At 54.8% G+C, this 138,599-nt stretch overlaps 5 protein-coding genes and 1 long non-coding RNA gene across 9 annotated transcripts; 3 read left to right on the top strand and 3 right to left on the bottom strand.

The window, feature by feature from the left end:
• Positions 1–12,514: 12,514 nt before the first annotated feature.
• Positions 12,515–22,728, top strand: LOC142019697 (dual oxidase maturation factor 1-like). Its single transcript, XM_075006886.1, has 6 exons — positions 12,515–12,661; positions 14,947–15,004; positions 17,713–17,847; positions 18,626–18,839; positions 20,089–20,303; positions 22,508–22,728. The coding sequence occupies exons 1-6, from the start codon at positions 12,515–12,517 to the stop codon at positions 22,726–22,728; spliced, it is 990 nt and encodes a 329-aa protein (XP_074862987.1).
• Positions 22,729–27,234: 4,506 nt separating this feature from the next.
• DUOXA2 (dual oxidase maturation factor 2) lies at positions 27,235–33,497 on the bottom strand. Its single transcript, XM_075006757.1, has 6 exons — positions 33,099–33,497; positions 32,611–32,668; positions 31,197–31,331; positions 30,762–30,975; positions 29,609–29,823; positions 27,235–28,956 (listed from the first exon to the last, which is right to left on the bottom strand). The coding sequence occupies exons 1-6, from the start codon at positions 33,243–33,245 to the stop codon at positions 28,757–28,759; spliced, it is 969 nt and encodes a 322-aa protein (XP_074862858.1). The 5' UTR covers positions 33,246–33,497; the 3' UTR covers positions 27,235–28,756.
• Positions 33,498–37,955: 4,458 nt separating this feature from the next.
• On the top strand, positions 37,956–51,357 carry LOC142019850 (dual oxidase 1-like). The gene is made up of 8 exons (XM_075007184.1): positions 37,956–38,025; positions 38,737–38,820; positions 41,592–41,756; positions 44,737–44,924; positions 48,452–48,650; positions 50,824–50,990; positions 51,121–51,216; positions 51,349–51,357. Exons 1-8 carry the CDS (start codon positions 37,956–37,958, stop codon positions 51,355–51,357), a joined length of 978 nt encoding a protein of 325 aa, XP_074863285.1.
• Positions 51,358–51,646: 289 nt separating this feature from the next.
• Positions 51,647–75,768, top strand: LOC142019449 (dual oxidase 2-like). Its single transcript, XM_075006378.1, has 25 exons — positions 51,647–51,716; positions 52,153–52,243; positions 53,651–53,753; positions 55,026–55,186; positions 55,396–55,571; positions 57,306–57,424; positions 58,567–58,704; positions 59,609–59,722; positions 60,627–60,829; positions 61,613–61,798; positions 62,352–62,577; positions 65,329–65,422; positions 66,105–66,280; positions 67,289–67,358; positions 68,547–68,725; positions 69,314–69,544; positions 69,794–69,893; positions 70,120–70,169; positions 70,301–70,428; positions 71,151–71,304; positions 71,908–72,140; positions 72,555–72,713; positions 73,135–73,290; positions 73,673–73,801; positions 74,581–75,768. The coding sequence occupies exons 1-25, from the start codon at positions 51,670–51,672 to the stop codon at positions 74,701–74,703; spliced, it is 3,546 nt and encodes a 1,181-aa protein (XP_074862479.1). The 5' UTR covers positions 51,647–51,669; the 3' UTR covers positions 74,704–75,768.
• Positions 75,769–81,417: 5,649 nt separating this feature from the next.
• Positions 81,418–89,602, bottom strand: LOC142019625 (uncharacterized). 2 transcript variants are annotated; one of them, XR_012647136.1, is made up of 3 exons: positions 85,259–89,602; positions 83,894–84,118; positions 81,418–81,953 (listed from the first exon to the last, which is right to left on the bottom strand). It is a non-coding gene; the product is annotated as an uncharacterized LOC142019625 (long non-coding RNA). The 2 variants fall into 2 exon arrangements; XR_012647135.1 differs by lacking the exon at positions 85,259–89,602 and having other exon boundaries at positions 83,894–84,755.
• A 5,223-nt stretch (positions 89,603–94,825) lies between these two features.
• Positions 94,826–128,119, bottom strand: SORD (sorbitol dehydrogenase). Of its 3 annotated transcripts, none has more exons than XM_075006412.1 (9): positions 127,949–128,119; positions 119,348–119,381; positions 115,795–115,959; positions 112,765–112,924; positions 109,994–110,112; positions 109,453–109,518; positions 107,327–107,502; positions 99,672–99,793; positions 94,826–96,644 (listed from the first exon to the last, which is right to left on the bottom strand). In XM_075006412.1, the coding sequence occupies exons 1-9, from the start codon at positions 128,009–128,011 to the stop codon at positions 96,479–96,481; spliced, it is 1,071 nt and encodes a 356-aa protein (XP_074862513.1). In that variant the 5' UTR covers positions 128,012–128,119; the 3' UTR covers positions 94,826–96,478. The 3 variants fall into 3 exon arrangements, with proteins under 3 accessions (XP_074862513.1, XP_074862514.1, XP_074862515.1); XM_075006413.1 differs by having other exon boundaries at positions 127,904–128,043; XM_075006414.1 differs by lacking the exon at positions 115,795–115,959.
• Positions 128,120–138,599: the final 10,480 nt, after the last annotated feature.

Below are 138,599 nucleotides of genomic sequence, written 5' to 3'. Positions count from 1 at the left end.
GAAGTGCTAGCCCCTTTCTAGTGGGGGGGGTTGATGTGGGCTCCCCTCCACTCACCGTGAGGCCCCATCCCTGGCCATGCCAGAAGCCAGACCCAGGGAGCCCCGGCCTGTATCAGGGGCCCTGAGCGGGCAGGGACTTGAAGTTTGGCGTCAGCAAAAGGTTGGGTTTGTTCTGCAGTAACACCAGTGGCAAGCATTTTTCACCGTTGAGTTTCCAGTTTACTTGTTTGAATGCCAGCTCCCATCCAGGAGGGCTGGGGTGGGGTTCATTCCAAATGACAGCTATTTCATGAGGATGACTCAAAGCTTTCTCTCCTGCAACCAGAGAGAGCCTGAGCCGTGACTATCCTCGAGATAATAACAGGGCTGCGGCGATCTCCTGTTCCAGTTACACCACTTTCTACCGAAAGCCCAGCCCTGTGCCTCGTAAGTCAGTCACAAACGCTCGTAAGTCAAACGCTCTTTGACTTCACTGGTAAGTGGAGCAAGTTCTGTGAGTTTCTCCACAATCCCCAGCATAAACAACTGTCCACAACCCAACAGGGCCAAACAGTACAACAGTTTTCTCTTTTTTCCCATTGTGTCGTAGCGACTAATTCAGAGCGTTGCGTTGTTAGCAGGGAGAGCGATCACCAGCTGGAACTACGTACCAGGGATTTGCAATCGAGATTGGGCGGTGTTCTCAAAACTACTCGCTAGGGATTATTTTGGGGGGCAGTTCTCTGGCCTGCGTCAGGCAGGGAGAACAGCCAGGAGGCCACACGGTGACACCTCTGGGCCAAAGGGGTGAATTTTCACAGCACGTGAGGGACAGACACGGAGCCCGGAGCTTTCAATGCTTTGCCAACGTAGGCAAACTTTCAGTCCGCTGATGGGTGCTCAGGGAGAGCTGCGCGGTGGAAGGGCTCCGTCAGAGGTGCAGAACACCGAGCAGGGCTCACAGGAGGGTTTCCCAATGGCCCACGTGAAGACCGGCTTGACCATAATATGGGAAAGGGGGTGAAACACAGGCAAATCTATGGAGGCACCAGGAGTGTTCGAGTGCAGCGAGACCAGCCGGGCCTGTGAGGAATCTCAGACGCTGTTACCACCAGACGACTGGGCAGCACGTTGGCCGAGGCCATTCCTTGTAGCGTACGTGGCCCAAACCAGCTGACCGGCTCACGCTCACAGCTGAGCTCGCAGCTAGCTCACCGGGTGCCGTGGCTGGACTGCTCCATCACAGGCTGTGCTCAGCCTCTGCAGGGGAGGCCAAGGACTCCCGGTTCTCTGCCACCGTGACCACGTCTTATGGATGCTGGTGCCAGAGGGTCACAGCCGTAGTCTCCTGGAAAACCGCCGACGTGATTGGCTGCCCTATGAGCCCGGTTGTTTGCTTCAGCCAACAAGAAGCGTTTGTAACTGGCCTTTTCGAAACAAGCAGCAGTGACTTCCCCTGGCAGCAGCGATCACCTGGAGAAATTCCCACTCTCTGGTACCCGCCCCCCAGGTGGGCAGAGGTGTGAGGGGAGCCCCATTCACCTGCAGAAGGGCCCTTGGAGATGAACAGCCAAGTGATGAGCGGCCTGTGCTCCCGGCCTCACCGCTCGGTCTCGCCCAGGTCGCCCTGTGCTCTCCTGGCAGTGGAAAATCCCGGATGAATTCTCAAATATCTGCAGGAACGGCCTTGCCCCAGTCAGCTCCGGAGCCAGCGCCACCCGCAGGGCCTGGCTTGGCCTCAGGGTCTCAAAGGACGTGAACGCTTCTTGGTAGCAGTGCGGGCCGGGAGGAGGCTAAGTATGAGCGGTGGAGGGAGGCCCAGCTGGGGAAGGCCCTTTGGCCTGAGGTCCTGCTCCTTCTGCAGCCTCTGCCCCCACTGTAGTGGCTGGACCTCATGCCAGGTTACTGCCCCAGCCCCGAACGCTCCAAGGCTCCTTAGCCGCCTCCCTCCCATGGGGCGGTGCAGCCCCACCTCTTCTGGTCAGCCAAAGAGCCAGGCAGCCGTGCCGTGGCAGGGGTCTTCCCCGCTGGCCACAGCCCCAGGGAGCTGCCCCGCAGCCCGGCTCTTCCTGGCCCGCTGGAGGCTGAGCGGCTGGGCCTCGGCCCATCGCCATTACCCGACGCCACCGAGACCGAGCACAACCTCCACGGCGCCGGCTGTAACCCAGCACCCCGGGGCTGACCACAGCCCCGTCGCCCCACCCGCTTCATCGCAGCTTCTGTTACTGGCCGTCCGTGTTACGCTGCAGCGCAGCGACCTGTCTAGCCCCCCTCTGTTACCCACCACCCCTGCGACCACCCACGGCTCCATCTGCTACGCGGCTCTCCCCGGGCCTTTCCCCAAGCGCAGCAGCTCCGAGAACCTCCCTTCGGTGGCCACCACTCGGTGCTGCTGCTCCGCCCAGCCGCTCCTCAGGTTCGCCTCATTCCCGCTGCTAACGTGAGCCGGCCCGGGGGCGGCGTGCGGGGCTGCCACACGGCAGGTCGGGCTGGCTGATTTCACGGGCCGCTCCAGCTGAGCATCTCCCGCGCTAGGGTGGCTCCCGTGGGGCGCAGCGGAAGGACACACCTGGCCTGCTCAGACCGTTGCAGCAGCTCTACGAGCGTTGCCTCTGCCGGCGTCGGGGGCTGCCCCGGCTCCGTGGGGGAGTGACAGGGTGTCCGTAGGCCCCTGGAAGTGACGATCCCTCGGCCGCTAACTAGGCTGCAGAAGTCTCGTCCCTGGGGTGAGGCGCACAGGCTGGTCTGAGCTGGTTAAAGCAACCGACCTGGCCGAGGGATCCAGTCCAAACCCTGGCATCAGCCGGCCCGGCGAGGCTCTGAGCTGCCTCTCCGGGAAGGTACGTGAGGCCCTGCACCGACTCTGCTTCTCGGCTTGAGGATCCGTTGTCTCTGGCCTGGCTTTGCTCCGAACGAGCCCCACTTTGCGCGGGCTGGCTGGGCCCAGGGGCTGCAGCCGAAACCCGCCGCTGAGCGGCGCAGGCTCGCGGCGCTGCAGCCCGCCGGGGGGGAGGTGACGAAGGGGTCCCGCTCCAGCAGGGCAGCAGTGCGGTCACGTAGGGACCGGCGGCGGCCTGCGCGGCAGGGGGAGTCTGGCCTGGTGACGGGCTCTGGGGTGGGCACCGGCAGCCAGGAACGCTGGGCGCTGGCAAACCGGGGGAGCGGGGAGGCCCAGCCCCGGAGCAGCAGGGCCAGGGAGGGCAGAGGGGCCCGAGGGCCACGTGCCCAGCGCCCGCCTGCCCGGGGCCGGATCCGGATCCGGTCAGTTTCCTTAACCCCTTGCGTGCCGGGATGTGCGTTACTAGTTCCGCCCGGCTGGCCGAGAACAGGCGTCTGGTCGCTCGCGCTAGAGCTACCGATGGCCCTGCCCCGGCTCTGGCAGAGGCAGCGCCCGCTCCCAGCGGCTTAGGCTGCAAAGCTTTACGAGGCAGCAAACGCACCGCGCCAGGCCTCCTCCGCCCGCACCGCCGGCAAATCCCAAGGCGGGCTCGCCCGCCCGCCCGCCGTGTCCCTCCCCAGGCCTGCCCAGAGCAAGGGAGGCTGCTCCTTGGCGACGGGCGAGCCCCACAAGGCTTTGCCCCCCCCCCACACCAGAACCCCCCATGGCGTGGGGGGCGGGGGGCGTCAGTCAAACACCTGCATCAATCTGACCCGGGGAGGATTTGAGTGAATAACCGGGCTGGAGCGGGTCGGGGCGAGCCCCGGGAGAGGAGCAATGACCAGGGAAGGGGCAGGTGGCGTGGGCCAGCAGTGAGGCAAGGTGGCTCCTGGCGTAAAGAAGCCCGGCGCTGGGGCCACGTACCCGCCCCTGGGAGTGCTGGGACCGGTGAGTCTGGCCTCATGGGGCAGGGGGTTGCCTCGGCCCGGGCCAGAGCTGCTTGGTGGGGCAGGGCCAGGGAAGTTTGCCAACCCCTGCTGGAGCGCCCGGGCACTCGGCTTTGTGTGGCCTTGCCAGGGGGCCGGAGTCGGGTGTGTGGAGCTACTCCAAGGGGGAGCCTAATCCCTGCGGATTGCTTGGGCAAAGCGCATCTCCGGCCCTCTGCCCGCCCTGCGGCCGCAATGCCTGAGCGAGAACGCGCCGCTAGCCCAGCACGGCGTCCCGAGCCGCAGCGACGTGCCCGGGGGCTGTGCCGGGCAGAGAGCTGAGCCCCTGCTGGTGCCTAACAGCTGCCCCTCCTGCCTCCGCCTCCGGCTGCTGCCCTGAGCGCAGCGGGGGCCGAACTGGAATCTCGCAGTTGTCGTGGGGCTGACGCAGCAGGTTTTGGGAGGGCTCCGTGCGCCACGCACCGAGAGTCACACGCCAAGGCCGGGCGCTAGCAGGGCAACCTCTGTGCTTTCCCTGGCAGGGGCGTGGGAACGTCTTCCTCGCTTGGCTCGGGCGCTGACTATGGACACGAATAGCAGCGAGGAGCTGGGTTCTGGGATGGCCCTGCCAAGAAACAGCAAAACCAGGCTCCGGCTCCCGCCCCTGGCTGTGATTAATGGCCGTTTTCTGGGACACCTGCTTGCAGGCGTCTCCTTCCTTTCTATTCCGCTGGCGTCCCAGGGGCTGTTTCACACGGAGAAAGTCGGCTTTGTTTGCAGGCGTTGGACAAGTCCCAGGCGTGACTGAGCCGGACTCGACAAGGGGGCTGAAGCGCCCGAGGAGGAGAGGCCGAGGGATTTGAGCGTATTTAGTCTAGGGGAGAGACGAGGGGGGATTTGATAGCAGCCTTCAACTTCCTGAAAGGGGGCTCTAAAGAGGAGGGAGGGAGGCTGTTCTCCGCGGTGACGGACGGCAGAACAAGGAGCAATGGGCTGAAGTTACAGAGGGGGAGGTCTAGGTTGGATATGAGGAAAAACTACTCCCCCGGGCGGGTGGTGAGGCGCTGGAATGTTGCCTGGAGAGGTGGTGGATTCTCCATCCCTGGAGGTTTTTAAGTCCCGGCTCAACAAGGTCCTGGCTGGATGATTCCGTTGGGATTGATCCTGCTTTAGGCAGGGGGCTGGACTTGACCTCCTGAGGTCCCTTCCAGCCCGAGGGTCCCATGGCTTAGGCTTCAGAGAACTGCCCTTTGTGCCTGGAAGCCTGTGTGCGCTAACCTTCCGTGCAGGGCGCACCCCTCTTTCTCCAGCTCTGAGCCGGGAGAGGCCCGGCCCTGCTCTTTCTCCCACTCCCGAAGCCTGTGCAGAGCTCGTCCCAGCAGTGCCTGGTCCTGGGCTTTACTCAGTGCTGCCTGTGGGTTGCCCAGCCCGATGCCGCTCAGCTTGTCGGCTTCATGGCCGTCCTCTTAATTCCTCTCTCTCCATCAGGCCTGGTCACCCCTTACACTCCTTCATCCTAGCTCAGCCTTTGCACCCGTCCACAAAGAACAGGCCAGCTCCCTGCAGTTGTCACTAGTCCTTTGCGCCCCGTCAGTCCCCGGGACGGGGCTTTTTCTTTTCTTCTCAGTGTGTGTTCTGGTTTCTTAGCTCAGGGCTCAGTTTCCGGCTTTCCTCCACAGCCCCCAGGGCTAGACCTTTATTTCCTTTCCTGTTCTCTGCGAGCTGAGATTCCCGGAGCTGGGGGTCTGCTGCGGAATAAGAGAGACCGTGACGCTCGTAACACAGCGATGCAGCCCGGCTGTTAAGCCAAGGCTGGGGCCTTGCTTCATTTGTGCTCCAAGTGGTTTTCCGATGACTCTCTGTCTGCACCTCCCAGCGTGTCAGGCGGCGCCCCTGCTGAAGGCTGAACGGTGCAAGCTGCAGCAAAGGGGTGCAGCTGGGGCAAGGCGGAGAGTTTTGAACCTGCCTCTCCTTGCGCTCCCCGACCCCAGCCACCCCCAGCACCCAACGGGCACTCGCTGCTGCAGCTGGGGGGTAAGTCAAGTCCGCGGTCCTGCCGCCTCTGTCTGCAACAGGGCGTGGGGCAAGGAGCCAGCAAGAGCAGCAGCAGGAGGGCGGTGGTGCCCTGGAACACGCCGGCAACCTGCTGCTGGCAGAGCGCGAGAGGCGTGTGCCAGGAGACAGCACAGCCGGGACGCGCAGACCTGGCCGCCTGCCCATTGCCCGGGGAGTTCCTATATAGGGAGGGAGGGAGGGAGGGCAGGTTCTTCCCCAGCCAGCGCTCAGCCGCCCGGGCCACCGCTGTTCCGCAGCCAGCCGGCTCTTGGGGAGCAGCTGAGAGGGGTAAGTCAGCCTGCGGCTCCCCTGCCTCCTGCTGCACCGGGCATTGCTGCGGGCAGAGCTTCTGGGGTGCCCCCTGTAGCGGGGCTGCTGGCGGGGACCTGCCCGTGGGAAGGCAGCTGCTCGCTGCCCGAGAGCCGGGGGCTGCTCTGTGCGTGGTGCGGGGTGCATGGGGGGGAAGTTGCTGTCCCGTATGCTCCTGGGCAGGCCCCGCGGACACAGGAGAGACGCCGGTCACTTATTGCACCCAGAGCCGCCCGGCTCCTCTCGTGCACAGCGTGTGCGAAAGGGCCCCTCCCCTCGTGCTGGCCGGCTCCTGGGGACACTCAGCTCCCCCTTGGGCTGAACGTCTCTCAGGCCGGGGCTCCGGCTCCAGCGAGAACGGTCAGTGTGAACACAGGAGGGGCCTGGCGCTGTGTTTCATCGGCTGCTCCCCTTCTAGCGCCCCCAAGGACAGGCTGGAATCGGGGTGGGGGGGGCACTGAGCAGGAGCAGAGACCTGAGCCGGTCTCCACGGAGATGCCGGCGGCCAGGGCCGGCGCACTTCGGCACACGGTGTAATGCCATGGCACACCCCAGCCCCACCCCACTCTAACTCATTGCCGGTGACTCTCCAGCGCTGAGGATAGGCTCACAGTTCTGAGGCACACTAAGCATTGTCGGGCGGCACACCAGTGTGCCACGGCACACCGGATAGCGCGCGCCGGTTAGTCACCTGCAGGCATGGCTGAGGGCCTTTAAATAAGGTGTTTGATGCACGGGGCGGCAAAGTGGCTGAGCAGCAGCATTCCCTGGAAGCGGAGTGCTTGGGCAGCTGCCCTGGAGAGAGTCAGGCGCCCCCCCAGCTCATTAGCGGAGCATCCCCGGCTGGCAGCCCGTGTTCTTCCCGGTGGCGCCCGTCCCTGCGTTCCTCCCGTGCCCGCAGAAAACAAGCAGGACCGCAGCCGAGCGGGAGAACAGAGCGTGGGGCTCAGTCACGCTGGCTGGATTGGCGGCACTCTGCGGTGCTCGGGAGTGACCCCGGCTTGGCACCGGGCTGGGTCCTGCTTCTGCCCCCCCCTTGCCCAAGGTCCGGCCTCTCTGGCCCGTGACTGCCGGGAGAGCAGCCGTCCCAGCGGCCGTGGCAGTCGGTGGCTCCGATGTGCAGGGAGGCTTGGCGGGGCTGGTCCAGCGTGTGGCCGTGTCCTTGGGGTCTAGGCAAGGCGAGAGGAGCCATGACGCTTTCACGCCTGTACCGGAGCCGCTTCACTGCGTCGCCTGGCGGTGCCGCCAGCCGAGAGCCATGCAGGGGCAGAGCGGCAGGCGCCGGGCCAGTGTATGCACAGGCAACTCGCTGCCGGGCGCCGGTAAATCTGCAGGGTGGCGGGGGAGCAGATTTCCGCGCTCGGCGCCCGAGGCCTCCAGCGGAGTGTCAGAAGCGCCGCTCTACCCCACCGAGCTGTCCGGAGGAGCCGGCCCACAAAGCAGCTGCGGCTACGGCCGGACCCCTCCCCAGTTAGGGCGGCGTGTGGGTTCCCACCCGATCCCTGGGCTGGAAACCCTCAGCAAAGGCCATTTCCACTTCCAGTGGTGCGATTGCAGGGCTGGGGAGGCCAGACTGCACCACAAGCACCGGTGCGCAAGGCTGGTCCATCTACACACATCCCGATGCGCTGCCCAGCGACCAGCGTCGAAAAACAGCACAGCCCCTTAATGCTCTTCCCGGCGTGACAGCGTTGGCCTCTCCTCGGGGCCGCGCCCGCCTGGCGCGAGCCAGTAACACGCAGACCTCTGCCGCCCCAGGACCTTTTTGGCCAGGGGGGGTTCGAGGCCGAGCCGCATTGACAGAGCAGCTGGAGGCCCCCATTGGCCCTGCAATGGCAGGGGAACTGTGGGTCGGAGATTGGCCCCTGGGCTGGGATCGCCCAGAGGCTGCAGGTGAGTGCTGGCAGAGCTGCGTGGGCCTTGTTACAACCACAATCTACCCGGAGCGTGACTCCAAGAAGGGAACGTAAGTTCACAGGATGGTCCCCTAACTCGGAGCAGCCGGTGTGGGCTGGGAACAGCCTGAAAGCGAGTCGAGCCTGATTCAGTCCCAGCAAAAAGGGCCCCTGCAGTACCTCAGGGTTATGCTGGAGCTTACAGGCGGCAATCGTACCAGACAAACACGCTCCGTCTCGGAGCTCGCCTAGCTGGTTCAAAACCGGTGTGTTGGCCAGTAGGACACCTTGGTGAACAAGCTAATGAGGCGATGGGCAGTCCCGCCCCTCACCCCTTTGGGCCTGGTAGCTAAAGAAAGAGCCGGTGGAGCAAACTGCTCCATCCAAGCTGCCTGCTGTCTCCTGGGACCCCTGCCTTCCTCCTCCTTGTCCTGAGATGTCCTGCGGGGGAGAAACACTCCCCCTGTAGCCTCCTGTAGGGCTATGTTGGCCTATTTTCTAGCTCGTATTCTTGTCGCCTACGCCCATATCATACATTGTTCATTCTTCCCTTCGCCTTGCACCGCTCCTCCCATTTTAGCTGTAATGCAAGAGGCTTGCAGGGGTCATACACTAAGATATTAGCTTGAGCTAGGGAGGTGGGGGTGTCTGGCCAGCTCCAGACAGATACCGCTGAGGAGTGTGTCTGTGTTCCCAGCCTTTAGTTCTGCGAGTTCACAGCCCTCTTTGTGTCTTACGTAGGGCCCAGCGGTTGCGGCCCTGTCGGCTCAACCGCCCTGTTTATGGCAAGGTAAAGGCCAAGGCCCATTTTTGGAGGTTGTTAATGAGACGGCCACGTGACCTGACATGCGTATGCGAAGTGGGGGCCATGCCGCTCCCACACGCGGGTGCGGGCGTGTAGGTTTGGTTTGCCAGGCGGGGGGAAGGTGACGGAGGGTTCCGCCAGCACCCCGCGCCCGCTGGGCTGCCTCTGACTTCTTCTCTTGCTCTCTCAGGCAGCCCGGGCTCTCGCTGTCTGGTCTCTCTCTTCATTCGCTTTCATTTTAACGGCACGAGTGATTTTTCTGGACGTTTCCCTCTGCTCTAACCCTGCCTCGTGGCTCACCACCGTCGGAGGGAGGCGGCGCCCTCAGCTCCATCAGGTACGATGTTAGCCTGGGTCAGTTTGGATTGGCAGCTAATTGTGTGGGCCTAATCCCAGTGAAGTAATCAGCCTGTAACCACCCTAGAGAGGCGACGGGCAACTCCATTATTGTCTGTCATAAACGCTGTGCCGCTCTCACATTGTTGGCAAAGTTCCTGCGATTCCTGCAGGCCCATCTCCAGAGACGAGCTCTGATAGCGCCTCACAGCTTGGCCTGGGGTGAAGGGTGAACCTAGAGATTCTTGGGTCAGCTCGGCCAGGCGTAACCCAAAATAATATTCCTGCCTCAATTCTCTTCCCTTGGTCAATACCCCCGCCACGCACACCTAGTGTAAATACACCCCCTCCCCCGAGGATACCCTCATGGCACCCCCTACCAGCTGCCTCCCCTCCCTACCCCTCTGGCAGGCTGCTCTTTTCGGGAGCCTGAAACACGGTAACCCTAGCACACAGGAAAGGGAAAAACAACACCACTTACTAGGGCACATTTCAAAGGCTTTGACACAACAGGGTCAAGGAATGGGCTGGCATGGGGTGTGGGGTGGGACCGAGGGGCACTGGCAGGGCTGGGCTGGCAGGGGGTGTGGGGTGGGACCAAGGGGCACCAGCAGGGCAGGGCTGGGCTGGCAGGGGGCTGTGGGGTGGGACCGAGGGGCACCGGCAGGGCAGGGCAGGGCTGGGCTGGCAGGGGGCTGTGGGGTGGGACGGAGGGGCACCGGCAGGGCTGGGCTGGGCTGGGCTGTCAGGGGGCTGTGGGGTGCGACCGAGGGGCACCGGCAGGGCTGGGCTGTCAGGGGGCTGTGGGGTGGGACCAAGGGGCACCGGCAGGGCTGGGCTGGGCTGGGCTGTCAGGGGGCTGTGGGGTGCGACCGAGGGGCACCGGCTGGGCTGGGCTGGCAGGGGGCTGTGGGGTGGGACTGAGGGGCACCGGCAGGGCTGGGCTGGGCTGGGCTGGGCTGGCAGGGGGCTGTGGGGTGGGACGGAGGGGCACCGGCAGGGCTGGGCTGGGCTGGGCTGTCAGGGGGCTGTGGGGTGCGACCGAGGGGCACCGGCAGGGCTGGGCTGGGCTGGGCTGTCAGGGGGCTGTGGGGTGGGACCGAGGGGTACCGGCAGGGCAGGGCTGGGCTGGGCTGGGCTGGCAGGGGGCTGTGGGGTGGGACCGAGGGGCACCGGCAGGGCTGGGCTGGGCTGGGCTGGCAGGGGGCTGTGGGGTGGGACCGAGGGGCACCGGCAGTGCTGGGCTGGGCTGTCAGGGGGCTGTGGGGTGGGACCGAGGGGCACCGGCAGGGCTGGGCTGGGCTGGGCTGTCAGGGGGCTGTGGGGTGGGACCGAGGGGCACCGGCAGGGCTGGGCTGGGCTGGGCTGTCAGGGGGATGTGGGGTGGGACTGAGGGGCACCGGCAGGGCTGGGCTGGGCTGTCAGGGGGCTGTGGGGTGGGACCGAGGGGCACTGGCAGGGCAGGGCTGGGCTGGGCTGGCAGGGGGCTGTGGGGTGGGACCGAGGGGCACTGGCAGGGCTGGGCTGGGCTGGGCTGGCAGGTGGCTGTGGGGTGGCACCGGCAGGGCAGGGCTGGGCTGGGCTGGCAGGGGGCTGTGGGGTGGGACTGAGGGGCACCGGCTGGGCTGGGCTGGGCTGGGCTGGGCTGGCAGGGGGCTGTGGGGTGGCACCGGCAGGGCAGGGCTGGGCTGGGCTGGGCTGGCAGGGGGCTGTGGGGTGGGACTGAGGGGCACCGGCTGGGCAGGGCTGGGCTGGGCTGGCAGGGGGCTGTGGGGTGGGACTGAGGGGCACCGGCTGGGCTGGGCTGGGCTGGGCTGGGCTGTCAGGGGGCTGTGGGGTGGGACTGAGGGGCACCGGCAGGGCTGGGCTGGGCTGGGCTGGCAGGGGGCTGTGGGGTGGGACCGAGGGGCACCGGCAGGGCTGGGCTGGGCTGAGCTGTCAGGGGGCTGTGGGGTGCGACCGAGGGGCACCGGCTGGGCTGGGCTGGGCTGGCAGGGGGCTGTGGGGTGGGACTGAGGGGCACCGGCAGGGCTGGGCTGGGCTGGGCTGGCAGGGGGCTGTGGGGTGGGACGGAGGGGCACCGGCAGGGCTGGGCTGGGCTGGGCTGTCAGGGGGCTGTGGGGTGCGACCGAGGGGCACCGGCAGGGCTGGGCTGTCAGGGGGCTGTGGGGTGGGACCGAGGGGTACCGGTAGGGCAGGGCTGGGCTGGGCTGGGCTGGCAGGGGGCTGTGGGGTGGGACTGAGGGGCACCGGCAGGGCTGGGCTGGGCTGGGCTGGCAGGGGGCTGTGGGGTGGGACCGAGGGGCACCGGCAGGGCTGGGCTGGCAGGTGGCTGTGGGGTGGCACCGGCAGGGCAGGGCTGGGCTGGGCTGGCAGGGGGCTGTGGGGTGGGACTGAGGGGCACCGGCTGGGCTGGGCTGGGCTGGGCTGGGCTGGGCTGGCAGGGGGCTGTGGGGTGGGACCGAGGGGCACCGGCTGGGCTGGGCTGGGCTGGGCTGGGCTGGCAGGGGGCTGTGGGGTGGGACCGAGGGGCACCGGCAGGGCTGGGCTGGGCTGGGCTGGCAGGGGGCTGTGGGGTGGGACCGAGGGGCACCGGCAGGGCTGGGCTGGGCTGGGCTGGCAGGGGGCTGTGGGGTGGGACCGAGGGGCACCGGCAGGGCTGGGCTGGGCTGGGCTGGCAGGGGGCTGTGGGGTGGGACTGAGGGGCACCGGCTGGGCTGGGCTGGGCTGGGCTGGCAGGGGGCTGTGGGGTGGGACCGAGGGGCACCGGCTGGGCAGGGCTGGGCTGGGCTGGCAGGGGGCTGTGGGGTGGGACTGAGGGGCACCGGCTGGGCTGGGCTGGGCTGGGCTGGGCTGGCAGGGGGCTGTGGGGTGGGACCGAGGGGCACCGGCTGGGCTGGGCTGGGCTGGGCTGGCAGGGGGCTGTGGGGTGGGACCGAGGGGCACCGGCTGGGCTGGGCTGGGCTGGGCTGGGCTGGCAGGGGGCTGTGGGGTGGGACCGAGGGGCACCGGCTGGGCTGGGCTGGCAGGGGGCTGTGGCGTGGGACCGAGGGGCACCGGCTGGGCTGGGCTGGGCTGGGCTGGGCTGGGCTGGGCTGGCAGGGGGCTGTGGGGTGGGACTGAGGGGCACCGGCTGGGCTGGGCTGGGCAGGGCTGGGCTGGCAGGGGGCTGTGGGGTGGGACCGAGGGGCACCGGCAGGGCTGGGCTGGGCTGGGCTGGGCTGGCAGGTCTCTGTTCCCCAGAGGCGGATGTGTGTCCCACCCGGGTGTGTGTGTTTCATGCTCTGCTCCCGTTGTCTCTGTAGAGCTGCTGCCCCTCCCGGGCCCGGCGATGACGCTGTTCAATGGCTCCTTCCCCTTCTACCCAACCACCAGGTCGTCCCCCGGCTTCCACACGGCCTGGGCTGTCATCATCTCCGTGTTCCTCTCCGGGCTGGCCACGAGCCTCCTCATCCTGCCAGGCATCCGGGGCAAAGGGGTACGCGGGGGTTCAGCGGGGGGGTCGCACAGCTCCCTGTCCTAGGCTAATGCAGGGTGAGGGGTCCCCACCCTCCCCCGGTGCTGGCCTCCTCCCCGGGCCCCAGGGAACATGCGTGTCCCCCGCCACCCAGTCGGCCCCTGCCTGGGTCTTCACAGCCAGGCAGGCCCAGCTCTGGTGGGAGATGCCAGCGCCCTGTCCCATGTGCCGTGGGCCCCCGTGCCCCGGCTGCAGGAATGTTCCTGGCCTGGGGGCTCGACTCCAGCCAAGTCTGGGGCCAGCCCTGCCCGCCGCCCTCCCCAGCCCCCCCGCCCCCTTGGCTCACCCCTGCAAATCTGAACCGGCCCGGGGGCCCCCACCACTGCCAGCCCAGTGGGGCTGGAGCAGCTCCCTGCCCCGTCCCTCCATGCAGCTGCCGGCACCTCCCTGCTGCTGCAGGGCGCTCTGTGTGTGTGTGTGTGTGTGTGTGCGTGTGCGTGTGCGTGTGTGTGTGTGCGCGCGCGCACGCTGCCCCTTCCCCAAGCAGCCAATGGGAGCTGCAGGGGCGGTGCCTGTGGGTGGCAGCACACGGAGACCTGCTGGTCCCTCCTGCCTAGGAGTTGCAGACAGAGGGAGGAGCCCCAGGTAAGCATCACACACCCTCCTCCCTCCGCAGCCTGTACCCCAGCCCTTTCCTGCTCCCCTCTGCCCCACACCAACTCCCCCCAGCCTGTACCCCCTTCCTTCCTGCATCTCTGCCCTCCTCCTGCACCCCACCCCCAAACTCCCTCACCCCCCGCTCCTACCTCCAAACTCCCTCACCCCCCACTCCTCACCCCCCCAGCTCCCACCCCCAAACTCCCTCACCCCCCCACTCCTCACCCCACCCCAGCTCCCACCCCCAAACTCCCTCACCCCCCCACTACTCACCCCCCCACTCCCACCTCCAAACTCCCTCACCCCCCACTCCTCACCCCCCCAGCTCCCACCCCCAAACTCCCTCACCCCCCACTCCTCACCCCACCCAGCTCCCACCCCCAAACTCCCTCACCCCCCCACTCCTCACCCCCCCAGCTCCCACCCCCAAACTCCCTCACCCCCCCACTCCTCACCCCACCCCAGCTCCCACCCCCAAACTCCCTCACCCCCCACTCCTCACCCCACCCAGCTCCCACCCCCAAACTCCCTCACCCCCCCACTCCTCACCCCCCCAGCTCCCACCCCCAAACTCCCTCACCCCCCACTCCTCACCCCACCCCAGCTCCCACCCCCAAACTCCCTCACCCCCCCAGCTCCCACCCCCAAACTCCCTCACCCCCCCACTCCTCACCCCACCCCAGCTCCCACCCCCAAACTCCCTCACCCCCCTACTCCTCACCCCACCCCAGCTCCCACCCCCAAACTCTCTCCTCATCCCCTCTGCACCTCCAACCCCCACCCCTGCCCAGAGCCTGCACCCAGCACCCAAGCTCCAGCCCAGAGCTGCGGGCAGGTGTGGGAGAGGGAGTTCGGGGTGAGGGCGGCACAGACTCTGGGGCTTCTGTTCAACACACCAGCCGCCCTGCCCACATGCCCGCATTAGACCCGGTCGACTGAGGGAATCCCTGTCCAGCGTCAGGTCCCAATATCACAACACGCCTGTTCTTCCTCGAGTGGGCCAGAACGTTTCAGCTCGGAGTGGATCGCTGAGCTCCCTGGGGGACCTGGCCGCCGCTCCCTCGCTGTCAGTCAGCTCCCAGGTTTCAACTTTCCTGGGTCAAAACCATTCGACACCCTCCTTTAGCCTCTGCCAGCCCAGGCCTTGCAGGCGGTTGTTGGACTTTCCCCTGTAGGCCCCACTCCACAGCTGAACTCCAGTTCCCATGAAGCCCAGCAGTCTTGCCCTGTGCGGGAGCTGCCAGTGACTCATGGACGTTCCAATTTCCTGTCCCATCTCAGACTCTTCAGTACCCTGGTGGCTCAGGAGCAGGGAGCGCTGGCTTCCCGAGATTATCACGACTGTCCGGATATTAAGGGCTTTATGTTATGCACACAGCTATGGCCCGAAGAGGCCACAACAGTGCCACTTGTTTCAGGTTGAGGCTTCTTGCTGAACGTGGTTGGTTGGATTTTTCTGACTGGAGGATCCCTCTGCAGTCAACCTTTTTCCTGCAGAAAATTTGACTTCAATGAAAGAAGGGAAAACGTTTTCTGAAGGAAAAAAGATTTGAGCTGAACCATGAAGTGAAGAGAGCGTCTCTGGTTCTGCCCACGCGTACATTTGATCCACATCAAGCTCACGGCGATCTCTTCTCTCTTCCCCACAGAGGTTCTTCTGGCTCCTGCGCGTGGTTATCAGCCTCTTCATTGGAGCAGTGATTCTCAGTGAGTACTTGCTGCTCAGCCTCGAGTTCCCCAGAGCCATCCTGGCCTTTTTGGGGGGGTGGCTGGAACTCATCAGGGAAGAGCAAGAAGAAGGGCCCTCTCGGGAGGAGAACAGAGTGTCCCACTAAGGAAAGAAGATGATTGAGTCCCATTCCTAACTAACCTTCTGTGGGGCTGGCTCCAGCAGGGTAACTAGCAAGCAGAGCTAATTTGCTGGCCCCTGTAGGATGATTTATTTGCAACAAGCCACTCACACAGCACTCCTCCATGGGCTCACAGAGGCCGGAGTGGCCCTAACCACAGATGCATCTGCAGAGAGGCCTGGGTTGAACAGGGTTCCAAGAACTGCAACCTCCTGAATGCAGCCTGTCTATGGCAGAGCTGGGGGTGGGGGGACAATGTGGGGCTGCTACTGCGTGTGTGGTGTCTGAGCTCTGGATCCCAAGGGAATGTCAGTCCCAAACACTGTCTAGACCATCCCTGTTAGATATTTATCCAACCTGTTCTTAAATGTCTGCAGTGATGGAAATTCTACAACCTCCCTAGGCAATTTATTCCAGTTTTTAATCAGCCTGACAGGATAATTTTCCTAATGATCAACCTAAACTCCCCTTGCTGCAGTTTAAGCCCATTGCTTCTTGTCCTATCCTCAGAGGCCAAGGAGAACAAGTTTTCTCCTTCCTCCTTCTAACACCCTTTTAGATACTTGAAAGCTGCTATCGTGTCTCCTCTCGGCCTTGCAACAAACCCCGCTGCCAACTTTGTCCACATATTTATTCTGGGGATACCATCACTGGATCTAACCATGTTAGTTTCAAGTTCAAAGGCACATTCTCATGCACTTCCAGCAACATTATATATACTATTATGTGCCAACAATGCGCTGACACTATGCACATTGGACAAAACCTTATTTATTGCCAAAGAATAAATGGGCACAGAGCAGACATCAAGAAACTCAATACACATAAGCTGCTCAGTGAACACTTCAACGGAGCGGACCGTTCTGTTCAAGACCTGAGAGTTTGCGTCCTAGAGCACAGAGACTTTAAAAACAGATAGGAGCAGAAATGTGTGAGTTGGCATTCGTATTCAAATTTGTCACATTAACACGTGGTATGAACAGAGACATCAATTATCTCACGTATCACAAAGGCTGCTTCCCTTCCTTTGATGCTCGTAATTATCTCAAGCAGGACACTTAACATACTCTCTCCCTTCACCCCCCCCCCCCTTCTTCAGTCCTATTTGATTTGTCAGTTTTTATTGCAATTGGTTTTTTTGGTCCTCTGTACTTTTAAATGTGGGTCTGTTTTGGAAATGAAATTGATCTGAGGAAGTGGGTCTGTCCCACGAAAGCTTATCACTGAATAAATCATTTTGTTAGTCTTTAAAGGGCTACATTTCTGCTGCTTTGGTTTTTTGGAGTACAGACTAACACGGCCGCCTCTCAGCCTTCTCTGTTCCAAATGACACAAATGAAGTTCTATTAATCTTCTCTCCGAAGCCATATTTTCTCGACCTTTAACCCTTTTAGTTGCTCTTCTCTGGACCCTCTCCATTTCTCCACGTCTTTCCTAAAACGTGGGGCCCAGACTTGGACACAATACTCCAACTGCAGCTTAATCAGTGCAGAGTAGAGCAACAGAATGACTTCTCCTGTCTTGTTCCCAATTCAGCCCTTTGCCCTGGTGCTCAGTGAGCTCACTTTCAGGCATGCAGGGCTGCACAGAGCCAGTGTCCGAGGGGCAGGGTGCCATCCGCCCTGGCGGCATTGAGGAGAGCCACCAACGTTCAGTGAGTGGAGAGGCTGGAGCCAGGGGTGCCAGCTTTGCGGCTCAGGCACCCATAGTAAAAAATAGTGGGTGCTCAGCCCCAGGCTTGGTGGGGGCAGGAGGTGCTTGGAGAAGGCGGAAGGAGACAGAGCAAGGGCAGGAAGAAGTGGCGTGAGGGCAGGGACTTGGTAGAGGGAGTAGGGGGGGCTAACGCTCACTGGGAAAACAACAGTCAGCGCCTGTGCTGGGGCCGAGTCCAGATTCGGTCACACCTGTGCTGGGGCTGTGAGTGGTGAAGAGGTTCCCACAGCTGTGCGCTGCCCAGCTCATTGTAAATAAGCCCTCTGGGGCCTGGCTGCCGGCGCCTGCCCCTGGCATATGACCGATGGGCTCCTTCTCCCTGCGTTGCCTGGGGCCAGCAAGAGAAGTCCTCCCACAAGGGGCACCGAGGTCGTGCATTTGTCATTCAGGCTTCTCAGCAATGTTCTGCAGCACTAGGGCACCCCAGCCCCCCCAAGTCCCACTGCCCCTACAAGCAGCCCAGCTCCCCCCCGACATGCCCAGAACCTCCCCCAGCCTAGCTAGCTCCAGCCTGCTCTGTGCTGAGGGGAGCGGGTGGGACCAGGTGCCTTTGCCTCGAGTGAATCCACTTCTCTTACAAGGGTCCCCCATGGATGGTGCATCTTCATCTGGTACATGAGGCTCTCCAGACTGAGGCTGGGAGGGGTGGGACCCTGTGGCCTCTGGGTCAGCCCAGCGGGGCTCACGCTGAGAGGGGGCCCCACCTTCGGGAGCTCTCTGGACACACCCATCTAACGTACAGGCACTTGGCAGCTGCCAGGGCAGCAAGCAGTTCTTCACGTACCCTTTGTGCACAGTCAGTGGCTGGTTCGGTAGCCCAGAGGCCATGTCTAATTGCCTCCACCTTCACAGGTGTTAACTTCAGCAGGGACTGGGAGATCGGCTGGGTGACAGTGAACACCTCCTACAAATCCTTCAGCCGCGCCGTGGTGAACGTGGACGTTGGCCTGCACATTGGCTTGGCGGGGGTCAACATCACGCTAGTGGGTGAGTCTTGGGCTTCCAGGCAAGGCAAGTGAGAGACACGGGGGCCTTTCCAAGGGCAGACTGGCAGCACAGAGCGGGAGGAAGCTCAGGAAGTGCCCGACCGCTGGTGGGCTGAGCAGCTCTTTCCAGGAGTGCAGTGAGCAAGGCACAAGAAGTCATTTCTCTGCTCTACTCTGCACTCATTAGGCCTCAGTTGGAGTGTTGTGTCCAGTTCTGGGCACCGCATTTCAGCGAAGATGTGGGGAAGTTGGAGAAGGTCCAGAGAAGAGCAACGAGAATGATTAAAGGCCGAGAGAACAGGAGCTACGAGGGGAGACTGAAAGAACTGGGCTTGTTTAGTTTAGAAGAGAGAAGGCTGAGGGGACGCGATAGCGGTTTTCAAGTACATAAAAGGGTGTCACAAGGAGGAGGGAGAAAAATTGTTCTCTCCTGGGCCTCTGAGGACAGGACAAGGGGCAACGGGCTTAAACTGCAGCCAGGGAGGTTTAGGTTGGACATGAGGAAAAACTTCCTGTCATGGTGGGGAATAAATGGAATAAGTTGCCTGGGGAGGTTGTGGAATCTCCGTCGCTGGAGGTATTTAAGAGCAGGTTCGACAGACACCCGCCAGGGATGGTCTAGACAATACTCGGTCCTGCCGTGAGGCCAGGGGACTGGACTTGATGACCTCTTGAGGTCCCTTCCGGTTCTCGTGTTCTAGGATTCCATAGTTCCATGATTCCCCATGTGCTTGGACTCCTTGCCTGGTGCAGAACAGCCGCGTGCCTCTTTCCTGCAGGGAACCCAGTGAGCCAGCTGAACGAAACCATTGACTACAACGAGCACTTTCCCTGGCACCCAGGCTCAGACTACGCCCATGTTTACATGGACAGCCGGGCCAAGGGGTTGCCCACCCCCATCCTCTACGTGGCCGAGAAGTTCACCCAGCAGAGCCCCTGCGGCGTGCACAGCCAGTACAGGATCTCTGGGCACTACACCTCTCTCGCGCTGTGGTAAGGGCCAGCGAGACACCACACCAGGAGAATACCGCCCACGAGGGAAGGGGCACCTCGGAGGTGGGAGGCAGACAGCTGCCGGAGCTTCCTGAAAAGAATGGTGTGTGGCTCAGTGTAGCAATAGAACAGGACTGGTCCTCGCTGGCCACAAACCGTCCTTAGGAAAGGCTTGTCCATCACCTGACAGGTTGTCCCACTGGTGAGCTATCTGCAGAGCTGTCCGGAGGCTCTCGGCCCGGAACAAAGGCTTACAGAGCCAGGCGCCTGGTCTGCTGCCACGCTACCTCCGGAGCTAAGTCGGGCCAGTACCTGGGAGAGAGGAACCCCTCCTAGATGCTCCAAAACTTGGTGCTGGTTCTTTCACCGGTACTCTTCCTTCTCAGCCAGTGACACTTCAGTGCATCATGTAGGGACTGATAGAGGCCTCCTCTTCTGGAGGAGACACCACCTTAGCCCTGGCCACCCGTGCTCAGTTAAAGTCACATGGCTTCTTTGCAGAACTAAGGATATTAGCCCCCATCCCAGCCCAGCACCACCTCAGGTAATGGCCAGGCCTTCCTGAAGTCCTCCTGCAGGATCAGTGAGTACCAGGGTCTTTCTCGCTGCCCGACCCACATTGCAGGGAGGTTTCCCTTCAGAACTGTGGGGCCAGTTTGATTCCGGGTCATCCCCTGAGATGTGTGTTCTGGCTGTCTGGTGCACGGCCCCAGCAAAGCTGATCTGGGGCTGGGGGCTGCCAGCACAGGGAAGGTGTGTCCCTGGAATGGGCAGTCTGGCACTTGTAGTTAGGGAACCCTTCTGCACGCGCGTGTCCCGTAAAAGGTGTCAGACAGAGATGTGCTGCTGGCTGAGGGCGAGTAAAGAGTCTTCCTGTGTCCTGTGAGCACTGGGACTCCTGCACTCGCACCCCCAGCCCTGCCCACGCTGGGCACTGCCATGCCCCATCCACCTGGCTGCCAAGGAGAAGATGAGTCCAAGGGCGGGTGTGTCCAAAGGGCCTCCTTTAACAAGGCCACCCCTGGAATTCACTAGCGCCACACCAGGGCTGAGCTCAGCCCACAGGGCCCATTGGGTTGAGCGCGGGGCAATGCCATAGGGTTGGTGGACCCTTAATAACCACATGCACCCACCACCCTCGCGGTGCACCTCACAGCCCGGTGACGAGGACCCTGCCCACTCACGGGTGGAGAGAAGGTTGCGGGAGCAGGTCATCCGCAGGCCTTCCAACCCCGCCGCTCTCTCACAGGTTGGCCTTCTGCACTTGGCTGCTCTCCAACATGCTGTTTTCCATGCCAGTCCTGCTCTATGGGGGCTACCTCATGCTGCTCACAGCAGCTCTACTCATCTGCTCGCTGCTGTTCTTCTCCGTCGCGAGGAACGCCCCACTGTGCACCATCCGCTTTGGTCCAGCCTCCCTGCAGACCGCCTATGGGCCGTCCTTCTGGCTTACGCTAGTAACAGGTCAGTAGACAGCTCGTCTGGCTCAACCAGGGGTGGGGAAAAAGGCCCTCGGCTGCCCCCCCCGCTGCACTTGGCCACAGGGAACGGATGGAGTGGGATGCTTCCACCTGGCCCCCAGGGAGCATCAGCCAGGGCTCTGCTAACAGCCCCTGGAGAAAGTCCTTTCCGGACCCAAAGTGCAGTTTTCCATCACCCACCCAGGTGGAGAGGCCCTGGGCCATGATTCTGGAGAGATGGGTCAGGGCCATATGGTAGCCCGGGGCCACGAGGGCCTTGGATTTGATTAAATGCCAAGTCCGACGACGAGAGGGTTCTAATCAGACAGAAAATTTCTGCCTCTGCTCAGGGGTGGAAAATCCATTTACCTGAATTGTGCCCCAAACTGGTAACAGAGAGGTAGCCGTGTTAGTCTGTATCTTCAGCAGTGCTTTGTTTGTAACCAAAGAAATGCCGGAGCTCTTGCCGGGGGACTGAACGGCCAGGCCCAGAGGTGCCGGAGCTCTGAATGGCCAGGCCCAGAAGTGCTGGGGGGACCGAATGGCCAGGCCCAGAGGTGCCGGGGCTCTGAACGGCCAGGCCCAGAGGTGCTGGGGGTTCACCCTTGCAGGCCCTGGCACAAACTAAGCTCTGGATAACGGCGTGAGAGACATGCTACCCTGCACCAGCCCCCCAGTAATACCCTGACTTGTGTTGCTTGTGGGAGGGGCTTCAGCAAGGAGGCGGAGTGAGGTAGAGCAGGGGCGGGGCCTGCATTGGAGAGGTTACCCTGGTCCCTGTGCCTGGGGCACTTGGCAGGGGTTGCTCCGGGCCCCACACCCCTTCTAGGGACCATCCTGCATATCCCCCCTGGGAGCACAGGTTCAAAGAGGCCATTTGCCGGTACAGGGTGAGCGAGCGACTCCTGGGCTTGGCGTCTTCAGCTTCACTGATACTGGAACAGCAAGGCTGGGACTGGGCTCGTACACATATTAAAGACCTGGGGAACGAGCAGAGACCCGAAAACATTTAGCATAGTCAGGCCGGGAGCAGACCGTGAGCACCTTGGAAAGCGCTAACCCAGCTGGGCGAGTGGCGTCAGGATCGCAGGTGCCAGTCGGTGCTTCTAACCATAACGTCAGGCCCATTGCAAACAGCAGTTTTAACTCTTCAGGCTCACTAGTGGGTTCTAATTTATCAGTACCCTCTGCGGTAAGGGGCTGGGCTCACCGTCAGCAGCCCGGGGGTGTCCTGCCCAGCGTGTAACAGTGACAGGGCTCTGAAAAGTGACCGTGCCAAGGGGCATGGCGTGGATAACGTGGTGGGTATTTTAGCGACGTTCTGTCAAGCCGGTAGTCATCGGAGCGGAATTTGGAGGCAGCAGCAAAGTCTCGGGGGAGGAGGTGCCCGGCTGCCAGTCAGCGTGTGCACGGCTGGAATGTCAGGGGTTGTTCCGGGGCCTCTGTCAATAGTTCTCGCTTCACAGACGGCTGGTTTTGTTTTTAAGAACCAAGTCCTGTCACGTTACCAGCCTGCGCGTGAGACATGGAACAGGACAGAGGCTTCCCTTGGGAGACCTTCGTCCATCCTCCTCACCCTGGCCCGGGTGCTGGGCCACAGGCACCAACTTACCAGGGGATGGTCCAGCCATCCTCTGCCCCAGGGCTCACCCCCACTCCCTGCCTGGCCTTTTCCCCCACCCCCATTTACCTCTTTTCCCAGCCACCTCCCCCAACCATCCTGAACACTGCACAAGAGCTGTAGAACTAGGTAGAGAGAGACAGGCCTATCTTGTAGAGCTGGATGGGACCTTCAGAGCTCATCAAGTCCCGTCACCTGCCCTCACAGCGGGACCGATCATCATCTATTTACCCCAGAGCCCTAAATGGCCCCCTCAAGGGTTGAACTACACCCCTGGGTTTAGCAGGCCAATGCTCAAACCACCCAGTTCTCTCTCTCCCCAGCGGGTGGGTGGCGCTGGGGAAAGTGGGGAATTCACTCCTGGCAGGGGCTGAGCACCAGCTAATTTTTCCCTGTGGGTGCTCAGCGCCTCTGTCCTGGGGTGCTTTGCACGGCCCCATCCCAGCAGAGAGGTGCCGAAGCCCATACGCGGTCATCCCCAGGGCTCAGCCAAGCCCAGGGCGCCCTCTCGTGGCAGAGAGGTGGTGTAGTGGGGGAAAGGTCCAGCTTGCCAGCCAGTAACTGGTCCCCCCCGTGTTGCGTTGCAGGGCTGCTGTGCTTCCTGCTGGGGCTGGGCGTGATTGTCCTGAACGCTGTGCAGCCCGAGAAGCTGAAGCTGGTCTTTAATCTGAGTGAGAAAAGGGGAGAGGAAGAGGAAGAGAAGGGGCCTGCAGAGCACCCCCAGAGAGACAAAGCCAGCTGCTGTGAGCAGGCCACGCTCCTGGCACCCCTGGGCGAACATTGCCAAGTGACAGTCACCAAGCTGTAGGGAATCCCGGCTGGGCGCCCACCATTCACCTGGCTGGCTGGTGCGGCTGAGCCCAGGTGGGGGAGGTGCAGAACTGTGCTGGGAGTGGGAGTTCTCGTGACCTGTCCAGTGTTAATTCCCGCCAGCCACATAAGGTGCGTAGGCCAGGCCTGAACAGGCCACGTCACCTGGCATCCTGTCTCCAAGGCTGGAGGCCTTGAGCCCAGATCTTTGCTTCCTCTGCTGCTGCAGATGGCTAGCTCTGTCCCCAGGGTGCTTGTGGGTTGGGTAGGGTCCAGTTGTATTGTGCATCAGCCAAGCCTGAGTCTCGCTGGCTTTCATGCTGGCTGCTCCCGCGGCTTCTGTAGGGCCCGCCCAGTCTTGAGGCAGCTGAGGAGCTGTTGGGGCCTCTCCTAGCTGATCAGCGAAGGCACTAAACAGTGCAGTTCTGGGCGGTCGCTGGCCGTCCCCTAAAAAGGGGCCGTACATTCCTCGTTCGATTTCCGCGTCTCTCAGGGTTGGCTGCCCAGCACCCGGAAGCGTCAGGTCTCCAGAGCGGTTCAGCGAGCCGGCTGGCCACAGGCAGGTAGAAGGGGAGGAGGACACCATGTTGTGAGTGTCCTTAGGGTGCAAAGACCTTTCCAAAGAAGGAGGTTCTGCGGTATTGCTTAAAGATGATCAGACTCTACCCAGCCGGCCCTCCCCCGGATGGTCATCCCATAGCCAGATCCCTGACAGACAATGCTTCCAGCCCAGCTCTCTGGTGTTTTGTCCTCCACGCAGAGGGGGGTAGGTTGACTCCCTTTAGGTTTAAGTCTTTGGGGTGAGTTGCGCTGGGCTTTGGGGATCCTGCCCTTTGAAGGTTAGTGCCACCCACAGCTGGTTTTTGGGCAAGTTCCTCCTCCAGCGAGGTGGAGCATAGTTAGACCCAGCTCACTGACTCGGTGGTGCCGCTATCCTCACCTAGGCTTGAATCCAGCCTAGCTGCGCCTCCTGAGCATGGTCTCTTCTCTCGAGTGCAAGAGCAGCGGCAGTCCCAGCTTGCTGCCATTTTACTGGGCTCTGATCGCCCTCCACACGGTGCCCTGCGCAGGCCTCGGGTGCCTTCGCAGTAAGTTCTGCTGAGCAGGTGTTACATTCAGGGCCCGTCATGCTCCTATGGCCAAGCACGTGGGGCTGAGCTCCACGGAAATGGTTAATTCAACAGGTTTAATTTAAAGTGTGGTTCAAAACTGATGCAGTGCCTGTGACGGGATGGACTAGAGCGAGGTGCCATATCTGCCCCAGGAAAGGCGTAGTAGAGGAGTCCTCCAAGCAGCCTAGAGAAGCTGCAGGAGAAGCAGCCAATCAGAGGCTGCAAGAACTGCCAATCAGGGCCCAGGAAGCCCATATAAAAGGAGCTGCAGCAGCAAGCTCAGTTCATTGCTGGAACCAGAGGAGTGTGGGTGATGCTCCTGGCTTGCCCCAAGGAACAGCAGCCCTGCGCTGGCAGGTATGGGGGTAGGGAGGAAGCTAGCTGGCTGGCCTCAACTTAGAGGAGCCCTAAGGGAGGGGTGAAGGCTGAGGCCGTGGGGAACTGGCCCAGAGAACAGAAATCAGTGTAATTAAAGGGATGTGGTGGCATGTGGCTGCTGTTCTTAGGGTTCCTGGTGGGAGCATAGAGAAAAGGATGGGCCAGGACCCCCCCTGCATGGGGTAGTGGGCTATAGCTGGGCGGAGATCAGCCCCAGAAGGGATCAGAACTGTTAGGAGGCCGAGCCGGTGTTGCAAGGCAGCGGCTCAACGGGCAGCAAGCTGGCCCGTGGCATCAGCACATCCCGGGGGGGGGGGTGCTGCTGCTGCTGCTCTGGATGTCTGCCGGGGACTGAACGGGCCCAGTAAATCAGCACGCTGCAGAGTCACACCCCCGCTGGCCTTACGAGCGCTTGCCAAGCCCCAGCAATCACTTGAGAAATAACCCCCTTTTAGCCCAGGGCACGAGCGTCCCCGGAGAGGCTAGTGCTGCTCTAAAAAGCCATGGATGGTGAATAGGTACAGAAGTGGTGTAGCCTCAGTCTGCCCTGCAGCCTAGGTCGGCGTAACTTACGTCAGGGCTACGTTGGCCTGAAAACGTCTCCCCCTGCGTAGCTGGTGCCGCTTGCGGAGGTGGGTTTGTAATGCCAATGGGAGCGTCCTCTCCTTGACAGAGCGCCTTCCCCAGGCTTGCCGCAGCGCCGCCTCTGCGGCACCGCACACGTGTAGCGGCAGGGAGATTCAGCCCCTTGGTGTGTAACAGCGCCACGCCCCTTCTGGGCGCCTGTGGTTTCAAGCGCTCTGCCTCGGTCGTGGCTCTCCTAACCCGGGCTCAACCCTGGCAAAAGGGCTCGTTCTGCAACTTCTTTGACAAATGCAACGTGGAAATGCAAACGAGCTTTTTCCAGTGGAAAGGGACGCTGCTGTCAAAGCCCAGGCTTCAATAAACAAAAGTAATGCAACTTGAGCATTGGCCTTGGAAACCCAGAGTTATGAGTTCAATCCTCGAAGGGGGTCAGTTAGGGGTTGGGGGGGGTGTTTGGTCCTGCTGGGAGGGCGGGGGCCTGGACCTGATGACCTTTCCAGGTCCCTTCCAGTTCTGAGATAGGTAGTTTGAACCAGGCCCATAGAAAGGGCATAAGGGGGATGGATGGATGGACAGATAGGCGCTGAAATACGGCGATGAAGGCAAATGCTTTTTTACACCACGTCTTTTATCTGTGGAACTCCCTGCCACAAGATGCTGCTGACCCAAGGGCACGAGAGGATTCCAAAGTGATTTAGTCGTGTCTCCGAAGCAGGAGACTTCCATGGCGGTTGCAGAGGTGATAGTTCAGAGGAGATGCCACCCCGGTCCTTTGAGACACAAGTCAAGCCGTGGCACCCTGGGGCAGGCACCAGCCGTGGCTGGGTTAGCGCTTGGTTTCCCAGCATGGGGATTGTTGCCTGGGTTTGCTGTGGCAGCTCCTGCGTCCCCCCCCATCACAGGAGGAGGAGAGGTAGAACTGGGCCTCTCTGACCAGTAAGTGGGGTTTTTGGAGCCGCAGGCCTAGGAGTCACCCTTCCCCACTGCAGGAAATGCACAGGGCTCTGCTCCTGGATCACGGCCTGGCGGGACGGAGAGAGGTCTGCCCTGCTCCTTGCCCGGTGCCCGGGGGAGGGCTGGGGCTGTGTCTGGCACCTGTGCTGGGGCATAGTACCAGTGTCTTGGAGACACCCTGGTCCCACCAGGATGACCCAACATAACATGGCTGGGGGCTCTGCAGCTGTTAGGTGAGCGTGGCAGGTCATGGGGCGCTAACCTGCACTCCTCCACAGGGGGTGCGCTGGCCACATGCTGCCAAGCACCTCAGGTGAGTGGTGCAAAAATTCGTCCACTGTCCCAAACTGTTCTGTGGTTCTGGGCTGCTACCAGGAAGTGAGCGGCACAATCCCAGCTAAACAGCAGAGGCTGGTGGTGAATCAGGCAGCGCTTATCAGCTCCCTGGCGATAACTCGGATCTCAGGACGGCTGCTGCCTGTTCTGATGCTGGCTCATTCCAGGAAGAGATGTAGTGTGGGTACGGCACAGGGACAGTTAGGTTCTGCCTGGTTCCCTCCCAGCCACTTCCGTCTATCAGCTCTGGGTAGATAACACAGTTGCAGGGCAGCTGCCTCTCCTTACAGCAAAGGAGTTTGCAATGATATCCCTGACAGATGATCTGCTGTCGGTCATGAGATCATCACACCCTCTGATACCGGGGACCAGGAAACTGTCTTGACTCACTTACGATCCCTGAGCTTCATCTCCCCTGGCCAGTACAGGGATTTGCATATGCAATGCCCTCAAGCTGCCAGAGAGCAGAAGCCCACAGCCAGTGTTTTTCCCCCTACTTTGTGCATCCCTGGGCAGAATAAATTTTATGCACACCAAGGCAGGTGCAGATGGGCACCATCCGTAGAAACATGCTCTGCTAATCAGCGGGGCAGCAGCTCACAGGGAGCACAGGCCTACGGCCCTAGGTGGGATGTGGTCCATTTTGCAGCTGGCAAATCTGGTGTTAAAGTGGCATGGTGCGAGCAGGGGCAGAGGGGCTCCTGGCTCAGGTCCATGGGCTCCAAGATATCTACAGGCCTGGTGATGTCAGGGGAAGGGAGGAGCCTAAGTCCCTCCAGGGCTGCACCTGATTTCTGCGCTCCTCAGGCTGCAAGGGGGTAGAAAGCCTCAGACTTTGGGCGCTTCTGCGGGACTTCTCAGAGCCCATCCCCTGAGAGCAGCCCACGGGGCTGACTGCCAGGAGGAGTTGAGCTCCTAACTCCCTTAGGTGTGCTAGAAAACCCCCACCTCACCGGGGTTCCAAATGTGGCGCCTGCTGGGAGGCAGCTGTCAGGTGCTGCTGAGGAAACAGACAGTACAGGAGCCCCAGGCAGCTGGGAGCAGCCCAGGGGTGCGGCAGAAATGACACACAGGATCCCCTCCCCCTGCCCTGGGTGCTGGCCCAGCTGCTCAGAGAAGGGCTGGAGCCTGCCGGGTGCTACACTTACTGTTGTTTTATTGCGATGTTCTTAGCATAAATACACAAACTCCACAACTCACCCGGCCGCATCGCAAATCAAGTGTGCGCAGAGGCTGCAGCGTGTCATGGACAGGCAAATAAACAGCAGTCAGCACAGCCAAGGGAGGAGGGACAGGTGGGGTTGTAGGCGCTGCCTGCCCCCAGAGCCAACCTCGTCTGGGGTCCCTGTTCCCCAGGGCAGGTGTACACTGCAGGCCTTGCTGCTGGCCGGGCCACAGCTGCCTGGAGCTCAGGCCTGGGTTGTGCCAGGCCTTGTCAAAGGTGTGCAGAAACCCAGGTCCCCTGAGGGTGTAGCAAAATTCCACCCCCCCCATCTGACCTTAGAGAACTGGGCCCCAGGGCCTGCCCCCTGGTCTGACCTGTGACCACCTGCCCATGGGCCCTGCCCCCACCCCACACCCCCAGCAGTCTTTGGTCCAGCCCATTCATGGAACCATCTACCAGGGGTTGGATGACCCCGGAGAGATACGATGCACAGAGCCAGGGCTGGGCAGGAGGGGCTCTGGAACCAAGCCATGGGAACTGGGCAGTGGCTGGGGTAGAACTAAACCCGTGGCCTTAGGCGTCAATCAGCTTCATATCCAGCCAACACCCCTAACATGAAACCTCCCTCCACCCTTGTTCCCAAGTAGCTTAGTCCCACAGCTGTGCTGTTAGCTAGGGGCAGCAGATAGCACCTGCTCCAGGTGCCAGCTGGAGCAGGCTGGGTCCACAGCTTGGAAGGCCAAGAGGGACCATTGGCCCAGCCAGGGTAGTGTCACCCTCCTGTATGGCACGGGCCAGGAAACAGCACCTGCTGTCTCATCCCCTGTGTGCTGTGCCCATTATCCAGCAGCGAAGGGCCGGCGTCGGGCCTGGCTGGCTGCACCGCTCCCTTCTGGCCTTAAAGGCTTTGAGGGCCAGAAAAGCACCACTCGGAACTTGGAAACTAGATGAGTTGGAGAAGCAACCGGGCTCTTCCTCTGCTTGGGACTGGCTGGCTTAGGCCCCAGCACTGTGTTCTGGGCTGCCTCTTGCAGCTAGATCAGAGCTAACTAGAGCCCTGCTGCTCCTCCAGAAGGCAGTTCTAGCTGGTCAGTGGCAGCGCCGTGCTCCCTGGTACCTCGTCCTGCCAAAAGCCCAGTGCTCTCCCCTGGTCCCTCCCCCGGTCTAAGCACAGTGCGACAGGATAAAGTGCTCATTGAAGATACTAGAGCTGCAGCCTTCTTTGTACCGTAGGATGCTGGATGCCAGCGTTACTTCAGTCCCCGCTGCAGGAGCTGAGCGCACCTCACAGAGTGCATGTGGGGGTCTCGGCCCCTCCAGGCCAGATATCCCCCCACCTCAGAGGGGACAAACTCAGAGGGTTCTCTGCCCAGCTGAGGCACTTGCTGACTTCAGCAGTGCGGGTAGGACAGGGGGATTCGATCTCCGTGAGAACTGGAGAAGGAGCTGGACGTTCTCTGCTCTGGGAGCAGGGCAGGAGGGAGCAGGAGTTTCCCCTAAACAGCCTTGAGAGTCATGGCAAAGTTGTCATACGGCCTCTTGAGGCTGGGCTGGAAGTGGGGGTTGGCGTACGCTTCCCCCAGCAGGGCGTCCCCCTCCGCCTTGTCCTCGCTCAGGTCGAAGAAGGCTTTCAGCGCCTTGGGTCGGAAGAAGTGCAACACAGTCACTGCCACCCCAATCAGGAAACACAGCAGGCCTGGAAGACACAAACACACATGCACTCAGCAAGTGCCTGTCCCTCCTGCAGGGACACCCCCACCCAGCAGCGTGGGACACATCCCAGCTTCCAGCGCCCCCCCATGTGATCCGACAAGCGAGAAGGGAAGGGCTGCAGGTGGGGACCTAGCCCCCAACCTTTCTCACTGCCCCCCGGGGGTGATGACACTACCATAGGCTGCTGAGCTGGCAGCCTGAGCACCCTCATTTCAAATCCCTCAGGAGCCCCTTTGATTTTTCAATACTAAAAAAAAAAGCAGCTTTGGGAAAACCCCCAACCATTTTTTTTCCCCCCAGATGCCAAAACTTTGTACCAAACCCCCCCAGTAATTTGCACCAAAACGTTCTCAGTTCTGGAGTTTGGATGCAAAATTCCAGAAGCGTCCATCACAGGCAAACACGTCCAGTGGAGAAAACCCACCAGCTGCAGGGCTCTGGGGGAGCCCAGGCGTGGCTCAGCCCCAGGGCAGCTGCAGAGCACAGAACAGCCCGGCCAGGTTCACAGCATTGGTTCTGCCCCTCCCAGGTTGGAGGTGAGGGACTCCACAGGTGCCAACAGCACCTCTGCCTCCCCCTCAGTCCCCTGGTTTCCCTCGGAGCCACGTCACACCCAAAGCAGCTGTGATGCCTACTTGTTGCAAGTGTGAGCCAGAAGGATGCCCCATAGACAGTCTGTAAGGAGGCTGGACCAAACTGGATGGCGCACATTGGGGAGTTCCTGACCGTGGAGAAGGACAGCAGCGAGAAGATCATGAAGGTCCCCGTGATCAGGCTCATGTAGCCGCCGTAGACCAGGACCGGCATGGAGAACAGCATGTTGGAAATGAGCCACGCGCAAAAAGCCACCCTGGTGGGAACGGAAGAGCCATGGCACAATCAGACACACGCAACGCTGCTGGAGCTGGCCAGCTCATTAGCAGAATGCCCACGGCCGGTGGCATGTTTCTACCGGTGGTGCACAGCCCCATGGGCCTTGGTGCACACAAGAAAATGTATTCCACCCATCGACGCAAAGAATATGAGGGAACAGTGGTTCCAAGCCTCCAATTCAAGTCAAAGGAAGGTTCCAAGTCCCATCAGAAGGGCAAAATGTTCAGCCCATCCCACCCCCAACCATCCGTCCAGTCTTACTGGAGTTCATCCGCAGTCTCTCCTCCCACTTCTGCGTCTTGGATTTAGGCCACGGGGGCCAAGAGTTTCAAAAACAAGCCTAAAGTCAGGCTCCTCCATCCATCCATAGAATCCCAGGGCTGGAAGGGACCTCAGGAGGCCATCAAGTCCAGCCCCCTGTCAAAGCAGGGCCAACCCCCAACTAAATCATCCCAGCCAGGACAATCTCTAGGGATGGAGCTTCCACCAATTCTCTGGTTAACGCATTCCAGTGCTTCACCACCCTCCTGGGGAAATAGTTTTTCCTAATTTCCAACCTACATCTCTCCCGCTGTAACTCGAGACCGTTGCTCCTTGTTCTGCCGTCTGTCACCTACAGAGGCTGAGCTCTCGAGTCCCCCTTGACCCACACTGGGCCTGGTTCCTGCTACAGACTGACTCGGCAGCTGGCTTGTTCGTGTGAATGGACTGGCCTGCATAGCCCCATTGCAGCTGGGTGGGAGGCGGGCACAGCTGCTGGCCAGGCCTGCTCCTGGGGAAGAGCTGGTGCAGGGTGGCTTCAGGAATCTCCTGGCCCAGCAGCAAATCCATCTCACTTGGAGCTGGCCTGGCCAAGCCCAGGTTGCCCTGTCTGCTCCTCTCGGGGAGCGCCCTGTGCAGGAGAAGGAGGCTTACCACATGGTGGCAGAGGCATAGTGGCCCGAGATCCTGTACTGGCTGTACACGCCGCAGGGGCTCTGCTGGGTGAACTTCTCGGCCACGTAGAGGATGGGGCTGGGCAGCCCCTTGGCCAGGCTGTTCGTGTAGGTTTGGTCGTAATTTTCCCCAAAGTACCAGGGAAAGTGCTCGTTGTAGCTGATGGTTTCATTGAGCTGATTCACAGGGTTTCCTGCAGGAGAGGGAAGCGTGACTTTAACCTTGGGGCAGAGACGAGATTCTGCAGCGTGTGAGGAACCCCAGGAGATGGAGGGGGGCCCCTGTGGCTGGTAGCCAGTTGGTGGCTTTACAGCCATGTGTCAACGCCCAGCATCAGGGCTAGGAGAGATCTCCCCATGCTGTGCACCAGGGACGTGTCGCACCGGTGGGTGCATCCCAGCCTGGCACACTCACCTACTAGTGTGACGTTCACCCCGCCCAGGCCGATGTGCAGGCCCACGTCTGCATTCACCACGGCGCTGCTGAAGGACTTGTAGGGGGCGTTCACCGTCACCCAGCCAGTCTCCCAGTCTCCGGTGAACTGCACGGCTGGGAGGGGAGAGGAATTGGGAGTGGAGTTACTTCAGGGGCTGCCCTGGTGGTCACCAGCTGTGGGCAGAGTCAGGGTCTGCAGGAGCTATTTCTCCTAACCACCGACTCTGCTCAGGCTTGCTGGCGCTGAGCTGGGGAGAACTCTAGGGTCTGTGCTTCCTGTCTGCCCCACTCCTGGCCCATGACAGGCTGGCCAAGCCCTAGAGGGCCCTGGACTGGCTTCTCATGGAAAGAAAACCTCTGTACACTCAGCTCTGTCTGGGATCCGTGTTCCCACCCTGTCCAGACCACACTGCCTGGCATTCGGGCGGCCGCCCAGGAAGGGTTCAGGGGCTGCACAGCTGGTTAGCAGAGCCCCCACAGCCGCCAGCCTGTGTTTCTATAGGTGATGCCCAGCTGCACACGCCTGGGTGCATGTAAAATTTATTCTGTCCCTGCATGGAAAAGATGGGAGGGAACACTGCTCATGCTGACTAGCTCCTGGTCCAGCAGGATCTGGGAAGCCACACGCTGGCTGTGTGGCCTAGTGGAGAGAGCATGGACTTTGGATCCCCAAGCTGTGAGATTTTCAAAGCTCTTATACTGCAGCCTGTACAGGCAGGTTCAGTCCAGGAGGCTAAAACACTCCCTCCTCTCGCTCCCCTAGTTCTAGCCAGACATCCAGAGGTCGGGGGCGGGGGGCATAGGTGAGAAAGGAATGGAGTGGAGGGGGTGCATCAACTCATCCTCCCTCCAGTCCATCAGTCCTATCTAGTTCCTGCAACACAAGGACCCTGCAGAAGAAGCCTCAAAGGAGGCTGTAGGGCCAGGCACAGGTCTTAAAGTTCTCAGCAGCTCAGCTCCAGTGAGGCTGCAGCTGAAGTGGCTGGAGTCAGAACTGCTCAGCTGTGTGTCATAGGCCCCCTCCTGCCTGCAGTGGTTCTCCCATAGCTCACATAAGTGGCTGGGTGGTTTTGGTTTTTTTGGGGGTGGGGGTGGAATTTGATCTCTACTTTCTGTGAAGCTCCAAGCAGCCCCAGAGGGCAGGAGAGTGGCAGCCTCAGTGTTCTTACATGGCCCTGCACTTAGTAAAATACTCTTAATCCCATTATACAGATGGGGAAACTGAGGCCCGGGCAAGTTATTTGACTCGCCCAGTTCACAGGAAGATTTAGTCAGAGCTATGAATCAAACCCAAACGTCCCTGGCTCTAACCACTAGCCTATGCTTCCTGTGTGCACACGCACACACAGAGCCTCCCACTCAGGCAGAGCTCCTGTGTCACAGGAGCACTTACCAACAATCACCGCCCCAATGAAAAGGCTGAGGAGGACCCGGAGCAGCCAGTACAGCCTCTGTGGGGAGAGATGGAACAAGGTGAGCTGTATGAAGCAGCCAGCGGTCCTCAGTTCTCTCCCGCCCCATGACCCGCGTCGGAGGAGCGGAGCCTGGAGGGGTTTGTAGGTTCCCTGGGGCAGGGACAGGGGCTTGTAGGAGTCCAGGCAGCACCTAGCACCCGCTCCGGGCACCGCTGTGGAGCGATATCATCACAGCAAAGCCACTTGGAGGCGAGAGACCAGGACGTGAGGAATAGGACAGGAGGGGAAAGTGTGAGGGGGCACAAGGGACCCAGGACTGGAGTAACGGGGCAGTGGGCGGGGCAGTGTGGTACAAGACTTGCAGGGCGGTGTGGCCCAGCAGAGCTGCGGGGCAGGGCGGTGCCCGGTCAGAGGCGCCCAGTGCCGGCTCTCGCCCCGCCCCATGCCCTGCCCGGGGCGCACTCACCGCCCGGCCGCGGATGCCCGGCAGGATGAGCAGGAAGCTGAGGGCCAGCGAGAGGAAGACGACGATGACGATGAGCGAGGGGACATCGAAGGCGAAGGCCTTGCGCGCTTGCGGGTAGAAGTTGTAGACGCCGTCGAAGAGGGTCATGGCTGCGGGCCGGGCGCCTGCGGGGGACACCGCGAGTCAGGGGCGGCGGCTGCCCCCGCAGCTAGAGCCAGGCCCTGCCCCTGCCCTGCGCCGTCCCCGGGCGAGGCCGCTCCCCAGCCGCGGGCTCCGCAGCCCCCCGCATGGGGCCCGCGGGGAACCTGCCGGGCGCGCTGGGCTCGGGGAGGGGGCGTTTGGCGGGGCGCGCGCCGGGCTGTCCGCCTCCCGCTGCCCCGCCGCGGCTGCCCAGGGGGCTTAGGCACACCCGCTCCCGGCGCGCGCCGGGCTCCCCGCCTCCCGCCGCGGCTGCCCAGGGGGCTTAGGCACACCCGCTCCCGGCGCGCGCCGGGCTCCCCGCCTCCCGCTGCCCCGCCGCGGCTGCCCAGGGGGCTTAGGCACACCCGCTCCCGGCGCGCGCCGGGCTCCCCGCCTCCCGCTGCCCCGCCGCGGCTGCCCAGGGGGCTTAGGCACACCCGCTCCCGGCGGCTCCTCGGCCCCCTTGCGCTGGGGTTCCCGGGGCGGGAGGAAGCGGCCCCGGCTCAGCCCCGACGGGGCAAGCGAGGGGCGGGCGGGAGCAGCCAGGGGACGCCCGGGAGCTTCCCCGCCGCGCTTCGGTGAGGGGCTTGGCTCCAGGGAGAAACGGGCTGCAATCGCGACGGGGAAATCTCGACAGCCCAGCCCCGGGCGGGCGCGCGGGCGGGCGTCGCCGAGCGTCGCGATAAAGAAGGCGCTGCCCCAGCCGGGGCTGAGCGGGAGGAGATCGCTTGGGCTCGGCAGGGACAAGCCCCCGGCCCGGAGGGAGAAGCACGGGGGTCGGGCGGCCCCGAGGCTCCCGGGGAAGCGCAGCGGCACCGCTGTTTCGCTCGGGAAGCGGCGGGGCGCGTTCACACCGGCGCCCGTGGAGGGGCGGGCGCGCGGGCGCTGGCCGATCCGGGCTCACCTGTCGGCGGGTAGGGCTGCGGCAGGCAGTGAGTGAGGGCGCAGCCCGCGGACGCCTCTTTTATAGCCGCGGGGTCCCGCCGGGCCGTGCCGGGCCGTGCCGCGCCGCGGGGTATGCAAACGAGGCAGCCAGGCCCCGCCCCCAGCGCTTCCTCCGGCCGCAGGAGCCGCTCAGCGCCAGTCGGGCAGAGAGCGGCCGGAGTGGGCAGGTGAGTGCGGCCGGGCCGGGCGTTAGTGGCGCGGGGCTGAGCCCGCAGAGCGCCGCCAGGGGGCGCCGCGTCCCGCTCACACGTGGGAGCCGTGCGGGGCAGGGGGTCCCGCCGCGGGCAGGTGGCGGAGCCCCGGTACCCCGCACCCCAACCCCGCCCCCGCCCCCGCCCCCGCCGGCCCGAGCCCGGGTACCCCGCACCCCAACCCCGCCCCCGCCGGCCGGAGACCCGGTACCCCGCACCCCAACCCCGCCCCCGCCGGCCGGAGCCCCGGTACCCCGCACCCCAACCCCGCCCCCGCCGGCCGGAGCCCGGGTACCCCGCACCTCACCCCCCGCCGCCGGCCGGAGCCCGGGTACCCCGCATCCCAACCACGCCGGCCGGCCGGCCGGAGCCCCTGTACGCTGCCGCCCCCATTGAAATCTCGGCCCCTCCCCGGGCTGGGGTCCCCCAGGGTGGCTGCGCCCTGGCCGGGGGAGACGCGGGGGCAGATCCGGGCCCCGTCCCGGTTCCCGGGAGCTCCCAGGAGCCTGCTCCCTTCCCGGCTGCTCCCCGGCCCGGCGGTGGGAAGGTGGAACTGGCCGCCTGCGGGGTCCGGCGGCGGCCAGGGACACCCCGACCTCCAGCCGGGCTCCCGGGGCCCCCTGAGATGCGTGCGACGGGGCAGGACCAGGCCGGGAGGCGCCCCGGGGCCACCAGCCGGGAGCAGCCGCGCGGGAGCATCCCGCAGCCTCCCCCGGGCCGCCCGGAGCCCGGCCCGCTTCCCCGAGCCGGGGCTTTGCGGGCGGCCGGCTGCGCTCAGCCCCGGGAGGCGATCCCGCCCCGCCCCGCCGGCCAGCACACAGCAGCTCAGCCCGGGGTCGCTTTTCCCGGGACGGGCCAAGCTCCCAGCCGTGGCCCAGAGCGCTGGCCTGCAGGGCGTGGAGCAACCAGGGAAAGGCACCTGGACGGGGCCGGAAGAAGTGGGCTTGTTTAGCTTGGGAAAGAAGGTTAGACAGGCGTCTGTCAGGGATGGTTTCGACAGTACTTGGTCCTGCCATTGGCGCAGGGGGCTGGACTCGGTGGCCTCTCGAGATCCCTTCCGGTCCTAGGATTCTATGGTCCTGTCCGGCCGGGACTTAACTGCTCTCCGGGAAGGGTCATCCACCCAGCCATCAGTGGCTCACCGGGAGCTGGAAGGGCATAACCGGTGGGGTTTCACAGGACCCACTCTGGGGGCCCGTTCTGTCCCGTCATGGATTTAGATAATGGCATAGCCAGTACCCTGGTGAAGTCTGTGGGTGGTTCCGGGCTGAGACAGGCGGCAAGTGCTTGGGAGGGGAGAGTCAGAATTCAGAAAGATCTGGTCCCACTGGAGAACTGGTCTGAGGCAAATAGGGTGAAGTTCAATAAAGAAAAGGGCCAGGTACTCCACTTAGGAAGGAACAGTCCCTTTCACTCACGCGAATGGGAAGTGACTCCCTGGGATGGAGCAGTGCAGAAAGGGAGCCGTGGGGCTGGAGTGCACCACGAGCTAAAAATGAGTCAACCGTGTGACACCGTTGCGAAAAACCCCAACATCTTTGTGGGACGTACCCACAGGAGTGTTGTAAGCAAGACATCAGAAGTCATTCTTCCACTCTAATGTTCACTGATCCATCTTCAACTACTGTGTCCAGTTCTGGGTGCCACTTTTCAGGAAACAGGCGGAGAAACTGGAGGAGGTCCAGGGAAGAGCAGCAAGAAGGATTAACAGTCTAGAGAACAGGAGCTATCGGGGAGACTGGAAGAACTGGCCTCGCTTAGTCTGGAGAGGGCGAGACTGAGAGGGGAGATGATAGTGGCTTTCAAGTACCTGAAAGGTCGTTACAAGGAGGAGGGAGAAAGGTTATTTTCCTCAGCCTTTGACGACACGACAAGGATCAATGAGCTTAACTGGCAGCAAGGGAGGTTTAGGTTGGACGTTAGGAAAATCTTCCTAACTGTCCTGGTGGTTAATCACTGGAGTAAATTTCTGAGGGAGGTTGTGGCATTTCCATCACTGGAGATTTTTAAGAGCAGGCTGGGGAGACGCTTGTTGAGGATGGTCTAGGGCCGTGTTTCTCAAACTGTGTTCCGTGGGACACTAGCGTTCCATGAACACCACCAGCGTCAGACACTTTATTGATCTCATACGCTGAGGGTCCGTATTTTCTGTTATTAAAACCAGATACAATGTTGCCTCTTCACTGCTATGAGGATTTTCTTAACTTAAACCCTTGTACTCCGGATGGAGCACAGGTCATCTACAGGTCTCCTCCACTTCACTCTGTCTTGGGACCACACTTCCAGCTGACCCCAGGAGTGCCCCAGTTGTCGGTCTCAGTAGATCTTCCTCATGTTGTCCAAGGTCTTCCTCTTTATCTATTGCTATGGCACCTGGTGAAATTATGTCATTTGGGGTTTGCTGCATATGTTGCTGGTTTGGTTTGGTTTCTGAGGAAAATTTTCATAGGTGTTCGGCATAAAACTATCAATTGATTGGTGTTCTGTGGTCTCAAAAAGTTTAAGAAACACTGCTCTGGACGGCATCTGGTTTTATGGGCAACATTTGGTAGACTTTAGATCTTAAGAGACTGCACTGGAGTTACAGGTGTACATTGTACTTTGTAACTCTTGCTAATCATAGGAGAAAAGTTCCAGGTGTCGTTAACCTCAGAGGCAAATTCGAACCTATAGATGACGGTCCAGGTAGAGGGATTTCTGAAAATCAGGTGCAACAATACCTAGGTTCTGTTAGCCTCTAAGTAAGACACATGGTGCCCCTGGAGGGTCACACTTAGGCTTGGACCACAGGATGGCAAGGAGGGATGACAGTTGCTGAAAAAGATTATGCAGTGTCCAGAAAACAATGCATCCCAACAATGACTTCTTGCCAAGGCCGTGCCTTGTGGGGGCCCAGCTGCAGATTGGCTGAAGCTAGCTGTGGAAGGCAGCTGCTCAGCCCCACCCTTAAGGTTTCAAAGCAGAGCCAGCGTTGCCCTGGTTGGATGATTTCCAGCGCTGACTCCCATCCAGCGTGTCAGGGGAGCCATCCGCAAGCTAGCCAGTGGGAGCTGCCAGTGAGAGTGGGGCCTGCTAAGTCCCACCCCATCTCAGAGGTAGGCCCAGGCTGCAGGGGAGCACCCCTCCCTCCTAGCAATCTGCCACTCGGAGCCCTTTGGAGTTAAGCACCTAAGAGGTGTCATGTGAGGAGGAGCAGCTCTTTAGCCTAGTGGTTCTGGCACCCACTTGGGATGTGGGAGTACCAGCAGTTCACGTCCCCCTCTGCCTGATGGAGCCAAGGGATCTGGACCCCTAGGCTGCAGGATATTCTGACATGGCACTTCCTTTTCCAATGTGGAGAAATAATGACACCTTTACTGGAGCTGGATCCCGGCTCTCCCACATCCTGCCTGTAGCCAGCGCTACGGACTCAGCCTCTGGCCGCCTGCACCCTGTAAGACACCAAGGCTTAGATATTCTTTGTGGGGCTTCAATTCAGCTGCTTTCCTCTCTGCTTGCAGAGGCATCAGTTGGCCGGTCTCTCAGGAAAAGTGCAACAGTCATGGCCGGCACTAAACCTGGGATCCTGGCCTTGGTTGGGTTGCTCCTCTCGGGGACGTGGGGGACCGTGGGTAAGTACCAACCTTTCCCCTCTTAAGACAAGCGCACACAGCTCCCATCTGTGGTTATTGCCACAGTAGCCTGTCCCATGTCTTCTTGCTTCTTTTTGGGCCCCGTTGATGAGAAGGAATCTGCCGCCCATGGCCTTGCCTCTTGTGGGAGGAGAGGTGCTGAAACAGGGGTGTCTCCTGGCATGTGACTGTGGGGTGTATGCCCGGGCTTTTTTGTATGCAGTGACTAGCAGTGTGTGGGCATGTTCTGTGCGGTGGCTGTCCCTGTTGGCATGTCCCATGCAGAAAGTGGGACACGTTGGTACGGTCCTTGGACTGTGATTGGTCAGTAACACGGTTTTGCTGCAGTTCACTCGTAGCTCTAGGGTCTGATTGGCCGAGCGGCAGTCCAGCCCCTGGCTCTGGGAAATAAAAGCCCCGGGACACAGAGATTCCCTGGTGTGTCAGAGGGAGCTGGGAAGCATGTGCTCCTTGCTGGCCATGAGGCACTGCCTGAGTGGCCCTTGGCGGGCTGGGCCACCGGCACACTGACCGGGCCCCTCTCAAGGCTTTGTTTGAAATTGTGGAAGATGCTGGTGTTGGTTTGCTCCAGCTGCGACCTGCCACTCGCACTGTGCCCCCCGCTGGGGTCAGAGCCCATCGCCTCGTAACAGCTGCCCCCCCGCTGTGCCCCCCAATTGAATATGGCCCTGGGGTCTGGTGTCTTCACAGGTGCCCAAGGGAACATTAACTGGGAAGTCCAGCGGTACGACGGCTGGTACAACAACCTCCTGTACCACAGCCATGGCTCTGCAGGTGAGTGTGGTTGTGCCAGGGGCTGGAGGGCAGCGCCGGTGAGCAAGACAGGTCCGGCCACTTTGATGTCTCTGGGCAAAGGAGAAGACCTGGCTTCTCCTGCCTCTGGACCGAGCCGTTCATTTGATTCTGGGGCCTGAAGGAGACCAGGAGGCTACAGCTCAGTCCAGACCAGGTAGAGCCTGGAGTGTGGGAAGGTGCTGGGCAGCCATCGGTGGGGAGAGAACAGGTTAAGAGCTATTTAGAAGAGCTAGATGCACACACGTCCCTGGGTCCGGATTTAATGCAGCCAAGGGCACTGAGGGAATTGGCAGATGTCATTGCAGAGCCTTTGGCCATTATCTTTGAAACCTTGTGGAGATGGGAAGAGGTCCCAGATTATTGGAAAAAGGCAACTGTAGTGCCCAGCTGTAAAAAAGGAAAGGAAGACAATCCAGGGAGCTACAGACCGGTCAGTCTTACATCAGTCCCTGGAAAAATCATGGAGGGGATCGTCAAGGAATCCATTTTGAAGCACTTGGAAGAGGGGGAAGTGATCAAGAGTAGTCAGCGTGGATTGACCAAGGGCAAGTCATGTCTGACCAATCTGATTAGCTTCTGTGATGAGGTAACTGGCTCTGTGGACATGGGGAAGTTAGTGGATATATCAAAATTTGCATATCACAGTCTCCCACAACATTCTTGCCCAAAAGTTAAGGAAATATGGATTGGATCCATGGACTCTAAGGTGGATAGAAAGCTGGCTAGATGGTTAGGCCCAACGGGTAGTGATCAATGCTCAGTGTCTGGCTGGTGGTCGGTTTCAAGTGGAGCGCCCCAAGGATCGGTTCTAGGGCCAGTATTGTTCAACATCTTTATTAATGACCCGGATGAGGGGTTGGATTGCACCCTCAGCAAATTTGCGGATGACACTAAGCTAGGGGGACAAGTAGATACATTGGAGGGTAGGGACAGGGTCCAGAGTGACTTAGATAAATTGGAGGATTGGGCCAAAATAAATCTGATGTGGTTCAACAAGGAGAAGTGCAGAGTCCTGCACTTGGGATGGAAGAAGCCCAAGCATTGTTACAGGCTGGGGACTGACAGGCTGAGTAGCAGTGCAGCAGAAAAGGGCCCGGGGATTACAGGCTGGATATGAGTCAACAGTGCGCCCTTGTAGCCAAGGAGGTCAACAGCATACTGGGATGCCTTAGGAGGAGCATTTCCAGCAGATCTGGAGAAGTGGTTGTTCCTCTCTACGTGGCACCGGTGAGACCACATCTGGAGTATCGCGTCCAGTTCTGGGCCCCCAGTACGGAAAGGATGTGGCTGCATTGGAGCGGGTTCAGTGGAGGGCAACAAAAATTATTCGAAAGTTGGAGCACATGACCTGTGAGGAGAAGCTGAGGAATCTGGGCTTACTTAGTTTGCAGAGGTGAAGACGGAGGGGTGATTTAATAGCAGCCTTCAACTTCCTGAAAGGGGAGCCCTAAAGAGGATGGAGAGAGGCTGTTCTCAGTGGTGACAGGTGGCAGAACAAGGAGCAATGGTCGGAAGTTACAGAGGGAGAGGTGTAGGTTGGATATTAGGAAAAAGTCTTTCCCCAGGAAGGAGGTGAAGCACTGGAATGCGTTGCCTAGAGAGGTGGTGGAATCCCCATCCCTAGAGGTTTTTAAGTCTTGGCTTGACAAAGTCCAGGCTGGGATGATTTAGTGGGGGTTGATCCTGCTTGGGACTGAGGTCCCTTCCAGCCCTAGAATTCTATCATTCTATGTGCTGAAGATAGTGGCTTGGAGCAGCCAAAGGAGGGGCCAGAGGGGGTTTGCCCACCCTTGGTTGCTCCTGGCTATTTCCCAGGTCTCTGATGGGATTCCCAGACACTTTCAGGGCACCTTCTGCCCCCTGCACTTGGCTGAGGGCTTGCAACCTTCACACTGAGTCACAGGCCGAATGTCCCCTGTACTTTGGTCACCTCCAGGGCAGCCAGTTCCCGCTCTGCTGGCCAGGTCCCACACTCCCCAGGTCTTTCCATTGATTTCAGTGCCTTTCATCTGGCCCTAGATGGGGCTGTGCCTTCAGGGAGGATTTCCAAAAGCATCCAAAGGAGTTAGGTACCTGGTGTCCACTGACGTTCAGTAGGTGCTGGGCCAAACTCCCAGATGCATGTGGCTTCTGTTGACTTTCAAAGCTCGCTGGCCCCAAACTCCCTTAGGTGCCCTTAAAAATCCCCCCGGCAGCCTCTCCAGAGCTCATGTGGCAGTGCTGGTGGAACATGGGTTTGGCCGTGTCTCCACCAGCGAGGGCTGGCCGCTAGTGTTTGTTCTGGGGAGCAGAACCAGCAAACACGTGTCTCTGCTGGACTGGTTTCTGTCTTCGCTCCCAGCAACAGGGCTTTTATGCCAGGCTGTGTGTCTGCAGCGGGGCGTTGGCTTTTGGCAGCCACGGGGTGGCGGGACGGTTCGTGCTCCGGACCGATGCCGGGCCGACGCGTCGGGCGCTGCGAGGCTGTGGGTTGGATGGGATGGGCTGGTCTTCGACCCTGGCAAACGCCCCTGCTGCCCCCATGGGAGGAGGAGGTGCTGTGCGGCGGTGAAGGACAGCGTCTATTTGGAGGTTTAACACACTGCCCTGATATGCAGCACCCTGATGGTCCTTTACAAACACTCTGGGTGTCTTTCCCAAAAGCACCATCTCCCCAGCCCCACAGGCCCCTTCCCCCCAACATGCTGCCCGCAGCCCCGAGCTCCCCTCCGCTCGGGGCGCACGCACACAGTGACCTCTTGTGCCGGCAGGTTCCCGGTTGCTGCGCCTGCTGCCGGCTAACTACGCCGACGGAGTGTGCGAGGTGCTTCAAGAGCCGCACGTGCCCAACGTTCGCCAACTCAGCAACGCGGTTGCACGGGGGCCCTCCGGGCGGCCCTCCCTGGCGAACAGAACCGTGCTGGGCGTCTTTTTTGGTAAGAGCCGGCCGGCAGGGCAGCCCTGGGGCTACTTCCTGTCTCCCGCCTTCGTGGGCTCCGGCGGAACCCGCTTCCTTGTTGTAGACGGGGTTTTTCTACCACTTGGCGCAGGCGGCACTGCTACTCCACACAGCAGGCACTTGTCAGCTCAGTGGGCGGGAGGCACCAGGGCTCCTCTCGCCCCACCGCCCTGCTAACAATTTCCCTGGGAGCAGCCACAGCAGGGTGGGCCAGTTAGCGACACGTCTCCTGTGAATCTGAGTCTGTGGGTTGCAACGGAGGCCCGTGGCTAAAGGCGGAAGAGTTTTTAAAGAGCTGTGCCCTGGAGGCCAGGCTGGTCCGGAGGGGCAACGCTCCCGAGCTCTGTCCCCTCCCGGAGCAGGGAGGGAAAGCTGCCGAGCGTTCCTGATGCAGCAGGAACCCTGGGTCAGCGGTGGAACCCGCCCAGGGAAGGTAAGGACAACAGTCCAAGACGCTAGCCCTCCTGGGGGACAATGAACTAAACCAAAGGCAGAGGTTCTAGCCCCGGCTCTGGAGCGATGCGCCAGGACACGGCGCTGCCGGGGCTGGCTCTGAACGTGCACGTCCCGCTTGGCTTTTCTGAGCGCGGCTGTTTGGGGCCTCCTTGTTCAGCCTCCCCCAGCTGCCTAAGAGGTTCTCCTCTAGCCCTGGGTCGGGCAGGAGATGCTGTGATCAGAGTTGCTGATTTCTCATTGAATTAGAGGGGAATCACAGCTAGAGGCCAGGTCCTGAGGTTAGCTCCAGGGAGACCGTGGCCCTCAGAGTTGGCAGCGTCCCCAGAGAGGCGACTGCCCCCTCCTCGCTCGCGATGCAGATGTTGAAGCTGGCCTGCTGCTGCCCCTGCGTCTCATCCCAAGTGCTACAGCCCTGGGCACAATGGATTTGCCAGGCCAGATTTGGCCTCAGGCTGGGATGTGCGCCCCGTGCCCCTTTCGGCTGGGGTACGGCCGTCTGCCATGCGGGTGGCTTGTTGGTCTACGGGTATGAGTCCCACTTACAGCATGAGCAGTCATGGGTGCAAGTCCTTCTTCTGGCAGGGAGGGATAGCTTGGCGGTTTGAGTATTGGCCTGCTAAACCCAGGGCTGCAAGTTCCCTCCCTGAGGGGATCGTTTAGGGCTCTGGGGTAGATAGGTGATGACGGGCCCTGCTGTGAGGGCAGGGGACTGGACCTGATGACCTCTGAAGGTCCCTTCCAGCTCTGTGAGATGGGTATGTCTCCAAGGGCATGCCTCCAGGCAGGGGCGTGATCTGTGTTCAGCCTGCTGGTTATTTCCTCCATTGATCTGAGTCATTTTTGGAGCGTGTAATCCCCTAAGTATGCTCCCGCAGACGGAACAAACAGACATCCAGTTTCCCAGAGGCCCTGGGCCCCTTAGCAGAAACAGCAAGAGGAAGTGGGGGTCAGTTATTATTTCCTTTTGTCTCTTTGTCTTAAGAAGCAAAGCAAACACGAGCTTGCCTGGGACCGTCCCTCTCACTGGGGCAGTCAGCAGTGACCCAGTTGTCTGTGACAGGCATGAATCAACGCCCATTCCTGTCAGCGCAGAACTTGCCCCATTCATTAGCTGGGTCACTGAGCCTTTGTTCCAGCCTCAGGAGAGCAGATCCCAGCTGGAGCCTGGCCCAGCTGTGCTCAGGGCTGGCTGCGAGCAGAGACTGGCCAGGTTTAGTCTCTGAGATTTGAAGGGTCCTGACCTGCTTGCAGGCCAGATTACAGGGTTCCCAGCCCTTTTCTCCTGGCCAAGGCAGGCAAGTTTTTACCCTGCCGGGACACAAGCACCAGACCCGGGGCGTGCATAGGGATCGCAGTGTGGCCACTTGGGGGAGAGGGGACTTCCTATGCCCCTGTGGCTGGAGGAGCTGCCCCTCCCCACACTGGCTGTGGGGTGGGGAGAGTTCCCTCTCCCCTGGCAGCAGGACTACCTCGCTCCCCCAGGGTCTGACTTGCTGTCATCACCTGGCCTGGGCCAGAGACGCTCACTCTTCCTGTCCTGGCCATGGAGGCATTCTGTGTCCCCCCAGAATTGGGGGGGGGACAGGCTGGGTCCCTGCTCCCCACCACCTCTGTCCCAGACTGATGACACCTCTGCAGAAGAACCCCGGAAGGAGTAGGGGACTGGGATGGATACGGCCCCCGGCCCCTTTGCTCTGCTTTGGGCTAGCCACAGAGGCTCAGTGCTGGCCATTTCCAGCCTTCCTGCCGCGAGGCTGGCTGGCCTGGGCCTGTTTCGCTGGCTTGGGGCACCACCGCGGCACCTCCCCAGCCAGCCCGAGTTCAAAGCTCCCGGCAGAGACAGCAGGGAAAGCGCCCACTCAGGGCCTGCCGGGCGCCTCCTCGGTCCTTGCTTGAGTGTGTCCCTGCCAGCAGCCAGGCTTGGAGACCAGCTCCTCCCAGGCCCCCCAGGCACTGACGGGCCTCAGCCAGTGGCTCACAGGAGCCGGGGTGGCCAGGGAACAACGACATGCCAGGGTCCATGTCAGGCTGATGGAGGGCAGCATCTGAAGGGGGCCGGGGGGCGTGTCTTTGAACAGCCGCTTGAACGATCGGCTGTAATCCTCGCTGACTATGGGGCTCTGGGTGGGCCGTGTGTTCAGCTGCCCCACCACGCAGAGGGATCAAGCCAGGAGTCCTCACAGTGCTTTTCCCTACTGCCCCGCCTTGCCAGCGAGCTCAAAGCACGAGCGGAACAAAGCCATCAAGTGACTTCCCCAAGGCCAGCCAGCAAGCCAGTGGCAGAGGCTGTGGGTCGCCATTCAGCACGTCCACCTGCTCAGTGCTCCCATGTGTGGCCCCCCACCTGACCCGCCCTGACTGAGCCATGGGCCCCAGTGCTTTCGCAGGGGCTGCAGAATTTGCCCCGCTCTGGTCGGTTGCAGATATTCTTGGGGTGCAACGGACAACCTGCCCCCCACCCCAGCTGCCCTGGTCAGCGCCTGTGCTTGTGTCTCTCCCAGGCTTCCATGTGCTCGCGGAGATCCTGTCGGTGGAGAAACCCGGCTGCCCTGCTGAGTTCATAAACATCCACATCCCCAAGGGTGACCCCGTGTTCGACCCGGCCAACACTGGAGATGTGGTCCTGCCCCTGCAGCGCAGCAAGTGGGCGGTGGAGACGGGGCAGAGCCCCAACAACCCCCGAGAGCAGGTGAGGGGGGCGGTGGGGGTTGGGTTCCTTTCCTGGCTTCGCTCCTCGTGGGAGTATTTCACAGCGGGGCCGTGGCTCAGTGGCGCCCGGGTGGCTTGGGAAATGAAGAGCCCAAGGAAGCAGACTAGGGCAGCAAGCGGCAACGGTCCCTTCTCGCGTGCCCTTCACCACAGCCACCTCTCAATGGTACGCGGGCGCCTGGCGACAGCCTAGTCCCTGCTGGTGCACCGGTGCCATGGAAGGGACTGTACCAAAAACCTAGCAACCAAGATAAACAGCTTCTGACAGGGCCTGCAGGACCCCTGCGGGGGGCGGGGAGGGAGGCGGGAATTGCCATTCCTGGACAGGAGCCCAACTCCCCTAGGCCCCTGTGCCCCAGCCTAGCCTACTAGCCACCGGAGCCTCTAGCTTTCCTCTAGCTCAGGTTCTTTGAGCTCTGAGCCGGCTCCCTGCCTCTCCACCTGGATCTTTCTGTGCAAAGCTGCAGCTAGGCCAGGTGTCCTGAGCCCTTGTGTCAGGCTTTCCTAATTAATTAAGAGCTAATTGTGCAGGGGGCAGGCTGCCACTTACGGGCCTTTTCGTCCTTGGTGGGTGAAGCAGCGCTGGGCTGCAAACAGAAATGCTCTTTTGTTAGCGATCGGCCTTGTTTACTCCAATTTTTTCCACCCATGTGTGAAATAAATTTTATGGTGTGCACCGAGGCACGTGCAAGTGTGCACCACCAGTAGACACGCATGGTGCTCTGGGCACTCTGCTAATCAGTTGGGCAACACCTGAATCTCTGCTGGGTGGCAGCCTTAGCACTCAGCTTATGGGGAACGCTGGTTATAGGACATGGTTATCTGCTAACTTCAGTTTACGTAGTTCAACCCCGCTCCCTTTGGGATGCTGACAAGCTCTCCCCTTGCCCTCCCAGTGGCCCACAGAGTTCTCCGAGGAAATGGGTCCTCTAACATTCCCACTCACCCCGTCCCCACATCAGAGAGCTCACGGCCTGCAGCGAGATGCTGGCTGTGCTACAGCCCAGGGCGAACAGACTGGGGAAGAACATTTGTTTAGTTAAAAATATGGGTGAAGAAAGACCCGTCCGAAGTAGCTGAGCCTGTATCCAAAGCTGCACAGACACAGAGCATCCAGGCTGCCGGCGCACCTCGGCCAAGTCAGCATGCGGGCTCGTTTAGCAAAACGTGTGTTCTTTACAAAAGAAAGCCCGACCATGTCTGGCAAATCAGGCCTCTGGTGGCTTTCAGGGGGCCAGAGCTAAGGTGACAGCTGCTGAGACAGTTCTCTTTCTGCAGAGATTTTGCTCGCTTTAGTCAAAATGCCCCAGGACAATGGTAGCGATAGGAGACAAAGGAACTCGGGAGTGTTAGAAATGGGTCAGGAGCAGCATCATTTCAGAGCAAGTTTGATGAAAGGCTTACAGCTGTCTGAGTGACAAACCTTTGTGTAATTCTCTGCTCCTGTGTTGCATGTGATTGGTCATAAGCAAGATGTTTTATATGAGGCAGTTTTATATGAGGCAGTAAATCCTTTTTATCTCAGTGTAAGATGCAACAAAATGCATGCATGAGCTGCCATAGGAATTTTTAAAGAAAAAATGCATTCTGGCACCTGAGCCCCAGGGTTATGAAAAAAAACACCACAGGGTCGAATGCATTTCTGCACAAGCATATGTCCGGCTCAGTCTAACCAGGTAATGTTACAAATAGCAAGCAGTCCTGGGACACCAGAGAGATTAACAAATATATAGGTTGAGCCTCTCTAATCCAGAACACTCTTGTCCAGCAAGTCATAATCCGGTAGGATTGTAGTTAGTTGGACGACCACTTATTATGGGTGTGGCCAGGTTTCTCTTGGTCCCAAAACGTGGGTTTCCAGCCCCCAGTCCTGGTTCTCAGTGTGCTGTGCTGTTAGTTAGCTTTAATTTATCCCTCAATGTCTTCTCAGAGCCCAGTAGGCAGTGGCAGCGTTGGTAATGTGCTAGGACTTATCGAGCTCATACGATCTAGCAAATTCTCTCATCTGGCGCCAGTCCAGTCCTGAGGGTGCCAGATAAGAGAAGGTCAATCTATACTAGTGTATGAGTTTTTGGAAGTGGGTCTTACCCATTAAGCTCATGACCGAATAAATTCATTGGTCTCTGAGGTGCTACAGGGCTGCTTGTTCGTTGTGAAGCTACCAACTAACATGGCCGCCCCTCTGAGCCTCAGAAAACACTACGTCGTGTTGGGATATTGCAACGTGCGGCAGCATCGCTGCCCGTACAATGGCCAACTGTAGGCAGAGCTGGAGGAAAAATAAAAACACGTCGCACCTGTAGTTTCATGTCACTGCTTTCATTTTCCAAAACTTCCTCACTTTGCACAACTGTGATGGGGGGAAAAAAATCAGAACGTCCCGTTATGAATTTTTCTTAGAACTGAACATTTTTTATAGTCTGATCAAATCCCGCTGTGTCCCTAATTTGCCCCATCACAACGGGCCAGCCAGAAGCTGGCACCTAATGGACACAAACGGATGCAGCCCCAAAATGGAAAACCACATCAGTGACTGATTCATGGGTTACATTTTGCACTAAATCCTCACACAGGAGAATTTCAAATCTTGAAAAGTTTTGCTTTTTTGTGTTTTTTACCAAAATGTTTGCAACGGAAATTTGTATTTTCAAAAGGGGCCGGTTTTTTTCAATGAAAACGTTTGCCACGTAAAATGGGTGGCGCAGCTGCAATGGAAACAGACTTCCCAGGACAACAGCAGGAGATGTAGTTGTGGGCCTGGAGAAGCAGTAATGGCGGGTGGCAGAACCAGGAGCAGTGGTCTCCAGTTACAGCGGGGAGAGGTCTAGTTTGGATATTAGGAAAAGCTCTTTCCCCAGGAGGGTGGTGAAGCACTGGAACGTGTTACCTGGGGAGGTGGTAGAATCTCTATCCCTAGAGGTTTTTAAGTCCCAGTTTGACAGAGCTCTGGCTGGGATGATTTAGTGGGGGTTGATCCTGCTTTGGGCAGGGGGGCTGGACTCAGTGACCTCCTGAGGTCCCTTCCTGCCCTAGCAGTCTATGAGCAGCAGCCATACTCTGCTTACAATGAGCCTGCTGGGCGAGGTTTGCTGAGGAGAACGCCAGTGCATTCTCCTGAGTGGCCCTCCTCAGGCTGCAATTCAAGTGCTTCTGTTTCAGAAGCTAAAGGAAAGCAGGAAATGAAAAATAATGTGATAGTTCAGTAACTAAACTTCTTCCAGCCTCTGGGAAGGCCCCTGATCTACGTGAAGGGTTGAAGGGTTGGTTGTTTACCAGCGTGGCTTGGCCCTTCCCTGGCTCGATGAGTCTGGTGACTTCTGCTCCACACTGCTAGGAAGGTGATAAGATTTCTCTTCCCTGCAGAATGCATGCTGGGTGTCTCTCCGTGTAGATAACTGGCCATCAAGAGGAGCTGGGATTTTGCCTAAGCCCTGATCCCTTGCTGTCCCTCTTCTGAGACCAGGAGGCAGCTGATCGCCCCCTTCTCCCCCCTGCGTCTCTCTGCAGATAAACATGGTGACTGGCTGGCTGGACGGAAGCGCCATCTATGGCCCTTCTCATTCCTGGAGCGATGCCTTGAGGAGCTTCTCGGGCGGGCAGCTGGCTGCAGGGCCTGAGAACTTCCCGAAGGAGACGGGCGGGAAGGCCTTCATGTGGAAGGCGCTGGACCCCTCTACAGGCGAAGGGGGATCCAAAGGGATCTACGGTAAGGAAGCTAATGTCCCAGCCTCCCCTGCTGCGTTCGCAAGGTTATTTCACCCCCCTGCCCAGCTGCTGGCTCCAACCCACCCTGAACCGGCTGGGCTCATGGTGCAAAGTGATGCAGAAATGTGGTTACGGCTGGAGGGCTCCCCCTGGCACTGAGCCATTTGGTCATCCCCTAGGCAGAGGGCCCACGGTGATCATCCAGCTTGGGCCCCTACGCTCGCACCCCGACCCGCCAAAGCAGCCCCAGGCCGAACAACCAAAGACTGGCCTGTGTATTGCTCCTTCCCTGAGCGGGGCCTCTCCCTCACTTTCCTGACAGGACAGTTACTGGGTGGTGCACTGGGGCAGCACCTCCCTGCCCGCGAGGGTCCAAGCCAGTGTTCCCTGGGCGGCCGCGCAGGAGAGATTCACGCACTTCCCCGCCAATCAGCACAGCACCCGCCGGCGGCAGTGTGTTTTTTCTCTGGGTGGTGCACAAGTGTCAAGGGACATAAATTTATTCCACACACGGATGGAAAAAATTAGAGGGCCCATTGATCAGACCTCGCACTTGTTAGAGCAAGTGCACCCAGGCTGGCTCCATACGGAAAGGGGACTAGGCCAGGGAGGGCCCAGCTCAGGGATGGAGCCTCAGCGAAGGCTCCTGTTGGGTGGTCTGGTCACAATAAAGCTGGTCCCCAGCAAGTGGGAAGCTGCTGAAAACACTCAGCCTCAGAGGGGACAGGAAGAGAAACGCCAGCAGGTGGCAGCAGCCCCCCCCCGTCCGCCTCAGTAGAAAATGCAGAGTGAATGTAAGGCAGCGCTTTGCTCTGCCCGGGGTCTTACCCAGATGCCGATAGAAACCCACTCCCCCCGGCTAATCTGAAGTGCTCGGCACTGCAGGGAGCCAGCCTGGTAACACACCTGCCCTGCCTCTTCTGAAGTTTTTACATGGCGTCCTTTGCTCTCTGCCCCTTTACCTGGCCCCGGGGATAGCTCAGCACCTCCTGTGGTGTCTGTGCCGTGGCAGGGGACAAGCTCACGCCAGGGTGTAGGAGAGGGACCCCTGCTGAGGGACAAAGTGTATCAAATACCCGACGTGCATGTAAATTCTGGCCTACGGAGAAAACTAGAAAATAGACTGGAGTCCTACAAGGAAGGGTTTCTGTCTTCTCTTCTGTCTTCCCTTCTTCTGGTCCCCCGGCAATGGGGTCTGGCTGGCAGACCCGCCACTGACAACGCTCTGCCCAGTTCCGCCACACACGGTCTCAAGAACATCCCCCTCCATCTCTTCTCTCCCTGGCTTCCTTTCTGTCCCTGGCAGCAAGAGTTGGCTCTGTGGTATTGCCACGGAGTCGGGGGTCCCCAGGCCCTGTCCCCCAGCTGCAGGCAGACATGACTCTTACTCAGCAAGGAAATCAGAAGAGTTCTCAGATGACAGGGACACGGCATAGAACGGACTTGTCAGCACAGAAACCAGAAGCCGTCAGCGCGATCCATCTCGGGGAGAGGGGCCCAGAGGGGTCCCTGAGCTGGGCCCTGGTCCCCTTCCTCCCTCCCCAGCCAGACCAGGCTGCCCCACTCACCGGCCCAGTTCCAATTCCAACCAGCCAGGCCCCTCCGCCTGCCTCCATCCTGTTTCCCAAGGAAGAAAGGTGTCGCCTGGTTGCCTAGTTTACAAACAGCCGGGAGGCCGTTGCCTACATGTGAGAACTCATCACACTGAAACTCCCCTCACCACTATGCACTGATGCTGTGCTGAGGGAAACTGAGGCACCCACCTCGGGCTGCTACAGAACAGTAAGAAACACGTGCAACCTAACCAGGGGAATAAAATCCTCACACACCCCACTTTGTCACAGGTATATTGGAAACTGTTTTAAAAAAACAAGCTACTGCTTTAAGTTTCAAGGGGTTTCCTGGTTGGTTTGTAGCGGGCTTGGGCGGGTGGGAGGATGGCTGGAGGAAAACGTGAAGTCTGGGGTTTTGGCACACAGACTGCCAAGAGCTTGCTTAGAGCAAGAATTGAGCTTTGTGGCCTTGGAGAGCAGCCTGCTTTGTCTCTCGCTGGTTTGGGTTCTTGTGCGACAGGGTTTGGGGTCACGTGACAAGCCCCCAGCAAGAGTGGTGAACTTTCACTGGGCGCCCTTGTGCGCACTCCATGCGCTTCATGGGCTCCTTGCCTCATGCAGACTTTGGAAATGCCAGAGGGAACGAGAACCTTTTCCTGCAGGCCGAGGGCATCGTCTGGTTTCGCTACCACAATCACTGGGCCTCGCAGCTGGCCCAGCAGCACCCCAGCTGGTCAGACGAGGACGTGTTCCAGCACGCACGCAAGCGGGTCGTTGCCACCTACCAGGTGAGGGAGCTGGGAGATGTGGGCAGAGGGGCCGGCCCGAGGGAGAGCCCCCGGGGTGATGCCAGCCAGAGCCTCTGCCCCAAGCCCTGCGGGTGTTCCCACTGACGCCATCTCCTCCTCTTCTCTGCAGAGCATCGTGCTGTATGAGTGGCTGCCGATTCTCCTCAACAAAAGTGTGGAGCAGTACAACGGTGAGGGGGCGGGCAGCGCATGGCGAGTGGGGGGGGTGAGGGGCCGTGAGGAAGAAGGGGGCTGTGGGGAGCGGTGGGTGGATGGGGGGAGGGGCCCTGAGGGGGCTGTGGGGAGCAGTGGGTGGATGGGGGGAGGGGCTGTGGGGAGTGGTGGGTGGATGGAGGAGGGGCCCTGAGGGGAAAGGGGCTGCGGAGGATCGCTGGGTGCACAGGGGAGGGAGAGGCCATGGGGGGATGTGGGGGGCAGTGGGTGGATGGGGGAGGGGCTGTGGGGAGCAGTGGATAGATGGGGGAGGGGCCCTGAGGGGAAAGGGGCTGCGGAGGATCGCTGGGTGCACAGGGGAGGGAGAGGCCATGGGGGGCAGTGGGTGGAGTGGGGAGGGGGGTCCTACACCCCAGCTTCGAGGGCCGCAGCCCAGCAGCCGCTTTCCCTTGCAGGTTACAAGCAGCACGTGGTTCCCAGCATCTCCCCGGAGTTCCTGGTGGCCATGGTGCACTCCCTGGGGACCATGGTGCCCCCGGGCGTCTACAGCCGGTAGGGAGAGCTGTGTGGCGGGCAGGGGCGCCTGGCCGCTGGGGGGGCAGCAGCAGCAGACGGGTGAGGTGGCGGGAGCCGCTGGGCAGGCGTGCGAGGCAGGTCGCGCTGCAGCAGGGAGAGCCGCTCTCCGCTCCTGGAAGGGGGATCCGGCCCCCACCCTGAGAACCGCAGCCCTCCAAAGCACCAGCCGCCCAGCGCTTTGCAGCCTGCTCCTACCACCCTAGCACGCGCTGCCTCGGGGGCCGTGCCGGCTCCCTGCCCTGCTGCCGTTCAGGCCATGCCGTGCGAAGACAGGGGAGGCCCTGGCTCCCGCCCAGCTGGGCATGGAGGCAGGCACAGAAGTGCTGGCTGCACTCAGGGCAGGACTCTAGCAAGCTGCAGAAAAGCCTCTCCTGGCCCGGCGGTGGGGCCTCACCCTTCTCCTCTGTTCCAGAACCACAAACTGCAGTTTCCAAGTGGCGCACGACCAGGCTGACAGCACGGTGCAAACCTTCCGGCTCTGCAACAGCTACTGGAGCAGAAAGGTACCGGGGCCTGGCAAGGGCAGCGCCGGGGCCGGGACTGCGTGTGTGGAGAGCGAATAGATGTTCCCTAGCTCTCTTGGCACCACCCCAGAGCAGGATGTAGGGAGCTGCTCCAGGCTTCCGCGCAGCAGGTTCTTGAAGTGCAAAGCCTAGTGTGCAGGGTAATGCCCCCACAAGCCCGGTCGCCCGTTGCTGCTCACCAGTGAAGGGGCACCGGGAACGGCAGCTGTGGCCGAGTGAGATGGGTGTTTACCTCTCTGCTGCGAGGCCCTGGCCAGTTGCGTCCCTGCAGCCAAGTGGGAATTCACCGTGTGCAGAGCCAGGCTGGGGGCCACCAGGGAACTCCTGCCAGGGCCACCCCACCCACCAGACATGAAACAAAACTCAGCTGTGCAGCTGAACGCATAAAAATGTTCTCAAACAAGAGATGCTGGCGAGATTTTCCCGAGAAAAGGTTGATACATTTCAGGCCAGTAAAAATTTTCCCACAGAAAATCGCTATTTTGCAGAAACTATTTTCCACTGAAAAAACCACTTCAGTAGAAAACTGCCAAGTAGCTTGTCTCCTCATGTGCTCTAAGGTGGTTTCTGGTCCTCTAGCCCCGTCCCTGGGAGTGTAGCCTCTGCAGACAGGAGATTCAGACAGGGCCAGAATTTGTCCCATGGGAGCTATAGCTGCAGACAGTTACGCACATGCCTACAGTGTGCAGTCTAAGCTCACAGGAAGACCCAGCAGGGCTAGGAACACACAAACACAGGGTGGCAAGCCCTCCAGGCCCTGAACGACCTTCTGCCTTCCTCTGGCTTCTGTTTCCCACCTGCCCTAACATTTTCACAAAGAATGGCAAAAAATAAAAATCCATGATTTTGGTGCTGATTGTCAAAATGTCCCTGGAGCAGAACACACTTTACCAAAACGTCAGTGCCTGGCTCGGAGGGTCTAAGAAATCCATCTCCGAACAGCTCTCATTGGAGTCTATGTGTCAGATGGTCCACTGGTGTAGATCTGTGCAGCCCTGTTGACTGTAGAGATGCCCCGGTGTCCGTTGGTTGAAGGTCTAGCTGGATGCGTGCAGGGCTGTGCAGGTCTGGAGGAAGAGGACGTGCTCCAGTTGAGGAGCAGGCATGCCTTCCTCCATGGCAGCGATTAGCCTTTGGCACAAGCTTGCGGGGGAATGGGTGGAGTCTCCATCTTGGGTTGTTTTCGGATTCAGCCAGGGATGATGTCCTTCAGTTAAACACACTGGCTCAGTGAAGGTGGGAGGTCAGAGTAGAAGGTCTAATGGTCCCTTCTGACCTTTAACTCTGTGAATCAAAGTTCCTCTTGGCGCTGGGCCAGGCAGGGGCTAATATCGCGGGGGGATTCTCACAGGTTTGCACCACATTGACAATCTCTCGTCCCTTTAGCACCCCAATCTCCGGACAGCGCAGGAGGTGGACAACCTGCTGCTGGGGATGAGTTTCCAGATTGCGGAAAAGGAGGACAATGTGGTGGTGGAGGATCTCCAAGGTGAACGCACATTTCTTGTTGCAGCAGCTGTGGCTTGGTTGGGCGTCTGTCTCTCTTTTGGCTGCTCGTGGAGACATGTCGTTCCTCTTTGGCCGTGTCTACACGTGCACGCTACTTCGAAGTAGCGGCGCCAACTTCGAAATAGCGCCCGTCACGGCTACACGTGTTGGGCGCTATTTCGATGTTGAAATCGACATTAGGTGGCGAGACGTCGAAGTCGCTAACCCCATGAGGGGATGGGAATAGCGCCCTACTTCGAAGTTGAACGTCGAAGTAGGGAAAGTGTAGACGATCTGCGTCCCGCACCATCGAAATAGCAGGGTCTGCCATGGCGGCCATCAGCTGAGGGGTTGAGAGACGCTCTCTCTCCAGCCCCTGCGGGGCTCTATGGTCATCGTGGGCAGCAGCCCTTAGCCCAGGGCATCTGGCTGCTGCTGCGGCAGCTGGGGATCCATGCTGCAGGCACAGGGTCTGCAGCCAGTTGTCAGCTCTGTGTATCTTGTGTTGTTTAGTGCAACTGTGTCTGGGAGGGGCCCTTTAAGGGAGCGGCTGGCTGTTGAGTCCGCCCTGTGACCCTGTCTGCAGCTGTTCCTGGCACCCTTATTTCGATGTGTGCTACTGTGGCGTGTAGACGTTCCCTCGCAGCGCCTATTTCGATGTGGTGCTGCCCAACGTCGAAGTTGAACGTCGACGTTGCCGGCCCTGGAGGACGTGTAGACGTTATTCATCGAAACAGCCTGTTTCGATGTCGCTCCATTGAAATAAGCCACTTCGATGTAGCGTGCACGTGTAGACGTAGCCTTTTACAGCTGGGACGCAGGGAGAGGAGATGGTGTGTCACAAGCAGGAAGGGAACCCAGGGGTCCTGCCACCCTCCTGCATTGCAGTGGCTGTGCCCAGCTGCTCTCTGGCTTTGGATCTTGGCTTTAAGAGGATTCCCCCATGCAGGGAAGGGGACCTGGTGCCAGGCCAGGCCACTGTGCAGCACTGTCCTCTCATGGCCTCTGCAGACCTCAGCACTCCAGCATGTGGGGGCAGGGGGGGCGACCATCATGCAACTGTCCACAGGTGCACTCAGAGCTGGGGCCTCTGGAGCACCGTGCAGGAGCCTCGCAGTTTGAGCTAACGGCCGGCTGGTGCTCAGCTCGGGCTGCAGAGGAGACCCCGTCTGGCTCCGTGGGGCAGCGAACCACGCCCAGGGGGTGTACCGGTGACAACTGCAGGTTGTTGCCGTGTGGCTGCGACATCAGCTTCTCTCTCCGCTCTCCCCAGATTACTGGTACGGGCCCATCAAGTTCTCGCGCACCGACTACGTGGCCAGCTACCTCCAGCGGGCGCGGGACCTCGGCCTGTCCACCTACAACAAGGCCCGGGAGCTCTTTAACTTACCTCTTGTCCAGAACTGGTCGTTCTTCAGCCACATGGATGCCACGGTCAGCAGCTCCCCCACCCCAGAGGTCATTTAACCTCAGCCGCTCATAGGAGCTTCAGATGCCCCCATCGTGTGGCGCTGTCTGTCCTGGGACAGCCCGGGCACTGCCATGCCAGGTGGCTCTGCGGGTGCTGCGGGTGGGTGAGCTGTTCCTGAAGGGCAGGGGACCAAGGCGCTGCCTTCCCTGACGTAGCAACGCGTGTTCTTCAGGTCCTTCAGAAGGTGGCTGACCTGTACGACAGCGACACCTCCAGGCTGGAGCTCCTGCCAGGGGGCATGCTGGAGAGCAACGGAGGTCCTGGAGACCTCTTCAGCGCCATCATCTCGGACCAGTTTACGCGCCTGCGTGACGGCGACAGGTTTTGGTTCGAAAACAGTAAGAACGGGTGAGTGTCTCCTCTGGCAGCCCGCGCCTGGGGCAGTCGCTGCGTTGGCTGGGGTTCCCCCGCAGCGGGGCCTCGCAGGCCAGGGCGGTCGCTCCGTTGGCTGGGGTTCCCCCCCAGCAGGGCCTCGCGGGCCAGGGCGGTCGCTGCGTTGGCTGGGGTTCCCCCCCAGCAGGGCCTCGCGGGCCAGGGCGGTCGCTGCGTTGGCTGGGGTTCCCCCCCAGCAGGGCCTCGCGGGCCAGGGCGGTCGCTGCGTTGGCTGGGGTTCCCCCCCAGCAGGGCCTCGCGGGCCAGGGCGGTCGCTGCGTTGGCTGGGGTTCTCCCCCAGCAGGGCCTCGCGGGCCGGGGCGGTCGCTGCGTTGGCTGGGGTTCCCCCCCAGCAGGGCCTCGCGGGCCAGGGCGGTCGCTGCGTTGGCTGGGGTTCCCCCCCAGCAGGGCCTCGCGGGCCAGGGCGGTCGCTGCGTTGGCTGGGGTTCCCCCCCAGCAGGGCCTCGCGGGCCGGGGCGGTCGCTGCGTTGGCTGGGGTTCTCCCCCAGCAGGGCCTCGCGGGCCGGGGCGGTCGCTGCGTTGGCTGGGGTTCTCCCCCAGCAGGGCCTCGCGGGCCGGGGCGGTCGCTGCGTTGGCTGGGGTTCTCCCCCAGCGGGGCCTCGCGGGCCGGGGCGGTCGCTGCGTTGGCTGGGGTTCTCCCCCAGCAGGGCCTCGCGGGCCGGGGCGGTCGCTGCGTTGGCTGGGGTTCTCCCCCAGCAGGGCCTCGCGGGCCAGGGCGGTCGCTGCGTTGGCTGGGGTTCTCCCCCAGCGGGGCCTCGCAGGCTGGGGCGGTCGCTGCGTTGGCTGGGGTTCTCCCCCAGCAGGGCCTCGCGGGCCAGGGCGGTCGCTGCGTTGGCTGGGGTTCCCCCCCAGCAGGGCCTCGCGGGCCGGGGCGGTCACTGCATTGGCTGGGGTTCCCCCCTAGCAGGGCCTCGCGGGCCGGGGCGGTCGCTGCGTTGGCTGGGGTTCTCCCCCAGCGGGGCCTCGCGGGCCGGGGCGGTCGCTGCGTTGGCTGGGGTTCTCCCCCAGCGGGGCCTCGCGGGCCGGGGCGGTCGCTGCGTTGGCTGGGGTTCCCCCCCAGCAGGGCCTCGCGGGCCGGGGCGGTCGCTGCGTTGGCTGGGGTTCTCCCCCAGCGGGGCCTCGCGGGCCGGGGCGGTCGCTGCGTTGGCTGGGGTTCCCCCCCAGCAGGGCCTCGCGGGCCGGGGCGGTCGCTGCGTTGGCTGGGGTTCTCCCCCAGCGGGGCCTCGCGGGCCGGGGCGGTCGCTGCATTGGCTGGGGTTCCCCCCCAGCAGGGCCTCGCGGGCCGGGGCGGTCGCTGCGTTGGCTGGGGTTCCCCCCCAGCAGGGCCTCGCGGGCCGGGGCGGTCGCTGCGTTGGCTGGGGTTCCCCCCAAGCAGGGCCTCACGGGCCGTGTGCATTTTCACGTCGCTCTGAGCCTGGGCCTGGAGTCTGACACTGTGGGAACCAATGCTGCAGCCCCAGAAGCGTCAGGTCAGGGGAAAACAAGCTCAGACCTTCAGGCGTCCCAGCACTGCACTGGCAGCCTTCCGACCAGCTGCCGTGGAGCCGAGGTCTTCAGTCCTTGTCGCCAGGTCCTGAGAGGATGTGGGGTGGATACCAGAGTCTGTGGGTCGCCCGGGGGGTGACAGACACCCCTGCTCTGCGTGGGGCTCCCAGAGGCCTAGGCTGGATTCCGTGTCTCTCTCCCTAGGTTATTCAACCAAACCGAAATCGAAGCGATTCGAAACACCACATTCCATGACGTCCTGGTTAGCGTCACCACCGGGCTGTCAAAGGCCTTCCCGCGGCAGGCGTTCCGATGGAGCGCTGGTGAGTGGTTCTTCCCCTTTCCCCAGGGCCTGACGGGGGCTAGCCGCAAGGTTGCGCACAGCATTTGGCCCAGCTCTCCACCTGGGCATCGTCCAGACGGCGTGCCCTGCCTGGCCGTCCTCCGGCGCACCCCCTGCTCCTCTGGACAGTGTGGTCATTAGAGGTTAGGTTGGCCAACATGAACTAGGCGTGGAGGTTGAACGAAAAGCTACGGCGCAGGCCTGGACAGCTCCACTTTCGAGCGGAACCTTTCTGCTGAGATTTGATGGCCGGGACGGGTGGAACCCCTGGGCAATGAACAGAGCCTGCTCCGTTCGTGACCCAGAGCTCCCGCCCTGGCCTGGCCACGAGTTGTGTCTGAGCTGGCAAAGCATTCTGGGTAATAAGCACAGTTGCCTCTGGCTAACATAGCTTCTGTTGCTTTTCCTTGTCACGTTCCTGGCCTTGGCCTAAAGAAGTTGAGCAGGATTGGTTTGTGAGTCACGGCCAGTAATAGCAGTGGTCATTTTGCCGCTGCGTTTTTGCCCAGCCCTGTCCTATAAAGTTATCCATTTACCATGAGAACCTTTTTATCACACTCTTTCTTTCCCCACACGAGAGGTTTATTAAGTCTTGTTTAAAATAAGAGAGCCCCTGCCAGCTTGTTATTGCACCAAGAGAGATTTCCAGGATTGCAACATCCCGTCCCGATCCTGCCATGTAGAGCTAAAGCCTCGCTGAGCGCCCAGCCCATAGAGCCCGTAACTCATCAGACACGTCGATGCCCTTCCTGCTTGGTCCTGGGTCTCGTGGGAGAGCTGGTGCTGCAGCAGGCTGTGGTACGGTGCAAATGGCTCCTCGAGGAATCCAGAGGAGGCCAATTCAGTCAAACGGTGCAGGTTCCAGGGGACCGGAACCCACGTAACTGATGGCAAGGCCCTGGCCTCTGAAATGCTAAATGAAGGGCCCACAAGTTCTCCCACGCTTTAGGGGGGCCCCAGAGCCATCCTCCCATGAGCAAGATGCCATGTGACAAGCATCTGACGAAGGCCACGAAGCCAATAAATCTGCTAGTCTACAGCGGGCCACAGAACTTCTCGCTGTGCCTCCCATGAGCTGGGCTGGCATCGTGGCACTCAGACCCTCTTCTCTCTGCCCACCAGGTGATCTGTATTGTCAGCTCCAGCAGTTAACTACAGACCAGCTGGCCACCTGCACACCCATGACGGTGCTGGACTATTTCGAAGGCAGCGGAGCTGGATTCGGGCTTATCCTCGTCACCCTGTGCTGTTTTCCTTTAGGTTTGCTACCGTCTCCTCCTCCCGTTTGTTGACCCTTGGCTTGAATGTGGTGGTTGTGCTGAATCCCCCTGGGGGCTGGGCAACCATATCTCTGACTGGCCTCAGCGGGAACTGCAGGGGACTGGCCCTCTGAGATGGGCCCGTCCTGGTTGGAGCGGAGAACCTCCGAGAGATGTAGAGCGCCTTCCGCCCCCATCGAGTCACTGGGGAAGGAGGGCGCTCAGCAGTCTGCAGCTGGATAAGTTCCTGCTGCAGTCGGAGGGGTCACTGCACCATGCCACGGTTCCCAGTGACACTGGGGCCACATGTAAGGGAGAAACATACCTTGGATGGTGGCTGGGTGGCGCTGAGTCGGTGCTTGACTGGGGGGCCAGATTAGACAATTCAGCGGCCCCGTCTGCAGGTAGGACACGAGGTAACGGGCTTCCTCTGCAGCATGACCTACTTTGGTCTGATGTCAGGAGACAACTTTCTAACCGTAGGGGGAGTTAAGCTCCGGACGAGGCTACAAGGGAGCTTGTGGAGTCCCGTCCTTGGGGGGGTTTAGGAGCAGGTTGGACACCAGCTGTCAGGGCTGGTCCAGGTTTATCAGTCCGGCTTAGCACAGGGGGCTGGACCAGATGACTTCTCAAGGTCCCCTCCAGTCCACCACATCTATGGCCGTGAGGCTTTATGGCCCTAGCAGTAGCAGGGGCCTTTGATGGGATGGGAGCGAAGGCAAAGACGGAGGCATTTCCCTAGTGGGAAAGGGAAACAGGCCTATGTTCTCCCCAGACCCCATGGTAGGTGGTCACCCTTGTAAGCCCACCGGAGGAGGGGAGAGCCGGCCGAACTGCCTTGAGGTGGGCAGCCCTGTGTCGCTCCGTTGGCTCATTTCTCTCTGTCCTGCTCCTTTGCGCCCCAGTGAGTTTGTTAGTTGCCTGGATCGTCGCCACGTTCCGCAAGCGCGATTTCAAGAAGCTGCAGAGACGAGCGAACCCCAGCATGCGGAAGGAGGTGTCGGGCGAGGGCGTGCCAGGTACGGCGGGACCCATCGGCTGTTTCCCGGGGGTTGGGGGGGAAGCTGGTGGAACCCCAGCTGGCTGGAGTTGGGCTTTCAGGTGTAGTCAAAGTCAAGCAGCCACCAAACCCCTTTGCTCTCAGCATGGGGCACTGTCCAGGACAGCGCTGGGGTGGAGCGGATCATGTTCAGCTGGGAGGGAATCTCCCATCCTGGGCACTGGTGTGAGGGCAGAGCAGCTTTTGGGGCTCGCCCTAAAGCAGACAACAAGCCCTTTGACCTGGAGATGGTGGGGCATTGCCCAGTGAGCGTGAAATCTGCCTCTCACATCTGCATGGGCAATCTCAGCTCAGCCGCCGAGCTAGGACAAAGGAATTTGCCCTCTGGAGCCATTCCCTGTGTTTTCTTAAGGTAGCTGGGTCGGTCCTGCATGAAATGGAGACCTCCAACTCTTTACTGGACTTGACTTGAACCCTTGTACTCCTGGTGGAGCGTAGATCATCTACAAGTCTCCCCCACTGCACTTTGTCTCGGGATAAAACTTCTAGCTGACCTCAGGAGTGCCCCAGTCGTTGTCTTTCAGTCCCAGTAGAACTTCTCCAGCTCTTTGACATCCTGAAAAATGCAGCCTGATGACCTGACCCTGACTTCCCTTCCATGGTGTAAATCGGGAGTAACCATATTGAAAACAATGGAATTGCACGAGCCAGAACCAAGCCCGTGTGATACCAGATTCGCTCTCATGAGCAGTACGGTTTGCCCTTCAGTTTGGGTAGACTGCTTGAGCAGCAGCAGCAGCAGCAGGGCTTCCATTACCGACCGCTTGCCAGAGTAGGGGTATTTGTAGGCCAGTGGAGAGAGGTGCTGGTTAACAGTCTCATACAGATATTCTGACCCAACACTCTGCATTCCCTCCTACCAGCTTTGGAGTGGCAAGGTCCCAAGACAGACAACAGCCTCATCTACCTTCAGCTTCAACCAGACAAGACCATCAAAGTGCTGGACAGCCGGCGATCAGTGCTCCGCAGCATCAGTCTGAAACACCAGGAGCAGGTGGACATGGTCCTGTCCATTAACAAAGGGAACAAAGCTTTGCTCCTGAAGATTCCCAAAGAGTATGACCTGGTATGGAATGGGACATGTACTTGGTGTTGCTCCTGGGCCTCTCTCCGCCTGGCTGTGCCAATTGCAAGGAATAAATTCCCTACCCTGCACCTCCCTTGGTGACATGTTCTTGGGAGCTCCAGATAAATATTCTTCTGCGGTGACTGGGTTTATTGCTGGGGTAGGCTCATAGTGCAGGTCTTACACTGATGGTTTTAGGCCAGCGGAAAACACCAGGGCTTCATATTGACCCTGAACAAGCCTTTTGCCCAGACCGGTGAGGTTTAATAGCTACATATTTCTGTAAGTGTGACGTCAATTGAAGCTCCAAGCATGCATGCCCCACATGCGCATGACGGAAATGTCAGGCTGCTAAGCCAATCAAATGGGTGAAAATTCCAAATGTTGATAGTGGCTTTGCTTGACTATCCACCTAGCAACCTGAACTCCATAGGGATGGCCCAGAAGTGTCCGACCTTAGCAGGAGATGCTTCAGGGGTGCCCCCCGCTCAGGTTCTGATCTTTAGTTAGAAGAAGCTGTAACCTTCTCTCCAACAACTTCATGCCCTTGGAAATAGAAATGTCCCTGGTTGGTTGGGGAGCCGTGCCAGAGGAGGTGGTGTCTGCGCATGGGGGAACAGGGGTGGGAATTAAAATGAGATTTTCAAGCAAGAGCCTAATCAGCCGTGGATGGTGATGGAGGTGCGGCTGGCACCTTGGCATTGCAGCCTAGCGGAGTGCTGGGCCCAGCCCGGCTGAGAGAGGGTCCAACTCCCGCTTCTCACGCTTCGGGGGCTCTTCCAGGTGTTGCTTTTCAACGGCGAGGCAGAGCGAAGCGTCTTCATCCGGAAGCTGAGCGACTACGTGGAGAGGAACGGGCTGTCCCTCAACGTGTCTGTCATGACAGAGCGCAGCCTGCTGAAGAGGGCTGTCACCAAGGAGCAGAGGAAGCAGATCTTGGAGACCTTCTTCAGACACTTGTTTGCCCAGGTATGCACCGAGCCAGCACCCGGGCGTGGTGAGCACACAGGGAAATGGAAGGGCGCTGTTTGCCTTGAGTAAGCATTCAGCGCCACTGTTCTTAATGCATACGGCAATGGGCAAACACGCACCAGGAACAAGCTGCCAGTGTTTGCTCCTGAAGAACCCCTATTATTGGCAGAGGACGGAGGGAAAGGCCATGCTAGAGTATTTCTGTTTAATACCTGGAAGAAGCTGTTGCGTCACATCGTAAGTACATTACGCCAGCAAACGCCCTCCGGTGCGAATTGCATGAAGAATGAATGTCAGAGGGGTGTCTCCAGAGACTTTTTGCTAAAGCATGTGCTAATGCCTTACAGCTGCCCAGTGACCGCTGGCCTGTGTGTGGAATGGATAGGGGGGTGGGTTCACACGGCTCTGGTGAAATGGATGGGGTGTGGATTAGCATGGCGCTGATAGAATGGCAGGTGTGTAGGTTGGCACAGCTCTGGTGTGTGTGTGTTGCGGGGGGGGGTGCGTGCTGAGTCTGGGACTAGCTCCCAGCCCACCTCTCTCATCCCAGGTGCTGGAGATTGACAAATCAGACGCCGGGGACCTCAACTTTGAAACGTCCTTGACAGCAAAGGAATCGCTGAAGTGTGAGCTGAGCAGGGCTGAGTTTGCAGAGTCGCTGGGGCTCAAACCCCAGTCCATGTTCGTGGAGTCCATGTTCTCCCTGGCGGACAAAGATGGCAACGGGTATCTCTCCTTCCGCGAGTTCCTGGACATCTTGGTGGTCTTCATGAAAGGTTAGTCTTGGCTCTGAGTGAGGCGTCAAATCCCCTGGCTTGTTGCTGCCATGGCGCTAGCTGAGCAGCTTCCACCTGCAGCCACACTCCGCTACCAGCCATCACAGCGCAGCTGAACCTTGGCGTTTTCCCTCTGTCACGTGAAACAAAGAAGACAGATCCAGTCCCTGTGTAGTCCCTGAAGCCCACACGCTGTGCCTGGCTAAGGGTGGCTCTAGGCACGGGATGATTGCTTTCCTAAATTGGAGCCCAAGTGTCCCCTGTGGTTTTACTCACGCAAAGAGTGGCCTCCACGGTAATCAGTGACCATAAGCACTTTTCCTCCCTCTGCTAATGCAGAAAAGCTGTTCTCCTCTCTGCGTCAAGGCTGGCTGGCAAAGTCTAGCTAGGTAGTCTCTGAAGCACAGCCCACCTGTGGAACTCCTTGCCGGAGGATGCTGTGAAGGCCAGGACTTCAGCAGGGATCGAAAAAGAGCGAGACAAATTCATGGAGAATTGGTCCATCCATGGTTGTTAGCTGGGAGGGGCAGGAATGGTGCCAGAAGCTGGGAATGAGTGACAGGGAATAGATCACCTGATAATTACCTGTTCTATTTATTCCCTCTGGGGCACCTGGCATCGGGCACTGTTGGAAGACGGGATATTGGAGTAGGTGGACCTCTGGCCAGGCCCAGTGTGGTCATTCCTATGTTCTTGGAAGTTACCCCAGTCGGGTATCTCCCACTGATGTTACTCACATGAGGTCGGTTTTGCTGATGTTCTGGCAGACGAGTAAAGCTACAGCAAACCCTGCAGCAGCCTTTTCAAATGGCAGCAGCGTCCCATGACCACCTCATACGATCAGCCTTTTCTTTTTAAATGTCAGGCAGTTCTGGGGAGTAGCTTGCCTGGGGAAGTCAGAGAATCACAGAACACTAGCACTGGAAGGGCCCTGAAGAGGTCCTTGCTCCCAGTCCCCTGCCCCCATGGCAGGACCAAGCACCGTCTAGACCATCTCTGATAAGTGTCTTTCTAACCTGCTCTTAAATAGCTCCAGTGATGGAGATTCCACAACCTCCCCAGGCAATTTATTCCCGTGTTTAACCACCCTGACTGTGAAGAAGTTTTTCCCAATATTTAACCTAAATCTCCCTTGATGCAGCTCCTTGTCTTGTCCTCAGAGGCCAAGGAGAACAATTTTTCTCCCTGCTCCTTGTAACGCTCTTTTAGGTTCTTGAAAACCACTATCACGTCCCCTCTCAGTCTTCTCTTTTCTAAACTGAACAAGCCCAGTTCTTTCAGTCTCCCCTGACAGCTCCTGTTCTCCAGACCTTTAATCATTCTTGTCGCTCTTCACTGAACCTTCTCCAATTGCTCCACATCTTTCTCGAAATGCGGTGCCCAGAACGGGACACAACACTGCAAGTGCGGCCTAATCAGCGCTGAGTAGAGCGGAGGGATGAGGTCTCGTGTCCTGCTCGCAACACTCCTGTTAATTCATCCCAGAATCACGTTTGCTTTTTTTTGCAGCAGCATCACACCGTTGACTCATGTTTAGCTTGTGGTCCACTGTGCCCCCTAGATCCCTTTCTGCAGTGCTTCTTCCTAGCCAGTCGCTTCCCATTCTGTATGTGTGACGCTGATTGTTCCTTCTTAAGCGGAGCACTTTGTGTTTGTCCTTATTAAACTTCATCCTGTTTACCTCAGCCCATTTCTCCAGTTGGTCCATAATTTTTGAATGATGACCCTATGCTCCAGAGCAGTTGCAACCCCTCCCAGCTTGGTTTCATCTGCAAATTTAATAAGTACACTCTCTACGCCAATATCGAAATTGTTGAATTGCTGCATTGTACTGGTGCTTTTGGAAGCTTCGTTAAGGGCTTGTCTATGTGGGAAAATTGATCAGAATACTAGTGTGGGAAAAGCTATTCCCAGCAGCTGTTGTGGGGTAACTGCCTATGTGGGCACTTCATTCTGAAATAGATGTGATTTTTATTCCCAGCCATAGGGCCAGACTCTGCCCCGGCTTATTCTCAGGCTGGTGAGAAATACTATTGCAACACTTAAGGTTGGAAAATAAGGAGGTGAAGGACAGACAGACTAGATAAAAGGATTGCGAGAACATCTTTGCTCTGCAGAGCTTATTGGGACCAGACGTAGGAGAGTTAATTCATAATGCGTAATTTGCTTGACAAATTCTGCCTCTTTTTCTCTCTTTATAACCTGTTTGAAGCCAGCTAGCGATGGTCCCAGATTTATTCATTACTCAGAATCGCTGCAGATTTCCACAGCAACTCGTCCTTGGTGGAGAGATTGTTAAGAAGGAACTCATTGGGAATATGTAGAATTTGTGCCCTCTTGGTGTCCTAAATAAACACAGGGGGACTGTTTCTGCACCCCGATACAATGAGTTACGTCCTTAATGACCACGAGTGTGACTTGTGAATTTCACACTTGAATATGGCAGGAAGAATTTGAAACTGACGAATGGCTGTTAATCAAGTGGTAAGATTTTTTTCGCTGCATGTCTAGTTCTGCTGGTAACGCTTAACCAGCAGCAGTTAGGGAAATCAGATGCAGAGGAGCGGCAAACACAGCCGAAACAAGCATGTTTTAAAAATCCCCACGGACACTAGTGTGTGCATTTTCACACTGGAATGGCAACTGTGTTCCTGCAGGTCCGACAAGCCCTGCCTTAGAAATGCCTTGATACCCTATTTTGCTGCAGAAATAAGAGATGTTCCTTATTCCATCCATCCTCTTCCCTACCAGGGTCCCCAGAAGAGAAGTTAAAGCTGATGTTCACCATGTACGACGTTGATGGGAATGGCTACCTCTCAAAGGAGGAGTTCTCCAGGATGCTGAGGTATGCCTCTTTCTGCCCTGCACGCCGACCGGTAGTCGGCATAGGCCTTCTCCAACATCTCCTTCTCACTGGAGACGCTTCAACTTCCCGGGGTCCAGTGTGAGGCCTCTCGGTCCAATCCGTGGAGCTGAGAAGGCCGGGATGCATCCTGGTGCTCTGCCCAGTCTCGTCTGAAGTGGCTCCAGTGAGGGATTTGGGCTTACTCAGTTTGCAGAAGAGAAGAGCGGGGGCTGATCTGATGGCAGCCTTCAACTTCTGAAGGGGGGGCTCTAAAGAGGATGGAAAGACTAGTGGTGGATGTCAGAACAAGGAGCTAAGGTCTCAAGTTACAGCGGGGGAAGTCTAGGCTGGGTACTAGGAAACACCACTTCCCCAGGAGGGTGGTGAAGCACTGGAAGGCGTTGCCTAGAGAGGTGGTGGATCCTCCACCCCCTAGAGGTTTTTAAGTCCCTTCTTGACAAAGTCCTGGCCGGGATGACTTAGTTGGGGTTGATCCTGCTTTGGACTACGTGACCTCCTGAGGTCCCTTCCAGCCCTGAGATTCCACGATTCTGTGGTGCCGCCGCCTACCCGTCTCCCTTGGCTGGGCCTCCGTGTAGCCCTCCTGCCGCAGCCAGGCCCCTTTTCTCTCCCCGCATCAGCTGGTTGTTCTACAGCTCCTGTCTTTGTTCCTTTGCTCTAGGTCCTTCATTGAGATCTCCAACAACTGCCTCTCAGGCGACCAGGTGGAGCCGGTGATTGAGTCGCTGTTCCAGGCGTCGGGCTTTCAGGATAAGGAGGAGCTGACGTGGGACGATTTTCACTACATGCTACGGGACCACGACAGCGAGCTCCAGTTCACCCAGCTCTGCATCAAAGGTCAGCGGGGGGGACAGAGCAGGTGGCCTTGCCGCTGTGCTCAGCAGGGCCAGCACCAGAGGGCAGGGAAAAATCCCATCTTTCCTCCAGCGTCTCTCCTCCAGGTGCCACCCACACACATGCCAGAGGCTACACAGTGGGGAAGGTGCTTTCTACAGCAGAGAGCTCTGCTCAGTGGTCCTTTCCTTGAACAAAGCAGGCTACCCATCCCAGCGTCCCGGGGGAGAGCCCAGGAGTGTGACGGGGCAAATGAAAAGCATTCCACCTAGGAAGGAACAATCCGTTTCACATGCACCTCCTGGGAAACGCTGCCCTAGGGAGCACTGCAGAATGGGATCTAGGGGTCAGAGTGGACCATAAACTTAATTTGAGTCACCAGTGTAGTGCCCTTGCAAAGAACCCGACGTCATTTTTGGGATGTATTCGTAGGAGTCCTGTGAGCAAGACAGGAGAAGTCATTCCTCTGCTCGGCTCAGCACTGATTAGGCCTCCCCTGCAGTACTGTGCCCAGTTCTGGGTGCCACCTTTCAGGACTGGTGGGGAGAAATTGGAGAAGGTCCAGAGAAGAGCAGCAAGAATGAAGCAACATGAGCTATGAGGGATGAGTGAAAGAACTGGGTTTGTTTAGTCTGGAAAAGAGAAGGCTGGGAGGGGACATGATAGCGGCTTTCAAGTGCCTGAAAGAGGGTTACAAGGAGGAGGGAGAAAAGTTGTTCCCCTTAATCTCTGATGACAGGACCAGAAGCAATGGGCTTAAATAGCAGCAAGGGAGGTTCAGGTTGGACATTCGTCAAAACTTCCTGTGGGGAACTTACACCTCTGGAACAAATTGTCTAGGGAGGCTGTGGGATCTAGGGAGGGTCAGACGAACACCTCTCAGGGATATTCTAGATGGAGCTTGGCCCTGCCATGGGCGCAGGGGACTGGACTTTTCCTCTTGGGGTTCCTTCCGGTTCTAGGTTTCTGGGATTGTCTCTGTCATAGGTTTGCCCTTTCTGCTTCCCACAGGGGTTCCTGATGTGTTCAAGAAGAACATGGCCAACCGCATCTCCTTCATAAACCACCCCAGGACCAACGGGTAAGCTGTGCCCCTGCCCAGGGCCGCCCTGGGCCTGCCAGCAATGCGCTGTGGAGATTTCTCTCCATCTTCCCAGCCCTTCTTCCCGCCCGTCACAGCAGCAGTGACCTTTAAGGGCAAGGGCTGGCTGGGGGAGTCTGGCCCAGCCTCGCCCCTCCGCCAGAGGCCCCACCTCTTCCCAGGGCCCGTCCTGCCTTGCTAAGGGCCTCGGTGCCACTGCACGACTGGGCACTTACCACCCCACCGGGCTGGATGACCTCGGCTGAGCACATAAAACACCGGGCGGGGCAGGAGGGATTTGCCCGCCGGGGCGTTTGGGTAGGGCGGCAGCGTGGCGTGGACAGGCGCTGTCGCCCAGTAGGCGGTGATGCCCTTACCCCGGCGGAGCAGCACCTTACGCCCGTGGGCCTCTCGCTCGTGTTGGGGCCCGGCGAGTCTCGCAGGGCACCCGGCTCCCAGCGGCTCGGTCAGCAAAGGAGGCGGGTGAGGGGGCTGCCCTTGAGGCCGGGCGAGGTCTGTCCTGAGCCTCTCCACGCAGCACCCCCACCTCAGTCCTCCGCGCTCGTGGCAGGACCGAGCACCACCTCGAACACCCCCGACAGGGGCTTGTCTGAGCCGCTCTTTCACCCCAATCTGTCTCCCCCAGAGCCGGGGGAGATGCGCCCCCCCACCCTCCCCGCCTGGGGAGACACCCGAGGAAGGACCGTGCAGCTGGCTTCCCTCCACCCCCCCCTCCCCAGGGCCACTGGAGTTCCCAGGGACGTACCAACTCCCCTAGGAGCTTCCAGCTTCCTGCCGCATCGGTGGTGCTGTCCCCGGGCTTTCCAGTGACTGTGATTAATGTCCTTTTGTGGCCGCCCTTGAATACGGCTCTTATCTGCCTTGGTGGAGGTAGCTGATTGTTAGTGGTTATCAGCCCCTCTCGGGGATAAGCCTCCCGGCGAGCCAGCTGGTAGGACAGGACACAGGCTTCCTCTTACCGCCTCCTTCCCCGCCTGGGTCAGAGCACCCGCCCCTGGCTGCTGCCCAGTCCCCAAGCCAAGGAGTCTGCGGCCCAGGGAGCCTGCAGGCTCAGCAGCGTTCGGGAGCTCCGCCCCACTCTCGCGCAGGCAGCTGGGGTTCGCCCTCCGTTCCCGCGGGCACGGGGCTGCGCGGGATGAATCCCGACCTGCCGAGGGTTCTTTTCAGGGCCGCTCCACGCCAGTCGCATTTATACACCGAGGCCCAACGGACGAAATACCAGCGGAGCAAAGTTCACCAGAAGATCCAGGAGTTCAAGCGCTTCGTCGAGAATTACCGGCGCCACATTGCCTGCGTGGTTCTCTTCTCCGCCATCACCGCCGGCGTGTTTGCCGAGCGAGCCTACTGTGAGTGGCCGGCTGGCCCAGAGCGCCCCCTGCTGACGGGGCAGGCCAGCGTGCCACCTCGGGGTGGGGGTGGGCAGGGCCCTGGGTACGAGGCCACCCTGCCGAAGGGCGGTGGGAGGGGATGTCTGAGCCCAGGGGTGTGCGTGAACTGGTTACACCACTTGACATCAGGATGACTAGCTCCCCCGTCAGACCGTCCCCAGCACATAAAGCCAGCCAGGATGGTTCCTGTGCCTGCTGCCTCCGTCTTGGCGTGGGGAGTGCGTATGAGGGGCAGCCCGGCTGCACACAGGACTCCTGTCTACTACGCCATCCTCTACTGGCATGTCGTTCCAGTGCTGCATGTGGGTTATTGCTGGGTGTAAGTTAAGAGAGGCCCCTAGGCTGCTCTACAGCACAATCAGGCCAAAGCTGGAGCTGGCAGAGAGGAGTCCTCAGAACTAGACCCATAACTGGCCCCTGCTAGCCCAGCCCTGGTAGCCACGAGGGGGGTTTGTTCCTGTGAGAAGCAGCGAGCTCCTCCCCGGGATCGGTGCCCGCCTGGCGCTCGCCCTGTGGGTGACCCCCCCTGCCCTGCTTCATTCGCAGACTATGCGTTTGCGTCCCCATCCACTGGCATTGCGCAAACCACCTACGTGGGCATCGTCATCTCCCGGGGGGCAGCTGCCAGCATCTCCTTCATGTACTCCTACATCCTGCTCACCATGTGCCGCAACCTCATCACCTTCCTGCGGGAGACCTTCCTCAACCGTTACATCCCCTTCGATGCCGCCGTGGACTTCCACCGCTGGGTCGCCATGGGGGCTCTCATCTTCTCAAGTAAGTCGGTGACGTGGGGGCAGATCCCCCTCGCCCCAGTACGGATGGGGACGAGGGGGCAGCCCCAAAGCCAGGGTCGGACGTAGGCCGTGGCTACTGGGAACTCACCAACCCCTCACAACAGAGGCGGAGCTACCATGGCCAGCGTTGTATCGTGGGGCGATCGCTGGTTGGCCAGCTCCGGTCCTGTCTCTGGAGCATGGCCACGCCACGGGGCGTGACCACGTGTTTGCCGTCTCTGTCCCGCAGTTCTCCACACCGGGGGCCACGTGGTGAATGTCTATATCTTCTCCGTCAGCCCACTCAGCATCCTGTCCTGCCTCTTCTCCAACGTCTTCGTGAACGATGGGTGAGTGCGTTTGGGAGGCCCCGTGGCTGGGTCGAGCCGCTGGAGGAGGACGAGGTCGTGCAGGGGGCTGGGCTAGGCGGCTGGAGAGAGCTCGTCCAACCTGCCCGTGAAGGGATTTCCTTGGGCGGGCTGCGGATGGCCCCCACCCCCCGAAGAGAAGTGCTGGGGCCCTGGGCGGAGCAGTGGATGGAGACGTGCAATCTGATGGTGTCTCATTGCTCTCTAGGTCCCAGCTGCCCCAGAAGTACTACTGGTGGTTCTTCGAGACCATCCCAGGTAGGGACGACTATCCACGCCCGCCAGGCATTGCGTGGGGTGGGGTGGGGGTCTCCTGCACTGGTGGTTCCAAGCGGGGTGCCTATGCTTGGCGCAGGCTAGTCCTGATCCCTCGCCCCTCCCTCTGGCAGGCATGACGGGGGTGCTGCTGCTGGTGATTCTGGCTGTGATGTACGTCTTCGCCTCCCATCACTTCCGGCGCATCAGCTTCCGGGGGTTCTGGATCACCCACCACCTCTACGTGCTGCTGTACATCATGGTACGTGGGTCGGCGGCCTGGCTTCGCTCCTGGGCTCACCCCCGCCCTTGGCCTGTTGTACCCAGGGCAGAGCGTCCCGCCCCCCCCAGCCGTTAGCAGGGCACCAGAGGGACGCACAGGGAGGGGATGGGCATCGCAACCAGCCTGTCGCCTCTGCGGATCCCACGTGCACCCAAGACTCGCGGGGTGAGGTCCCCTTGGTCCTCCTCCCACGGCTGAACCGGGACCGGTGTAGTGGGGCAGGCGGTGCGGCTGAGCAGAGGTGAACGTCTTGCGGGCCAGTGTGACGCAGAAGGAGGAATGTTACTGGGCCGACAGAGAATGTGCTTCAGGGCAGGAGGCTCCCAGAGCTGCAGTGCAGCCCCAGGCGTGGCCAAGCTACCCTGCTGGGGAGCCCTGCAAGCAGAGAGAGACGGCCCAAGTGACCGGCAGGGCAGCCCAGGAGATACAGCCCTGGGCTAGGACGCAGGTCAGAGCACGAGTGTGCCCTCAGCCCCGCCCCTGCTGGGTGACCCTGGCAAGTCATGTTCCTGCTCCGTGCCTCAGTTTCCCCCTCTGTGGCGCTATTAGTGTCCCGGCTAACCGGTGCCCAGGGCCACCGTGGACCAGCCAGCCTGATCCACTCTCGCTGCCCATTGGTCGCTCTGGTGTTGGGCTCCTCCCTTTGGAGCTCCTGGGCTGAGCGCTCTCATGAGGGGCGTGCCGGGCACTTGTGTTCCCAGGTCGTGGTCCACGGCAGCTACGGCCTGGTCCAGCAGCCCCGCTTCCACGTCTACTTCATCATCCCGGCGCTCATCTACGGGGCAGACAAGCTGGTCAGCCTGAGCAGGAAGAAGGTGGAGATGAACGTGCTGAAAGCCGAGCTGCTCCCGTCAGGTACTGTGGCCGGCGGAGGTGGGAGCAAGCCACTGGCCCAAGAGACACCCTAGAGCCTCGGAGCTCTTAGCGGCCCTGGTCAGCCCCCTCTGGCTGGTGGGGCTGGCCCTGCGCTGCCTTGCCCCAGAAGGCCGGAGGGCGTGTCCCCCCCGAGGCTGGCCGATTGCCAGTCGGACGTGGCCGTGTGCTGGAATGGGCGCCCACGCTGCTGCTCCAGCCGGGCGCTGGCTGTGCCCTGGCACGCCCTCCGAGCGTGGCAAACGTGGGGCCCCAGCTCCCCGGGCAGGCCGGGGAGGGCTGTCCAGATGTCCCCAGGCGGGGAGCTGCAGCCCACACTCCTGCCTGGCTAGGATCAAAGCCGCCAGCAGGACGTGCTAGACACAGGAGAAACCAGGCTGAATCTCCTGTTGGAGCCCTCCACCTCCTGGCCTGCGTGGGAGACCAAGCCGTGCCTCGCAGGAGCAGAGCCGGTCTCCTAAGGAGCTGTCCTCTAGTGCCGGGGGCTGGCTGCTCGCAGCCCAAGCCTCTGTTCTGTGGGTGCAGCACCCTTGGCCTGGCCCGGCCCAGCCGGCGTTACTGAGCAAAGCTTCGCCTGCCTCGTAGGCGTTACCTATCTCAAGTTCCAGCGGCCGCAGGACTTTGACTACAAGTCCGGGCAGTGGGTGCGGATCGCCTGCCTGTCCCTGGGAACGAACGAGTACCACCCCTTCACCCTGACCTCCGCCCCCCACGAGGACGCGCTGAGCCTGCACATCCGAGCCGCCGGGCCCTGGACCACCCGGCTGCGGGAGCTGTATTCCCCAGAGAGCGTGGCCGAAATCGGCGCCTACCCCAAGGTACCGCTGGGCTTCGCCTCCCCGGGGGAAAGCCACATCTCCAGGGGGGGCGGCTCTCCAAGCTCAGCGCAGCACCAGCCTCCAGGCCTCAGCAGAGTGCCCTCTCCCTGAGCACCCTGATCCTTGACCCCCAGCTCCCTTCCTGGCTGGGCTGACGCCTCCCCTGGCCGGCGCCTTGGTTTCTGTTGCCGGCGGCTGGGTGTGGGGCGGTCCAAGGAACCCTCGCTGGCCCAGCTGCCGTCTGCTCCCAGTGGGCAGTGGAGATCTCGGGGCTCTGCGTGGAACAGCTCCTCTGCCCCCCTCCTGGGCGCTGTGCCGTGCCAGCTGGTCCCCGGCTGCATTTCTCAGCCAGCCCGGCCCCGAGACCGCAGCGCAGGCTGGGGGGAGCTCTGCTAACCCCCAGCTCCTTCCCAGCTCTACCTGGACGGGCCGTTCGGCGAGGGCCACCAGGAGTGGAACAAGTTTGAGGTGTCGGTGCTGGTGGGCGGCGGCATCGGGGTGACTCCCTTCGCCTCCATCCTCAAAGACCTGGTCTTCAGGTCCTCGGTCAGCTGCAAGATGCCGTGTAAGAAGGTGAGAGCTGCAGCGTGCGGGGGACGCCCCGGGCCCCTCTCGCCGCGCTGGTTACGTGGGAGGAACTTTGGGCGTCTCTCTCCCGCCCCAGCGCTGCCCAAGGGTTGGGCTGAGCCCGTCTGCTCCACAGTCACTCAGGGGCCTCGGGGATGTTCTTCCCTTGCTGCCCATCGCAGGCACTGTCTGAGCAGCTGCCTGGGCACGTTTCTGGGTCCCTGCCCCACACAGTGCCCTCTGCCCCGCACTCAGAACACCCCTGGGGGCCGCCACCGTCTCCGCCCCCACTGCAGAGCTTTTAGCTTCCGCAGCCAGTGGTGGTGGAGGGTCCCCAGGGTGGCGGCAGCCGGCAGGACCCCCTGGATGGGGCTGGCTGCCGAGCCGGGTCGGGGCCCTGCCGGTGACCCCTGCGGTGCCCCCTCAGATCTATTTCATCTGGGTGACGCGGACGCAGCGGCAGTTCGAGTGGCTGACCGACATCATCCGCGAGGTGGAGGAGAGCGACCAGCACGGCCTGGTCTCCGTGCACATTTACATCACCCAGCTGGCCGAGAAGTTCGACCTGCGCACCACCATGCTGGTGAGCCCTCCCCCAGCCCCCGCCGGGGTGCCGCCCTGTGCCGAGCCGGAGGGCTGGGTGAGGCAGCGGGCGGGGCCAATTTCATCTCCGCCCAGGCTGGGCAAGGGTAGCAGGACCCCCTGGAGCGAGGGCCCTGGCGCCAGGCTGGAGCTGCTGTGCTGGGCAAGGCCAGGCCAGCCCCTCTCTGCCGCGTCCATGGGCCCAGGGCTGCTGTGTACGGATCTACCCCCGCACCCCGTGCCACGTCCCCAAGCCCAGGGCCAGCCTGTGCTGGGCCCGGCCCCTGCGCTGCGTGTTGGGTCGACCTCTGGGCCACATTCGAGTGGGGAGGCCCCAATCCTGCCCTCCTCCCTGCTGAGCCCCGGCGCCTTTCTCCCCTCAGTACATCTGCGAGCGGCATTTCCAGAAGGTGCTGAACCGGAGCCTGTTCACGGGTCTGCGTTCCATCACGCACTTCGGGCGGCCCCCCTTCGTGCACTTCTTCAGGTCGCTGCAGGAGGTGCACCCCGAGGTCAGTGCTGGCCTCTGCCACGCCAGGCTGTGGGGATGAGCCGCTGGCAGGAGCCCAGGGAACCCCGTGTGCAGCCAGGGGAGGCCTGGAACAAAGAGGGCCTGGGGGGAAAGGACCCCAAAGGGTGCGTTGGGCTGGGGAGCGCTTGGGCGGCCCCCCAGGAGAGCTGCAGGGACAGCCCACCTGATTAGCAGAGCGCCCACTGCCGCCCTCGGCCAGTGCCCTGATGTTAAAAATTAGCAGGAACCCTGCCTGGCAGCCTGGCCCAGCTGGTGAGACGCCCCCTAGTCCCCAAAGCAGCTAGCTGGCAGGATGTGAGCTTGCACCCGGCCAGGGTGCTGGCCGACCAGTCGCAGGCTGCACGTGTAATGCCTGGCGCCTTCGGCCGGGGACGAGCTCTGCTGGGCTCCGGCAAGGGAACTGCGCCGCAGTAGGCTCGCACGGTGGGGCAGGAGCCTCCGGCGGGGGATGGGCCAGCGTGGGGGAACCCCTCCCCCCCGGCAGCCCTACAGCATATGCCCTGAAGGAAGAGTCCTGCCATGAGGGGGAGGGAGAGCCGGAGGCCTGGGGCTACCACCGGTCCCCACTGCCGCCCAGGGCACAGGCGAGCTGAGCTACAGCCACCCACCTCCCCTGGCAGCAGTGTGACCCGCTCGGCGCCTCTAGCAGAGCTGGCACTGCTAGGCTGAGCCTGACCGGCCTGGAGGAATGGGGGAGGGGGCGCCCCGGCTCTCTGTGACCTGACACCGCCCCCCCCCGCCTTGTCCCTGCTTGCCCAGGTGCGGAAGATCGGCGTCTTCAGCTGCGGCCCCCCGGGGATGACAAAGAACGTGGAGCAAGGCTGCCAGCAGCTCAACAAACTGGACCAGACTTACTTCGTGCACCACTATGAGAACTTCTAACTCGCCTCCCCCCCACACCTGGACCCTCGGCCAGACCCACAGCTCCCTGGGTTGCTGGGGGGGGGGGCAGAACCAGGCGCTCCTGGAGTCCTGGGGAAGGTTCCCTGCCACTTTCCCGTGGGCGTTGCTGGGCCGTCTCTGCCCGGCTTTGTGGAGACACCCGCCTGGAGCTAGTCCGACCCAGGAGGGAATCGCAAGGGGGCTGGGGACCTGCACAGGGCGCTGGCCGCGGGGCACCTGAGAGCGTTGCCCAGCAGGAAGTGGCTCAGCCCATGGGATACCAAGACCCCAACAGCACAGCACCGTTCCCCAGAGCAGCGGCTGGAATCTGTGTCACACTCACCTCTGGGCCCCAGCTGCAAATCCCGCAGACAGGAGCACCCGTGGGCACAGTCCTGCTCCACTGATGCAAACGGCAAAGCTGCCCCTGACTTCCTCAGGCCCGAGGTCCAACACTCGGCCAACAGTCCAATTTCATCTCGCTGTTCCCGTGGGGGCCTGGCCCTTTCCGAGGGGTCATCTGGCCCAGCATGCCTCTCGGCGGGCTCAGCACCAGCTTCTGCCCCTCCAGGGACTGCAGCCCGCAGCTACGGGGTGTGCTAGGGAGGGTGGAAAGCGGGAACCAGTTTGCTTTGGGCATGCTGGATGTCTGCACAGCTGCAGCTGCCACGTGCAGGGGAGACCTCCGGCTAACCAGCCCTGGGATGACCGCAAGGAATTCCAGCACCGAGCTGCTTGTGAGGCCCACCTGAGAGAATCAAGCGCCATTTGGTTTCACAGCCTGATGCGCTGGCCAGCCCCACAGACGCGCCTGGTTCTTGCTTGGCCACCCAGCCAACTGCCTGCATTACAACAGGGCCTGGCAGCTAAAGAAACTAACACCTGTGTTGTCATTGCACCGAATCCTGCTATTGAAGGGCTGCAGCTTAGTCTGTGTTTGTTCCCTTTACATATTTAACAGAGGAGCCCGTAGCTTTTAATTTAGTGGCTGTATAACCCCCAGAGCCCTGTGTAATTGACAAGCTGACTATTCCTGCCTCTTCAACAAATGACAACCCTGAAACTTCCAAAGTCTTCAAGGAGCCTTTCTTGGGGGGGTGGGGGGGGGGGGGTGTCGTCAAAAAAGCCTGAGAGATGCTTGTGGAAGATCTAATGGCTATTAGCCAAGCTGGGCAGAAAGGGGCAGGGGGGGGGCGGGGGTGATCCACTTGAGTCCTTGGTCTGTTCATTCCCGAGAGCTATTGGCCACTGGCAGGCGACAGGCCACTGGGTGAGCAGGGCTGCTGGTCTCCTCCCCCCGCCCCATATCAGTAGCCCCACCTATGGGCCAGAGGCTGCTGAGTAGCCAGCTTGCCTGGTGTGGTGCCAGGGCTGTACACTGGCTACGGAGTTATATGTCACCATGTCTCAAGGCTTCCCCAGCCGCCCCCTGGCCGGCCTCCTGCCCTGGCAGGCCGGCACCTACCAAAATGCTGGCAATGATTTTAGTTTGGCTGACTCAGTGCCAGCGCTGGGCAGGACCGATCAGCGTGTGGTGGCATCCTGGCGTAAGTGTAGAGGCACATGCGGGTTCAGTGGTGTCGTGTATTAGCACACTGAGTCCGAAAAGGCTCTAAACCTGGCCCGGGGTGGGGGGGAAACACGGTGCCCTCCCTGTCCAGCCACGACAGAGGCTGAAAGACACCGGTCGGTTGTGTGATGGAGTGGGGGATATCTGTGTGTGTGTGAGTGGCTCACAGAGGGTGTGGGGCTCCTGCTGAGGGTAACCTTGATGACCAGGTAACACCTTTGTACTGCAGACAAAGGAGGAGGTGGAGCCTGAGGGGTTTGAATTGGAACTGGGAGTTGGGAAGCAGTTAGTCTGGGCTGAGGGAGAGAGAGAGACAAAGGAGGGGGCAAGGCCCCAGTTCTGGGGGCCCCTCAGGGCCTCCTCTCCCCAACATGGATTGGACTGGCTGTCTCTGCCTGCTGTACTGACTCCTCTGTACGATGCTGTGTCCTGTCGGCTAATAAACCTGCTGTTTTCCTGCTGAGTGAGACACTCTCCTGCCTGCGGACAGGGTGCAGAGCTTGGGGGACCCCCAGTACCCCATCACAGGCTGCAAAAGGGTTTCAGCATAAGCTTGCAGAGGGCACCAGCCGAAGGGGAATTGCTCTGCAAGTGCCACATTCACCCTGGGGCTGAACGGAGCGCTCAGGTCGCTAACGCATTACAAGCGCAAGCCCCGCCCCCCCCCCCCCTTTGCCCTAACCTACCTTACTTCATTTACACCTCCTCCAGGTGCACTTAATGCCAGGTTGCCCCCCCCCAGAAGTTTTGCGTCACAGCTGAGGCACCTCCAATTACCTGCTAAATCAACTGAGGTGCTATAGCTCTGCTCATGCTTGTGAGACTTAACTCAGCGCCCCCCCCCCCCCCCACCCCCACCCCCAACTCCACTCCGGCTGAGGCAGGCTGCAACACTTGGCCATCGGCTGAGCCCTGCCAGCCTTCACTGTCGCTCTTTTAATCCTTGGGGCAAGCAATGCTGACCTAAGCCGCCCTCTGTTCCTGGGAAAAGCGGGGCCATGCGGTCGGGGGCGGGGGGGCCTTCAGGGGAAGATTAATTTTAAATCACAGAAGTGCAGTTGCGGCTCAGCTGGGGCCTAACCTCCTGATCCAGGCATGCTGCACAGCTGGTGCCACCGCCCACGGACTGCCCTGACCAAGCCGCTGCAGAGCAGGGCCCTTTCGCGGCTGAGCTCGACGCTGGCTGGTTCGCAGCCAAGGCTGTAGCCGAGACACAGTCATTCTCGCACTAAGTGCCCCCCATATGGGACAATGAACCACACCCAGGGGTGGAGGTTACACTGGAGACGGCCAAGAATCCACACAGCCTCGAGCCAGCAGGGGCTGGTCAGTTTCCAGGGTGGGGGGAACGCACCCCACTAAGGGGCACGGTCCTGGCCCTGCGGTACAAAAAGAGGGAGCTTAGAGCAGGAGAATGGCCTGGCTGTGGGAGAAGGCCTGGGGCCTACCGCTGGCTGCAGCTGTACCTGCAGGGGGCCCAGCTGGCCCGGATTAGGCGGGATGGGCCCGTATTTAAGGCACCAAAAGGGCATCATGGGCGCAGTTGTCCCGTGTGTGGCCCTCCTGCCCGGCGACCTCTCGCTGGGCTGTCTGGAGACTCACCAGCCTCTGTTCTGGCCCCCTCCATTTCACAATGTAGCACCCCACCTGCTGCCCCAGCCTTGCTCAGGTGCCCGGTCGGGCTGGGGCTGGAGTCTGGGGAGTGGAGCAGCTGGGGCTGTTGCCATGCAGGGCTGGGACCATCACCGCCCCCGTGGGGCTGAAGCCCCATTCCTGGACTCCCACCCCCCGGGCTGAAGTGACAGGTGCCTCGCACAGTCAGGGTGTGTTTGCCTCAGGACAGGCCTGTGGTTACAGGCACGGCGCAATGCAGTGCAGCTGGGCAAGCAGCCCGCACCCAAAGGGTTTGGTGACTGATTTGCTGGTGGGGAGCTGCATGCTCCGGGTGCCAGCCCCATCCCACAGAAGAATCGTGCCCCAGCGAGCTGCCTGAATTCTGGGGAACACAAAGTGGGCTGCCTGCCCCTTCCCCGCTCAGGCACCGCGCGGCTGGGAGGCTGCTGAGCCAGGGGAGCCTCAGCCCCTTGCAGGCGCTTGACTCCTGCCCTCTGTCCCAGGGCCCACACCCCCTCTCCACCCAAATCCCCACCTCTTCCTGCCCCTCCCTGGAGCAGGCCTGTCCTGCCCCACCCCTGAACAGTGGCCCTTGGCAAGCGGGAGGTGCTGGAGGGAAGGGACCGTGCTGATCAGTGCAATGGGTGCTGGAGCACCCTTATTTTTTTCCCCCAGGGCTGCGCCAGCCCCGGCACATCCATAGCAACAGTGCATGTGCAGGGCCTAACTGCCCATTCACACACTTCCCCTCGGCCCTGGTCACGTGGGCGCCGAGCTTTACCTGTCCACGACCTCGGGGCCATCCCTCGTGCTCGGGGGGCGGGGCGGGGGGGGCGCTGTGGGGCACCTACCCGCAGCCAAGCCCTACGCCGGAATACCAGCCACCTCTGTGTACCCACAGCCACCCAAAGCAAACACCGACCAAGCACCGCAGGTGCCCACACCCAGTAAGGCAGGCGCCTTTTGCCAGGCGGCCTGGGGGAATCGAGTCACACGGACAGGCTGCGGCTGACGGTAGCAAGGCCTGGGAGCAGTGAGCCCGGGGACCCCACGCTACACCACTCTGCCTCAACCGATCCCTGAAAGCGGTGTACCCGCCCCCTTAGTGGAGCTAAACCTTGCAACACTCGCCACGCAGCTGACAACAGGCTGCCAGCTGACACTGGAGCCCTCTTGGGCAAAGGATAAGGAAGCAGCGACTGCACACCCACGACAGGCAGTACGTGCTGCCCGGACGGACAGCCTGCCAGCAAACAACCGCTCCCTTCCGCCTCGGCCGGGATTCCTGGCTTACCTGGGGCTCTTCCTCACCGCCCCCTGCCGCACAGCGAAGAGCCTGAGCCTCTGACTTCTCCGGCTGGTGCTCTCCTCATACGGCACCAGCAAAAGGCCTCCAAGGTGGAAGTGCAGCACCCAGGGCTCCTCTGCATCGGGGCGGGGGGGTGCATTAGATGGACCCATGGGCCTCCTGCTCCTCAGTAGTCAGTGCACAGAGGCCTGGCTCCACCCAGGACCAAGCTTCTCCCTGGGCGCACCTTGGGCGGCAGCGGGAGCAAGCTGGACACACGGGGCAGTCTAGGACTTTGCAAGGGGCAGGGCCAGAGCCCGAGCCTCCTCCTTACAAATTCGGTGCCTCGTGCAGGAGCGATCGGCGACGTCCAGGCCGACAAGCTCCTGCCCCCTTCCAGGCCCAATCCAAAGCCACATCAGCCCCTTCTCACCAGGCAGCCGCTGGCACTGCAGGTGTGGGTCAGTGAAAGGCGCCACCAGCCCAGCAGCAATGTCCCTTAGCCCTGAAAGCGCCATTTGCCCACTGATGGCACCGTGCCCCAGCCCTGCCTCAGGAGACCACGCTCAGTTCAGACCTAGGGTGGCTGGAGAGCCCTCAGGATGACAGACACGTTCCCTGGGGACAATCGCTCACAAGAAAGGTTGGCTGGGAGGGGGAGCTGACGTTTTGCCCCGAGATACGTCCTCCTTCCCGCCATTTCCTCGTCTCATTTCCTTCCGAAAGCCCAGTCTCCCTTCGCAACCGGTCTGTGCAGGGGAAACCTGGGCGGGCTTTAAATATGGAAGCACCTGCCACAATGCGTCAGTTTCAGCCCTGGCAGAAGGAGACACCCCCCCCCCCCCAAGCAATACGGCGGGCGCGGGGGGTGATTGCTGGGCAAAGCGGCAACTCCTCATCCACTTTCCAAAGCGGTTGCCCCAAAGCAGGAGCAAATAGGCGTGTGCCCATCCGCTGGAGCACAGCGATCTGGAAGGAAGAGGCCTTTGGGGCAGCAGACACGCGGGCAGGAAGCCCTGCGTGTTCCAGACACGCCGCGCAGCTGTCCGCACCTGATGCCACTACATCATCAAACTGGGGCCCTTGACTGCCAGCAGCTTCAGCCCCCACCCCACACATTTAGGCACAGCTGGCTGATCACTGCCTGTCTCTAGGCGTGAGGCAGCAGCAACCCACTGGGGCTCACACAGACGCTCGCCTGCCGGATGCCTGCACTCCTAGTCATGCCGCCTGCACAGCTGGAAGGGGCACTCCTGAGGAAGAGGCCTGGCAAGCGGCTGGAGCAGAGAAGCTGGTCAAGGCGTGGCTCAGTGTCCTGCTTTCCAGTGGTCCCGCTGATTTTTCTTCCCTCCATGTGCAGAATACATTTTGTTACACGCACCGTGGGATGTACACCACCAACAGAACCGCAGGCTGCCAGCTGCAGGAGCCGGGGGTGCTCTGCCAATCAGCTGGGAGATGTTTAATTCTCTCCTGGGTGGCACAAGTGCTCAGCTGACAGGGAACCCCGCTGGCTTTCCCCATTGCCGCTTGCCCCTGCAAACAGTCCCGCACTCTCCCCTAGCCAAGGCACGTTACCTGGGCGTGTCCAGCCGGGAGGGGGTTAAGTGCTGCCCTGCAGAGGCTGCCCCACAGCGCCTCGGATCTCTGGGAGTCAGAACCGCTCCAGTGCGCCCGGCTCACACGGCCTGAGGCCGGGACAAACTGGCAGCCGCAGTAAGGTACCAACCCCCTCCCAGCCCGCCCCACGCACGTTTGCATGGTCACGCTGCTGTCCTCTGGGAAACCACCGGGCCAGCAGGAAAGAACAAGTCGGCTCTCGGTAGTGCCCAAAATTCGGGGAGACCTACACAGGGACGGCCCTGCTCGGGTGAGCAAGGCGTTACACCCCAGCATGGCGCACGCCTGTAACGCCCACGTCACAGCAGCATGCAGCTGCCGCAGTCCTTCAATCGCTTGTGTATGCCCACTCTGCACACCAGTGCGGGGCCTTGCGGGCTGGCCTCTGCCCTGCAGCAGCGGGCGATGGAAGTGACGTGGCATCGACACTGCCCATGTCCTCCCCTAACTCCCTCGACCTGAGCCTTTGGCGGAGGTGGAGTTAGCACAGTGATGCAGTGGGTGTGTTACCGCCATGAGATTTTTCGTGTAGACACCAACCCAGTGAGGTGGAATTAAACTGCCTCGGGTCAGGCTAAGGCTGTAGTGTTAGCCCAGAGCAAAGACACAAGTACGCACCAAAGCAATAACAAGTACATATTATTGACGGCCAGGTAAACACAACAGAGATATTATTTGCAAAGTCATTCACTTTTATCTTCACCTTCCACACCCATTCAGGCCAAGGAGTCAACTGGCAGGAACATTTACCAACCTAGCTGGTAAAAATAGGGCAGAGATCCTTTCACAAATACATCGCTGCCTCGATTCCCATCTTGGTTTATGCGTTTCCCATAATTAATCAAGAAACAGAAACATATCATATAGCTTGAGTACCCAATCAAGAGCTCAACTCTTGATGGTCAAGTAGTTAATGCAACTGCCTTATAACAATTTCGGAAGGTCCCTCTTTATCGAGCTGATGCGGCTCTGCAAAAAATGTCAGAACTTCAAGGGTTTTCAGCGGAGACGAGTGAGGGGAGATTGCAAAGAGGCTGTTCTCTGTGGTGGCAGAGGACAGAACAAAGAGCAATGGTCTCGAGTGGGAGGCGTTGGCTGGATATGAGGGCGGTGGGGCACTGGAATGCGTTGCTTATGCTACGTCGAGATTGAAGAGATCTGTCAACAAACAATACACAAACTGTACAATGCATCTGGCTATCCCCTGCTGGTGGCTCTGGTGGGAGAGGCTTTCCTGACGTTTGGCCCGTCTACACAGGGCCAAATGTCGGGGAAACCAGCCCCACTGCTGCCAACACATCCCTTCTTCCTCAAGGAACAAGGATGAGCTGGCTGTCTGCAGAGGCCTCCCAGAGCAGCAGATTTCTGTCGGGAGACCTCTGGGCCTGCAATCTGGACTCTCCATCCCCTACGGGGTTTTAAGTCCCAGCTGGGGTGATTTTGTTGGGGTTGGCCCTGCTCTGAGCAGGAGGTTGGACTCTGACCTCCTGAGGTCCCTTCCAGCCCTAGGACTCTATAATTTTTCACCAAGCAGAACTGCTGTTTTCCGGCCAGCCCTAATTATTTGCTGACCATTTCAAATTAATGCATTAATTTAAGGTGATAACAAGGTAACAGACTCACTGTTCTTGCTTACGTACTGAACGGTTTCTGGCTGTGTCTGTACGACCAATTACTTAGGTCCGACGTTGGTTTTGGGGGGGGGGAGGGTGTTGAATAGTGCACGCTCTTGAATGACGTAAACCCTGGTGTGGACAGCCCTGTGACGGCCGGAGGGCTTTGCCCACCAGCGTATCTACCACCCTTGATGGAGAGCGGAGTTATTAAACAGCCAGGAGAGCGCTCTGTCACCGGCTGCATGAGGTGTGCTACAGCTGTAGGTGCTGGGGTGTAGCCACTTCTGTGTGGCGCAACAGGGTGGAGGAGGTCATATCTGTTTCCGGGCTGGTGAGGGAGACCGGCTTTCAAACAGCCCAGAGCTCTCCTTCTGGGCTGGGCCGTGCCCAGCGTCACAGCTGGAGACAAAGGGGAACAGGGCTGCATCGCCTATGGGTGCCCACACATTTCGAGGGCCCATTCCAGGAGAAGTGCTCCAGGGACAGCTCTCCACCAGCACGCCCCGTGCAAAAGAAAGGCTGTTACGTGCCAGTGGGACGTGCACCGGCCGGTGGCGGCTGCGGGCGCTCGGCTGGTCAGCCCCAGACCTCTCCTGGGCAGCTGACCGAGAAGGCTGCTGCCCAGTGATGGGGGAGAGGTTAGCAGGTTACAGGTTGTCGTGAGAGCCCTGTCGAGCAGCACTGTGAGCGCGCTCCCAGGCACGCCCGCGGCCGACCTCGGGCCAGTCCCTTCAAGGCCACGCTGCAGGGAGTGCAGTTGTTTCCGTGGCAACGCTCGGCGCCGCACTGACTCGAGGCCGTCCCTGCCGACAGGCCAAATGCGGAGCAGGGAGGGTACCGCAAAATCGGGGCACTGAATAGGCCACGGATCCGTGGCGCCCGAGGCTGCTGCGCCTGTGGCATTGCTGACCCAGGTGGCCAGTCCCACCCCAGCGCTGGGCTCTCCGTGGGCCACACCCAACCGGGCCAACCCCCAGGAGTGTGGGGTTGGGCCAACCCCCTGCTCCACCTCATCCCCTCCCTCATTCCATCCCTTCCCCAAGGCCCCGCCTCTGCTTCGCCCCCATCCCACGTCCCCCCATGCCCCCAGAAACACATCTGGGATTCAGGAAGTGGAGCTGGCTGAGGCCAGGTTACTTCAATACCTGCTGTCTCTGGTGAGTGCGGTGGGCCCGAGCCCGGCTGCCTTCCTGCCCCTTGCAGCTCCTGCCCCAGCAGCCCTTGTGCACCGCCCTCTCTCCGCACCCCGTGGAGCACCGGTAGTCCTAGAAACAGCCCTGCCTGAGCTATGGGGACCTTGGGGCTGGTGGTCTGTGACAGGAGGCTGGGGGGTTGCTTTGGAGCCCAGACCAGGTGGAGTATTAGATGCCGTTCGTTGGTTGGCCAAGCCGATGCAGGTACAGGTGTCTGGCTGGTGCTCCTGTACCTTCCTGGCCCAAGCACGCCCCAGGGGCTGATAATCTGTGAAGACACATGACTCACCAGCCTGTTTTCCTTGAGACGTCACTGGGCCAGGCAGGAGCTGGCAGAAGCTCCGGGCATTTGTGCTCACGTACAACTTTGTGGAAGTTCCCAAAGTCCACAGGTTAGTGGGACATGTGTCAGGTCTGCATGGAAGCTCTTCCTGGTGACATCATCTGTCCCAGAAGCTCCAGAGCAGCTCCTGGATCAGTTTCAGCGGAGGAGCCATTAAACCCTGTGTAAATGCTTAAAATAAGAGAATCATAGAGTGCTAGAACAGGAAGTTGACTTTGAGAGGTCATCAAGTCCAGTCACTGCCCTCCCGGCAGGACCAAGCACCCTCTACACCATCCCTGGCAGATCAACAGGAAAAAGCAGTCAAGTAGCACTTTAAAGGCTAACAAAATAATTAGTGGACTTAATAATTTAATAATAATTTAAAGACTAACAAAAGATTAGTGGCACTGCTATGGGCACCCGCATGGCCCCACAATATGCTAATATATTTATGGCTGACTTAGAACGACGATTCCTCAGCTCTCGTCCCCTATTACCCCTCCTCTACTTATGATACATCGATGACATCTTCTCATTTGGCCCTATGGTATAGAGACTCTAGAGGAATTCCACAGAGACTTTAACAATCTGCACCCCACCATCAACTTATGCCTCGATTACTCCATGCAAAAGATACGTTTCCTGGACACTACAGTACAAATCAAGGATGGCCTGAATGGTACCACACTCTACTGGAAACCCACTGATCGCTACACTTACCTACACCCTTCTAGCTTCCATCCTGCACACACAACAAGATCCATCGTTTACGGCCAAGCCCTGAGATACAATCGTATCTGCTCTGACCCTACTGACAGAGACCAAAAACTGCAACCTCTCAACTATTGTTTTATTATTTTTTAGTCTTTAAAGTGCTACATGGCTGCTTTTTTGTTTTGATAGAATACAGACTAACATGGCTCCCTCTCTGTCACTATCCCCAATAGATGTCTATCTAAGTTGCTCTTAAATACCTCCAGCGATGGAGATTCCACAGCCTCCCCAGGCAATTTATTCCAGTGTTTAACCACCCTGACAGTTAGGAAGCTTTTCCTCATGTCCAACCTAACCCTCCCTTGCTGCAGTTTAAGCCCATTGGTCCTTGTCCTGTCCTCAGAGGCCAAGGAGAACAATTTTTCTCCCTCCTCCTTATAACTCTCTTTTAGGTCTTTGTAAACCTCCATCATGTCCCCTCTCAGTCTTCTCTTTTCCAAACTAAACAGCCCAGTTCTTTGAGTTTTCCCTGGTAGCTCCTGTTCTCTAAACCTTTAATCTTTCTCGTTATAGCAAACCCCCGCCTGCCATCTTCACACTGGGGGCTTCACTGACCTTTGTACTTGTTCCCAGCCTGGTGAGGTTGACACACGTATCACGGGCCAGCAGAGGCCAGCTCAGTCCTCAAATTCAACACCAGCCCGGTGCCTTTGTACCCAACGTAGCGAGCACAGTCAAGGCGGCACTGGCTGGGAACGTGCTGCACAGGTTTGCACTCCTGCTCTTGGTAAGCTCAGCCCCCACGTTGGCTCTTGGTGCTTCCTGGGTGATTCTTAGAGCCTGAGGCTCTGCAGCAGCTGTTGGCTAAATAGGGAAGGAGGGAGCAGAGCTCGGGAAAAGAGGGGGACAGGACGGCGCTGTCAGAGATAAGGAGAAAGTTTTGGGGAAAGCAGCAGGTGAAAGGGAAAGGAAAGACCAGGTGGGGAACTGGAAAGGGGGAGTCACAAGGGACAGCCAAGTCCCCCCCGCCTTTCCCTACTGCACCCTGAGAAGACACACAGCTGAAGCTGAAAGCCAACCTGTAAGCTGTCTAGGGTCACGTCCTTTCTCTCGCCACCCTGTTGAGGCAGAGCCCAGCTGGGGCCATGCCAAATCCCCCCCGAGAGGTCGGTGTTCCATCTGAAGCCCTGACACAGTGAAGTGAGGGGCGACTCCAGGAGACCCACAGACGTGATGCTGAGGCCCAAGTCCCTGAGCTCCTCTGCCTCAGGAACTCACTTGGGAGGGGGCTTCGAGGAGAGCTCCACTCACGTTGGCCTATGGCCCTCAGCTTGTGACCCAGCGTCTCCAACCTGCCCAAAGAAGAGCCCCTCCCGAGGCTCAGAAATAGGTCACCAGGCGCAGAGGGGAGTTAGTCAGGGTCTAACTACAAAGGGCTCTTAGGCTGGAATCACTGCGATCCGTCTGGTGCGAAAGAACTCCTTGTCTGTCAACGTCTACCCTGCACAATCCTCTTGCCCGGCCAAGGAGAGGGGAGTGCCCCGGCCCAGGAAGGGACCTGCCTCTTGGAATATCAGGACAGTTGGAAGCCACGAGGAGGAATCTCCACAGAAGTCTGAACAGAGACAGCTACACCTGACCTGCCTGTGGCTGTGACTGCCGCTGGTACAGTCAGTGTGGGGTTGCATTGGTCCCAGCTTGGGAACTGCAGAAAGAGCAACTCAGGCACTGTGTAATGGTACAAGGCTTAGCTGCTGTAGTGCCTGCAGTCCTGGCTGCCAAGTGGGTACACTAGGCATGTGCCTGGCCCGCTACGGGTGTGGAGGGCTCCAGCCCCAAAGAGTCCCCAGAATTACAACATCATGGTGAGGACAGAGGCGCTGCGACAGCTCTGAAGGAGGCCAGTTCATGACGGTTTCTTGCAGCACTAGCAGGGAGGGTGCCAAGTGTTCCCCCCGCCCCTCTAGGATGAGCCCTGCAAAGGCAGCAACAGCAGGTCGCAAATTTGCAAAGGCAGAAGATCTGCTCCCGGGTCTTGGTTCGCTTCTAGGACTGGGTCTCTGGCACCGTACCTCTCACTGGCATTCCAGTGCAGCCACTTCCTTCTCCTTCTACCCTGCTGCTGACTTCCTTGAGCTGGACACATCCGCTCCATTTGCTGGCCTGTTGCCATTTCTTTGAATTTGTAGCTGGTAATGTTCTACATTTTTCCATCCATATGCAGAATAAATTTTGCGGGGCACATTGCAGCATGCACGGATCTGCACCACCAGTAGAAACACAGGCTGCTGGCTGTGCGCACTCTGCTGATCGGCACCTGCTTCTCTCGTGCAAGGCCACCCAGGCACATGGCTTACAGGGAACACTGGCAGCTGGGGAATTTCCCCTTTTTTCTCTTCTCTGATTAACTGGCAGAGACTCTTATCTAGTAACTCATCACACCCTTAGGTGGAATCTCAGCTCCAGCTGTTGTGGCTTATGGTGCAGGCACATTCCTGTGTAGCAACACAGCAGAGCTCCAGGCTTAAGCACAAGTGTTTCCTTCTTACGCAATTGCCTGTCCTTTGCCCTTCCGTGTGTTATTTGTTCCAAGGAAAGGCAGTGTCCCCAGAACTACCAACCAGAGTTTCACCAAACCTAACAAGCAATTGCCCCGACTGAGCCAACCTTCCCTTTCTTCTCCAAGCAATCGGCTGCTCAGATGTTGGGGCAATTTTCTCAGGGGGCTGTTTCACTCGTATTCAATGTAACAAAACTTATTTTGTTATGGGCACAGAATGGGAAACATCTATCAGGGATGACCCAGGTCTGTAGTGTCCCACATGCTAACCACTAGCCACTTGAGGCTTTATGGCCAGCTGAGTGTAACTAGCTGGCTTGAACAATAAATACATTTTCAGGAGAATGTGGTTATTTGCTACAGCAGGCTTCAGAACTGGTTGGTTACCACAGATGTAGAGGGTGCCTGGTCCTGCCATGAGGGCAGGGCACTGGACTTGATGACCTCTTGAGGTCCCTTCCAGTTCTAGCACTCTGAAATTTTCCTCACGTTTAAGGCCAGGGGTCACCATCCTGGTTCCGTGCCAGCAGACAAGATTACTCAAGCAGTCACAGAAAGGTTTACACTTCAGGCAAAGGGAATTTTTCAGAGTAATCCATTGGAAGGTGGCCAAGTCCAGTTTCTTGGCAGCTAGATAATGACAAACCCAATACATCGTAACACAGGGGTTAAACCAGTTACTCACCTGTCCAGGAATTGTTGCTTTTTGAGATGTGTCAAGCACAGTAGGGGCATGTGCACCAAGGCACCTGAGTCAGAGCATCCATGGGTGGAGTATGCGGCCCTGCTCTCTTTACACTTGGAGACAAAGTCGCAGAGAGGTGTGGCTCCCAGCTCCCTGTTCGTGATTAAACTTCATGGTTCTGGGGAGTTTTGTCCCAGAAGGATTAGTAAGGTGGAGGAGGGGGGCTTCAAGACGGGACGCACCTTGTGAACCCCTAGGCTACAGCGTACAACTGAACATGAAGAGAAGGGAGGAAATTTAAAAACGCCAAAGACCAAAATAAACTAATACTACACTGTAAGCCTGACGCCACACAGCTGTTGAGTACAACACAAAATTTTCACAACTACTCCCGTGTTTTAAAAACTAACCCTCTTAAAACCCAACCTACTTTACATTGTTCTAAGGGAAATGGTAGAGAAATGCCTTTTCTGGAAGGCCGTTGGGTTAATTTGAGTTCATCAGCGGCTTCTTTTGCATCAAGCAGGACTAAAATGCCGCTTGGTTTTTAAATGACGGATTTGGCCACGACTGGGCAAAGTAGCCATATCTGGAAGAGTGTTAAAAGCTACGCTTTAAATAACATTACCTTTTGAATGTGGACGTTTTCACTGTCCAAATTGTGTATGCCTGCTGCAATCTTCAAATTCTGACTACAAGAGAGGCACGTGAGCCAATTTTCATTGGCACATGAGGTGGGTGCTCGGACCCACCCTTCTCCCCCAGGCATGCGAGAGCTATGCTGCCGAACGATAACACTCTGATTCAATTCAAATTTACAAAACCAAATTGTTTCCCAGTGCTGTGTAGACACTGACATTAGACAAGAAAGTTTAGCCTCTGGTTTGACCTGCCTCCTTTTTGTTTAATGGAGCAGCGAACTAGGCAGTTTAAATGTATACCATTGCCTGAGGAGCTGTTGCCTACCAGGAAGCTGGTTGTTTAGCTGCTGGGGCCGGAGTCAGCAACCTTTCTGAGGCAAAGTGCTGAAATTTGACCTATGTGGATGGTCTCTCCAGAACTGGACACAGGACTCCAGCTGAAGCCTCACTAGCAATAAATAGAGCAGGACAAGTTTCTCCGGTGTCATATGTACAACACTCCACCCCAGAGGATGAGCCTTTTTCATAGCTGCAGCTCCTTGTTGACTCACACCCAGTTTGCAATTCACTGCAATCCCCAGTTTCTCTTCAGCAGCTGCTCTTCCCCCTTTCATAACTGTGCACTTGAGTTTTCTTCCCTAAGTGAAGCACTCCACTCTTGTCCTTGCTGATTTCAGACCATCTTCCAGTGTGCCCAGATTGGCTGGAGCTCTAACCCTGTCCTCCAGTGTAACTGCAACCCCTTCCCACACAGTGTCATCTGCAAATGTTCTAAGCATCCAACTCACTCAGGAAAACAGTGACTAGTAGCATACCCCGGGCTGATCCATGCAGCAAGCCCCAGTTGGACAGAGAACTGCTGAATGCTTCAGCCACCTGTGCACCCCCCAGCTAGTAATTATCTACACCACATTTCCCTACCTTTCTTTTGAGAATGCTATGCCAAAAGCCTTACTAAATACCAAGATATCTCCAGCCTACTGGTCCCCCCATAGCCAAGCAACTGGAGGTGAAAGCAAAGGGGTGCACCTTGGTGCACCATTCTGGCAAGAATTGGCTGGGGCAGTGCTGATAAAAAGCCAGGTGGGAGCATGGCTTACGAGGCCCTGTCCCAGACGGGCACTTGGGGCTGCAGGCTGGTGCTGGCAACCGGGCACAGCCAGACAGACAGGCAGGTTAAAGGGGCTGATGGGGGATGCACTGCAGGGGAGCCCTGTGCCAGGCAGCGTAGGGGCTAGCCCTGGTGTGGGCTTTTGTCAGCAGCCCCTGGGAGGAAGCCAGGGCATCTCACACCACAGCTGGTTGCTTTGCAGCAGTGCCCCCACAGCTCCTGTGTGGCCAGGTAAGGTAACCCCACCCCCACACCCCACGCTGAGTCTCCCCACACATTCACGTGTGGTCTGATGTGACACAGCAGTACTGTCCTGTCGCAACTGGCCCTCCCACTGGTGGGAGGGGAGGATAGAACAGTGCTGGCAAGAAACTTAAGTTACTTTCACCCCCGAGTGACCCTGTCTGAAAAGGAAATGGGGTGGGTGTAGCTTAGTTGCTCCTTATAAGCCCGTTATGCTCTAGGTTCTCACAAGCCAATTGCGTACCCTTATTCTGCACAAAGGCTGCACAGACCAGAGTAGATTTACACGTTGTATACTGGCTCCCGGAGAACCTTGGGTCAATCAGCTTCCCACTTGCAGTGACTTGAGAATAGCTTGTCATGATGATTAGGAGTCTGATAAGGCTGATTGGTCAATGCCTTTAGCACAGAAGTTGCAGTTGAATGAGGCAGCATCTTAGTCCCTAGCAGAAAAAAATTACACACACACACACACACACACACACACACACGGTTGGTGAACAGACACTTGAGACACACGATGCAACCAGCAGGGCCAGCAGAACTCCCAGACCTTGCAGCTAGTCCTCCCCTCCCGCCTAAGACTTTGGGAGGGAGGTGGTCTGGGGCGCAGGCTCTGGGGTGGGGTTTGGATGCTTGGTGCAGGCTCTGGGCTGGCTCAAGGGTAGGGGTGCAGACTCTGGGAGGGGGTGTGGCACTTACCCACAGCATCCCCTATGGCAGCAGTTCCTAGGTGAGGGGGTCTCTGTGCACTGCTGCCTGCAGGCATCACCCCTACAGCTTTCCATTGGCTGCAGGCAGAGCCACCGCTGGAGGCGAAGAGGAGATAGTTGCCCCCAGGTCCGGAGCTCAGATCTCTGCCCTTGGCCTTTCCACTCTCAGCCCCACCCCTTCCAGGCATGGAGCCAGGCCCCCCTTCCCACCTTGCTCCAGGGGCCATGGCGCGGATCAGCATTGATGACTACAAGAGTGCTCAGGGTGGAGCCAGCATGCAGAGAGACACACACCCTGTCCAGGGCCACAAGGCTGCTGCATGGAGGAAGAAGGCAGGAACCCCACTAGCCTTGCTGTATTTATGAGTGGGGTGGGAGCCTCCGAGTCCTTTTAAACCACACAGGGGTAGAAGGTGGACTGCGGAGTGAAGGATTTGTGGGGACAGCAGGTGGGGCCAGGGAAGAGGCCCAGCTCTAAACTTTGCTTCTGGGCCAGGAATGTTTCTGGTGTCCATGGGCCCATATAACTCACCACCCTGGTAACCACGTGAGGTGACAATTAGCCAGCTAGCTGAGGAAAGGCTGGGGCATAAATCCAGCAACAAAAAGTTGTGCATTTTCTCATGGGATGGTGAGGTCACAAAATCTCCCTCTCATCTGGCTACTGTTGTTCAGTGTGGGCTTCAAAGGATACCACTAACCTGCTGTCATCTTGGCTCATCTCTAAACTGCAATACGGTAGAATTCAAATCTCCCTTTTGGCTGGGAAATGCTCACGTGTGGAACTGGCTCAAGAACAGATGCCTGGAACTATGCAGTAAAATTGTGAGAAACATGATGCCCTGGCATGACCGCTTCATACGGCTCCCTGTGACCAAGGCACCAGTCCCTCCCGTGTCCAATCAAAAGCAAAGTTCTTCTCTGGGAGTCCCTCGTTCCTCTCTTTTCAGAATAAAAGCTCAGCTTCAAGCCTGGGATTGTACTGCACTTGCTTGATGTGGTCGTGTTGATTTTCTTGACATGAGACAGGTGCTCAGGCAGGAGGAGCCATCAGGGCCATGGCTGCTCTGGTTCACCCAGACAAGACAGTCTTGGGTAGCATAAATCAGCAAGGAAGCCCTACTGCTGCAAGTCCATCCTGCAACCATATGGCTGGCAGGAGAGCACAGCCGCCCCTACCAAAGACAGTTAGCAATGGATCCATAGAAGCAGGGAGTAATGGGCCAGTTTCTTCTCCATCAGAGGATGCTAGATGGGGAATCTCCTCTTGATCGTCTGGACAAGAAAATTTACCACTCTTCAGCCCATGGAAATGAGAAACATTTGCACTGCAAACCGACTCCAATATGCTCTTCCACCTGATAAGCTCAGGGGAGAAAGTTTTAATGCTCACCATCATCTGCTGCTGGTCCACCCAGGTATAATTCTCCACTCTCTTGCAGGCATTAAAGCTTAGTTCCATTCCAACTTTGCAGGCCTCTTGTTGACAGCCCCTTCAGGTTGAGTAACTTAAAACCACTTTTAACTTTCTGCTACCTCTTCACCACTTTCCTGAAAAGAGGCCTGGGATCTCTCACTCATTTTTTAACCTGGTCTCTAGTTCTCTCTCTCTCTCTCTCTCTCTCTCGTAGTTGGAGTTTGGCTTTTTATTTCCTTTAACTTGATTCTGTTTTCCTCAAACATTAAATAAAGGTGTGAACTAGAGTCTATTTACCCCTAGAATCTCAATTACTTTTACAGGAAAAAAGTCATGCGGTTGTCCAGATTTGAATCCCTGGAGGCTACGGTGTATTAAAGAAGTGGAAATTCTAGCAGTTTACACACCTGATTGCTTTTTCAATAAAAGTCATTACTGAGTGCTTAAATGTTTGGCAAGCATTCAGCTCTTTGTATAAACAATCTGTACCTTCCCCTATGAGGAGGAGCAGGAAAGGTCTCTGCCACCTGAATTTATGAAATTGGTAATTGCTTCCTTCTGATCACTTTTTGAAAGTCAAGAACGTGGTGTGTAATGTATGCGAGTTGGTCATTGGTGCATAGAATACCTTTGATAAATAAGTACAGAAACCAGAACAATGAGCACAAAACTCCTCTGTTCCATCTGGATTGCCTGGGCCTGTTTCAGGTTCTTGACTTGGACTCTAGGAAAATCAAGTACTTGCTACTTTTCATGTGCTGTATTTACTTAATTCATTTCCACAATTGAAGACATTCCTAGGCTGCTGTTGTCTAAAACATGGCGCTACTCTGAAAAGTGATCTCATAACAGCAGCACAGTGGAATTCCATGTTCTTGTTTCAGTAAGGTGCAGAGCAAAGCTGTACAAACACAAATCACAGAACCATAGGACAGAAAGAAACCTCAGTAGGTCATCTAGTCCAGTCCCCGCACAGAGAGAGAACTATGTATTAACTAGACCATTCCCACCGTTGCTTTGCTCTGGAGTTTCTCCAATATGTCATCTTCTCAAAACTGGACACAATACTGCAGCTGAGGCCTTATCAATGTGGAGTAGAGTGGAAGAATTACTTCTTGGGTCTTGCTTATAACACTCCTGCTAATACATCCCAGAATGATGTTCACCTTTTTTTGTGTGGTAGTAGTACATTGAAATGACAATCTAGAAACAAGTACTGGGAAATGGATTTTGGGTCATAGTGGACCACAAGCTAAGTATGAATCAACTGTGTAACACTTTTGGAAAAACAAACAAACCACCAGCATCATTCTGGGACGCATTAGCGGGAGTGTAGTAATAAGACACGAGAAGTAATTCTGCCCTGCTCCGCTCAGCACTGATTAGGACTCAACTGAAGGGCTATGTCAAGTTCAGGGTGCCACATTTCTAGAAAAATGTGGACAAATTGGATAAAAGTTCAGAGAAGAGCAACAAACGCGATTAAAGTTCTAGCAAACAAAACCTCTGGGGGAAGATTGAAAGAGCTGGGGTTATTTAGTTTAGAGATGAGTAGACTGAGAAGGGACATGATAACATCTCTTAAATACATAACTTGTTACAAGGAGGAGTGAAATTATTCTCCTTAACTTCTGATGATAGGACAAGAAGCAGTGGGCTTCGACTACAGAAGGGGAGGTTTAGGGTGGACATTAGGAAAAACTTCCTGTCAGAGTGGTTAAGCACTGGAATAAATTGCCTAGGGAGATTGTGGAACCTCCATCATTGGAGATTTTTAAGAGCAGGTTAGACAAACACCTGTCAGGGATGGTCTATGGTGCTTGGTCCTGCTGTGAGTGCCAGGGACTGGACTTGTTGACCTCTCCAGGTCCTTTCCAATCCTAAGATTCTATGATTGACTCAGTTTCTGACTCATTCTAACCCGTAGATCCTTTCCTGCAATAGTGGGTTTTACCCACGAAAGCCGATGATCTAATACATTTGATAATCTGGCCACAAGACTACTTGTTATTTGTGAATCTACAGAGTAACATGGGTACTCTTTTGGGACTACTGCCTCCTAGACAGTCATTTGCCATTTTCATAGCATCCCACCATTTACTATCAGAAAGGATATTTAATACCGGTCGCATTTAATACCTGAAATGGGGGGCTGCACAACAAACGGAGAGGTAGCCAAACAGGAATTAAAGGACACAATGCCAAAAACAAAATCCTGCAAGCTCCATGGGATTTTTTTAAAGACACCATGAGGGAGGTTCAACTTAAATGCAAGCCCTAAATTAAAAAAAAAAAAAAAAAAGAGAACCGAAAGAGTGCCACCAAGGCTAAACAAAGGGAAAGCAGCAGTGAGAGGCAAAAAGGTTACCTTTTTTAAAAAAGGCAAGTTAAATCCCAGTGAAGAAAATATAAAGAAGTAAACAAAGTGTAAAAATGTAATTAGGAAGGCCAAAAAATTGAACAGCTAGTCAAGAAATCATAAAGTAACAGCTACAACATTCATAAGGTACGTCCGAAGCAGGAAGCCTTCGAACCAAAACAGGGGGGCTACTGGATGATCGAGATGCTAAAGGAGCACTCCAGGATAAGGCCATCATGGAAAAACTGGTGAATTCTTTGCATCAGTCTTCACAGCTGAGGATGTGAGGGAGGTTCACAAACCTGCGCCACTCTTTTTACGTGACAAATTTGAGGAACTGTCCCATACTGAGGTGTTGTTAGAGGTGGTTTTGGAACAAACTGATAAACTAAGCAAGTCACTGGGTCCAGATGGCATTCACCTCCCATCAGAGAATCACACAGTAGGCAGTGAAGCAGGGCCACTTCTGAATTTATTAGGAGAGCTCTTGGGCCACTAAGCAGATTTCTTTCTTACAAAATTAAAACAACTGAGAATACAAACTAGGAGATGGAAATAAGCAGGCTGCGTTATTTGCACTTCAGTGTGCTTCAGCACAAACCATTGCTCTATGCTGCTCAGCAAGCCAGCTCTAACAGAAGCAATCACAGTGGCACTGACCCATGCTGCTGAATCTCCAATCGCAAACTGAGCACCTGCCACTCAACATAACCATTTTCCCTGTGTTACTCAGAATTTAAGAACAATTTCTTATGAATTATTATTTCATCTAAGTGGCTAGACCCCTCTAGTGACTGGTCTCTGCCCCTCCCAGGGCAGATCAGCCAAGCCCCTGGCTTAAAGCTTTCCATTCTCTTTGTGCAGGGAAAGAATGCACACGACTGGGGCAGTGGAAGGTAAAGGATGGGTAACTATTGCAGATTTCACCTCTTTAGTACAGCCTCCCATGCTTTAAAAGAAAAACCAACAATCCCAGGATACACTTGTGAAACCATCCTTCCTTCCCCAACATTCACTTTTTATTGGGAGCAACGGAGGCTACCCAACTCACATTTGTCTCCTGTTCTGCGAAATCTGGACCAGTGATTCTCCACCAGTACAGATCTATTAGTCTGAGCAGCAGACGACGCTTTAAATGTAGCCTTATTGCACTACCGTGGAACCTAATCCTGATGGTGATAAGAATGTCTCAGACTGTTTGGCAGCCTCCACCATTCCTCCAACAGGTAGAGAATGATAGAGTAGACACAGCCCTAAGGCCTGACCTCAGACTGGCTTCTCTTCTAAGGGCTTTGTGGCTGCTGGAACCTGAATGGTGTGTGTCTCATTAAACTGTTTGCAAACATGGAAACACACTTTGCATTCACATCATGCACATCAAGGAACATCCCACAGATCTCAATCCCCAGACCTCATTCCATGTTTAGAAAGCCCTGAGAGATAGGCAGAGCATTCAAGTATTAGTGCAGTGGACTGTACACAGGTCTCACAGCTCTGGACAGACCCACCAACCCCTAGAATACATCTTGGACCAGGAGAATATCGTGCCAGTCTTGAAAAGAGGCTCACTATTCTTCACAATTTTCATTCCTGTTAAAAGCAGCCAAGCGTCAGAACCTCTTATTCAGTTCTTCAGCACGTACAAATGCAGGTGGTGACACAGGTGATTCTTGAAGGCAAGAGCTGGGGTGGAGCCCTCTGTCTGAGGCAACACAGTCAGACCTATAGTTTTCAGAATGTGCACAGAAGAGGTGAACACTGACGGGTCCTTTCGAAGAACAAGACTCTCCTCGGAGATCCTCAGTGAGTTGCCTGTGTACGGTAAGAAGACTAAGCCAAGATAGGCACAGATCTGAGGGGAGGATTTTGGCCCCAATTCGATTCTCAAATAATGGTTCCCTATTTAAGCAGCTATAAAGCTGTATATAGCCTTAGCACATAATCCCTTCTCCTTCAATGCACAGTCTGCAGATTTAAGTCTAATTTTCCCCCTGAAAAACCACGCATGACTTACAAACTTATCATTATAGTTCCCACCTCACTGAAGAGCCCACTCTTTGTCTGTAAGCCAGGCAGTTTAACGGGAGAGGGGTGAAGTGCCCCGCATCAGGGATTCTGGTCGTTAGGGTCACACTTCAGCATGACTTTCACCCCCAGACCCTTCTTAGTTGTCTCAAAGGCCTCCAGTGCTTTTTCCAAAGGGAAGCGATGTGTAACCAAAGGCTTGATGTTCACTCTCTTGGATGCAAGCATAGAAATCGCCATGGGCCACCTGGAAGGGAATACACACAGCGAGAGATAAAGGGAACCCTCTAGGTCTACAGAATTTGTATAACTGCACATGAACAGTCCAAGTGTGACTTGGTATCCTCTCATTATTACAATGTTCAGAAATAGAAAGTGACAGGATCTCTGAGAGGCGATTTCTTTGGAATCCAATCCCACATGTCACTCCCACAAAGTCACACAAAAGGCTTTAGGACTAAGCTGCAAAGAAGAGAGCAAAGTCTGCTCCTGATTAGCATGGATTGTATGAGACGGGGCAGGTCCAGGGCTCTGTCCCTGCTGCCCACTTTCCACTCTGGCAGGCAGAGCAGGCCAGGCTCAGAAGGTAACATACACACTGCACCTGTTCAGGAGCAGAGCAATGAGAACTCCAGGAACTCCATAAAGCATGGGGCCCACTGAAGCTCCTGTTGGAGGCTCACCTGAGCCCTTTGTTTACCACATATTTATGTCCCATAGTCTTTGTCTGTATGGAAGCCCCGAGCGTGCATTGGCCAAGGGTTTATGAAGTTTTGTGAACATAATGTAAGAACATAAAAATGGCCATTACTGGGTCAGACCAAAGGTCCACCTAGCCCAGCATCCCATCTGCCAACAGTGTCCAGTGACAGGTGCCCCAGAGGGGGTGGGCCAAAGACAATGATCAAGCAATTTGTCTCCTGTCATCCATCTCCAGCCTCTGACAGACAGAGGCCTGGGACACCGTTCCTATCCCCTGATTAACAATCTTTTATGGACCTAACTTCCATGAATTTATCTAGCTCTTCTTTGAGCTTTCTTATAGTCCTAGCCTTCCTGGCCTCCTCTGACAAGGAGTTCCACAGGTTGACTGTGCACTGCGTGAAAAAGAACTTTATTTTATTAGTTTTAAACCTGCTGCCCGTTAATTTCATTTGGTGCCCTCTAGTTCTTATATTATGGGAACAAGGAAATAACTTTTTTTTATTCACCCTCTCCATACCGCTCAGGATCTTATATACCTTTCTCCTATCCCCTTGCAGTCTCCTCTTTTCTAAACTGAACATCCCAGTCTCTTTAACCTCTCCTCATGTGGAACCTGTTCCAAACCCCTAATCATTTTGGTTGCCCTTTTCTGAACCTTTTCTAATGCCAAAATGTCTTTTTTGAGGTGAGGAGACCACATCTGTATGCAGTACTCAAGATGTGTGCGTACCATAGTTTTATAAAGGGGCAGTAAAATATTCTGTGTCTTATTTTCTATCCCTTTTTTTTAATAATTCCTAACATCCTACTTGCTTTTTTGACAGTTGCTGCACACTGCGTGGATGTTTTCAGAGAACTATCCACAATAACCCCAGGATCTCTTTCCTGATTAGTTGTAGCTAAATTAGCCCCCATCATATTGTATGTACACTTGAGGTTATTTTTTTTTTCCAATGCGTATAAAGCAATGACTCTGATGTGAATACAGCAGCATTGAGCCAATGGCTATGCACACTGTTTGCATGGGACAGCTAGCTGTGGTCTGTGCCAGCAGAATAAGTGATGAACAATGGGCATTATTATGCATTCAATTCACAGGAAAATAAAGTTTGAAAAAAATATCAGTGATGCATGTTTCTCCTCTATTGTTCTGCCTCATTTGTTATGCATGTTAGTAACCACATAAAATGGAGACCTCGGGCATCTCTATTGTGATTTTAGCTCAAATGGTTCACTTAGAGTTCAATGTATACAAGGAGTCAGTAGTGTGGATCCACAAATAGCTGCTTGTGCAGGCCACTACTGCCCTCTTTGGTGGTAAGAAGTGTACTGACATTCAGACTGGCTTCCACAGGTTTTACTGCTCTAGCAATTATATCAGCTTACAACTTGAACTCTGCCTAGACAAAAGCTAGAATTAAACAGATGTGAAGGGATTAAACTAAATGAACACAGAAACATTCCCTGGAGATTAGTCCCTATTAACTAAATAAAGAGATGGACATCAAGAGACCAAATATCTACACTAAACTGAAATCTAACCTAAATCCAGCTCTACCAAACCACAGGGACCAAGGCCTGCTCCATGGACAAGGTAAACCTTAGCTCAGTCTCATCTACAGTGTGAAATAGACCTCTACTTGTGAACCAGGCTGTTCCTCCAGCATAGGCAGGGCCTAAAACTGCATAGATGAGCTCTAAATCTGTCTCTCTTTTATTCGACCTTTCTTTCAGAATTACATTGCCATAAATCACATGACCGTTCCATGGATAATTCACAGAGAGTGGAGTTGGCAAACTGCAGCTTAGGCTAAGTGCAAAAATCACCAAAATAGCAAGGCTGGATCAAGCTCGTAATAGGATACAAACAAGCAGAAAATTATCATTACCCTCTGGATCTGCAGGATTGGTTGGTAAATTCACATTCATATGGCCACATGTGGTCAAAACACATAGGATGACAGGATTTTAAGAGGGTTCAATAATTTTGTAGCCAATAAGAAGACTTGTGCCTCTCTACATTAAAGCAGAGGTCTCGAACATCTGCACAGCACGGACCGTAGTTTAATTCAGAGATTGCCTCATGGACACCTTCCACCCATCTTCTCTCTCTCTCTCTCCCCCGCTGTCCCATCTCTTAACTGCTAGCCCTCATTTCCTGCCACTCCCACTTATCCCGACTCCCACCACCCCACCCAACCCTAGTCCATCCCACACTGCCAACCTCTGCACCTATCCCTTCACCATTACCTCCTCACTGACCCACTATTGCCCAGTTTCCACTCCTCATGTGCTTTGCACTGCACTTATTTGCCAGCTTCACTAAGATGCTGCACTGTCACTTGGAAAGCCAGCCAGACTCCAAACGTACAGTGCAAGGGGAACGGGGCTGGTGGTCTGCCAGAGACTCCGTTTGGTGACAGGGGCATTTACCTTGTCCTGAGAAATAGTGCTCAGAGAGGGAACATTACAAGGGCTTCCACTTCCTCTTTCCTTGAGGAGGAATTAAGTCCTCAGGGACTACAGAGTAGTCTGTTGGCCACGTCAGTATGCTCAAACCAATACTCACGTATTGCAGTAGCGAAATATCCCCTTGATATCCACCTCACGCACAGCAGCATTCACAATAGGGATATGGACCATCTCTGGCCCCAGGCCCACCAGAACCAGGGTCCCACCTGAGCGAGTGGCCTGAGGAGGAACAACAAACAAAATAAATGCAAATGCTGGCTGACCGTGGAAGCTAACCAGCTCCTGTATACATAGCAAAAATGGCCACTGCTCTCAGTCTCCTCAGCCGGCTATAAATGGAGTTCCTACCTTACAGCAGTGGCTCTCAAACCTTTTTGACCAGCCCCCAGTCCTCTCTGTGTCTGTAGTTTATGCCTCCCCCACAGTGCACCCGCACCATCCAGCTCTGAAGGCAGAGCAGAGAGCAGCTGCTGTTTGCCCAGCTCTGAAGGCAGCACTGCCAGCAGCAGCACACAAGTGAGGGTGGCAAAGTTCTATTTGTCAATATCACTTTTCACAGCAGACTTGGTGAACCATTGCTACACTTACTTCTGGGCTGCTGCTGCCACTGCAGGGCTGACAGCCAGAGCCCTGCTGCCTCTTGATGAGGGACTGGGGGAGAGAGAGAGGCTGAGCCTGGGCTGCCTCCCTCTGAGGGATGGGTGGGGGGAAAAGGGCCTGAACCTCCTTCGTGAAGAAGCTCCAGATGTCCCATTTATCCTTGCCTCCTGAGTGTGCACATCCCTTCTATATGAGCTTAGCCACCAGGGCAGACAGCCAGAGCTCAGAAAAAGTACTCAGCTAGCACATCCCACTCCTCCTTTAGAAGGCCTGCCCAAAGACTGAGAATTCCTGCCCTAAAGCATGTACATTACAGGCACATCCAGCAGCTCACACTGCTGCAGCTTCTTTCTGTCTTAAGCACACTGGCTTGATGGCAGCCAGCATTAAGTACACCTCGAGATTAGGAACACACTCCTAAGCATGAAGTTCAGAAACCCAGAGGTACTTTTGACATTTCTGCCAGTTTCTAATAAAACCACCCAGATCCTCTCTCTTTGTCCTCCTGTGCCTGGAGGCGTCCCGTTCTCCTACACGTCGAGGTCTCTCCGCTGTTCTTTGTTCATACACAAGGAAGGGACCGAGAGTGGGCAGGATGGAGGGAGCAATGCATGGGCTGTGGAGAAGCACGCTGCTCCCCCTCAAGCTCTGCACAGCTCACCCAGGAAAAGACAATACACTGTGATGAGCTGAATTATTTTTCTACTGAATGCTGCGTAGGGGTGCAGTCACTAAACAACAGTGTCAACAGCTCCACAGCACAGCATCTTACCGATGTTCTCAGCGGGCATTCAATACCCCAGCAGAGCTACGTTCCTGGCTCTTGGCACTTGAGCCAAGAAAGGATCAATTCTGTACCACACCTGGGATTAATAAGTTTTCCAAAGAAAACAGTTTTGTTCACAAGTGCCGTTATCTGCTCACAGGTGCGACAGTGCTCTGAACCACAGTAAGCAGGAGCTGCTGAGCACTGACAGGAGCTGGCATGTACCCAGGGACCCCGACTCATCAACTAAGGACATTCCAGCTCTTTGATCTTGCTCCGTCTGCCAGAGATCTCTGGACACCTAGAGAAAGAGATCCAGTTCGAGGATTCTGAAGATGCTGAAAACATTTGACTATAATTTTCAAATGCCTCAAGTCTCCTCAGGCTACGAGTCCAATAAAGTCACAGTGATATTACAGTGATTATATGACAAATGGAATATACGGGACTAGATCTGCACAAGAAGGAATTACTGTGCATATCGTTATCTGCCTGGAAGACGATCAGCCGCCTCTGCAGAATCACGAAGCTCCAACAACCCTCCCTCCCTCCCCACAAGTACGGCCAGGGAGGAGCGCAGAAAAGTGGCATTGTTCACCTTCTCCTAGTGGAGACTCCCATGAAATGATATGGCCAAACCAGAGTGGGAACCAGTGCTCAGTCTCAGACACAAAGCTCGGTCACGCTCACCCACAATACAAAGTGCAAGAGCTGCTTGTGAATGCAGCTCAGTTGTTACTAGGCTGCAGAGTTGGAGAAACTAGAGTGCTGCCAAACAACCATCTGATCTGCTATTCTCACAGGACCAGTGAACAGTAAAGGAAAGGGTCAAGGAGCTTGCTTCTCCTTTACAGCCCACACAACTGCAATGCCGACATTAAAAGACCCCAGGGCAGGTCTGCTACAGAAAGAGGTGTAGCAGCTGCTATAGCAGGGGAATTCTGCCTCTCTATGCTGTGGCACAACTTTTCTGTAGTACCCTAACACTAAGCTGTGCTACAAAACAGTTAAGCCATACAGTTATTTACGATGTTGCATAAAAAAGGCCCCATACTTCCCTGATGCGAAATTCCCCATAAAGCCACTGTGTATCTCGTTTCCTAGGGGGTGGGTCTTTCAGCCATGTCAGCAGAGGTTTGGCTGGGTTCTCCGGCAGCACTCCCAAAATAGGAGGTGTCGCAGCTCAGTTCAGAATCCCAGTGTTCCTGGGCACAACTTCCTCTAGGCTCCATTTACCCCGGTTAGTCACATAAAGCTTGGGCAAATAGATCGTTATTGAACCAAGCAAATGCCATGACACTGATTGCAAAATCAAGCAGGTCAGTGTAAATAACGTTAATGTTTTCTACAATATAGAGTCATAATTCAGTAATATTGCATCAGAGGCAGAGCCTGTGAGAGCAGGACAGCATGGGTCATACTTTGATCCTCACCTCCAAGGAAAAAAAGTTTGCAGGATATTTCTGTGATTCCAAAGTCTCTGTTAGCATAGGTCTTGAGACATAGCCTAGCCCTAGTGGCTTATGTTTTGGGTGTTCATTTGGGCTTGCTTCCCTTTACCACAGATTAATGTTTGATTTTCAGATGTTGCTGGGAGTTGCTTGCTGTGATGAAAAGCCCCAACACTGCACCTAGAAAGCTCTGTAGGGAAGGGAAAATGGCCAGTCTCAATCCCTTATTAACATTTACTTTCCATGATGCCCATTCAGGACCCCAGTTAGGGAGTTATTTTTATATCATGTTTATCACACACCTAAGCAGAGAGCATCACATGCTCTGCTTCCTCTATGGACAAAACCCGCTTGTGAGAAACAACAGCTCATAGAATCATAGAATCCTAGGCCTGCAAGGGATCTCAGGAGGTCATCGAGTCCAGTCCCTTGACTAAAGCAGGATCAACCTCAACTGAATCATCCCAGCAAGGACTTAGAATCCTCTAGGGATGGAGATTCCACCCCCTCTCTAAGTAACACATTCCAGTGCTTCACCACCCTCCTGGGGAAATAGTTTTTCCTAATATCCAACCATGATGTCCCCACTGTAACTTGAAACCAATACTTCTTGTGCTGCCATCCCTCATTACTGAGAACAGCCTCTCTCCATCCTCTTTAGAGCTCCCTGCTTTCAGGAAGTTGAAGGTGGCTATCCAACTGCCCCTCATGTGTGTCTTCTGTAAACTTAAGTCCACATCCCTCAGACTCTCCTCATAGGTCATGTGCTCCAGTCCCCTGCTCATTTTTGTTGCCCACTGCTGGACCTACCCCAATGCAGCCACAGCCTCTCTGTACTGGGGGGGCAGGGGGCGGCTGACACCTTCCATTTCCCTATGTAGACTGGGCTAGAGGAAATGGCATGGAAACAGAATCAGAAATATAGGACTGGAAGGGACCTCAAGAAGTCATCCTATTTAGCTTCCTGCACTCTGGCAGGACCGAATAAACCTAGACCAGACCTGAGAGGCAGTTGTCCTACTCTGTGCTTAAAAAGTTCCAAAGACAGGGGTTCAGCCAGCTCCCTTGGAAGCCTGTTCCTGAGCTCGACCACTCAGAGATAGAAAATTCTTCCTAATAGTGAACCAAAATCTTCCTTGCTGTAGGCTGAACTGGTTACATCTTGTCCTGCTTTCAGTAGACACCAAGAACAAATGATCAGAGTCCTCTTTATGACAGCTCCTGACATACCTGAAGGCTGTTATCAGTCCCTCCCCCTCAGTCGTCTTCTCTCAAGACTTTACATGCCCAGTTTTTATACTTTTCCTCAGACATTAAGTTTCCTATATGTTTGATCATTTTTGCTGCTCTTCTCTGGACTCTCTCCCATTTGTTTGTATCTTTTCTAAAGTGCAGCACCCAGAATGGAACAAAATCCAGCTGAGGCCCCACCAGAGCCATTTAAAGCAGGATAAATCTCTGTGACCTAGTATGACACTCATGTTAGTACACTCCAGAATGATAATCTTTTCTGCAACTTCTTTACATTCCAAGCTCATATGCTGTCTGTAATCCACGCTAACTCTCAGCGATTTTCCAGTTGTAGTACTGCCTAGCTAATCTTTCCCCATTTTGTAATTGTGCATTTTATTTTTCCTTCCTACAAGGAGGATTTTGCATTTCTTCTTACTGTTTTCAGACAAATTCTCCAATTTGTCAAGGTTGTTTGGAATTCTAATGCTGTCCTTTAAAGTGCTTGCAGCAATACATCCCAGCTTGCAGCCATCCATAAATTGTATTGCTTACTTTCTGCTCCCTTAATCAAATTATTAAGGAAAATATTGATGAGTAGTGGACCAAAGACAAACATCTGCAGGACCCCACTAGACAGAAGATAGGCCTCTCAGACTGAGAGGATCCTAACTACTTTTTGAGCTCATTCAACCAGTTGTGCACCCACATTTACAATCATTTCACCCAGACCATATTTCCCTAGTCTGGCTATGAGAACGTTGTGTGGGACAGTGTCAAAGCCTTACTAAAATCAAGATACATCAGGTCTAGTGGTTTCCCTGTACCCACTAGGCAAACAACCTGGTTGAAGGAGGACATTCAGTTGGTTAGACTGCATCATGAATCGTTCTCTACAAATCCATGCTGGCTATTCCTTATATCTAAAAGACCTCTGGTTGATGTTCAGTTCGAAAATGATAGGTACAAATACTAGCCTTGCTGTGGCATGCTCACTGCTAGCTATAGCACAAAGACTAAGGGGAAGATGGGACCAGTGCTTGGGAGGCTAGACACGGGAAAGGTCCTGTGACATGACAGGATTTTATGAGAGTCTGGAAGCCATTTTGTGTGTCCATTGTATCTGTTGCACCAAATATTGTGCTAGGAGCACAGTGTGAAGCATCCAATGAAAGCTGATGATGCCCTGAATCTGTGTATGCTACTTACATGTCTGTAACATGTATGTAGGTTTTGGTTATGTATTAGAAAATGTTTTAGTGCTAAGCTCCACAATAGGAGGTGTAAACTCAGCCCTGACCACGATGAATGGGCTATAAAGAAGGGCTCATAGTCAAATGCACATTCCAGATGCCTGGGACGTGTCAATGAGATGCAGCCCATTGGTCAAAGGAACTGGTCCATTTCAGAAACCTGAGACTGTCCCCTGGGATTCATCCAATGGCAGCTTGCCACAACAGCCCACCTGAGTCAGGTGGGGAGGACCCTGAATTATGGGAAGAAGGAGGGGCTTTGTCCCAGAACTCAACAACCAATAACAGAGAGAACCATGATGTGAATGTAGCAGTGTCCATCTTGGATCCTTTGTCTTTTGGTCTCCAAGAGTGCACATGCCAGTATGGGGACCCCAGTGGGCCAAATCTACAGTGCTCCAATAACTGAATCTATGTAACCCAAAATGAACCTTCAGAGACTTTCAAAAATCAGCAAACAACACCGCTGGCCTGCATCAATTGTTATGACTGATGCATGTAAAGTATTGCTTTAACAATTCTTCTCCTGTTCTTTCTTTTTATTAATAAACCTTCAGATATTTAGATCTAAAGAATTGGTGAGCATGTTGTTTGTGTAAGATCCACGTATATATTGACCGGGATCTGGGGCTGGGCCCTTTGGTGTCTGGAAGAATCTATGTGATATTGGGTGAAACAGGCTTAAAAGCCTCTCCCCTTAAGCTGGGCGTTGTTGATCTGGGCTGGTACAGCAGCGGAGAAGTCTGTGGGTTTGCTCGTGTGGCTTCTGGCTGGCTATAGGGGCTGGCAGATGTGCTGTGGTGGCTGGTTACATTGGCCTTAGTGAGAAGGAAATCCCAGTCTGGGGCTGCAAGTAGCCCGGATGTTAAGCAAAGGTACCCTGGATTGATCTCTCCAGCTGTGCCCAGAAACCCCGTCCTACTACAGGCCCATCAAGTGAGTGTTGTTCCCTAGAACACATTACCTTGTGTTCTGACCGAACCATTCCACACCCTAGCAGAAGGCCCTGTCATTCAGCTTGCATTTTCTCCCACTTGGCTTCATTTCAGTGCTCCTAGTTCCCACTGTGACTAGCCTGTGTACAGTGCTGCTAGCAGAGGTGAAAGTGAGCCAATGAAGTGCACTGGTAAGAACCAGCCACCAGTGCCACCCGCATATGGCCAAGTTTTTGCACCCATCAGCAACCTGGTCAGAGACTGGCAGCAACATTAAAGCACTACTGTGGGAGTCCTGCTGAACGCAGCTGGCACGGCTGCCAATGGGGCAGCAGGGGAGGAAAAGAGACAACTACCCTGGGAACCAGTGATTTGAAAGAGTCCAGGGCTCTCAGCTATTGTGGCTGCATCTGGGAGCCACAGGCTCTTCAAATCACCACTGGATCCCAGGAGCTGCCAGCCATGAAGGACTGGCTGGTGATGGTCTACTCCCAGTCTCACCCCTTCTGCCAAGGCCCCACCCCTTCAGGGGTTCAGACCCATGCTCCCTTTGCTGAGAACGCTGGGCTCAGTGCAAGGCTCACTGGCAAATCCCAGCATCCACTTTCACACCTGGCTGCTAGGGTAAAATCATGAAGCAAGTTGCCCAGAAACTCACAAGGCTAACAAGGAATTCACACACAAGCCAAACAACAGTGTGCACAGAAGAAAACACTACACTCCCGGGAAAAGTGGGTGTGAAGGTGAGATCTGAGATAAGAGGGAGGAAAAAGGTGCTTGGTGGACAAGATCTGGGAGACCGTTCCAGGCCAGGGAAGAGCGTGTGTGTGTCATGAGTAGAAGGAGACACAGGGAGAAGCGAGGAGAGCATATGAAAGATGAAAAGGCTACACACGACAAACTGGGAGGTGCTGACAGTGTACAGATGAAGAGCCATTGGAAGAGATGCTTTACAAGTCAGTGAGGAGGAAGGGAAATCACGGAATCATGCAATGCTGTCAATCACTGTTGCTCACAAGAGACCACAGCCCACCACAAAAGAGAGCCAGCATTCTCGTGGGCTAATGCCTCTCTCTCTCTCGCATGCTGCGTGCTGCTGACTCATTGCTTGCCTTCCCTAATGGTGAGGCTGCAAGGGAACAGGCACTGTCCATTTCAATCAATGGCTAATAGTGACATCTACAAATAGATGAAGTAAAGGAGCAGGGAGAGGATACAATGCATAAAGAACTCAGTGTCCTCTCCAAGCCACAGCACAGAAACCTGTACAGTAAGCCAAGGACCAACCCTGGAAATACAACTCGGGCTTCGTCAGAAAGAGTGCAGTCTAGGGGCATAACTAGGGACATCCTAAAAGGATCTAATCTGGGGAGACCATGATTACCCCTCAACTATACTGCAGGGCGGCAGAGCAATATTCTGCCCTGTGACAGACAGACAGACAGACAGACAAAATAAGTCTCATGGACGTTAGAGGGAAGTAAATATACACATGGAGAGAGGAAGGAGGAACTCACGTAAATGCCAGTCTGGATGCTGGCCTCCGCCCCAGAGCACTCCATGGTTATATCAGGCATACAGTTAAGCAAATCTTGCACCATGCAGGCCACCTCCTTTGGGGTCTCTTTCTTTATCTGAATGAGGAAATCTGCCTCAATCTCTTTGGCTTTTTCCAGGCGTGAGGCAGATAAATCTGGAGAAGGAAGGAATAAATTGCAGAATTGAAGCTGTCTGCCAAATATCATGCAAGTAGATGTCCCACAGAGTGGTCCAAGCAGAAAGCATGCCCAGTGCAACATAATGCAAGCACATTGGGTGGAGAAGTCTGGTTCCCCTTCAGAACTCCCCCAGCCTGACAGGAAAGACGGGTAGGAGATCAGCTCTCCTCTTTGGCCTGGTGGAAAGAGAGCTGAGCAACAAGCAACTGAAAGGCACAGGAGATGTCAGTGGGACTCTGAAGCAGACCGTCAGCTTTCCATAAATCCTGACTCTTAATACCCTGAAACCCACAGAAAAGTCCTTCTGACCGAGGCATGTAGCAAAGGTGCAGCTGCACTTACCTGGTGTCAGTGGGGTTCTCTACAGATGCACATCATCATTTTGGTTATTTCATGATCTGTACCAAATTACCATAATGCCTAGAAGCCCTGGTCACTCTGTACTAGGCAGCGGTACAAGTAAAAAAAAAAAAAAAAAGTCTTACTGTACAGGAGGGGAGGGCACACCTCCTAAGAGCGGATGGGCAAGTGTGACCACCCCACATGACTCTGCCCTGCCCTCAGCCTGACTCATCCCCTTTCCTCCCCATCCTTTGTTACCTATGATGAAGGTGTACTGGGGGCTGCCAGCGCTCTGCCCCCTTCCCGGCTGCCCTCCCAGTGGAGAAATGAGCAGAACTCCTGCCCCAAGCTTCTCCATGGAGCTGTATCTCTGCGTACAGAGTTGGAGGGCCAGGCACTGCTGGACTTACACACAAGACAAGCAAACTACAGGCTGGGATCTCACGTTATGAGGGGGCTCTAACTATCAATTATACTTGTTTACATGTGTTTCGGTAATGCCTCAAACTTGATATAACTTAGGACCTCAGCATGTCTTAATTCAGCCTTGAGGGAGTGGGATGGGGGCCAGGGAGACAGCAAGTAAAGAAGCAGAATTACCAGCCCTGTACACAGAGACCCATGGAGAAGCTAGGGGAACATCAGTTTTATGTCTCGGTCCAAAGACTGAGAAAATGGTTACCTACATCTCATAACTCTTGTTCTTCAAGACATGTTGCTCACATCCATTCCAACAGAGCGTGCATGCTGTGTTATTCAAGGATAGAAGCTTCGACAATTGGGGCATCTGTCAGTTTGATGTCCCTCACTCAAACATGTACCATCACTGGCACGAAGGAGACCACTGGGCATATGTTTGCCACAGCTCTCACAGGTTTTAAGCCCTGGTGAGCATGGCATACCCCTACAAGGGGAGTTAAGTTGGTGGGAATTCCAAATGAATATGTTAAACTATTATACCAACTAGCAGCAACCAGGGTTCCGAGAAGCTTGCAATGCAAGAGACTGGTGCTGTTCCAATGACCATCATGGGTGGTCAGAAGGAACTGAAAGGGTGGAAGGTCATCAACATCTTACACGCACCCCCATGGGTGTGCCACTCCAGGAGGCTGCAAAGCCAATCCAATGGATTCTGTTAAGGTAAAAGCTTTTTGGAGATCATGCACACTGCACACGTATATATCTGTTGGAATGCACTTGGACAATTGCTCAAAGAAACAATAATTGCAATGATGATGAGCACGTATGCTCCTAGTTGTGAAGGGTGCAGTTGCATTCTCCTAATAGCATCGAGGCTCTAGCCTGGAGAAAATTTAAGTAAAAACATGTGCTAAGTAAGCATCATCCTATTTATATCTGCCTTACTGGTTAAGATGCCTAAGGCAAAACTGGACAGAGAACAGATCAGCTAAAGACTCCTGAACACCTCATATAGACATCAGGTGTTGATCTTTACATGGTTACCTAGCACAGGTAGCACCTGGCACTTCTGCTGCTAATTTGTACATGACAGGCCACACAGAAAAACCCTTGCAGATACTGGGGACCAAGACAGTATTTTGAGAGTTAAAAGAAAATCCTACCTGTAATTACTACCTGGGCAGCACCCATCATCTTGGCAACGAGCAAGCAAACCAGCCCGATGGGTCCTGGGCAACAAGAAAAAGAAATATCAGAATGCCGGAAAATCAGAGTTGTGGTGAAGTGAGTGTGCGGCAAAGCGCACTGTGCTGGCGCTACAGCAGCATCCCAAGGAGAGCTAGCGCTGGGACTGTGGCGGATGTCAGGGGCAGCTGCAGGGCTCTCCAGGTTTGAGTGGGAGATGGCAGTGATGAGAACACTGTCAGACTCCTGGATATCTTGTTACCACTCAAACTGCCTGTTGAGCCGCAACACGCACTTCAAATCCATTCTGGAGCAGGGACGGCCAAAGTGCGGCAAAGGAGTGCTCGGCTGCCCCCGGCCCCCGCTGCCTCAGGCAGACAGATGTGGGCTGTGGAGACTGGAGTTGTCAGCACACAATACTCCATCCTGAACCTAGAAAGCTGACTGGTCACTCTGTTGCTTTTCTCTGAGGCAGAACACTCTCAACAGGAGGGAAGCACAAGGCGGGTTATTCCATACCAGCCCCACAGATTAAGACTTTGGATCCCAGAGTGACTCCGCCTCGTCGGCAAGCATGGATTCCCACAGAAAGGGGTTCAATCAGGGCTCCTTCTTCAAAGGAGACATTGTCTGGAAGCCTGCAAGAACCAGACACACACACAACAGTCACAATAGGGGCTTTTAATGGTGGTGAAGTGAAGCTAAAATGTTATGACCTGCAGGATCACCTCTGCTGACATCATGCCCTTACTGTAATAAAACACACACCTGTGTGCTGCATAAGATACCTTGCAGCTAACTACCAATCTGTGCAATTTCTCTTTTGGCAGGCAAAATTTAGGCACGAGCCCTAGAAAACATGATGCTCAGTGTTTGCTGCAATGAGTAATGAGGATGTTCAACAATGTGCTGTGGGGGAGAGCCCTGCCCAGCCTTTGTAAGGGAAAAGGCCTCTGCACCTTCAATCATTGTTCTGCTCCTGGGGCAGAGGAGAAATATGCTGCACATCATTCACTCGTCAGGTTAATAAGAGAGGAGTTTTCCCAGGGGTCAGACTTACAAAATGCTACAGCTTGTAGAGCTGGCCACTTCATTCACAAAGCAAAGGTACAAATGACCAGACATCCCCCCTCACTACCTCATCATACCCTGTTGCTGGTGACTGACACAAGAGAAGTATTTCAGCTGGTGGGTTAGCCTGAGATTCATGCAAATTTCTAACATGTACAAAAAGAGTTTAATGCTTTGTGACTAGGTCCTAGCATTCACCCTCCCAAGAAGAGCTGAAGGCCCTGGATGCCCATAGTCAGTGGAGTAAGTAACACCTGGTGCAAAGAGGGAGTCAAATACCCCAAAGCACAGTGGCAGTGTCTTGCATACAGTTGGAACAGTGGTAAATGATGACAAAGGGCACATGGCAAGAGGGAGTCAGATCCTATGCCTCTGGTGTAAGACAGACACTTCTGAGCTACTGCCAGAGAGATGAGCTCCTGCCCGGTGCTAAAGCAGACTACACTCTACTGCTTTAGTAGTTCTAATCCTGCAAAATCCTTGAGCTACTGAGTTCTTTGGGGAATTGTGGCTAAATAAGGATATGTGGCTCTGTTAAAACTATCCGAGTGTTTATCAGCCTATTCACCAATGGTATGTGGCACCCTGAAGTGGTACTTTGTTGGCCACATCTCAGAAGCAGCCCGCGACTACACATGACACTAATTCACCAGAGCAGTGGCTAGTGGGTGAGGGAGTCAGCAAACCTAACTTTTAAAGGACTCTATACTACTGCTGCTCATTGCCAGAGTACCTAATCAACACCCAGGAAAACCTGATTGGCCTTCAGGGAGTCTTCAACCCTTTACAACTTGAGCTGTGCTTTGAGTATGAAGTGATAATAGTGACACATGAAGAACTATCTAGTTATTATATTTTTGTGGTGCATTAGCACAACATGGCTATCTACGCTCCTGCTGCCAGGAGGACATTCAGCTACCTGTGCACAGTCTTAGTCAATCATCCACTGTTACACATGTTGGAAAACCAAGTCCATAACTTGCTGGGTAAAATTACTCTTGCCCACCTGTCAGGAGCCATGTGATTACATTAATAAATGCTTTCAAAGTGCCTAGACGTACACAGATGAAAGGTGCTAATGAAAGGCAAGGTGTGATTTTTATTATACCATGAAAAAGAAACCAAGCCAGATACTTGTCCCCGTCTGTGCAGAGCAGGGGCACTGACAGTCTGTTGGGGCTCTGCTGTTGACCCATGGGGCGAATGTATGCTTCAACTAATGGGTCTAAAAAAGAGGGAATATATGCCAGATTAAATACCTACCTGGAACTGCAAACAGGTTATTTCCATGGGATAGACAAGTTGAACCAAATTCATCCCTGACATAACACTACTGAAGTCAAAGCAATTACACAGGGATGAACCGGAACTGCCAGGTTCTCTAATGCTCTTTTTCAGCAAAGTACTTCAGCACATGCTTAACATTAAGCTTGTGCTTAAGTTCTATTGCAACCAAGCATTTGCTTAAGTGCATAACTGAACAGGCATGCTCATATACTTAAATGCTTTGCTGAATCGAGGCCCAAGTGAGTGTCTGTGATGTCTAGGTTGTGACAGTTGGGATCAGTGCAGTCAAAACAGTCCTCAGTGTTGCATGAGGTTGGATTGGTGGGAGTTCTGGCTGCCTGAAACAATCAGGACCAGTTTGTATTACAGATTTAGCTGTTCTAGCACTGCTTTCTACAGTGCAGCTTTGGGTCTGGCTCTCATTGATGAATGAGGCAAATCTCTTCTTGCAGTTTCCAATGCAGAATCCCAAAACCATCAGGCTTTACCTTGCCTTGTAGAAATGAGAGCAAGAACAGAGAGGGCTTAAGAAAAGGAAACTAACCAGAGTTAAAGCAAAGATAAAGTTACCGGAAATCTGCAGGGGAGAAACATCTAACTACTCCCTGTCATAAAGTTTTCAGATACCATGATGATAAGTGGAGATGAAAACAGAGCAATAAACCACCCCAGCTCTTCTACAATACCTAGCAACCATAGTTCTCAAAGTGCATTAAGGGAAAAGGACATTACAAGGAAGGGATGATTAAGTTCTCTCATTCCCAAACACTTAACCCCACCCATGTTAAGGGCATCTCAGGGAAACAGGAACCACTTCCTGTAACTAAATTACCACCCCTACTGTGCAGGTGGCTGAGGCAGCAAGGGAGAATAATACGGCTAAGACCAAAGAGGGAGTGGTTATCTGTAGGCAGGGGGAGCATGTGACTAACTTGTAGCAAAAGCTGGCATTGTGTGTATAATATCGGCATAGGTTTCCATCATCAGGAGGTGTCGCACAGAAGAAGATAGTTGGAGACAGGTTGTAGCGTCCAATTTTGCAGAATTCATCGATGTCTCGTGGAGCACCTGGCTCAATGGCCACTCGATCACCTGAGTGAGTGAAAGCAGGGTGAGGTGAGACTAGGAGTGTGTGGGCAAAGTACCGTGTACAGATCTGAATTATCAAGAGGGATGCCAACAAAAGGAGAGATCTGCCCTGTAAACACTCACTGAAAAGCCAACACTTCCTCCAATACATTTGAATCTACTTCCATAATTCCATGCTATGGAGGATTTAACATCTAGCTCCGGGGATCCAGCCATACATATGTTCATCCATACAGGAGGAAGTACAATATGCACAAGGCAGACAGACACTAAGAGGACACAGGCACAGTCACATGTAGACCTATCTACATCTGCCTCTCAGTCTAATCACTGTGAATTGGCTGATTTTCTATTCCCATCAAAAGACAGTGTTTGTCACAGAATACCACTGAGCGGTATCCGAGAGGTCCTGTAACTAGAATAGGAACTAAATGGAAACACCATGCAGGATCTGTTGGCAATCATTGTATTGGCTCTGCAGACCGACAATTACAACAGGGAGGGAGGTTGGACTTCTAGTAAAACCCGACAAGTGCATGTAGGAGGTAGAAGATCTGACTCCAAATTCCAAGGATTCCCCTGAGGAATTGCGGAGTGGCATCAGTGTACTCAGCACTGCACAGAGCACAAAGATTTAGTCCTTGCCCCACAGATCTAACTCTTGGACCAAATTCTACTTGCAGGGCAGGCATACACTTAGGGAGAAAGTCGACTTATGACACAACTCCAGCTATGCAACTAACATTGCTTGAATTGACATACCTTCTGCTGAATTTCTACAGCATCTGCTAATGCTCTACGTAGCAGGAGGTTGACAACAGAAACTCTCCTATTGACTTCCCTCCTTGTGACCCCATTAAGTACCGTGTTCAAACAGGAGAGTGATGAGTAGCTGATTCAGCATGTCTCTACTAGATCAATTAAATCAGCCTCTGAGAGATCAATCTCTGACTAAGCGTAGATAAGCCCTGAATGACATCTATTTAAATCTGCCTTTACATTACTGAAGCCAACAGAGTCACTCCAGATTTATAATACACCACATTTATTACTAAATTAGCATCTAAACATCAATGTCCAAGGTTCTCAAATACTGAAGCCCTTCCAGCAAAAGGAAGTCATAATAGCGAATTAACTGGAATAACGAAAGGTCTCATTACCAGCACAAGTGACTCGTACGCATGCTATCCAAAGGCTTGGAGGGCATGTTTAACACGTATCCATGCATCAGACAACAGGGTATGTGCAATAGTCAAAACAGACCAGCACTCTCTCAAAGGCAAAAGGAAGCGATTCCTAGAAGTGCTATGAAGTCAGCTGTCCAAACTGAGTGATGAACGACAGTGAGCCTTATGGATTGTGAGGAGTGAATGTTGGCCAAATAACAACAAATCTCAATCTGCCCAGTGTACTATGCAGTAAAACAGGGACAGGAGACCACCCAAGAGAAGCTGCTTTTATCCTAGCATCTTACGCTAGATTCACTTCTAAATAATCATGTCAGGGAAGGGCTGGTGCATCCAAGGGGTGAGAACAGCAGTGAACCAATAGATAAGATCTGTGTTTTAGACAGATATAGGCTCAAACCATAACATCGAGATCCAGCTCTGGCTCCTGAACTCCGAGTCCAGTGGTGCTGGGATCCGCACAGCTATTTGAACCCAATATAAAGGCAGAGCCCTCTATGAAATTTATGAAATCCAACTTAAGGTTTTCACCCAAAGGCCTTATCTGACTCCAGTTATTACAGTACCCCAGCATCTCACAATCTTTAACGTACTGCTCTTCCCAACTCCCCTATGAAATAGAGCGGTGCTATTATCCCCAATTTAAACGAGGGAAAATGAGGCAAGGGGACTCGACTAAGCTTGCCCAGGAAATCTTGGTAGTAGGAGACGGAGCACAGAAGTCCCGAGTTCCAGACTAACACACTGCGCTGAACCATCCCCCTCTTTCTTTTATAACTCACAAACTAAAGCTTTTGGCTCAGCCTCCTCTGGTGTCCAGGATTCCTAACGTTTCATCAATGTACAATAAATACTTAACATTTCCTAGCCAGCTATTCTCTCAACCTCATCACCTGCACTTGCGTCGGAAGAATCCCAAGCATTGTTGGAGGCTGGGGTCCCACTGGCTCAGTAGTAGTTCTGCAGAAAAGGACCTGGGAGTTACAGTGGACAAGAAGCTGGACATGAGTCAACAGTGTGTCGTTGTAGCCAAGAAGTCTAATGGCATATTAGGTTGCATCAAGAGGAGTGTCGCCAGTAGATCCAGAGAAGAGATTGTTCCTCTTTATTCGGCTTTGGTGAGACCGCATCTGGAGTACTGTGTCCAGTTCTGGGCCCCCAATTATAGGAAGGATGTGGATACACTGGAGAGGGTCCAGCAGAGGGCAACCAAAATAATTAGGGGGCTGGAGCATATGACTTATGAAGAAAGGTTGAGGGAATTGGGATTGTTTAGTCTGCAGAAGAGAATACTGAGGGGGGGACTTGATAACAGCCTTCAACTTACTGAAGGGAGGTTGCAAAGAGGCCGTTCACAGTGGACACGGATGGCAGAACACGGAACAATGATCTCAAGTTGTGGTTGGCAACGTCCAGGTTGAACATTAGGAAAAACTTTTTCACTAGGAGGGTGGTGAAGCATTGGAATGGTCTCCCCAGGGAAGTAGTGGAGTTTCCATCCCTGGAGATGTTTAAGTCTCACCTCAACAAAGCCCTGGCTGGGCTGATCTGATGGGTTTGGCCCTGCCTAGGGCAGGGGGCTGGACTTGATGGCTTTTAAGATCTTTTCCAGCTCTATTGTTCTATGATACAACAGGGAAAGTGCATATCAAGCAACCAGGCACCAGAGTCAAGGAAATTGCTCACCTGGCTTCAGATGGGTTACTGATGGCCCCACTTTGGTGACAGTTCCAGATGCCTCATGCCCTAGCACCATAGGCTTCTTTATGATAAAGTCCCCAATTCTACCATTCAGCCAGTAGTGGACATCAGATCCACAGATCCCAACTGAATGCATCCTCAGCAGCACCTCTGACAAGGAAAGAAAGAGTCATAAACCAGAGACCAACTGCACGGCAGACTTCCTCTACGGTCTGCAGCAAGATGTAGCATCTTGGGAATGGTTTTAAACACTGACAAGTAACTGTCCTACAGAGGAACACTGAAGGGAGCTTATTTCCTTTTTTGCCCCTTTATGTGCTGAACAGGTCTGGAAAGGAACATGTTTCTTTCATTATATTTTGCTTTTTACTTATTTTTTTCATTATAAATCTGCAGAAAGTCAAGTCTTTGATTCCCTATTACGTTGAAGAATTCCTGGGCTGACAACTCAGAACTTAACTTGCAAGGGTTTGAACTAAATTTATTTTAGGAAAAATCTGAATGAAAAAAAATCAGAATAAAAATATCACTCCTCCCATCAATTAATCACAGTTAATTTTTCTGGAACCTGTGACATCACAGGTTTTGCCATATCAAATCAGACCTATGATTTATCAAGTGCATCCCCTCTCTGATATGCATCTAACTTCTTATTCTTAAAAGGAAGGTGTGAAAAGATCTGTAGTAGGAAGGAAGTGATTTGATAATCTGTTTTTAGGGAAATCTTAACAATTAGACTATGGCTACTCTATCGAGTTTTTATCAACAAAACTCACCGTATGTCCACACACAAAATGCATTTTGTCAATAGTCTGTCGACAAAACTTGGCACTTCTGCCGACAACCTTGTCTCTCCCAGATGAGGAAAAGCACCTTTGTCCACAGATTTTGTTTACAGAACAGCTGTGTGGAAGCTCTGGGAGGGCCTTCTGTTGACAGACAAGAGCTTTCAGGACACTGGGCAGCCCAGTCTGCCGTGCTTTTAGTTGGCAGTTTTGTCAAGAGAACAGCCGGGAAGTCCAGCCACTCTGTTGACAGAGAGAATCGCCCTTTCGATTGGCTTTAGTGTATGGCCATACTCTGTCAACAGAAATTTTGTCGGAAAATCTCATCCAACAGAAACCTCTGTCGACAGTGCTTCAAGTGTAACTGTAGCCTTAGAGGTTAGCTTTAGCACTGAAGATGGCCTCCAGAAAACTTGTTTATTTTTATACTCCATAATTCTCTACCTTTCTAATTACCAACAGACTCTTCAAGGGCACACAAGTGCTGAATTTTAATTTAAAAAATAAGCAGAGACCTTTTGCCAAACAAGCTTCAAGGTAAAAAACAAACAAAAACAAAAAACCCCACCAACTTTCAGACTTTATGCATCATTAAAAAGACATACAAACAGCTAAAACAACACAAGTGTTAACATAAATCACCTTCTTTTAAATCTTATCAGGTCATACTTAAGAACTGTGTTGTTAATCCTTTCCGTCATCTCTCTTAATTCTGCAGTCCCTCAGTGCCACTCAAAGTAACATTTTTAGTCACAATTCTGTTCTCTCTGGGATGCGTTACATTACATGGTGATTTATAGAGCTTACTTTAGGATAATTATGACAAGGAAATATTTTATTTGCTAGTTTGTAGGAAAAAAGTTTAATAGAAACAATGAGAAAATATTTGAGAGAGAAAAAAATTAGCTTTTCTAAATTAAAAAAAACTATTAGAATGAGATTGTCAATAGCACTTACTGTTGGCCTAACTCATCTCTTAGTTCAGTCAGTTGCATTTTTCCTACTGGTTTCAATGAGACCAGATTTAGGCTAATGCTAGGAGCATTTCTGAAAATCTTAGTCTGATATTTGTCTCTAGAAAATATAGCATTGAACAATCCTGCACTGATCCTAGGGGTGGTCTAGACAGAATTGAAAGGTCTTCCAGTCCTTCTTCCTTCAGTTCAGTGGTTCTCAAACTTTCCCCTCCATGGACCACTTGAAAATTGTTGAGGATCTTGCTGGACCACTCAATGATCCTTTCCAAACTCCGCAATACCATTAGCTACTGTTTTTAAGCACTGTGGATAAGCGTGCTATACAAAAACCCTTAATAGTTATCTTCTTTTGTACTACCAAATTAAAAGCACACAAATCATGCTAATATCAGTAGGGGTCTCCCTGACCCTGCCACGGTAGCTACCACAGCTGGACTGGGAGGGACGACTCTCTTTCCCTAGCTCCAGGGCTGCGGCTGCAAGGGAAATTCACCTCTTACTCTGTACGCCATAGCCCTACACACCACAAATTCCCCGCACCTATTCTTCTTACCCCACTGCTCCCTTCAGCAACTAGTGAGCAGAGCCATGCATGTCAGCCACTAACTATGTGAATGGCCCTTCGCTCCCTTGTGTGAGGCTGCCCAGGCACACGTACTAGAGGGAGCCAGCCACAGATTACCTGAACGGAGCTCACGGACCACAGTTTGAAAACCTCTGTTGTAGTTCTGTTTTTCTCATCTGTTCACCATCCTTTACTAACAAGATTCATAAAAGTAACGTAACTGCAATTGTATCCTGTAAACTAGCCGACATTTATGAGGTTCTTAATGAAATTGGATATGGAATTCAAACTTCAAGAACTCAAAATAAAAAGACATCTCTTATAAATGAAGGCAAATATAATGTAAGAGGAGACCTCAAGTCTGAGTGAAAAATGGGACCTTTGATTAATATAATCCATGACATTTCTGGTTACCTGAATGATTTTCAAATAGAATTGCGTAGTATGAATTCAAATGCAGCAATAAAGCCTATATACTTCAGTGTTCGGATAATGAACAAGCAAGCAGATTATCAAGATAAAACTACATGTAGAGTTTCTGATAAACATGATAACCAGCCTGCGGCATCAAAATCTCAATTGAAGCTTTTTATGTGAATGAGGACAGAATGGAGTTTCCAGCTGATTCTTCCGTCTCTGGTTTCTATAGACCCAATCCTGAGAAATCATCTCCAGCTCTCATCTAAGTGAACATTCAGCACCCCTTTGTAATATTCTCTTTGAGAAAAAGATAATATGAAGCACACAAACACATATTAATATGATGTAGTCTCTTGCCCAATTTTGTCTGCATTTTCTTTCTGTTGAGTCCAAGTCCTATCCATTTACACTTCACTAGACCAGATGCAGGAAGGTCTAAAGGACGAGAACTAATTTTCTAGACCTTATACATCATTTTTCAATAGGACCCTCAGGATTGTATGTTTCAGTAATTGTTATTGTTTCCAGAACCTGTCAACCTAAAACATGGGGAGAGCGTGTTAGCCAATTCCACATGCATTTCACATTTCAATACCATCCGCCCTGAGATTAATGGAAGATTTGACCTGCTCCACATACATACTCTTTTCAAGGCAATGCTACATGTTATCATACACACTGTAGCTGGCTTGCAGAGGCATATCAGTGAAGGACAAACAGAGAATTTTGCAAGAAATTACACAGAAAGAAAAATGCAAGGTAGAAAGGAAGCAGTCACTCTAGAGACCTACCATTGGGACCTGGTTCTGGGACCGGGCGATTTTCCTATAGGAAAATAAACAAAGAGCATTCAGTTTGCATGAAAATTTAGGACCGCTTTCTGAGAAATCCCAAAAATTTTCCCTAATATAGAAGTATTTCCAGTACTGTAGTGAGATCATATCTTATACACCAAACCTCCCTAGAATGGAATGGGACCTGTGGTATCAGTTGAAAACCTTATCCCATTATCCAAAACCAAATTCATCTTCTGAAACCAGAGTGACTTTTAAACCAGTTATTCACAGGAAAGCAACAACATATACACTCATCCCTCGCTATAGGAGTGCAATTGGTTCCCAACTTTCTGCTCATAGATGAAAACTCGTTAAGAGGGACACTAAATTCCCAGTAAAATAGAGGTAAAAGTCTTTGATTGGTTTCAAGTGCTCCTAATTCAGAGGAGTGGCAGCATGTGGCACTGCTTTTGAAAGGTAAGTGAACCTTGGGTTGGGGCAAGGGTTGGAGAGAGTTAAAGGCCGGAGGCAGTCTGAGGCCATGAGCAGGAGGGAGGGTTGGGTCCGGGGGCGGGGGGATATTAAGGCTGCGGTAAGTTGGGTCCGTGTTGGGGCAGGCGGGCAGGGTTCAGGCTGGGGCAGGTTGGGTCCGTGGCACAGGTCAGGGGATTAAGGCTGCAGCAGGTTGGGTCTCTGAGCTAGCTGGGCGGGGGGTCAGGCTACAGTGAGTTGGCTGTGCAGGTCCAGTGGGATGGGAGTCAGACTGAGGCAGTTTGGGGTTCCGGGGGGTTCAGACTACAGTGGATTGGGTCTGTGTGTCCAGCAGAGGGGTCAGGCTGCAGCGGGTTGGGGCCGTGGAGAGTTCAGGCTGAGGAGGGTTGGAGCTGCAGGGAGGGGGTAAGACTTGTATTAGTGGGGGGGGGAAGTTCACTTGTCTAGTGAACAAAGGTAAGTATACGTTCTCCTTGTTTTAACGAGTAGTCGTAGATGAAGTACTCTAACGAGGGTTGAGTGTAAATACAATCAGGATTAAATGGCACTTCTTAAATGCCTATTCTCATACCCTCTCGTAATGCTGTTACTGCGGAAACAACATCTATGAGGCATTATAAAACTTGAATCATTGACCAATCACTGGAAAAACCCACGGAAGGGGAAAATAAAAATTTCATGTGGCTGAGGACAAAGGCGCATGGGACCATAAAAGAAGCAGGGCATAGTGACTATCTAACAGCATGGAGCCTGAGGACCCAAGAAAAATGAGCATTACACAGCTGCTTTGACATTCACACATAGAAGTCTCACATTTCACACCAAGAAAAGGTAACCTATGTTACGGGACTTTAACTTCTGCTCTCTATACAGTACGTTCGCAACATTCACAAGGGTTCAGTGTTGAGAACCCTCATGAATGCTGAATTTCACAAATACAGCAGGCTCAGAAACCTGTGGAAGTGGCGGCCATGGGCTCTCTCCACCTGGATCCCCAGGGAAGCAGCAGCCGCGAGCACTCCCAGCCCGGGAGTCCCACAGAAGCAGCAGCCGCTGGCGCTCCCAGCCCTGGGGAAGCAGCAGCTGCCGGCACTCCCCAGCCGAACCCTGGGGAATCAGCAGCCCTCACGAATAATTGAATTCGCGGATGTCACACTAGGGAACGTCGCGACCTTGCTGTATTTACATACTTACATGGTTCTCCAACAAGGTAGTATCTGAGCTCCTCCCAGTAGTGAAAGAAAAAGAGTAAGTCTGTAGGCTCTCTCTACAGCAGATGAAACAGAATATCCAGGTACCAAAATTAAGTTTGTGCTTTCAAACCCCTATAACTGTCTTTATTCACAGGATTTCACATTAATCAGATGATTTGCTGCAAAGTTTCTACCTAACTTTACGAAAGGAAGTAGGAAGGTTGCCATTGTGGTTTTAAGTTGACTAGAACCGGTTCAGCTCCCAACTGACTCCCACTGAGTACCAGCAGGAACTGATTTGGGGACTATTACTGGTACGAGCTTAAGTCCTATCTGATCTGTTTGGAAGTTACCATCAAAGTCATACATTGTGTCCTACATTCAATTACCCCACACATAAAACCAGGTGTTGGACCTCTGAATATGGATATTCTTTCCTAAAAGAGTTCAAATTTAAAAACTTCATAAATATTAAGCTCAATATTTGACATCACTGTCACAGTAGAAAAGCAAACACTGAAACGAAGGCAATGATGTAGTATTCGGTTTGATTGCACCTCATCATCATGTTTATCTTTTGCTGCACCTTTCTCCAAAGATGATTTCAATATTTTGTCAACAAGCAAATATTACTTTGAAGAAGTGAATGGACTTGTTATGGTGGCCCACAAAGCACAAGCTACAGCAGTCATGCAGAGATTGCCAGAACAGAGACAGATTTACCACGCAGTTTAGAAATTTTGTAGTAACTCATATATCTCAGATAACTCATGCATCTGCTGAAGCGGGTCTTTGCCCACAAAAGCCAATGCTCCAAAATAGCTGTTAGTCTCTAAGGTGCCCCAGGACTTCCTGTTGTTCTCAAGTATCTCTGTGAAACAAATGCTGACTTTTTAGTGCAGCCAGTGCACTACACCGCAGCACAGATTCCCAATCTCAACAATGCCCTCGAACCCACTCTGCTACCTTTGCTTTCCTTGACTCTTTAGTCGTGTGGAGCATAAAGAGTGGGGAAGCATGACATTTGGTTAGTCTGATTCAATAACTAAAGTCAAATAAACATGGTGGGCCTGATGCTCATTTACACTGATGTCCCTTAACACAGCCAGAGTGATTTCAAAGTGAATGAAGTGTAAATAAGTGTCACTGTGCATGGAGACAAGGAAGGGAAGGGGTGGGGCAGGGTGAAAACTGAAGGGCAGTGATAGCTGGACATTCCCTAAGAAGTACCTCAATGTACAATACTGCAGACAGTCAAACAGTTACAAAACAAGTGTAATTCCATTAGTATATTAATAGTAGAAAGTTAAGGAAGGTCTTACATGGTCTGTAAAAATCTACAGAATCAATTTCTATGGTATCACTTTCAGAAGAGCGGCAGTGGGGACACAGTGCTTCAGCTCCTGTTCCTCTGGTTGGTAGAAATTTTGATAACATATTATCCTAACTGGGTCAAGAGCAGTGACAATATCAAACATGACAAACCTAGAACAATTATGTAGGTATATATATGAGAAAAATATTTAACCATCTTTTTTAAAAATTATTTTAGCACACTTACATCAAATGTAGAGCACTCAAACTGAAAATATGGCTCTCCACTGACAGTACTATGTTAGCAGTTAATGGTAAGAAACATGATATTGGATTTTTTGTTAAATGTTACAGATTCTTATAAATGGAAGGAGTGCTTCTGGTTGTGCCATCATCGGCAAAAAAAAAACAACAACAGTGGTTTAGTGGTACTGATTATCATCTTTATTGTTCCCAAGGAACTGTAATGAGACACTGGTTAAGACAGCAGGTGTCAGACAGTAGTTATTGGAATCCATCCACAAATGGTATACACATAATTACAGGACATAATTAATTGCAATCCTAAAGTAATTTATTACAAAATCCTCATTTTTACATTGGTCTTGATCATTTTAAGGCTCCAATGAGCAGTCAAAGAGCCTAACAATGAATCTTTGCAGAATACTATCATGGAGGACCAGGCTCTCGGACAGGGCTGGGAGGGGGCAAGGGGGCAGTTGCCCCTAGGTCCAGTGTTTCAAAGGAGCCCAGAGCTACAGTCGCTGATATTGGTACTTTGGCACTGGTGGTGGCCAAAGCTCCAGGCCCGTTTGAAGCACCACAGCAGCACTGGTTCAGCTGCACTTGGCTATGGGGGGAAACAGGCAGCAGGGAGAGCCAGCACTACAGCGTGAGGGGTGCTGAGAGGTGGCTGCTCTTAGCCACACCCCTTCCAGGGGTGTAGATTCAGACTCCCTCCACCCCCTTGCCCCAGGACCTGAAGTGGCTGTTGGCACCACTGTGAAGGACTCAGTTAAACACATTGCTCAGCAGCACCTTACAAGCTGTAAGAAGCACACCCATAAACAAAATTTGATACCGTTAGAGATGAAGTACATCGAACATCAGGAAAATGTTGAAGATGGCAGGACAAACAACAGCTCTGGGTGAGAACTGCCTTATACTAGGTCTCAGGTCATGCATTTCAAGAACATATGTTCCCCCAGAAGTAAGGCATCCCTTAAGCACAGTTTCAACAGGTGAAAAAATCTGGAGTCATTCTTAGCAAGAACATTCCATGGAAAGTAAAATATGTACACTGATGCAAAAGATACACAACGTTGTATGCATGGGTATCTCATCTAGCACTACACCAAGAACATAGACAATGGAATGCATCAAAAGGTCAAAGCAACAGAAACAAACAATGACTCTACTACTGCAAACTATATGACTAATCTAAAGTTCATAAATTGCCATCTAATGGATGAGGAAGTGATCACAATGGCTGATATACAAATACTTAGCAGACACACTTGAAACACTTATTAAAACTGTCAAAACAAAAAGCAGTCAAGTAGCACTTTAAAGACTAGCAAAATAGTTTATTAGGTGAGCTTTAGTGGGACAGACCCACTTGAAGAAGTGGGTCTGTCCCACGAAAGCTCACCTAATAAACTATTTTGCTAGTCTTTAAAGTGCTACTTGACTGCTTTTTCTTTTGATAGTGTATAGACTAGCACGGCTTCCTCTCTGTTATTATTAAAACTGATACGGACAAAGTTTTTAGCAATCCTATCCATAGAAATTCAAGCATAGCCTTAAAATCTGCAAAACGTGCAGTGCTGCTAAAAGTGGAAGAAAACATTTATGCTAGCAGCAATATGAATATTGTTTGCAGCCACTAAAATCTTTCACAGAAAAGCATTTTATCCTGAACTACATGGGAATTTCAGGGATCCACAGCTGATGCCAAACTTGAAAAACATACATCACCTGATCTGTACCACTTGTTTAAATGGTGCATTGTTGGTCACCTGTGATTTCTGCACCAGATCTTTCCTCCTTTTTCCTGAAAATCTAGAACTCCATCAAACTTGAAATGAAACATTGTGCATGGTTCAGGTGATCTCCCCCAATAAACCGTGTACCAGTTACTCTCATTTTTCAATCCTGTAAGTCAGGACTAACTTCCCTAGAATTGCCAAACAATGCCTTTTTTATGTTGCAATAGAATACAAAGGCTGATTCTTTTAAACATTTTCTTGAATATATATGTACATAAGTGTTCTCAGGTGGTAATGTTTAGAACCCATTGTATTGGTGGGAGAAAAGGTTTTAAAATGAAACCCAAATCAATTCCTTTCAGACAACCTTGTATTATCAACAGGCGGTCCTGCTGTGGATGGCAATGTCACTGAAACTATGATTTGGATGGTTTTTATAAGTTAAACAGTACATCCCTTACCTTTCTATCTCTAATTTGTCCATGGGACGAGATTTTGTTACATCTGTATTCCCAGACTAAAATGCTCACCTGCCTGTGTCTACCCTTTAAGCACTGCACTGCCATTCATTGTTAAAACAGCAGTTAAGGAACAAGGCTACATATCAACAAAATGTCGCAAATTCTGCCCGTTGATAATGAAGCTCATCAGGGTATGTGTCTGGGCACCACCTGCTGTATGTAATTTTTATTTCTGACTCAGATTTATTCAGTCCAAGGCAATTTGTCCCACTAACGGCTAAGCCAGAGTTAAAGATTTTTAAAAAAAGCTTTTTTTGAGTTATCCACATGCATAGAACAGTTTAATAAATGTGTGAACTGAGGAAAAAATTTTTACAACTTCAGCTTTTCAGAACAGCTGTTTGTGAAAACAGGAGCTTGCAATGAAAGTGCTTCCTCAAGCACTGTATGTAAAAAGATAATGAAGCTCACTGTACTAAAAGTGGAGTATCTAACAGCATCCTACAAAACATGCACCCATTTGTTCATTAGGGAGCTCAAAGAAGAATGACAAGAATGATCATGGGCTTGGGAAAAAACTCATACTGAGAGACTGAAGAGACAGACTGTTATAATACAAATAAAAGGGGACATGATAATGATAGTAATAGAGACAACTTTCAATTAAGTTAAAATGGCAAATTTAAAACTAATAAAAGACTGTAAATACTATACAAATACAGTATATAAATATTATTTATTATTTGCATAATAGCACCAAGGAGCCCCATTAGTGGAGCAGGAGCACATTGTGCAAGACACTGTAGAAATAAAGAAAAAATAGACAGTGGAACTCATTGGCACAGAAGTCATTCAGGTTAAGAGTTTAATAAGATTCAAAAAGGGATTCATTTATATGGATTATAAGACTATCCAGTTATTATAATTAATGATAATAAACATTTTGAAAGGAATATTAAACCCCAGGTTTCAGGGCTTAAGCCAATCTCTAACTATTAGAGATCCAAAGTAGGCACCACCTCTGCCTGTGTTAGAGTCAGGATACTGGACTAGGTATATCTTGCATGTGATTTAGTACACCAAATACAGACTTAGGTCACTTGCTGAAACATAACTGGTATTTCTATTTAGAAAATGGTACATCATACCTATCTCATAGAACTGGAAGGGACCTTCAGAGTCCAGTTCCCTACCCTCACAGCAGGACCTATCACCATCCTCAACCAATCTTTTTTTTAAATCTATTTGCCTGAGATCCCTAAAGGGCCTCCCACTCAAGGACTGAATTCACAACCTTGGGTTTAGTAGGCCAATGCTCAAACCACTGAGCTATTCCCCCCAATTATATGTGATTAGATGCTTTTTCATACTGTTTCAGCTGCTGTTACCACTTGCTATTAGATCCCATCGTACACAGCACTGCTCACTGTGGGCATACTTTGTCTAAGCTGCAGAAAGGTGTCATAAAAATAAACTGAGCCACAACAAAGGACCAAAGTCTGTATTTAACCACACACACCAGACAGATCAAAACTATCTTCTGTGGCTACTTCACTGCTTATCTAAATTCATTAAGACACAGGCCTTGATTTTCAGAAGCAACCTCTTATCTGGCATCTTCCAAATTTGCTAAGGCATATACCTGGACACATGACAGATGTCTAACTACCTGTCTGCATACAAAACTCTCTGCAGCCAGAAAACTGGAATCTAGGTTGAGGCACTTATGAAAATCAGGTTACTAGAGCCCAAGTTTATTCTAGTGCAACCCTTGATATGATTTGTTTTAGCACTGTTGTTCCTAATGTCAGCCATGTTCACATGAGCTATTGTTAACATGTAGTGACAAATAAAGCATCAACAGAGTTAACCCATGCCACCACCTAACCCCTGGGACCTATGATATTCACTCCTGACCAGACTCAGAAGAACAGGGACCTTCCGTTCCACTCCCACTCTGGGAGGGCCTTGAGTCCTCTGGATTCTGCAGGGGTACAAAACAGCTGCCTGTCCAAAGTCCAGAAAGATTCCATACCTCCCTCCATTTAATTTTAGCAGGTCACTTGATACTGTGCCACATGAAATCACTGAGCAAAGCTACGCCAGCTGCTCTGGACAGAAATAGTCACGTGCACTGAAAGAGCTGAAATACAGTAACAACGGGAAATAATTAACAGGAACTGGAGTTGGTAGAGTAGATCTGGGTTAGGCTGATTCTTATTAATAAAACTGCATCATCAATGAGCTAAAAGCACACCAGACAAACATGAAGAAAGCAATATAAATAATCATGGAGGTGGAGGAAAAATAGTTAACTGCTTAGCTAAACAATGACTGGGGAAAGGGGCAAGGGAGACAGCATAAGAGTACACTGATATGTCAGGGAATTATTTAAGCTTTGTCAACACTATATACCTTTTTGCCTCTAAAAGGTGCTACGCAAATGCTCTGTGTCAGAGCTTTTAGTCTGGTACATAGACACAGAAGCCTGAGGCCAGGTCTGGCGGAGGCCAAAAAGTCGACGTAAGATAGGCAAGTCCAACTATGACAATCACATAGCTGGAATCGAGATGTCCTGAACTCGCTCCTCCGGCAGCTCACAAGCAGGGAAGCCCAGGGGAGAAACACTCCAGCCAACTTCCCTTACTCCTGGTGAGAGCGAGAGGTGCCAGGGCCCCGCGGGGGTCGGTCCAGCACGTCCCCACGAGGCAGAGCGAGCACCGGGGAGACCGACCCTGACGCGGGCGCTCCTCCCGTACGTGCAGACAGACCGTGCGGCGACACGCAGGAGTCTAAGCGGGAATTAACTAAGGGGGGGGGGGGGGGGGGGGGGTTAAGCCAGACACCAGGGGAGCCGGCCCGGAAACGCTCAGCTCCAGACATGGCGCCACTCCCCTCGGTCAGCGCTCAGCACATGTGACAGGAGTCCGGAGCGGAGCGACCGCCAGACGCCCCGTAGGGAGTGACCCCGGCCCCGGCGCCGGCACCCGGCTGGGTTGCGCAGGGCGATGCCGGCAGCACCCCGGCCGGGCTAACGGGGGTGCTACACACGCCAGAGAAACCCCCTGCACCGGAAGAGGCGCGACACCCCCCGCGCCCACGCGCAGCTCCGACTCTACCGACCCCCTCAAGCCCTCAGCGCCGGGACCCGGGGCGGACCGGCCGTACCAGGCGCAAGTCCCCGGCCCCGTGCACCACCACCGACAGGTTCTCGGCACGCGGATGCGCCATCCTGCCTCCGCCGGCCGTTGGGCTGCTCGCGCCGCTCCTCCCTCAGCAACGGCGCGGCCTCGGCGCGCGCAGCTGCACGAGCCGCCCGGCCGGCGCGCCGCTCCCTCCCTCAGCGCGCGCAGGTGCACGAGCCGCCCGGCCGGCGCGCCGCTCCCTCCCCCCACCTCCCTCAGCGCGCGCAGGTGCACGAGCCGCCCGGCCGGCGCGCCGCTCCTCCCCCCTCCCCCCCGGCGCGCGCAGGTGCACGAGGCTCCCGGCCGGCGCGCCGCTCCTCCCCCCTCCCTTCGCCCCCAGCAACGGCGCGGCCTGGGCGCGCGCAGGCGCATGAGGCGTCCGGCCGGCGCCCCCCTCGTTGGGCGCTGATCGGGCGGGGGACTTTAGCTCCCGGTCCAAGGGCCGGCGGCGAGGGAGGGGTCGGGTCTCAAGTCCAAACCGCAGCCGGGAGGGGGTCGGCGCGGCAGAGCGCACACAGCCCGGCGGGGCAGAAGAGGGGGCCCAGCGTTACAGCCGCGGGCGGGAGTGGGGAAAGCACCCAGAAAGTTACTTGAGTACAAGCGCCGGTGCGGGTGTACTTGAGTACAGGTTACTCCGGGAAAGTACTTGAGTAGCGGTGCGCACAGGCTGGGTCGCTGTTGCGCTCCAGTACCCAGCAGTGCCAGGCGCTGCACTTGCACTCAGGTAGCTTTGGGGTGCTTTCCCCTCCCCTGCTCGGCTGGCACTGCATTGCCACACTGAGGCCACCAAGCACATTGCAGTGCCTCGGCCTGGACGAGGCAGAGCAGCCTTAGAAGAACGCAGTGCAGCTGGCACCGGGCCCAGCAGCCTGGGCAGCGGAGTGGTCAGGAACGAGGGGGATTGCTGGACAAGGGGAGGTTAATGCTCCCTGGCCGCCACTCTGGCTCCCCAGCCATCCCGCCCCAGTGCTGCCAGCTCCCTGGCACTCCAGCCCTAGCCCCACACAGCTGCCAAGGGACAGCGGCTCCAGCCCCTCCCCCCTTGGAGCTGCCAGGGGACGCCAGCCCTGGCCCTGGCTCCCCTGCACCGCTGCTGGGGGACACAAGTGCTCCAGCCCTGGCGCCCCACAGGGCTGCTGAGTCATGCCAGCTCAGGCTTGCTCTCCTGCACTAGCTTTCTGGCCCAGGAGCATCCCTGGTCATCCCAGACTAGAGCGTGCTGATTTCAGGAGGTGCAACCTGTTCATGGAGGGGGCTTGTGTTAAAATCTCGGGCCGTTGTGTTTTCTCTACCTGCCCCCAGGAATAACAGCACCCGAGGGCACTTATTGGTTTTTTGGATAGAAAACACGTGGTGTCCAGTTATATGTCCACCACTCTGGGTGCCAGCCATTGTCTATGGCTAACCTCTCCAGCTGAACATCATTTTTTCCATTTAATTGCTGCATATTCATGCCCCTAGTTTGCAGGAAACCCCGTAGTGCCTGACGATATTTAACCACTACAGACGATTCCTGCTCCCCCTCTGATTTCTTCCCTCTCTCTTGTTGAGGGAGCTTAGGACGCATTTTTGGTGACTGCCTCCCAAAATCCCTCTTGGGAGGACCATTCCTCTGTTCTACGGTATAGACTTGGTTATTTCTATTGAAAGAAACCCTTCTCCCTAACTTTCTATCTGGTTTGTCAGTATTATATCCTTCATATTCGTCTCCTTTTTTAAATGTGGCTGGAAGCTCTCCCTCTAAATCATAAAGGGCTCCTAAAGTCCGCCCTTCCAAGGCTCTTAAACACAGTTTTACAGTCGGGGACTTATAGGGTAAAGCAGATGCCCCTGCCTCAATGGCCTGGTTGGCTATTGGTATCTTTGTGAAGTCTCTAACATGAACATACCACTGCTGATCGTCTGCTTCCTCAGCAGATAGTTTCACCATTCCTCCTACCACGGGGACCCAGGAGATGGTTGAGACCCCGGCAATAGCTCTTATTAAATCCCTTGTGGACGTAATTGAGCCCGGAGGAAGGGAATAAGCTTGCCAGGTTTTAGTTATCAGAGCTATGGCCAGGGCAGGAAGCAAGATGGGAAATCTAACGTTATCCAGCTGGTCGATGGACCCTTCTCCACCTCTCCAGCTGGAAGTCCTAGCTATATAATGGGCTTCTTTTTGATCTACCCATTCCTGGCCTTGCTCCAAAATGAGACGGCCAATCCAGATCATCAACGGTTCTTGGTTTCTCCTGCGTGTGTCTTCCAGGAGATTCTTTAACTCTGCCACTGTGCGATCTTTCTCTACCATTGTTTGTGTGGTTTTGCCTTTAGCATCCACAATAGTTTTAGTGATCATGACCGGGAGAGCCTCTGCCTGATCCTAATCTTTTTCCTCCTGTCTATTTTCCCCATAGAATGGGAACTGAATAACTTCCATCACTGACTTGCACAACGTTTTCTCTAAAGTTGCTTCTAGCCTAGTTAAGTTATTTAGTGTCTCCACCCATAGCTGTAGGAGAGTCCCTGCTACAGCTTTTTGGCTGTAGGTCACTCCTCCAAACAGCTTCTTTTTCCCGAGCTGTTCTAACTGAGCTCTGGCTTGATCTAAAGCTTCCAAACCTCTTACCCCGGGTTTTAAAAGTGTAGGTGTTGTCAATGAAGCGGTATTTATTCCACTTTTTTGTAAAATCTGTTTAATATCTCTTAGGGTCTCCTCTGGAGTCCCTCTCTCAGGTTTCTTTCTATATTCCACTTTCTGTGGTTGCTTGTCTATGGGGTAAAACGTGAGATTTTTGTGGGTGTTAATGAGACAAGCTAATCCCTGTATAGTAACAGCCTCTGTGAGGCTCCTAATGTTTTCTACGCCCTCAAAGTCGAAATTATACTCTATTTTACTATTCCCTGGCTCTTGGGAATGGAATAAAATGTGGGCCAGTTCCCTGCCCTGAATCTGCCCATCCTTCCAGGGACACAAACAAACGGCTCCTGACGTCACACATCCTGTCCATGACGCCATAACGGTCTTGAAAGGCGAGCGAGGCCAAGCTGCAATGGTCAGCACAGAGACAACCAAAAGGCCTGTAAGGTTGTCTAAGTCTTCCCACCAACAACCAAGCACCACCTCAGGTTTTACCCCGCTACCTGGACCGAAGTCAACGGGACCTGATCCAAAGGGGCTTTACAGGGTGTGTGACAGAGCCAAGTTGTTCCCCAGAAAGGACAACAAATGAGGGGTCAACTGTCCACAAAACAGTTTTTATTTTAAACAAGAGCCGGGTTATTTATAATATAACACTTTCTTTTCCTATTTATTTATTTCCTATTTATACTTTGTTTTTTACTGTGTCTTTTAAGTATTTCTAAAACTACAACTATGTATTTCCCTGCTCCCTGAGTCTCAGCACAGGATTTGGGATTAACAGACTAGTAGCCCTTAGTTGTATTTTATTACAGTTACAATGTCTAAACTAAACCTCCTTAACTTACGGGTGACTTCACGAAGGTACACAACATGGTGTTCTTCTTTGAGTGGGCTGTAAGGGAAAAAACAGACCAGAACTTGATAGAAATATTCCTATATTTATATCTGTGTACTTATATGTATATCTACTTATGTATTAATGTATATGTGTCTGTATCATATATTTATGCCAGGTTATTTTATCTGGTAACGGGCTTCCAGAATATATATATATATATATATATATATATATTATGCCTGGGTGTTTACCCTGGTAACAGGCTTCCAGAATGGGATATTTTAGTCCGAAAAGACTTCAATGTAATGAACAAAGACTACACTGACTTCCTCTCGCCTTAGCGTCCCAACGCCCTAATGGGTTGGTTTGGATTTAAAAGGACTATAGTACGAGGCCTCCCAGAAGCTGCCTATGTCGAACCCTCTAGTAAGAGAGTCCCTTTACTGCCTTGTCCTGGGAGGAGCTAAACTATACTATCTTCCCTTTACTCGGGGCACCCGCCCCCTTCAGAGCACTTTCCTCGTATACACGTTTCCCGTTTACGAGAATGGCCGGTGCTGGTTCTACCCTAGGCCCACAGCAACCCAGAGGAACAGATGGATTATCAATTGCCTAAGTGAGGCTACCCCTGCTGGCCAGGCAGACGGGACCTCCAGAAGTAGCACACAGACTACTACCTTAGGACTTTTCAGGTATATACATACAATTAGTTAATGTAGGATACTATGCCTCCTTCTAGGGCCGCCCTGGGTCTTATTGATATAGCCCAAGGTCTTATACTACCCTGCAGGGATTTGTATAATGGGGTTGTTCCCTTAATGGGCTATCCCCTTAAATTATTCTAGTATTATATGTAGAATACTAATTGGGGTTTTCCCTTTACTGGGTTATCCCCTTGTGCATCAACCCCCGCTTGGGTGAGCTCTACCCAGCGGAGGGAGCAATCAGTTCTGGATCCCTTTAAATAAAACCTCAATCTAATCTTCTATCTGGATGCAAAGATTAAGCGGCTAGGTCAGTTAGACCGCCTCCTGTGCTTTACAGTTAAAAACCCTGGGAACAGGGTTACGCAATCTAAGACACTTTACTTTAAACAATATTATTCTCTGATCTACCTTGCGCATAACAAAAGCAACAAGGGATCAATATACCTAGTGCTACTAATAACCATACTACTGATAAAACAAAAAAGATTAAACCTAACTCCATTTAAATTAATTAGCAACTGTCCTAATGTTTGTGGGGGTTTGATAGTAAATACCTATCCTCGCACTCTGTCTTTCCGGGCGCCGGGCCCAAGGGTCTCCACAGCAAGCTAGGAAAGAAGGCCCTCACGGCGCGCTTTTTACTGGCAGCCACGGCAGGCAGATAGGAAAGACAGGAGAGAAAAGAGGAGGCCAGGGGAAAAAGGCCAACGTGGGTAACAAAAAACCCCTGGCAGGAAAAAGCGGCAGCGGCTCTGCTGCCGGCCAGCAGAGGCCGCAGCTTGCGCGGCTCACCAGGCAGGGCACCTGCCGGCACGGTCTGCCTGGTGAGCCTGCCTCAGGTAAATCTGAGGGCTTTCAGTGAGTTCAGTTCAGTTCTTCTGGTCTTCTTAGCCGGAGCTCTTCAAAAAGGCTTCTTAGCCGGAGCTCTTCGAAAAGGCTTCTGCGTCCCGTGGCGGCTGGGGTGCGTAGATTGACACGCAGGTCCGCTTCGGCGCTTTCCGTTGAATCTTCGGCTTAAAGCTGAGTCCAGCTCTGAACTCTGTCCCTTTTTGCTCTTCCGTCCGTTGTCCTCTTCCTCTGCTGCTCCTCGACGGACTGAGAAAGCCGGGGCTGGGCTCCAGAATTTATGGAGCCAGGGTGGACCTGGTTGAACACTCACAGGTGTCAGGTCCGCACCTGTGTTGCCCCGGCAACCAGGATGCACATTCCGTTTACATATTCATGAGCATCATAAATGGTCCAATCCGTGCATCTGAATTCAAACCAATGCTCGTGAATAGTCAATTAGTCCATGCATATTCATAAGTAACGGGCGACCCTAACGGTCACTACCTATACCTTGCATTATACCTGTATTGTATAATCACTTTAACACTAGTTTTTACAATAAATCCTTTTATATTTCAATTTTGCTCCTAAGCGGATTAGTGGGGAACACTGTCAAGTCAATAAAAATGAAACTTTTAGTTTAAAAATGCTTGAAACCTCGAGGCCATCTGGTAAAGGGTAGTGGAAGGCACACAAACCTCACAGCCCATGGCCAGGGACATGTTCTCTAAAGAGGAATTTACAACACCTGTAAGTGCGAAAACATAGTCCAAACCAGTTTTCATACTTTACCACTGTGTGCAGCCCAATCATAGAACTGAAAGACCTTTGAGAGGTCATCAAGTCCCATCCCCTGGGCTCCTGCAGGACCACACACCATCAAGACCAGCCATGAAGGATGTCTGTCCAACCTGCTCTTAAAAAGCTCCAATGATGGAGTGTCCATGACCTCCCCAGGCAATTAATTCCACTTCTTAACCATCCTGACAGGAACTTCCTTTGATGCAATTTAAGGCATTGCTTCTTGTCCTAGCCTCAGAGACTAAGAGGAAAATTTCAACTCCCTCATCCTTGTAACAGCCTTTTATCTACTTGAAAACTGCTATGGTAACTCTTTCATATCTGGCATTCTATCATCTGGAATTCTCAAATAACTGGCATTTCAACCATAATAACAGAGAGGAAGTGGTGTTCGTCTGTACTCTGTTTTATTTCAACCACGTGCAAATTTTAACATTTTCCATACGTACAATATAGTGAAAGTAAATACAAATAAATACAGTAATACAGTATAAGTTTACTGTGTATAATACTACTGTTATTGGTGAATAAGGTACTCTGCATACATTTTTGTTTGTTTCTTAATAGCTAATCTTATTTTTCTTTCGTGTTATGCATTGCTAGGTATACTGCTCCATTATCCAGAATATTTGAATATCCGGCAACCTCCCGGTCCCGGGGCTGCTAGATATGAAAGAGTCTACTGTCTCATGTCCCCTCTCAATCTCGTCTTCTAGACAAAGCAAATTCAGTTCTTTCAGTCTTTCCTCATAGGTTATGTTTTCTAGACCTTTAATCATTTTTGTTGCTTTTATCTGGACTTGTCCAATTTCTCCATGTCTTTTCTGAGATGTGGTGCCCAGAACTGGACACAGGACTCCAGTGGAGGCCTGATCAGCCCAGAGTGGAGCAGAAGAATTACTTCTCATGCCTTGCTTACAACACTCCTATTAAAACATCCCAGAATGATATTTGCTTTCGTTGAAAAGCAAGTGTCACTCTGTTGACTCACATTTAGCTTGTGGTGCATTATGACCCCTAGATCCCTTTCTGCAGTGCTCCTTTCTAGCTGGTCACTTCCCATTTTCTGTAACAAAGAGGAAGCCGTGCTAGTCTATACACTATCAAAACAAAAAGCAGTCAAGTAGCACTTTAAAGACTTGCAAAATGGTTTATTAGGTGAGCTTTTGTGGGACAGACCCACGAAACTGATTGTTTCTTCCTAAATACTTTGCATTTGTCCTATTGAATCTTTATCCTATTTACCTCAGACTCAAGCACTTTCAGAGTATCCCAGTTCCTTATCATCTGCAAACTTTATAAGCATACCTGCTGTGCAGTAGCCAGGGCTGGAGTCAAAGTCTAGGGATGCCTTTCCATCCATCTAACACAGAACTGGCTTGAGCCCTCTCCCAGCAAAGTGGCAAATTAAAGTGTGAGTGGGTAGCCATGTTAGTCTGTATCCAGAAGTCCTGTGGTACCTTATGGACTAGCAGATTTATTGGCGCATAAGCTTTCATGGAGAAAGACCCACTTAGTCAGATGCATCCTCTTTAAACCACTATTAGATATTTTGGATGAAATACTTCCATCTATTTATTCACATTTTTTTCACAACGTGTTATGAGACTAGGCCAACCTCTAATATATTGTTCGAAACAATCAGCCACAGAATTCTATCAAAAATTTTAACAGAGAATTAGATTGGATCCTCCTGCAAATCCGTTCGTCCTTGTTGGTCCTCTTCAGTAAAGCTGAAGCAAGATGGTTGTTAACGATGCCAGTGACACTTTCTTTTATTCCTGGAGACAACTTATTTAAGTCTTTGGCTAAAAGATGCATGCAACGGCCACCACAGCCGCATGTTCTTAAGGAGCCTACTTCCCTTTCCACTTGCCACATTGGCAGCATTATCTGTGGCAAAACTGCATGTGACTGTTTAATCTTTGTTCACCTTTTGTCACAGCGTTCATTGCCACAGCTGTTGTGTGGGCATTTTCCAGCGGATCTCTTATTTCTGAAAGATATGCAGCCTCATTTATTGGCATGCGGGCACATGTTACTGGATCATTCTGTACTCTGATCCACCTGTCCACTGAGATTTTAAATGGAAAGTTTCCCCTCAGTATTTCTTGCACACTGGTTAAGTTGTGTCTCAGACACTGCCTCTAGCAAGCTTCCATCAAAGTCTGCTCGACCAGATGGAGTGCAGCCTGGTCATAAGGACTCAGCCACGTCAATGAATGTTTATTATTAACAATGCAAAAAAGGAGAATTGGTGACATAAATGAACTGAACAGTTGTTTTAGCTATGATATCTTGTTAGTATTTGCTGGTCCTTGCTGCAAAGCCATCCATGGCCATGGTTTTACAGGACGATAGAAATCTTTTTGCTGGCTACTGATACGTTGTCTGAAATACATTTAGTTGCAGCACTGCTGCTAAAAGTACCAGCAGGTAACTCTGAAATTGTTGCAAATAGACACTTAAATGGGCTCCTGAAAACAAAATTAAAAAAAGATTTTTGAATAGCCCTCACTTCTTCTCACCCTATTATTCAGGTAATCGTTTACATTTTTTTTCCAGCAAACATGCTATACCAACAACACTTACATTGCATTAATGACTCCAGCGCAGTCCAGCCTAACTACCAGCTCTTGCTTCTTGAAAATTCTGGCCCAAGCTAGAAGGCTGCTTAGCCTGTGAAAGAGATGATTAGAACAACAATTTAGGGTAACAAAAGAAAAAAGCACTCATGCTCTGTCGCCAGATCTGAAGAAGTGGATCTGCCCCACAAAAGCTCATCACCTAATACATTATTTTGTCTTTAAAGTGCAACTTGACTGCTTTTTTGTTTTGTTAGGATACAGAGGCTACCTCTCTATTACTCTTTAGGGTAAGAATTTGAACGTAACAATTTCTTAGTATATTAGGATTAGCTGCCTTGTTTGGTTTATTTTGGTTTAGTAATTTGCTTTGAACTGTCTCTTTTCACTTGCAATCGCTTAAAGGGCTTATACTGGTCTTAACAATAAACAAAAGTAGGATTTAAGTGATTGCATGTGAAAACAGACAGATCAAATCCTAAAGACTACCGCCCAGCACTAGCAGAAATAGTAAATGGTCATAAAGGCTACGTCTACACGTGAAGCCAACATCGAAATAGGCTATTTCGATGAATAACGTCTACACGTCCTCCAGGGCTGGCAACGTCGATGTTCAACTTCGACGTTGCGCGGCACCACATCGAAATAGGCGCTGCAAGGGTACGTCTACACGCCAAAGTAGCACACATCGAAATAAGGGTGCCAGGCACAGCTGCAGACAAGGTCACAGGGCGGACTCAACAGCAAGCCGCTCCCTTAAAGGGCCCCTTCCAGACACAGTTGCACTAAACAACACAAGATACACAGAGCCGACAACTGGTTGCAGACCCTGTGCCTGCAGCATGGATCCCCAGCTGCCGCAGCAGCAGCCAGAAGCCCTGGGCTAAGGGCTGCTGCCCACGGTGACCATAGAGCCCCGCAGGGGCTGGAGAGAGAGCATCTCTCAACCCCCCAGCTGATGGCCGCCATGGAGGACCCGGCAATTTCGACGTTGCGAGACACGGATCGTCTACACGGTCCCTACTTCGACGTTGAACGTCGAAGTAGGGCCCTATTCCGATCCCCTCATGAGGTTAGCGACTTCGACGTCTCGCCGCCTAACGTCGAAGTTAACTTCGAAATAGCGCCCGACGCGTGTAGCCGCGACGGGCGCTATTTCGAAGTTAGTGCCGCTACTTCGAAGTAGCGTGCACGTGTAGACACAGCTAAAGACCTATTGAAATCTCAATGGCTTAACAAGTAGCCATAAAGAACTCCAGTCACACTATCAAGAAATATTTTTCTTAGCTGATCGATGTCACCAGCTGTCAGTGGAGAGCCGGATATTGGGTTGCATGTCTGAGAAGATTGTCATTTCAAAGTGAAATGGGTCAAATAAGTAGGCCCACATGTGGAACAAACACACAAGATCATTCATGAGGAGTTTCTTACAGTGTTTATGTTGACTTCTGTTCAACCAGCAGTGGGCAAAAACATGGGCCAAAATTAATAATAAAACACATAGAAAGCACAGTGTATGGCCGTGTTTAAAAAAACATATTTAATATAGTGTTTGAAATACAATAGAAGTGCAAAGATAAGCAAAACAGTAAATATTTTATTTGATTAAAATTCAAAATTAATGTAAATACAGCAACTTTGCTGCAATTCCCCTTTTCTGCCATGAAAATAGAAATTTGCACTCAGAGGACAATCTGATGCTTCCAAAGTCTGGAGTTTATCTTTTTGTCATGGTTTTTTCCCTTCCAGGTTTGCTTTTTTGCATTCACCCTGAGTTTTTTCAGAGAATTCACTGGCTTTTTTGCATTTAGACTTCTATCTCTGGACTTCTGTGCTGCTTAGCTAACTCACACACCAATGTATGTTAACTGTCCCATATAGAGGTACCTAGACCACTTCACAGAGAAAGAGTAAGTGTCCTCTACAGCCTCAGTAGCAAGCCAGCTGACCTTTAGCTCAAGCTGCAGAGGTGCCCGCACTACGCTCCAGGAGGCTCAGGTTTGACTCTGCTTGTGGGCAGCAACACTGACGTGTGGCAACATGTTTGAGAGCTGTCGTGGGAATGTGTTTCAAAAGGGAATAAATTCACCACGACATCCTCTAATTAAGAAGGAGCTGAATTGTGATTGTAAAATACAGTTTTGCTTCGAGATCTATGGTCTTTGATTTGTGATCATCTCTTTTGATCCAAATACATGTTCTTATGTTATGCTACCCCCTTAATAAGGGACGCAATCTTACAGGCATGT

Source organism: Carettochelys insculpta, chromosome 12 (genome assembly GCF_033958435.1).
Source record: "Carettochelys insculpta isolate YL-2023 chromosome 12, ASM3395843v1, whole genome shotgun sequence".
NCBI lineage: Eukaryota > Metazoa > Chordata > Testudines > Carettochelyidae > Carettochelys > Carettochelys insculpta.
Note: the sequence above shows the minus strand (reverse complement) of the source record. Positions and strands in the feature narration are given on the sequence as shown.

Excerpts from the sequence above, each read along its gene's own strand:
- LOC142019697 (XM_075006886.1), top strand. The coding sequence starts at position 12,515 with ATGACGCTGTTCAATGGCTCCTTCCCCTTCTACCCAACCACCAGGTCG. Across the intron at positions 15,005-17,712 it reads CATTGGAGCAGTGATTCTCA|GTGTTAACTTCAGCAGGGAC; the intron begins GTGAGTACTTGC and ends CCACCTTCACAG. Across the intron at positions 17,848-18,625 it reads GGTCAACATCACGCTAGTGG|GGAACCCAGTGAGCCAGCTG; the intron begins GTGAGTCTTGGG and ends TCTTTCCTGCAG.
- DUOXA2 (XM_075006757.1), bottom strand. The coding sequence starts at position 33,245 with ATGACCCTCTTCGACGGCGTCTACAACTTCTACCCGCAAGCGCGCAAG. Across the intron at positions 30,976-31,196 it reads GGTGAACGTCACACTAGTAG|GAAACCCTGTGAATCAGCTC; the intron begins GTGAGTGTGCCA and ends CCTCTCCTGCAG. Across the intron at positions 29,824-30,761 it reads TATGCCTCTGCCACCATGTG|GGTGGCTTTTTGCGCGTGGC; the intron begins GTAAGCCTCCTT and ends CGTTCCCACCAG.
- LOC142019850 (XM_075007184.1), top strand. The coding sequence starts at position 37,956 with ATGGCCGGCACTAAACCTGGGATCCTGGCCTTGGTTGGGTTGCTCCTC. Across the intron at positions 41,757-44,736 it reads CGTGCTGGGCGTCTTTTTTG|GCTTCCATGTGCTCGCGGAG; the intron begins GTAAGAGCCGGC and ends TGTCTCTCCCAG. Across the intron at positions 48,651-50,823 it reads GGGATCCAAAGGGATCTACG|ACTTTGGAAATGCCAGAGGG; the intron begins GTAAGGAAGCTA and ends TGCCTCATGCAG.
- LOC142019449 (XM_075006378.1), top strand. The coding sequence starts at position 51,670 with ATGGTGCACTCCCTGGGGACCATGGTGCCCCCGGGCGTCTACAGCCG. Across the intron at positions 55,187-55,395 it reads TCAGCCACATGGATGCCACG|GTCCTTCAGAAGGTGGCTGA; the intron begins GTCAGCAGCTCC and ends CGTGTTCTTCAG. Across the intron at positions 71,305-71,907 it reads AGCCGAGCTGCTCCCGTCAG|GCGTTACCTATCTCAAGTTC; the intron begins GTACTGTGGCCG and ends CCTGCCTCGTAG.
- SORD (XM_075006412.1), bottom strand. The coding sequence starts at position 128,011 with ATGGCGCATCCGCGTGCCGAGAACCTGTCGGTGGTGGTGCACGGGGCC. Across the intron at positions 112,925-115,794 it reads AGTAACCCATCTGAAGCCAG|GTGATCGAGTGGCCATTGAG; the intron begins GTGAGCAATTTC and ends TCACTCACTCAG. Across the intron at positions 109,519-109,993 it reads AGTCTTAATCTGTGGGGCTG|GACCCATCGGGCTGGTTTGC; the intron begins GTATGGAATAAC and ends CTTGTTGCCCAG.